This window comes from Aythya marila (assembly GCF_965140915.1).
Source record: "Aythya marila genome assembly, chromosome: 1".
In the NCBI taxonomy this organism is placed as follows: Eukaryota; Metazoa; Chordata; class Aves; order Anseriformes; family Anatidae; genus Aythya; species Aythya marila.
In genome coordinates this window covers 126911349-127053743 of record NC_139042.1, presented here as the reverse complement: position 1 = coordinate 127053743, position 142395 = coordinate 126911349, and the positions used below count along the sequence as shown (strand labels likewise).

The following is a 142395-nucleotide window of genomic DNA, read 5'->3' as shown; positions in this document are numbered from 1 at the left end:
TTTACAGACTGATCTCAAACTCCTGTTAATCACTGTTTCCAACTCCAGGATTATATATATATACATATATATATATACACGGATATATATATATACATATATGTATATATATATATACATGTAGCTCAGGATACTGAGCAAACATCTAGGTTGAAATTCCGTTACAAATAGGAGAAAAGTTTTGGGGTTCTTCCCTGGTCTGATGCAAAGACATGGGCCATGAGAGCATTGCTAGGTGACCTCTCCTCCCCCAACAAATCCCATGTGAGGATTACAAATCCCCTTACTGAACTTTTTCTGTCCTGATGATGCAGCCCTGAATATGCAGCCACAACACTTGCTCCTCCCACTTTCTGCTTCCTCCCCAACAGGCACTGAATTCCCAGCCTCTCCGCCGGCTCAGTAAAAACAATAACGTCACTGGCACAACGGCAGGCAGGAAGATGATACATGCAGAAGCAGTAACAAACAGCTAGGCATCTGACTTAGAGTTCTTATTAAAATGTCAGCCCATGGGCATGTGACAAACCCCACATTCTGGATCCATGTGCTAGAGGGTGGAACTGGAAATGAGGTTGGTTATTTTTCCTACACTGAACTCCAAGCACAAAGTGGTTCCCAGAGTGGCCAAACAATGAGCGCTTTCTTAACTTTGAGTGTCAGAAGAACTCTGAGCATGTAGTGTATTGCTGTGTCTGCAGATCAAGCAGGCAGAGCTTCACTTTAAAAGAGATTCCCCAAGTACTGCCAGTGCTGTAGCCATAGAAACAGGAGATAAAAATATTTACTCAGAATGCAGGGGCAGGGGGCTGCAGCCCGTGCTGTGCTACGCAGAGCTCCTGGGGCAATGCTAGGATCTCTACAGTATTCGTCTGTAAGGTGTATCTACATAACTGGCCAAAATTCCATGACTTGAACATAAAATTATCCCTGTTATTTGCCTTACGTTTTTTGAAGGTGTCATCATAGGTGGATATCTCTTGAGCCAACCCTGGAGCTGCTGTTTACTTATATCAGCCACCTGAAACTCAGGATTCCCATGGATATCTCTTTCATTAGTACCTCCACTTGGGTCCTTATTCCATTTGCAGCTCCACAGGAAGATTTTTTTTTAAATATTTTATTTTATTTTATTTTATTTTATTTTATTTTATTTTATTTTATTTTATTTTATTTTATTTTATTTTATTTTATTTTATTCTCTAGTATGCTTCACGCATATCAAAGCCTGTCTTGTCAGAAAACTTCTACTTTGTAGGCTGAATCTCAACCAAAGAAGGCATACCTGAAGTCACTTGCAATTCTGCTCTGCTGTCTGTCCATGGGCAGTTCCCCAATCCTTGCCTGACGTGTCTGTTGTATCTGCTGTGACCTGTCACCAGTTTATGCTGAATTTATAGCAGCCACAAAAACATTATGTGCATGTTGGTTCTGGGTAAGGGCACAGGGTTAGTCACTCCCAGCAAACAATGATTAACGGTGTAGATCTTTTCCTTCTAGGAAACGTCTCAATATTGTCTATGCTGAAGTCTCATCTCACTACTTAATTTTCTAAATTTTCTACAATTTCTTAATTTTCTACAGTTTCCTCAATTTTCTACAGTTTCTAAAAAGCTGCTCAAACAAAGCCTAAGATTATGTTATGAAAAACAGAACCCTTTTATTTATTTTCCAGGTATGTCCTTCTTTATTTGGGGACAGTTCATGTTCTTATTAATTTTAAATGAGGGGAAAACTGTTGCTACTTGATTTTTTTTTTTTTTTTTTTAATATTGCATAAAAGTAGTAGTTCTTAATGTTCAATAGTATTTAATGTTTATACTTCATTTTCATTCCGAAAGCATAAAAGATCCCAGAAAGCTTATTAGCCATTATAAAACAACACAGAAGATATATTCAAAAACCAGGCTCTACAGTGAGATGTAACCACCTACAATGGAGAACAAAACAGCCAAATAACTGCAAATAGCAGTACCAAGTAGTAGCTTAGCTCTGTAAATAAGCATACTATACTTTTATGGGGTGTGGTTCTGCTTTACTTATTTATTTATTTTTTCTCCCCACAAAGTACACGTGGTCTTTATTGATTAAGTCCTCATTTTTAGATTGTTTCTGGAAGAGAGAACTTTGCCAATTCATAGCAGACCTAAGAACAAGAGTAAATTGTCTCCAGTCAATGACACCTAATTTTTGCTATTAGATACTATCTCGTATCATTACCTAGAGTCTGTAGATCTGTTACTATTTTATCTATCTATCTATCTATCTATCTATCTATTTATTAATCTGGTTGTTTCATGTCCTGTAGGCTCTGAGTATCTGATTCATTGCTAGAGTTATAAATATTTTCTCTGAAATTGCTCATCTGAAATCACTTTAGTAGGAAACTATCCCTTAACAAGTGAAGTTATGTCTATCATTATTGTCACATTATTTGATCTCTTGCCAGCAAAAAAGCCTTGAGGTGTCTGCTCTACTATGTTACAATTAAGTGTGAGACATGCGAAGAAGAATGTGAGCAGATGGAAAAGTGCAGGAGAGTTAGACTATACTGGCTCTGTTCAGGGGAAATAAATTAGCAGGTAATACCCAGCTCTGGGTACAAGTGACATGTAACTTTTTCCTTGAAACGGAGAAAAAGGAGATAGTAAAGGTTATGTGCTGTGGAGGAAGGGGAAATCAAGAATTTTAAATCTTCCCTTTTTATTGCACATCTTATCAAAATTACAGTGTAATTATTATTTAAAATTCTTAAAAACTGTTAATTCCTGTTCTACTAGTCATGGGAGGAATTCCAGCAGCAGGATTGCTGCCCTGTGGAGCACGTCTGCCATCTCATGTTAAATGCACGCACAGCTCAGCTCTCAGCCGCCTGTGTTCACAGGCAGGAAGAAAGGGGTGGAGGCAGTGGGGGAATGGTATGTTCCAAGTGGAAACGATTGTGAAGACTTCCAGGAAATTTCTGGTCTTGATAGTGCTTGACACATGTTCAGCCAATTCAAATGTCTCTGTTTGCTTCAGGCTTTGACTGTATAGTAAACAAGAGCCTTCCAGGAAATGCTCTGCAGCTTGCTGGAGAAGTCAGTCTTAAACTGGACTTCAGAGACCAGCTGATGAAATAGGTCACACTATTAGATGTTTCACAAACAGTTACTCTTATTTCAAATGTGTCGTAGAGCAGGAAAGACATAACCTTATATGTCATTTATTTTATTCTAGATTATCATTCATTAATGGTACAATTAGCTAACAACTATGTAATTCAGGAAAAAGTTCATGATCTAGGAAATCGAGACCCTCTTTCAATTCTCTTATTGGATATAAAATTTCTGTGACTGGGCAAGGTCTAGGACATCATCAAAGATGTTTTGGTTTTTCAGTTCTGCTTTATGTTGTCCCTGAAGGTATCTTAGCAACCTTCTCTAAATTCCTTTCTAAAGTTTTCCATGGTTTTAATTTCAACAGCAGTTATGTTCCTAAACACATTTGGCAACCTGGTTCTTTCTCTTAACTACAAAATGATCACGTTTCTGTATTTCACAGGAGTATTGTGAAGATCAACATTATTATAGCAGGAAGGGCTGTGCAGGCACTTCAAACAGATGTGAAGTCAATGACCTGTGCATTCATATCAACATCAACACACACATGCAGTTAATTCATGACTGCTTATTATTTGATATTGGATGTTTCTTATTCTTTAATGTTTTTGGTTGTTGAACCTGGGATAGAGAAAATACCAATGTAATTCTGCTGCCACCCTGTCATGATTCCCTAGTCCAAGGAACATTTAGAGATAGTCCATAACTATGCTCATCCAAACAGTTTGATGAATATTTCTGGATGATTCAACACCTCTATGTGGATCAGGAAAGACTTGCATATTATCTCTATCTGAGAAATGGCTTAAATCTTTTAGATGATCTTATTTAGCTTGATTTGCTTTTGACTACAACAGTAGGAATAACTGATATATGATATAATATGAAGCTAAATGAATTATGATTGAATTTTATTTCAGCAGTAGTGTTCCTGCACCTCCCATTGTTTGATATGTTATCACAGGTTTATGTTATCATAGGTTTAATTCAAATGCCAGAGCTTGTGACTGCTATTTCAGAATTGCTATACATCCTATTCAGGACCAGACAGTGCGCAGTGTATAAATCATTTAGGGAACTGCACTGCACATGCTACTAGTGTATCCTATCATTTTCTTACATGCATATTGTATTCCTACACAGGTCTTTTTTATTAAAAAAAAAAATGCTGTGAATTGTTGGTACTTTTCTATAGTTTGGTTTTATTACTGCATAGTAAGTCCTTTTCACATTTTTGTTTTTCCTGGTATGAAAAGCTCTGCCATCTCCAGGAATCTTAGGCTGGAGGCAAGTACAATGAGGTAGCATCTGCCATCTCCCTGTAGGTCTCCAGCACCAGCGTGCAAAGTATCTCAGCACCTTGATCCTGCTACCTCTTTGATTGTACATGCAAAATGCGATTCTAATGACATCTGTGTGTAATAAATGGACCTGGGGAATGCCAATGGGTGATTATCTCAAGGAGGTATCAAAAGGAACCATCAAAATATGCTGGATCTTGAACTGTTTGGAACTTTAGTATCTTTTTTTTTTTGCCTTTGTCATTAGACTAAGGAGTTTAATCTGGTAATCCTAGTCCTGCCCAGAAGAACTAGCCTCTGAATGAAATCATTCTCTATTTTACTGTCATTCACTAAACACAAGCACTAGCGTCCTGGGAGGGCTGGCAGGGCATCCTTGACCTCAGCAGATGTTTGCAGTTTTGCTTTGGGCACAGGATCCACATCTGTCACTTTCTGTCCGGCCTTGGCAACTGTGAACCTGCTCATGCGTAGAGCTTCCTCGTAGACTGGAGGGGTGTCGGATGCCGAGAGAGGTGATGTTCCCTGCACAGTGTTATGGGAGTGTGCCACTGCTAGTATTCTCCTGGCAGCAGGTCCAAATACCGAATGGAGAGCTGGAAGGGAGGACACAAATCCATTTGCCTCATCCTGAAAGTACCACACAATTAGAGCACAGTGCACAGGCTTTTCTGTCCCCATAGCCTAAATATTTTCCTTTCCTACCCTTTCATCCTGCCCTAAAGGGAAGAATGAAGCCCCCTTAGCAATATCCCATAATTGCTCCTTCATCAAATGGCACTAAGGCCCCTGTAGCTGCCCTTAGTTCACCCAAGCACGTCTTACAACCAATTCACCATCTGACCATATTTGCTACATGAGGCTTTTTGAGCACCTTAATTTATAGTATTTACAGATGCCACTTTCCCAGCATCCTGCCTGGGATTTCCCTCTGTCAGCCCATTGGGGGACCTTGAGATGCCCCACCCTGGGCTTTTCACAGTACATTCCTTCACAGTAGGTTGTACTGAGGTCCCCAGCCTCTGTCAAAGCTAACTCACAGGTAATGGTATTCTGGAGGGTGCTGTCATGATCAAAAGCAATGACGGTGACCTCGTAGGGCTGAGGACCAGATTCGTCCCCTCCTTGATGGCAATGAAAACAGCATCTCATGCAGACAGAAACCAGGCCACACAGAAGAAGCAGTCCACCAATCACAACCACCAGCCTGGAAGGGGAGAGAAAACAGAATTTGAGCAGAAAAAATCTTGTTTAGAGAGGTCATATTAAGATCTCTCCCTGCTTAAAGCAGGGCTAATATCAAAGCTAGACACAATTATTTGGGGCTTTGTCCAGCAGAGTTTGGACTGTCTGTGGTGATGGAGATCCCATCCTTTCAGGCACCCATTCCAGTGCAGCATCATCCTTAGGGTAAACATTTTTTATTCTATCTGACCTTCTACCTAATTTTCTGTATGATCAGAACTTCCCTGGATGCAGCTTGGCCCATGGTCCTGAATCTTTAAGTTGTGCAACTTTGAGAAAACTCTGTCTCTGTCTTCTTTTCAGATACACTTCAGCTTGTGGAAATCTGCAGTTACGTCCCTTCCTCCCTGCCTCTTAGCCTCCTCCAGTCTGGACAGACCTAGTCCTTTCAGCCCCTCCTCACACATTGTGTCCCCTGATTATTTTGTTGGCTTTCCAGGAGCCTTGCTCCAGTTTATCAATTCTTCTTTTGTACTGGGGGAGCAAAGCTGGACTAAATAAGCCAGAAGTGTCCTCATGGAGAGGAAAATCATACCTCTCAATCTGCTGACTACAATCTTACTAATGCAGCCTTGTAGATGTCTGACAACTGCTGCCCTTTTTAATCCCATCCTTAATTACTAAGGAAACGGACTGAAATTAGTAAAAAGATGAGCCTTTTAAAAGGCATACAGTGACATGAAGGCTTTATTAATATTGTGCTTGCAACTATATATGGAATAAAAAGGAGGCCTGTGGTGGCAAGTCAATGTTTGCCAAAGACAATGCAATGTCTAGGGGTTGGCTTGCTACTGCTGCAGAACATTAGAAGGTGTAAAGGGAATGCAGGGGGTAGCATCACCCTTTAGTGAGTTACAAGATCACATTTAATCCCACCATTTGCTACTGGAATTGTCCAGTGATACAGATCTTTAAAGTAATCATATGTCATCTTACCAGATATACCACAGATGGACCCACTCTGTACCTGAACAGCTGAGAAAAAGAGATACAAAAAGTAGTTAGACATAGAACAACAAATAAATGGAAAGATCCCCACTGTATCCTCTTCCAGCTTCCCTCACACTCCTGTGTTACACTGCAGCTTGTAAATGACAGAAAATATGAGAAAAACACAGTATTTCATGTAGGAGGCAGTTGCCCAACCTCATCGATCTTGTCAGATGAGTTTCCCTTCTGTTTTGCTTTATCTCTTAGTTGTTCCCCTGATATTTGTGCCTGACCAATTTGGTTTGCAAACCTTAGGAACTGCATCATGTTATAATTTCTCAACTTTCTTTCTTTTTTTCACAATTCAGTTTGACCAATGCTATGTTTTACTTTTTTTTTTTTTTCTTCTGACTTTCTCATTGATTTTTTTCTGTCCCTGTGAGTACATTTTAGATACTGTGTTGTATGTTCCTTTAGTTTCAGTCAGTTGAACTGTCTGTACATTTTTAAAGATTTAGTCAAAACAGAATCCTAGTAGGACATTTTCCACATTTGTTTTAGAATGGAACAGAATGGAATGGAACGGAATGGAACGGAACAAAACAGAACAGAACAGAACAGAACAGGATAGAATAGAATTCACTGCAATAGTTCAGTTGGAAGGCATCTTCAAAGGTCATTGTGTCTAACTGCCCTCTTCAGGGCTAAACAAAAGTTTAAGCATATTAATAAGGTCATTGTCCAAATGGTTCTTGAATACTGACTGTCACGGGGCATCAAACAGCTCTCTAGGAAGTATGCTCCAGTATTTGACCACCATCATGGTAACGAAAATTTTCCAGATATCCAGCCTGAACCTCTCCTGGCACAGCTTTGTGCCATTCCTGTATGCCCTTCACTTGTCTTGTTTTCTGTTATTCTTACAAATAACACCACCATTCAGCAAAGAAATATATTTTAAAAACAAGTTTTTAAGGAAAGGTTAATTACAAATGCATAATCTCAGCTAATCAAAATTACACCAGAACACTATTAATCGTTAGAGTTATCCAAATAGGGATCAGAAACAGTACTGCATGATGAATATGTTGAATAGGTAGCAACCAATACACTTAAACTTCAAAGCAATGGGCATTTTATGTAAGTTTTCAGTAGTCAAAATGAAAGTAAGCTTTTCTGGAAAATGTCTGTCACCATGTTATTAACACTGATGTCCACTACTAACTTTGACCTTCACAGTTTTCTTAAAAGAGTGCAAGATCTCCAAATACTCACAATTCAGCATTGAGACACCCTTCCTCGCCCCTCACTTGGGGGAACTAGAAGGAGAAAAACAAATAAGATATGCAACATTTGTTTCTGTCACCATAGACAGTTACCTGTCTGAATTTCCTATGGAAAGGTCTCGCTGTTATCTTCAAAAATTTCCCTGTATATTCTGCTGTAGACTTAAAGTTACTGTGATGGCAACTTCACCATTTCGCATCTTAACTTCACATAGTCAATAAAATCCTATTTAACATTGTTTCCAGCACAGACTCCAACTTCCCTTTGCACTCACCACAAGTTTCCCTTTTCCCTTATATGTAGCTATGCCATACTACAGATGTAAATCCTTCTCCATGCTCAAATATTGGGAGTGTATATATATGGGGAATACATATTACACTCACATCAATTTGAATTTGTCTCTGTCTCTCCAGCACTCCTACCCTTCTCATTCTTCTGTCTTGGGTAACCTGACCTCTGCGTTATCATCCCTGGAATAACAGCAATTATTCTTCTCTTCTGCATTTGATATGCCCAATTATTTCTAGTATAACAGAAATTCCTGTTATTATCAATTGCTAACAGCTGTCCAGCTTTCCAAGGTAACTCCACAACTAAGTAGAGACCATATGAAAAGGGACTGAACTTGGTGTGACTTACCCATAAGAAACACCCTAAAACAAAGCAGATCATGACAAGGCTATGCATCCTGAAGGGGTGCTTCTGTGGCCTCTTGCTGGCTCAAGCTACTCGGTGACTTTTCTTCTTGTTAGATTCTGTTCATCCTCACCTATTCACTGATTAGAATAAAGAGCACACTCCTCGTATGTTGAATCCAGTCTCTTCCCACTCTACCTCTTTCAATCTGCCTCTGGGTCTGTCCTTTGTCTCTACTTCTCGGGCTTTTGTTTTTACTCTTCTGTTCTCTGTCACCGACAACTCCTGTTTGGTTCTGCCTGTCACCTTTCGTTATTTTCTTGATGTGCTTCTTCCTCTCTTTTGAAGGGTTCTCTGAAACCTTCCAGTCAGATCAGGAGAAAAGCGGTACTTAGGAGTTCTTACTTTAGATGTTGAACTAGTTCAATGAAGGGCATCAAGAGATCTCTGCAGATCTGAACCTTCTCTTCTGTGAGCAGAAAGGGTCTGAGTTTGTTCATTACAAATTATTCCTCTCCCCGCCCCTACCCTGAGGGGAGTGGGTTGAAGGTCATGTTACTGACCTGTTTAAATGTGTATCAGATTCTTCTCCCTCCTCCAGTAATTTTTCTGCCCCTTACCAATTCAGATTCAACCTATTGACTTTATCCATGTGATCAATGTCTAGAGTGTGTTACAACTGGGAAGTTCCTGCTAGGTGAAAGAGCTTGCAATATAATAAATAATTGTGCACATATATGTGCATATACTATGCCTCCTGGATCTTCCACTTTAAGGCTCTGCCATTATGCCTGTTACCTGGTAGTCTCCTGCTATGTCAGTCCTGCAACTATCAGTCTGCTTACTTCTCTCTCACAGGTCCCACTCTTGAATGTCCTGCGTGGCCAGCCAAATTTCCCCAAATACTTTGCATCATAGGGGATACATGTTAATTCTCCTATCTGGATACAATAAGTCCTGCAATTAGTTAAATTAGAAGGTTCCATTCGACAACCTGTTAATGTTCTTTACTTTGTAGAGCTGCTTTGGATTTCTGTTACTGCTTATGACTAGTCAGAATATGATTACTTGCGTAAAATTGTGTTCATGTTCTCTTTCTCTTTTGAATAGCTAAAACAGAAAAAAATGTTCAGTAATAATGTTACTATTTGTGTTTGGGAACCACCTGGGACTGGTGTATAAGTATATGTTAAGGGCAGGATAGCAACTAGAGAGACTTGTTGTTCCATGTTGCAATCACATTAAGCTGGTGAATCATTAGCCTTGGTGATGCATTTTAGAGTTGCAGAGCAGAACCAATTAATTCATGAACATAATGCACAGTTACAAGGCAGGCTAAAAAACATTTACCGTGCTCCAATTATAAAAGTAGTGGTGCAGTGTAAACATTCCTTAGCATCATTCTCTGTCTCTTTCTCTCTCTCATTGCTTTTGTTTCTAAATTAGTTTACTACTGGAAGAATGTTTCTGCATCCTGGTGGACAAATAAGAAATATAGAAACATGAGCTAACAGCTTCCTGTTTATGTGGGAAGTGGACAATATTATTTTTTTCTCTTTCTCCTTAAACTCTTTTGTGTATTATAAGAATTTTAGTGGAAGATCTCTGCCAATCACAAGGGTGGTAGAACTGTAAAATAGCTTTTCTTGTATGTACAACTTTAAAAACTGTTAGAATAAAATGTAGAAAAGAAGAGCAAATGATTAATGTTTTTCAGGGGATTTTTTGCTCATAATTCAAAAGATTACCAGTTGATTTTTAGCTGAAATTCAGTCTCATAAGAATTTCAAATTCTAGAAAGACCAAACTGAAGAAATATCAGATAGAGTGGTAAAAAGAAATCTAATGAAAAAGCATCAGTGTAGCATGAAGATCTGACCCATCCAAAAGCATACCATAACTCACTCTTGCTGAATTTCATTGATCATTCTTTTTCTATTTATATGGCATTGCCATCAATACTGTGTTTCTAGTAACCTGTCTGTGGCCCTGTCATCCAACAATGATTTCAATTTCTGCACTTTCCCTTGATATTTTGCCTCAGTCATCTCTATATTTTATTTGTCTTTGCTTGAATTTATTATTTTATTTTATTATTGAAGTAAAAGTTGTCGTTCATATTTTCCCTTAGCACCTTTCAGACGGTTCTAAAAATGTGATCAGACTCTTACAGAATTACTAAAACAAACAAAAATGTCCCATCACTGACTTTTCATTGTTCTTTGACATAGTTTAAAATCTAATAGTCCATGCAACAGTAAACTATGTGATTTCCACATATCTTTCCTTGGATTCTAGAGAAAGCAGATCTGAGTGTGGGCAGAAGATACTCTTGTCCTGTCTCAGCTATCCTGTTCTGGTTGTATCAGGGGATGGATGTCAAGCCTGTTTTTTATTTCTTAGTTAGCATGATTTTAACTGGGAGTAAAACTTCTTAAAGCATGGAAAAAGGGCTGCTGTACTGCTTACTCTTGGAAATCTTTCAGAAGTTGCTGTTTGATCCCTCTTATTCTTCCAATGAGTATTCCACTAAAGCCAGCTTGATTAGTCATACCCAATACTTCTCCAGGGATATTTAGAAATGTAAAATGCAGAAGACATTTGGGACTCATGAGGGCCCCTGATACCATTGCTGGTGTAGCCAGACATCATGAAGATTTTTATATATTTTACAATGGATGATTATAATCCAAAAGGGTTCTGTCACTTGTGAAACAAAACTGTATCTTTATCAAATGAACGAGGTGCAAAGGAGCAGAACACTTCCACATTTCATGTTCCTTCCACTGATGGCATAATGGTTGTTGAGAGAAGGTATGACAGAAGATTCAGAAGCACCATCTCACTGGGGACAGGCCAAGACACTCCTGGAAATTAACACCTATTGGCCTCTCTGTGTCTTCTGCCCAGATGCTGGGGCCTAAGTTACTGTACTCATTTCTTCCACTCTGAGATAAAAGTTTGGGATTCTATGCTACTTGGTGCTCTTCCTCTGTCACAGAGATTCACAGATGGTGAGGCCAGCAGTTCTTGAGCTGTGTGCAGCAGTGCCACATGCAATAAAACAGAAGGTTCAGGTTTCATTCCTGCCTTTTTTTCTGCAGACATAGAAATACTGGTAAACTTGATAAGCTTCTCCATCATACTACCAGCACTTAGTGTTCTAGAGACCATGGGGCAAACTCTCAAGCTGATGGGTGGCTCTTCCTTGGATGCAGTGGCAACTCCTAGCACAATGACTTGCTACTGTGCTCTGTTAGTTGTTCTTGCTAAAAGGAGGGAATTGTGATGTGTCATATGTGACTGCCTAGGCTGCTTCTAGGCCTGAGATAGGAAGGACAGCTGGGAAACTTTTTCATGTTCCAGGAATGGGCAATGGCTTTGACAAACCTATGTGCTACCCCATCAGGACAACTGAGATGTGATCATAAACAATAAGCAAAGGAATAGTTCCCACTTAATTTTACCTCCATTCCTACTCATAGCAAGTAAGACTGGGGAGCCATTTTGGCTACCTTTTCTGAATATTAATCACCGGAGAATAAAGCCAGGAAACAAATGTTCCTGATGCTGAAAAACTTCAAGGAATAGTTTAGACATAATCCAAAATTAACATCAGTTCCCTTTTAACTCTTGTCTTCCTTCTTTTTCTTTCTACAGAAAGGGTGCAGTCCCCAGACTGGGTAACTACGCATTTGTTCCATTAATTGAAAACTGGAGATTTCCGTGCCCCATTGCAATCTGCATACACAGGAGAGTTAAATACTATTCCATGAATCCATTTTAGAAGCTTCTGCTGCGTGTAAATAACCCTGGCACCTCTGTGTCATGAAGTCCTTGAGAATGCGCAAAAAAAACCCTTCTGACTTCTATATGAATCACTCTATCAACTCCCAGTGACACTGAGCATATATCTTATCCCAGCCAGAACCTAAGCTCTGTTTCTTCTGTGGAATCAACCCAACCTTTGATTTCTCCTGTAGCCTTCAGAAATGACCGAAGAAGTGACATATGCAGACCTGAAGTTTGTGACATTGGAAAAATTACAAACCAAGGACATCCAGACTGCCAGAGCAAAAGGTAGTGTTGATGTTTGGTGGGGACAGCTCTCCACAGGGCAAACTTTCACCTTGGATAATACTTTGATGTGGCGCTCAGAGGAGATTGTCACCTACGTGTTTCCAAAGGGAGACCTTTGGACTCAAATCTTCAAAGAAATTGGAGGGACAGAACAGCAGGATGTTAAAAAGAATGTAAGTCTGGAGAAAGGGGAAAAAGTGCTTAGATTTGAGAGACAATTAGAGTTGTGGGATGCAATTAGGGGAAAAAAAAAAAAAAAAAGCATGTTCAGGCTAGATATCAAGTGTCAGGTCCTGGAAGTTAGTGAAGTAATCTATCTAAGGAACTCTGTAAAGGTCTTTCAACTTTAATCATTTAAATATGAGTAACTGAAATAAATGCTAAGAAAAGCAGGTTATATATTGGGGGGGTGGGGGTGAGGATGAACAAATACATATTTGTACTTAAAAAATCATAAAAAATATGCTATATAGCTTCACAGAAGACACAGAGGAATGTGGGAACGTGGCTGATCACAAATCTGTACTCTGTACTGTACACATTAGTGCTTTTAAATTGCTCTGTATGAAAGGTATGAGAAAAACAAAGAGATTTTATGTTCCAGCCTGAGTAACTAGATGAATTTATTAGGCTAGCAGTTTAAAGAGCTCTTTCTGAAATATTTTTTTCCTTATTAGCTAGTCTGTGATTATTTCATACTTATTTTTCAAGGGTTCTTTGTATTTTATATTTGGAGGTTGAAGCTGAATTCCTAATAGTCTAGTAGGGTTAATCCCAACTGTTAGGTTAGAGGGTTAGGGAACACAGGAAATAAAAGACAGAAGTATCAGAGGCGGGTATCCCAATTATTTCTGTTGGTGACTTCAACATAATTTAAGTATTCTCACTGAAGTGTTGCACTGGAGTCTACCAAAAGAAGACAAAATACATGAATCACAAGATTAATTCCCAGTTTGGCAGGTTAGGCATCCAAAAGTCAAAATACACCAATATCTCAAAGCATATGAAAATTCTGACCATGTTTTGAGCCAAATGTTTCCTTGACAGTCTTTTCACACATGTGAAAGTCTATGCCGTTTAGCTTTATTTGTTCAATTTGTATTCTCTTAATACTTCATAGCTAAACTAATCTCTGTGGCCTACTCACTTCCTAGCCCCAAATTCCTGAGGAGGACTGGTCACAGCCAAATGGCAGGACAATTTTTTTGATGTAATACCACTTACTAGCATACTGGAATCTCAGCAATTTACTAGGCAGAGTACTTGTCATGTTGTCTTGTGCAATGTAGGATCTGGAGACATAAAGATGAGAGGTGCCAGTGTCTAGTTTTGGGATCCTCAGTACAAAAGTCACGGACATGCTGGAGATAGTCTGAAGAAGGGCTATGAAAAGGATTAAGGGAATGAAGTATCTTATATATGAGGAAAGGCTGAGAAAACTGGGACTCTTCAGCCTGGAGAAGAGAATGCTCAGGGTGGTGGTGTGTATTTGTGTTTCTCTTTAATGTATTCAAATACCTGGAAAGAAGCTGTAAACAATGGTGCCTACTGCCAAGATAAGAGACAGTGGGCACATACTGGAAACAGGAAGTTTCTTCTCAACATTAGGAGACATTTTACTACGAGGGTGCCTAAGCACTGGCACAGGTTGCCCAGAGAGGTTATGGAGCCTTCTCCTCTGGAGGTATTCAAAAGCCATTTCGTCATGGTCCTGGGTCACCTGCTTTAGGTGGTTCTGCTTGAGCAGAGGGGGATGGACCAGACAACCTTTAGAGGTCCCTGCCAGCCTCAGACATTCATTGATTCTGCGCCTGTTCTTGATGCTTTCCTTCTTTTTGTGTATCTTAGAGTCTCGCAGTCAATCTTCCTGTTGGCAGCTGGCTGCAATGGTGCTTGGGGTCATCTGCCTAAGTTCAGTGGCAGCTACAGGAGTCTTAGCAGCCAAGTGTAAGTATGGTCACAGAAGGGGTGCTCAGAGCTGTATGAACAACTAGAAGCAATTTAAGGAAAACAATTAGCCTAAAGAATTAATGGGAAAAAGAAAAAAAAAAAAAGAAAAAAAAAAAAAGAAAAAGATCCTTTTCTGGAAGAATTTACCCACTCAGGAGACTCCACAGACTTCAAAATCATGATGTAGTATGTGTCAGGATGTAGATATGTCTTATGTAGTACACACAAAGTGAAGGTAGGTCAAGTATATTTGGTTTTGGGGAGGAATATGCATCTTCGGTAAGTTTATTTGGGTGACATTGAGCTCTATGCCTTTAGTATTAATGGAACAATTTCATTCTTGTTTCACTGTCATTCAAGTCATCTTGGTCTGCCACGCTGTGCGTGAAAGGGATGAAAACTTCACCCTGCAAAAGGCAATTATGGAAAACCTCAGCCAGCAGTTGGAGCACCTCCAGGCTCAGAATTTGAACTTGTCAGAAACTGTAAAGCAACTTGCCACCTCCAGAGGTACATACTGGTGGGAAGAAATTGATTCCACCTCATGGTAACCACAAATATAATTGTTTTCTATCAAAAATATTGAAAGGAAAGTTCAAAATCTCTAAAATTGCTCTGAATTGTTTCTTTGGAAAATTAATTTCTGGTGAATCAATGAAAAGACTGCATTTCCATTTTTTAAGTATCAGTCTCTTTGAAGTATGTTTACTGACTTTTTGCAATGGAACTTTTTAAAACCCTAAAGCAAAAAAACATTTTAATTCAGAAAGTACCCCAATGATGATACTTTTGTTTTTATATTAAAAAAAATGTGTTTTCAATAGGCAAATTCATTGATGCCACCATTCTCCCTTTGTTGTTGTCAGTTTCAGCGAATTATCATGAAAAAATATAATCGTGGAAAATTCCTACTAGCTCTAGTTGTCTGGAATGCTTTGACCACTCAAGACATCTTCATTCTGTTATGTAGTGGATGCAGCAGAGCAAATACTGCTGACCTCTACCAAATAGGTTTGGAATCACTGGCCTTAACAGTTTACGGACCATATCCAGAGGGTATATTTTAACTTGTGTAAAATAATGGTTCGAACCTTTAATATTGAATGGGCTAAATATGCTAGATTATCACATAATGGAGGGAAGAGAATCATTATAAATGAAAGGCTTGTGAAAGAGTGACAAGATTATCGTCTTTGTAGAAGTCTGCATTTGAATTTAACAGAAACCAGAAGCTACTTGTAAGAGTCAAATGCTCTGTGCTGTGCTATCTGTTGCCATCCAGCATCAAGTCCCCATATTCCCAGCTGGTACTGAGTTGTTATAATATCAAATTGCCTTGTGAACTGCAAAACAATAGTCATGATCCACCCAGTAGGTTGGACCCAGTTCCCAGAGTTCTCCAAAATATTTTATCTGGCAGGTCTTTTTGCCACTTGTGATTATTTCTGTTTCCAACTAGAAAATGGATTTTCTAGATTGTGCAAGAGTGGTGGAAAAAATAAGTATTTTGAATTCTCACTGGCTTCAGTATTACCCAGGGTCCCAACAAGCAGCTAACAGAATAATGTGGCAGAATGAGCCAAAATGCAGCTGTCAGAAAGGTATTTTTGGAAGAACAATGGGTGCAATATCTTTCACTTTGTCTGGCCATCACTATCTGCCATCTGCATGCTGAATCCATAGCATATATGAAATGCTGCCAGAGAAGTTCCAGTATAAGTTGATTTGCAAAGCATATAGGAGGGAAGAGCTGCCCCTTAAGTTGTTAGCAAGAAACTGAAAGTTCACATGAATAGAGATGACCCCATATGACTGAAAGTCTGGGTTCCCTCTACCTGTATGCCCACCTAGATCCATGTCTCTGTGAACATAACTCAATCGTCAAAATTTCCTCTAGTTGTACTATACTAGCACTCTCGTACCAGCAGTTATCCCATTGCATGGAGAAGAAAGAAGCAAACCCCAGCACTCCATCTCATTGTGAAGCTGGCAGCTGCTTCAAATACAGTGCAAAAATCAGTCATTATCAGTTCTACAGTTCTGGACTGCATACACATATTTTCACAGGCTTTCTGCTCATATTACAAAAATCTTTAGTATTTGTTTATCTGATTTTAATTTTGAAATGTTATTCTGGCCTTCTGGCAACTGTGTTTATAAAGTCTCCCCCGAAGGCATGAATTTAGCTTCAGAATGAAAGAGGAGTTGCTGCTTCTCTGTGATAGAGAGGCTGTGCACTGCTCTTGTGATCTTGCAGAAATCCACTAGACTAGAAGAGACTGCCATCACTGACAAAGCTGATCAGGTGCTGTTTTGTTTTCAAGGATATAAATGTACTCCTTGTCCGGAGACCTGGCTGCAGTATGGGGAGAACTGTTACTACTTTTCAAAGGAATGGAAAACTTGGCAAGAAAGCAAGGCTCGGTGCTCTGCTCTGGAGTCCAGATTTCTTAAGATAGAGAGTAAGAAAGAGCTGGTAAAGATTCTTTTTTGTTGTTCTTTCCTTTTTCAAATTACATGCACTACATCTAATGTGGTCTGAACAGCCACTCCATCTTTCTACCGGAGCAGTATGTTATGGCATGCATGTGCTGGACCAAACGACAAAAACTCAGTCTCTGCCTCTTTGAAGTCACTCTGCTTGTACTGTGGCTGTACTCTCTCTTATGTATCTTCACTGACTTCAGGAGAGTTAATTGAGACACACCAGTCTACATCTAGAGCCTCACCCCACTTCAGGTCAAATATAATTGAGCTAGTACTCATTAGCTTTAGAAGGGTGTTAGAAGGGAGTAGTTATCCTATATCCTTTACCCAGCTATGTGCAGTCTGTGGTTATCTCAGTGACCATTTTAGCTGATAACTTCTAAAGGCTCTAGGCAGGTTAGTTTTCCTTACCTCCAAAATAGCAGATTGCTGCCAGAAGTAGGAGGCACTGCCCAGAGTCACTTGCAAAACAATGTTTATTACACACAGGTGTGAATACTTCACTTTAATTTCCTTCTTTCCTTTTCCAAATCATAGGCGGTTATGAATGAAGCAGGGATGTGATTCACAGGCTTCACATTTATTTCTGTACAGGACTTTGTAATGCAATCAGCACAGTCTTACGGTTCATATTCTTTCTGGACTGGGCTGTCTCACAATGGATCTGAGGGACCCTGGCTATGGGAGGATGGATCAGCTTTCTCCACAGATCTGTAAGTGACTATGCAGATAGGAACAGACCAAGTCCATGCATATTTCTTGTGAACCAAAGGCAGGAGCCTTTAGCCACCACTTAGTACTCAGCTGCCCATCCCCACAGTTTATCATCAGATTGCTCATCACTTGTTTATTTATTCAGACAAGCCTCCATAAAAGAGCTTATATGCTAGTGTGGGTCAAATAGGTAACAGCCATCATGAATTATTCTATTAGTCTGTGGATTTTTTTTCATGGGATGGTGAAAATCTTTGTTATTTTTTTCACAGGTATCAGATCCAAGAAACCAGCTCAAGACCTTTCGTAGAGTGTGTGTGGCTTCAGGGTTCAAACATAGGCACTGCACAGTGTGGTGAATACAAATTTTGCATTTGTGAGAAAATGGTGGATCCTGCAGTGATTGAGCAAGTGAACTACTCAGACAGGCAGTAGTGTGCACAGCTTTGCAGAAAGCCCCATCCTGTGATATGCTGTTGCAGGGACAGGTTATGTCAGGGATACTATAAACTTGTCCTCTGGTGATGCACATCAGCCAGGCTCCTTGTGCTTTTTTTTTTTTTTTTTTTTTTTTTTTTTTTTTTTTTTTTTTCCCAGCAACTTAATTCCCTCTTTTTTCTTTCAGGCCTTGTGTTCTTGTGTAACCAGTTCTATCCACTTCTTATATATTCCATTCTAAGTGAAGCAAAATTAAGCACATGATTCCAGAACTCAATTTTATAGATTGATTCATATCACCAACAATCTGTAATCAATGTACATTAGCTAGGACAACACATACATGTTTTCAAAATGCATCCATTGGGTAATCACACATGAATGACATGAATGCCCATTTTACAATAAACTGCCAAATATTTGATTTAATTTCAGTCCCTACCAGCTGGTAACTGGGTGATACAAAGAAATCAGAGCCTGTATTAAAAGACAAAATACTACTAGTTCTACTGGTTAGAGAGTAAAGTTTTGAAATGAGATTGCATCCCCTATGGGCTCATAAACCAGAAATCAAATACAGAATACATCTTCATTGAGGAAAGTCACCAATTTTTAATGCCAAGGGTGCCAGTCCAACTGCTAGTGGATTCTGCTTCATCAGGTATTAGGGAAGAAGGCACATTCCTCTAAGACATCTGTCTTAATAATTATCTATGTCACATCTGATCTAGTTCTTTGATATCCCAAATCCATTTTCTATCCTGTTCTAGAATTTCACAGCTGGAATAAATATTGCTACAAATGACTTTTTCTGTAGTGTGTCTTCTTGGTATGTCACTGCAGACAGTAGGCTGAATAACCACCATAACAGGGCCTTTATAATGATGCAACAGAAATGTTTGAAGTCCCACAGGAACAAACAAGTTTATGTTTTGGGACTTCTGTTCTTGTATGTATTTTGTTCTAATTTGAGCCATTTGATGAAAATTGAACTGTAAGTTCAATTTGCCGAGATAGCTATGGCGCTATCTCGGCAGGCTTATAATTATGATTATTTCGGACTTGAAGCTGTGCATCGTAACTCTGCAGTAAGAACAGCCAACAAGTGTGCTTCATCCCACACTAGATGGGTATTTAGCAATATGGTAATGATCTTAGTTATCTTAATTATGGGTATGAAGAAGTAATTCAGAGGAGCCAGGACAACAGAGTGTCTTGTGTCACAGTTATCTCACAGTCTGGAAATGCTGCCTATTCTAAGTCTAAGCATGGGGCCTCAGCAGCAGTGGAGATGTTACTTGGGATCCCAGCACTTACCTGTCTACAGGGGATGCAGGTAAGATGTGAAGGATGGAAGGAGTAATCCACACAGGGTTGTTGTACTAGGACATGCTGCAAGGCCCCATGTTACAGCCCTTGACCATGCAAGGGTCTCCTAAGGATCACACCATGAGGAAGCAGGAGAGCCCTCACTGAGGGGGCTGGTATGAGGACGAGACTGGAAAAGCTTGAAAAGTGGGTCCACATGAACCTAATGAGGTTCAACAAGTCTAAGTGCAAGGTGATGCAGCTGCTTCAATGCTGTCCCAGACATGAGTACAGAGTGGGAGAAGAATTTATTGAGAGCAGCTCTGCAGAAAAGGACTTGGGGGTTCTGGTACACAAAAAACTCATCATGAACCAGCAGTGCTCAGTTGCAGCCTGGAAGGCCAACTGCATCCTGGGATGCATCGATGGAGAGGTGGCCAGCAGGTCTAGGGAGGTGATTGTCCCCCTCTGCTCTGCCTTCTGAGGCCCTACCTGGAGTGCTGCATCCAGATGTGGAGCCCCCAGCACAAGAAGGATGTGGACCTGTTTGAGGGACTTACAAAAAAGATGGAGAACAACTTTTTCATTGAGCAGATGGTGACAAGAACAAGGGGGAATGGCTTTGAACTAAAAGAAGGGAGATTTAGATTCGGTGTTAGGAAGAAATTCTTCACTCAGAGTGGATGGTGAGGCACTGGAACAGGTTGCCCAGGGAAGTTGTGGATGCTCCATCCCTGGAAGTGTTCAAGGCCAGACTGGATGGGGCCCTGGCTAACCTGATCTAGTGGGTGGTGTCCCAGTCCATAGCAGGGGGGTTGGAATTAGATGGTCTTTAAGGTCACTTCCAACCCAAGCTGTTCTATGATTCTATGATATGATTCTATGAGCTGAACCAGTGAGCAAAACTGATGTGAGAGCACTGGGGAGAGGACCAGCAGGAATTCATCATCAGGCCAGGAAGGGCAGCTTGTCTGGACATAGAGTCAAAAACCAGGGAAGGGAACTCATACAAAGACCTTCTATCAGAGTAGTGGTTGATTGTTGGGCTCTGGCTGAGGGAGAAGTGAAAAGCAATGGTACTATGGGCTATTGCTGGCAGTTAAATTCTGAAGGAAATAAAGGGTGATGCTCAAAGAAAGGTTGTTGTTCTGTACAGTGCTCAGGAGGAGATGTCCGTTGGGTTTCCCTGTACGGGACATAAAGGCTGTTCACAGACTTCCAAGTAGCAGATTTCTATCCTTGTGCAGAGGTCTGCCTCCAGGTTTTCTGCCATACATGGAGACCTCACAGGTCCATTTGAGGATGTCAGCCAACTGATCCCATAGCCTACACACAGCTGCTGCATGAATTCAGAAAAGAGATCTCCCTGTACTAGGCTGATGAGTATTCATAAGCTCAGAAACTTTTAAAACAAGGGGATAAGGTCCTGCTCCTCATTGCTGCCCAGTTGTTTTTTGTTTGTTTTGTTTTGTTTTTCTTTTTCTTTTTCATTTTATACCATGATAATTTGTAATTATAACAGCTACGCGATGAGTAAAGCTACACAGAACAGAAGAGCTTGTGGCATCCAGTAACACAATGCTGTCTGCCCTAAGGTGCATAGTGTACAACTTATTACTATGTTTGAGTAACACTTAACCTTGAATTTCCTTGATATGTAGTATAAACAAGTTCTTGAATTTTGGCTTAATACAGGAGAGAAAAAAAACACTCTTATATGTAAGATGGAGTCACTTGAGTGCAGAAAGCACTTAACACTGGCAAAGATCAGAAGGCAGAATCCAATCATATCTTCAAGTGAACTGAGTCATTTCAAGCCTAATACAATGCTCTTAGACATTTTATTTTTTTTTACACACTGAAAAAGACAGAAGGAGAAAGATTTTTTATAGTCACCACTAGAATAGTAATTGTTTGCAGTTTGTTGTTGCCATAAGGTATTAGCACAGCTAGAGCCTTTACATTTTTTTGTATCCTTGATGTTAATTTTTGATAAAAAAAAATATTGAGTCTATGACTAGCCTTTTCAGCTTGATATGATGTCCATTAAAACAGGACTATAAACGCTGTACTCATGCCACAAAGTACACCTTCAGCTCATAAGCCACTCTCAGTGCTTCTTGGTAAACTATTTCCTTACTGTACCCAACCTGAATATTCATCTCAATAGATCTACCAAATTAATCAACTTCATAGTACTTATGTGTTTTAAAGACAAATTGTTATTCTCACTCTGTTTTCTTATAATATAGAGTAGTAGAATCATAGAACAGTTCGGGTTGGAAGGGATCTTAAAGATCATCTGGTTCCAATGCTCCTGACATAGGCAAGGATGCCACCCACTAGACCAAGTTGCTCAAAATCTCATCCAACATGGCCTTGAACATTTCCAGGGATGGGGCATTCACAACTTCTCTGGGCAACCTGTTCTAGCGCCTCACCACCATCATAGCAATGAATTTCTTTCTTACATCTAATCTAAAACTACTGTTTTATAGTATAAAGCCATTACTCCCCGTCCTATCACTACACTCCCTGACAAAGAGTTCCTCCCCAGCTTTCCTGTAGCCCACTTTAGGTATTAGGCTGCTACAAGGTCTCCCTTGGAACCTTTTCTTCTCCAGGCTGGACAACCCCAACTTCCTCATCCTGTCTTCATAGGAGCAGTGCTCCAGCCCTCTGATCATCTTTGTGTCCCTCCTCGCGGCCCCAGAGCTGAATACAGTTCTCCAGGTGGGGTCTCATAAGAGCAGAGTAGAGGGGGACCAACAATCACCTCCCTTGACCTTCTGGCCATGCTTCTTTTGATGCATCCCCGGATATGGTTGGCTTTCTGGATTGCAAGCACACATTGCTGGCTTAGATTGAGCTTCTCATCAACCAGCACACAAGTCCTCCTCAGAGCTGTTCTCAATCCGTTCTCTGCCCAGCCTGCATTTTTGCTTGGGATTGCCCCAGCCTAGATGCAGGACTTTGCACATGATCTTGCCAAACCTCATAATGTTCATACAGGCCTACTTCTTAAGCCCCTCAAGGTCCCTCTGGATGACATCCCTTCCCTCCAGCGTGTCAACTGTACGACATAGCTTGGTGTCTTATTGCTTTCAGTTGCTCATAGGTGTTTTTCTTCATAGTGCTTATTTGTTTTAAAAACAAATTATTCTGCTGACTTTGTTTTCTTATTTTTATGTTGGTTGCATTGTATTGACATGTAATTGCACAAGTGTCTTATTTCTTGGTAAACCTCAGAGATGCAACCCAGAATGAGGTGTCACAGTTTTACTTATTAATGAGTTTTCTTCTCTCCATTGTCCTCCTTCTTACTCTTGCTAACAGACAAGCAGTAAACCATTTGGATCATAAAAACAGAAAGAAATCCGAGTGGGGAAATATATTCTTGCAGCAAGATTCCAGTTCTCACATTATCAGAGATAATATGTCTCTGAATTCATGTTTATAAACAGAAGCTGTTGTCTTCAGACATCAGGACTTGCAAAATACACTGCCATTTTTCAAGTTGCACAGCCACATGGTACATGGAAAATGATTTTCAATCAACTCTTCTAAAGACTGCTGCAAGAACAAGGAAACAAGGATAGAAGTACACAATTAAGTGCTGACTTAAACATCTATCCAGGCCTGAAACCCACAGACTTGTAACTGACCTGTTTTTTTCATGTCTTACTGAGAGAAACAGAACTGCTTTCATGATTTTGAGGACAAGCATTTTAGATCTATTTTCCATGCTGTGATTAGCTTGTTAAAAATTAATTTCTGAATATATCACACCTTGTTTCCCCCACGTCTTCATTATAGGGAACTTGCAAGTATTGCGTGCTTGTACAATTTGGGTTTTAAAGTAGCTTTACAAGTGTGCTAATTTTTAGATGTCATGATTCCCCTAAATGTTCTGAATTTGCTGCTGCAAATAAATTTTTATTTGAATGAAAATTATTTTAAGCATCTTGCAATTGCAACCTCAGAACCGTTATAATTCTCTGGAATTTCCTGAACAATATATATATATACGTTTTTCTGGTGATAATATATTTTTTGTTATATTGTTAATTTCTTGCAGAACTGTATCTGAACATCTCCGATTAATTGTTAATCAATCTGTACTCAATATAATTATTCAACCAATTACCCTACAGATATTGGCATTTTCATTTACACGGCAAAAGAATTGGGTTTGTGTCTTGTCATTGTGAAGTAAACAAAAAGACAAGCCAAATTCCCTGCAGTCATAGCCAAACCACTAAATTTATAATGATTTGTAAATATAAGGTTAACCCACAAATTACCCACTTGCTTTATCTATAAAGGTTAACAAAGTCTTATGTTAAAGCAAAGCTTTTTATAGAGGTTATTAATGCATCTCAAAAAGTATTTCTGAGCAATATACAGAGGCCTTTGTATATCACATGTTTAACTGCACCTGACTGTGCAGTGGTGAGCAAAGCTTTGTCATGGATTTGAAATAACATATCTTCACCATACTTGTTTGCAGTCTTCTTTAAGAAGCAGAAAGAGTCTACCACTATTAGTATTAATCACCAGATAAAGAATAGATTATCCTTGAAATCACTGAAATTAGTGCTATCGCCAGTTCAGAATTGAAGTGTCTAGACAGAAGAGAATGTGATAGAGAATTTTGGCTTCAATGGTTCATCAAGTAACAAAAAAAAAAAACAAAACACAACAACCAACCAAACAAACAAAACAGATGTCTTTTTAAATATTCACATTTAACAAGTGTTTTATTGAGTAGAAGAACAAACATGATCTCTTGTAAAAGAATCAGCATCTTTGACTACACTGACTGTTGGTCATAAACTCTTGAGCAAACTAACATGGACATTCATTTCCTGTTCCGCAGTTCATTGTCCATTAGTCAGTGAGCACAAATCAGCTGAACTGCACAAACTTCTTTCGATACGATTGGGTGAAACTGGGATTTAATTTTAAGCAGCAGAAATAGTGGTACAAGAGAAGCAGTACACTCAGTTTTGTTGTGCTAAAAGTTGGCTGCTGTGATTCAGTCAACCCTTCTTGCAGTCAAAGAAGCAACAGTTCTAGCCTAGCACTTTTCAACCATATCTTAGTAAATGTGGTTTTGATTTGCCTTCACTCAGTATAAACTAGATGTCACTGTTTAAGTCACTGGCTTACAATGATAAAAAGTCAATATAAGAGTTTTATCTGGCCACAAGAAGAGAATACAAAATCCCTAATATTTGATCTTTGTATTGTTCTCAGTAGTACTGATTCCTCCTTGGTAACTTCCCTCCATGAACTGTTGAATTGCAGAAGAATGACAAAAGAATGAGTAAATACAGATGCCTATTTCTTTGGGGGAAATCTGGAGTCAGTGGATCGCAATCACACATATCCTTGCTATCCTGAAAACTTATGTACCCACTCTACTCCTCACCACTCTAAAAACCCACCAGAAAATTGAGAAGAAGGAAACGTGCACTCTATCTGTAGAAAGGTCACCCTTTTGTTCTGATTTCAAACAAAGAGTTGCAAAATATTCTTTCACAGAGAAAGACCTCCTGAATCTGATTAAACTATCAGCAAGAGTCAGTATTTCCTCCCTATTCAGTATTTCCTGTATTTTCTTTCTATAATTTTCTGGATTTATTGGACTTTTTCCTGTGTAAACACCAAACAAACAGACTCAACTGAAATGTGGAATTGGAACACACAATTAGACCACATTGAAATGCGCAAGGTTCGTAGGTGACCTTTGTGGATAGGACCTTTCTTGGAGATGGATGCTGAAATGACCATGCAGCAATCATATTTGCTGCTGTTTATAATGTCAAATAAAGTTGAATTCTGGACACAGCACAAATTATGGTGCAAATATTTAATGGGAACTGTATACATGAAAACCAGTATTTTGTAGCAGAAAGGAAATAGATAATTAATATCAACTTGCCTATGCTATGAAGGCAAAAATCTTATGCATTTCATAAAATCTGTATTTTGAAGTACAGTATTGCAACCCAGGGAAAGAGAGAAGTTTCTTCTGTATGATTGTGTCATGAATATCATAGAATCATAGAATCATGAAGGTTGGAAAAGACCTCCAAGATCATCTGGTCCAACCATCTCCCCTACCACCAATGTTATCACACATTCATAGACCATGAAGTGTCATTGCTGAATGTGGTGGTTCAAACTGCATCCCTATGTACACTGGAGACAAATCAAATTTCTAGTAGACTGTGACATAGAAATACATCAAAATATATTTTCAAATTTTTCTGCTCAAATCTGTTTTCCAACATGAAGAAAAAACCTCAGACACTTTCAAACTTAGAACAAAACCAAAGGACGTTCTCTAATCAATGTTCCTACTCAAAAGTAGCAAGCTCTATTAAATTGATCGACCTCTTTTAAACACAGCCACATGAATATCAGACTGAGCCTTTCTGAGACTAGTGTATATAAAATTTAAGCTCTTAAATCAACCATAGAATTACAGAATCAATGTATGATTTATGTTGGAAGGAACCTCTGGAGGCCATCTGGTCCATCCCATCTGCTCAAGTTGAGATACCTAGAGACGATTACCCAGAACCATGTCCAGATGGCTTTTGGATATCTTCAAAGGGTCTGACTCCACAACCTCTCTGTGCAAACTGCACAAGTGCTTAGTCACCTACATAGTAAAGAAGGGCTTCCTGAGGTTGAGAGGGAACATCCTGTGTTTCAGTTTGTGCCCATTGCCTCTTGTCCTGGCACTAGGAACAACTGAAGAGAGTGTAGCTCTGTCTTCTTATCAGCTTCTTTCCAGGTATTTATATACATTGATAAGATTCTCCTAGGCCTTCTATTCTCCATGCTGAAGAGTCCCAACTTTCTCCCTTCATTATCTCTGTGACCCTCTCCGGTATGTCCATGTGTCTCCTGTACTGAGGAGCCTAGGAATGCACACAGTACTCCAGATGTGGCCTCATCAATGCTGAGGAGAGGGGAAGGATTACCTTCCTCAAATTGCTGACAATACTTTTTCTAATGTAGCCCATAATACTAACAGTCTTCTCTGTGGCAGGGGCACATTTCCAGCTCATGTTCAACTTGGTGTCCATCAGGACCCCAGGACCTTTTCTGCCTAGCTTCTTTCTAGCTGTTTTACCCCCAGGATATGTTGGTGCATGGGGTTGGTTGTTTCTCCCCAGGTGCAAGACTTTGCATCTCTCTTTTGAGCTTCATGAGGTCAGTCCCTCTCTCCAGCTTGTTGAGGTCCCTCTGACTGTCAGCACAACCATATGGTCACCTCTCCTTCCAGTGTTGTATTACCTTCAGACACGCAGAGGGTACACTCGGCACCATCATCCAGATCATTAATAAAGAGGTTAAACAGGACTGGAATCAATATTTACCACTGACATACACTGCTAGTTAGTGGTCTCTGACTAGACTATAAAACACTGATCACTATCTTCTTGGGCTGGCTGTTTAGCCAGTTTTAAATCTATCTCCCAGTCTGCTCATCCATCCCATACATAGTTTCTTTATGAGGATCTTATGGAAGACAGTGTTGAAAGCCTTACCGAAGTCCAGGTAGACAATGTCCTCTGCTCTCTCTGCATCTATCAGCCAGTGGTTTCATTGTGGAAGTTTATGAGGTTGTTCAAATGTGACTTCCCCTTGGTAGATGCATTCTGAGTACTCCTGATCACATTCTTGCCCTTCCTGTGCTTGGAAATGGTTTCCGGGATTATGTGCTCCATCGCTTTCCCAGGGACTGAAGTGAGTCTGCCTGGCCCTGGGTCTTCTTTCCTGACTTTCTTGAAGATAGAAGTGGAGGAGTGATATTTGCTTTCCTCCAGTCCTCAGGCACTCTCTCAGTAACCATGATCTTTAAAAGGTTTCTGAAGGTGAGCTTGCAACAGTGACATCTTCTGGCTCCCACAGCATTCATGGGTGCATCCCATCAGAGCTAATGGATTTATGTATGTACAGTTTGCTTGTGTTCCCAGACCAGAACTTCTTCCATGCTCCAGACTTTTCCTTTACATTCTGGGGCCTGGTATGCATAAAGGCCAATCTTGCTCATAAAGACTGAAGCAAAGAAGGCACCCAATACTTCAGCTGTTATCACCTACTGTATAATCAAGTCCACCATCTCCTTCAGCAGTGAGTCCATATTTTTCCATCTACATTTTGTCACCCAGAAGCCCTTCCTGTTGTCTTTGACATCACTGGCCCGAGTGAGTTCCAAATGGGCTCTGGCTTTCCTAACCTCATCCCTGTATCTGTATTACTCCCAGGTTACACATCCATGTATTTACCCTCTCTATGCTTTCTTTTTGTGTTTGAATTTGGCCAGGAACCTCTAGTTCATCAAATGTCTTTTGGCATTTTTGCCTGAATTTCTGCTCATTGGGACAGACCTCTCTTGAGTTTGGAGGAGGTGATAGCTGAATATCAACTAGGTATTTTGGATCCCTCTTCCCTCTACGGCCCTATGTGTTAGGTAAAGAGAGGGAGATATTCCCTTTTAGTTGAAGACCAATGGTCTTAGGATGGCAATCTTGGAATCCAATCAGTATTTCCATTCTCCCTGCATAACAGCTATGGCAATTATGATAACTACATACTGTTTATTAACACTTATTTAACAATGACTTCTGGGACTTCTTGGAAGATCACATTATTGTATGTAGAGGAAAAGCTTCATTACTTGGATCTCAAATTTGAACATACTTAAAAATCATAGTCCCCAGCCAAGAGGAGGATGAAGGTGCTAACTGGTGTTTTGCTGCTAAGCAGCAAACAAAGAACCCACACATATTTGAGTAGTAAAGGAGAGGAGTGTTTGCTTTGGAGTTTTAGAGTAATTTAGAATAACTGAAAGTTGGTGCATTGAAGAGTAAACTGTAAATAATTAAGAGTTTTTGGAGGTGAATGTATCTTTGTAAATAGAAGTGAGAGAAGACTCATCATCTGAGTAGTCAAATGGGCTAAAAGGAGAGCCCTGGTAGAAATGGATATATAAGAAATTCTAACCAATGACAAGAAGTAGCCCCACAAGACTTTATGCTTCTGAGTTCTTTGGCTATGCTGACATGCTTGAGATTAACAACTTTGCTACAGTTCAGGTTTCTGAGCTAGACAGAGGAGGCTAATATCTTGTCTCTGATTCATAAATATTTCTTATTGCTGATTCTATTTATCTGGAAAGGCTTCCTTTCTGTTACATTTTAGTGTATGTGAAGGTTAGACTCTGCTTTGAATTTCTATTAAACATTATTTTACATCATCTTTTTGAAAAATCTGAAAATGACAATCTATTTCTTCGTATGCTTCCAGTTCTCCTTCTGCTGATCAGAAGAATATTTTTAGATCAACTGGACTGCCGTCTTTTCACAGATCCAAGGATATATCTCATAACAATCCTCACTGTGAACTTTTAATTTACGATAGTATAGGTACGCACAGTTTTCCTTGTTGGACAAATCAATCCTAGGAAAAGGAACAAAAACCATCATGTTGTTAAAAACTTACACATACATGTTTTGTACAAAGCTTTTGGATGATCATACATTATTGCAAAATTTGCACAGTCATGCAAGTTCTTCTACAAAATGTTGAAGAACATGACATTGCTCAAGTCAAGGCAGTCTCCCACCTTCCTTTGATGTAAAGATGTAAAAAAAAATAAATTAAAAAATAATTAAAAATTAATTAATTAAAATTATTTTTAATGCAATTAAAACATATTTGTAATGTAACAGAAATAGGAAAGGAAAGGAAAAGAAAGGAAAGGAAAGGAAAGGAAAGGAAAGGAAAGGAAAGGAAAGGAAAGGAAAGGAAAGGAAAGGAAAGGAAAGGAAAGGAAAGGAAAGGAAAGGAAAGGAAAGGAAAGGGAAGGAAAGGGAAGGAAAGGGAAGGAAAGGGAAGGAAAGGGAAGGAAAGGGAAGGAAAGGGAAGGAAAGGGAAGGAAAGGGAAGGAAAGGGAAGGAAAGGGAAGGAAAGGGAAGGAAAGGGAAGGAAAGGGAAGGAAAGGGAAGGAAAGGGAAGGAAAGGGAAGGAAAGGAAAGGAAAAAGAGCATACTCAAAACAAAAAATAACACTAATTCCTCACCAGTCATTATTGACCCTCCAACAGTTGATTTATACAGTGGTAATTTGAGTCTGAAAACTGAATGACAGTGGTCTGCCCAAACAGAAGCCAGATCATTCAGCCTGATATCTACTAGCCACGGGAATTGCAAGAGTTTGCAAGACAATATGAGCACATATTTCTCTGGAGGCACTGTAGAATTTTCAGTCAGAAAATGTTGGTCCTGCCTGTGACAGCTCTCCATTTTGATGAGGACTCTCATATTACTGCATGCAGTGGTCACTTCATGTAGAACAGAATAGTAATTCATTTTCCCCACAGTTTAAATAAAGGAGAAAGAGGCTGAATAAGCTGATGATAATTTAGAGAAAAAGTAAATGGGTTCTTTTCACATTGACCATTTTTGTGTATTAAGGGTTTGAAATGTTGATGAAAGAGAGGAGTGAATTTGGGATTACTGTGGCTGAGTAGAAAAGGCTTGTTCAGAAAGGTTGTGCATGAGGCAGTCTGTCTTGAAAGAAGTGTGAGTTACTTACTTTAGAGCTCATGGAATGTTTCATAAAGAGAATGGGTTTAAGTAGGGAGAGCAGTCACTGATTGCACTGGTTCGTTTTTTCTTTCTCTTGCTTTCACTTTTAGTTTTCTAAAACTATCTTTTTCAGGGATTCCAAATCTATAATAGTATTCTAATTCTGAAAGTGTCTGTGGCTGTATTCTGCATTGAAACTCTGCCATTAATAGGATTTATTTATTTTTCCCTCCTCCCTAAACGCACAGGGATGATATTGTGCAAGAAGAGATTAAAAACTACTGACCATCTAAGTTCAGAAAACCTACCAGTCCATCCTCTGTGTAGAAAGTTTTGTATCATCCATCCAAGACCAGCCATCAACTCCATAGGATAATCCAATCCAATATGATTGTTTTTGTAATATATGAGACATTCTGATCTATGAAAAATGCAAAACCTTTATCACCAACGTGTTTGTGGATGTGTTTTTGCTTAAATCTAAATAGCTTCTCCTGAGAAGAGGTAATCAAAGAAAGAACCAAAAGAGTTAAGTAATTTGACAATGATATTCTGAACTCGTCATCAAAACTTCATAACATTGTTTCCAGGAGACAGTGTCTTTATTTGACATGCAAACAGGAATATTTTGTGTCTGACATCTTTACAAAATATAAGACCATGGCAACAATTTTCTCTAGAACTCTATTAGAGTATTCAAAGAGATTTTCTGAGTTGAAAATCATCACTTCTAACTTTCTCAGGATTCAGGACACTCGCATCCAATAACTGTCTGAATAACATCCCGTGTTATTAGCTTCCTCATCAATATACTTTTATGATTAAATGCTCTTCAGTCCACATTGCCTCAGACCCTGGGGACAGTATGTCTATTAATGTATATCTTAAAGAGGTATTTGCTGACTGGTGAAGAGTTTTCAATAGTTGATACCATTGCAAAGAAATACCAGTATGATAGGAATCGTACCAACTTGCTTTTCCTTTTCAGTGTAAGAAGGGTGGAATTCTGAGAAAAGCAAAAGTCTTTACTTTCTAGCCATGTTGCCTCCTTTTCTGAAATATAGAAACAGGTGTCACCTCCAATCCATTTCCAGTTTACAGGGCACAGTGAACATGCTGGGCCTAGAACAGGAAGAAACCATCAGTCCCTTATAAACAACCAAATGAAGAGTAATGTACACTCATAGGCCTGGAAAGTCAAAGATATGTAGAGCTGAAATGCATAAGGCACTTTATGGTTATATCTATACTCATTTTTTTTTATTATTTTTTATTTTTTTAGTTCATAATTTAATTTCCTATAATATATAACACCCTTATTTAACTATATAAGACTTAACACACACTTCAGGCTGTGTGAATGGTAGTTCTACTTACTGTTCTTAATGTTTGTGTCACCCATTGAGCATAATCTCTCTTTTAGTCCTTGCAAGTTTTCATCATGTTGCACAGGTGCCTGAGAACCTCTGAGACCTGAAGTTTATAAAGATAATCTCCAGTGAGACAAAAAAAGTTGTGATGGTATTGCATGATATATGTGCTTCATCATATTTTGCAAATTTACTTTTTGCAGCTGTGTGTTCACATACAAATCTGATGCTACAGTGTCACATATGGTGAGGAAACTAGCAAATGTGAAAACAATGGATAAAGAGATTCCCATGTTTTAAATGTATTTTAATCACAGTTCCATTACAGGTCACTTGACAATCCAATAAAAAACTAAAACAATGAAAAAAAATATACTTAGCAAGGAGTATCTTGAACTAATCATGCTGATCTTAAAGGAAGACTTTTGAGACTTTAAAAAAAACACCCTAAAACTCCTAAAAAACACACCTTTAAATCTTGGTTAAACTTTTCTGAGAAAGGCAGGAAGTTTATATATATATATACATATATATACACTTATATTTACTTATATATATATCAGGAGTACTTAGATATTAGCTTTTGGGTCAGAATGTAATGGGTCAGAATGACAATGTCCAGGTTCTGCAATAACAAGTTAGGTACAGTGATGTCACATGATAAAAGCTAATATAAAACATGAAGGTCTTCAGTTCTTTTGCACATCTCAGGTAAGCTCGAATGACAGAGTGAAACAGACAGTGAGATTTCCTCACGAATCTGAGTGCTAGAAGTATGTCCCTTTTTTAACATACTTATGTGAACCAATTTAAGATAGTAGTTTTCCAACACAAAAGGTCTCCAAGCAAGGAGAAAAGAACTGCTGTTCCAGTAGAGTAAAGAGGCTTGAACAACAAGAGAAGACGAAAAGAGAAACATCAAACTGATGTATAAAAGTCAACATTAGAATTTCATAACTGAATTCTAATTAGCAAATAAAAGAGTGATAGATGGATGAGGGTAGAATCCATTTCTCCCACTCTTTCAAAAATACACAACCTTGATTTCTGTATCCTTGCTCTGGGCACAGGTCCAGAAATGCCATTAAAAATACTTCCTCAAAGACTTATGCACCAAGCTGTGGTGTTTATTTCAGGCAAATAGGAAGATGGGGAAGAACAGTATATGTGAGGAGGCTGAACTATGACTCCTTTGTTGCAGTCAGTCTGCCACTTTTCTTCAGTGCAGTTATTCCCAAGGTGTTAATATGAATAAAGGAATACAGTAGGTTTCAGCACTTACCTAGCACTATCATTCCTATGATGAGGGCCAGGCACAGTACAAACAAAATGAAGATAGCTGGCAACCATACAGAAAAGGGAAGAGATCGCCCTGGGAGAAACCAAAAATTTACGTGACATGCAGCACTCTGTTCAGTAACCCTGACAATGCTCCCCCCTTCCAGGAAAAGCCATTAGTTGGCTTTCAAAGTATTTTCCCTTCTTGGATATATTATATTTTAAGGATCAACTCAAATGAAAATTGTGAAGGACATTAGGCTCTCTGCAGTGCATCTGTTAAAGGGGTCTGTTTGAAATGAGTCACTGGAAGTATATAGTTTAAACAGAACAGGTAGGGGATTCCTTGCCTTTAGAAAATGATGAGACTATGAAACCTTGTAGTGATCCTATGGCTTAGAATTAGGTGATGTTCCTGCTCTCCCTGGCAATACTTTATTATTCTTCTGTGCCAGAATAGAGTAAGGAAATATATCCATATCATCTTCCACTTTGCACAAATCCTTTCTACTCTCAGTGTACACACTGAGATATAAACACAATATAAATAGACACAATATAAAACAATAAATAAAACTAATCACATTAGCACTGATTCCTATATTCCAGAGTTTGAACCAAAGCCATCTGTCTTTTTCTACAGAAATTTAGGACAAGTAACAGCAGTAGTTTCTTTCTATGTATTTTCACATCCACGCACACTTATTTTTATCGGACAAAACCATATAAATAGTGCACAGAAATAAACATTAAGCCTATAAATACATATTTTTCTCATTTACTTATCTGGACAAGAGAGATCATTCCGGTTGTCCACTATAGCATAGAAAGTTCAAGAACAGGTGTCAGTCATACCTTGGTTGACGTTCACGGACGTATAGTGTCTGGATGGATGCTGTGGCAGGTGATTTAAATGAGAGTATCCATCCTCTTCTGTGTTCATATTCAGTATCTGAAAACTCATTCGTGGTTCAGTAATGATCCTCTTAAAAGACAGACCAAATGTTTTGTGAAGGAGAAGCAAAGAGAAAAGCAGAAAGAAGGAAGAGAGAGGAGAATGAGTCACACGTCAAGTTTCCTGAGTCAAATTATTCATATTCAAGTACTATGTGTGACTCCTCCTTTTCCTCTCTCAGGAGAAGGAATCCTCTCTTTCTGCTCAGCACATCTCAGCTAGATTCTGCCTCCCCAGGTCTACAGACACATAGAAATGACATGAGTCCCAGTCATTTTATGGCTACATAGTATCACTCTTTTCTATTGAGCCTTTCCATGACTTCCATCTCCTTTGAACTTTTCACATTTTGAAACAGAACAAACACCTTCAATTCTTTTCAGAGGCAGGCTGATTTCAGTTCTGTGCCTTTATCATTACTCATTGTTAAGGGCTAAAAATCCAGGTGTTTGTCTTCAATTCAGATAAAAAGTCACAGCTGTAAATAGTAGCTGAAACTGTGTAATCACACAGGAAACACTGTCCAGAATCTAATGTCATCTTCTCAGAGGGACAATTGGGAAATCACAATGTGGAAAAAGAAGACACAGAGAGCACTTAACAAACAAGCCTTTGTGGCAAAGGCTAACCACAGATCAGACAAAATTAGCAAGAGCATAGCTAGCAGAGCAAAGGAGGTGATAATTCTCTTCAACAGTTGTGCATATACAGCTAGAGTGCTACGTCCAGCTTCAGGCACCCCAGTAAGAAAAAATTATTAAAAAATATAATTACAAACAAACAAACAAAACACAAACCAAACCAAACCAAAAACCTCTAAACCTCAAAAATACTAAAACTGGTCAAGGAGGTAGCCACAAAGATAATGAGGAAACAGAGCACATGATTTACAGGGATTTGTTCAGCCTGGAGAAAAGAAAGATACTGACAAACTAATTGGAGTCACTGCATAAAGGGGAGTATAAAGGAGATGAAGCCAAACTCAGAAATACACAATGGAAGACAAGAAGCAATGGGAGTATATTATATGAAGGGGAATTCTGATCTGACATGGGGAAAAACAAATCACATTGAGGTGGTCAAATATTGGAACAAGTGCTTTGAAAGGGTGTGGCAGCTTTGTCCTTGGAGATTTTCTGAGCTTGACTGGACAGAGGCTGGAGCTATCTGATCTAGTTTTGAAAGTAGCTCTGCTGAGCAAGAGTTTAGAACAGATTCACTTCAGAACTCCCTTCCAAGCTAAACCTTTTCATGACTGTGATCTATAAGTATGAAGGGAAGATTCACTACAGTTTTTAGCTTATAATGACCAAGGAAACAACAGTAGATCACTTGAAATAGCATAATCTGTCCCTCTTTCTTATAACTTAGAAAAATTTAAAAAGTGAGAAACAAAAGAGACTGGACACTACTTTATATCTCAACTTCTCTACATCATCCAACTACAGTAGGAGCCCATTCTTCTTTTTGCAAAGCTGTAGCTTTCTGTTTGCTGGCGTACTGCACAGTGCTGCGCACTCTCCGCTTTCTTCTCTGGAAGTTCCCCTGCCAGCAGAACATAGGATGTATTAAAGCCATGAAAGCCAAGCAAGAATGGTTGGTGAAATTGCACCTTACCTGCTGCCTCATGGAACTCAGATGACTGCATATTTATTTAATATAACACAAAGCAATTGCAAGTCCTGACCGAGTGAAGGCAGGAGCAGAGTGAAGGACTTTTAAGGAAAGAAGATACTGTGAGAGAGACCAAGCAGGGTTCAAGTAACAGGAATCTGTAGGGTGCCAGTGAGATGTTGCAACTTTAAACCCATCACTACAGATGCATGAACCAGGACTGAAACCTGTGTTAAGGAGTCTGATACCCCCAATAAGGGATGCATGGCAAAACTCTGGTGTCTTAAGAATTTTGTCTTAAGTACCTTTGGGAGGAGCCTCTGCAAGTCAACTGGTTCAACTTCCTATTCAAAGCTTTGCCAGCTTCTAGCAATGGTAAAGTTGCTCAAGGAAGGACATGGGGTGGGCTAGGAGAACACAGGTAATGAATAATTGGCTGAGAGGCTGGTGTTGAGAAAGGAACTTTGGGTTCTTTGACCATGGGGCAGTTCACTCAACCCCTGGACTATTGTTGATGGATGGAACTCACATGTCTCAAAGGGGGAAACGGTTCCTAGCGCAGGAGCTAGCAGGACTTGTCGAGAGAGCTTTAAGCTAGCTGTGATGGGGGGAAGGGATAAAACAGGACTCACCAGAGAAGAGCCTAGGGGAATGATGCTGAAGCTGGGGGTGAGGCAGATGTCTCATCTGAAGTGCATCTACACCAGTGCACACAGCATGGGCAACAAACAGGAGGTGCTGGAAGCGACTGTGCGGCAGGCTAACTGACCTAGCTGCCATAACTGAAATGTGGTGGAATGAGTCCCATGATTGGAGTACTGTGATGGACAGCTACAAGCTCTTCAGAAGGGATGGACAAGGAAGGAAGGGTGGTGGTGTGGCTCTTTATATTAAAGAGTGTTTTGACGTTGAAGAGCTTGGGGTTGTGAGTGATAAAGTTGAGTGTCTATGGATAAGGATTGGGGGAAGGCCTGTAGGGGTGACATCTTGTTGGGGGTCTGTTATAGACTGCCTAAGCAGGATGAAGAGATGGATGAGGCATTCTATGAGCAGCTCGCAGAAGTTGCACGATCACCAGCACTCATTCTCATGGGAGACTTCAACTTCTCTGACATATGCTGGAAGTATAATACTGCGCAGGGGAAGCAGTCCAGGAGGTTTCTAGAGTGTGTGGAAGACAGCTTCCTGACACAGCTGGTACAAGAGCCTACCAAGCGAAGTGCCCCACTAGACCTGCTCTTCACTAACAGAGAAGGACTGGTGGGAGATGTGAAGGTTGGGGACTGTATTTGTCAGAGCAACCATGAAATTGTAGAGTTTTTTATTCTTGGTGATGTCAGAAGTGTAACTAACAAAACTGCTATCTTGAACTTTTGGAGGGTGGACTTAGACCTGTTCAGGACACTTGTTGCAGGGGTCCCTTGGGATTCACTCCTGAAGGGCAAAGGGGTCCAGAAAGCCTGGACACTCCTCAAGACGGAAATATTAAAGGTCCAGGAGCAGGCTGTTCCTGAGTCCTGTAAGCCAAAAGGGAAGAAGACTGACGTGGATGAACCAGGAACTTCTGTTGAGAGTCTGTTAGAAAAAGAGAATATACATCCTCTGGAAGAAGGGACAGGATACTTGGGAAGACTACAAGAAGATATACAGGGAGGAACTTAGAAAGGCAAAAGCCCAGCTGGAACTCAGAGTGTCCACTGCAGTAAAAGAGAACAAGAAATCCTTTTACAAATATATTAACTGTAATAGAAGAACCAAGGAGAATTTCCATCCTTTCCTTAGTGCAACAGGGAATGTGATCACTGAGGATAAGGAAAAGGCTGAGGTTCTCAACGCCTTCTTTACATCTGTCTTTAATAGTCAGATCAGTTATCCTCAGGGTACTTTACACACTGACCTGGAAGTCCCTTGTGATTCAGGTAGAGAATCACCCCCTGTCATTCAGGCAGAGACAGTTAGAGACCTGCTCCTCCGTCTGGAACAACACGAGTCCATGGGACCAGACCATGAGACCAGATGGACTCCACCCCAGGGTGCTGAGGGAGCTGGCAGAGGTAGTTGCCAAGCCACTTTCCACCATCTATGAGCATTCCTTATTATCTGGAGAGGTCCCAGGGGATTGGAGGCTTGCCAATGTGACTCCTATCTACAGGAAGAGCCATACGGAGGATCTGGGGAACTACAGGGCTGTCAGCCTGACCTCATTTCCAGGGAAAGCTATGGAGAAAATCATCTTGGGTGAGATCACATGGCACATGCATGGCATCCAGGGAATCAGGCCCAGCCAGCATGGGTTCATGAAATACAAGCCATGCTTGTCCAACCTTATCTCCTTCTATGACCGGGTGAGCTGCCTGGTAGATGAGGGAAAAGCTGTTGATGCAGTCTACCTGGTCTTCAGCAAAGCCTTTGACAGGGTTTCCCACAGTATTCTCCTGGGGAAACTGGCTGCCTATGGCCTGGATATGTATACTCTTCTCTGGGTAAAAAACTGTCTGGAGGGCCATGCCCAGTGATTAATGGAGTTAAGTCCAGCTGGCATCCTGTTACAAGTGGTGTCCCCAAGAGGTTGGTACTGGGGCTTATCTAGTTTAATATCTTTATTGATGACCTAGATGAGGGGATTGAGTGTACCCTCAGTAAGTTTGCAGACGACACCAGGCTGGGAGGTAGTGTTGATCTGCCTGAGGGTAGGGTGCCCCTTCAGAGGGATCTGGATAGGCTGGACTGATGGGCTGAGGTGAATGGGATGAGGTTCAACAAGGCCAAGTGCTGGGTCCTGCACCTGGAGCACAACAACCCCAAGCAGCACTACAGGATGGGGGATGAGTGGCTGGAAAGCTGCCTGGCAGAGAAGGACCTGAGAGTATCAGTTGATAGTTGGCTGAATATGAGGCAGCAGTGTGCTCAGGTGGCCAAAAAGGCCAACAGCATCCTGGCTTGTATCAGAAACAGTGTGGCCACCAGGTCTAGGGTAGTTATTGTCCCCCTGTACTCGGCTCTGGTGAGGCCACACCTCTAGTACTGTGTTCAGTTTTGGGCCCCTCACTACAAGAAAGACATCGAGGACCTGAAACGTGTCCAGAGAAGGGCAACAACACTGGTGAGGGGTCTGGAGAACAAGTCTTACAAGGAGCAGCTGAGGGAGCTGGGATTGTTAAGTCTGGAGGAGGCTCAGGGTAGACCTCATTGCACTCTACAACTTCCTGAAGGGAGGCTGTGATGAGGAGGGGGTTGGCCTCTTCTCCCAGATAACTAATGATAGGACTTGAGGAAATGGCGTCAAGTTGTGCCTGGGGAGATTTAGGTTACAGAATCACAGAATCACAGAATTTTCTAGGTTGGAAGAGACCTCAAGGTCATCGAGTCCAACCTCCAACCTAACGCTAACAGCCCTCCACTAAACCATATCCCTAAGCTCTACATCTAAACGTCTTTTAAAGACTTCCAGGGATGGTGACTCCACCACTTCCCTGGGCAGCCTGTTCCAATGTCTAACAACCCTTTCCCTAGCCCTGCTGGTCACGCTGTTCCTGATACAAGCCAGGATGCCGTTGGCCTTCTTGGCCACCTGAGCACACTGCTGGCTCATATTCAGCCGACAACTAAGTTAGATATCAGGAAAAATTTTTCTCTCAAAGAGTGTTCAGGAACTGGAACAGCCTGCCCAGAATGGAGTCACTGTCCCTCATGATGTTCAAGAAGCGCCTGGATGAGGTGCTACGATGTACAATTTAATAGCTTAGTGGGTAGTATTAGTGATAGGAGGACAGTTGGAGTAGATGATCTTGTAGATATTTTCCAACCTTGTGTTTCTATGATTCTAAGGACTTGTCCAGTCAAATTCACAGCGTCTTCAAGAATGGAGATCTCCAAGACTTTCTGGATACCCATTCCTGTTTGACCACATACACAGTGAAGAATTTTCTCCTTATGTCTTATTAGGATTTCCCTTATTACAGTTTCTGTTAGTTGCCTCCAGTGCTCTAACCAGCACTGGCAGAAAGTAAGTATGAATCTGGGAGGACAAGACAGAGGTGCTGTTGGCTTTCTTGGTCACCTGAGCACACTGCTGGCTCACATTCGACTAGCTATTGACCAATACACCATTTCTTTTTCTGCCAGGCAGCTTTCCAGCCACTCATCTCCCAGCCTGTAGTGCTGCTTGGGATTGTTGTGCCCCAAGTGCAGGACCTGGCACTTGGCCTTGTTGAACTTCATACAGTTGGCCTCGGCCCATCAGTCCAGCCTATCCAGATCCCAGTGCAGAGCACCTTCCTACCCTGGAGCAGATCAGCGCTTGCACCTAACTTGGTGTCGTCTGCAAAATTACTGAGAGTGCACTCGATCCCCTTGTCCAGATCACTGACAAAGATACTGAAGAGAACTGGCCCCAATACTGAGCCCTGGGGGACACCACTAGTGACCGGTCTCCATCTGGATTTAACTCCATTCACCATGACTCTTCAAGCTAGGTCACCCAGCCAGTTATTAACCCAATAAAGTGTACACCTATCCAAGACTTGAGCAGCCAGCTTCTTCAGGAAAATACTGTGGGAAATGGTTTCAAAATGCCTTACTGAAGTCTAGGTACCACTTCCACAGCCTATCTGTCATCCACTGAGTGCATCATTTTGTTGTAGAAGTAGATCAGGTCCATTGATCAGGACCTGACTTTTATAAACCCATGCTGACTGGGCCTGATTTGTCCTGTAAATGCTGTGTGATGGCACTCAAGGTCATGTGCTCCATGAGCTTTCCTAGTACCAAGGTCAGACTGACAGGCCTGTAGCTTTCCAGATCCTCTTTCTGGCCCTTTTTGTAGATGGGTGTCACATTTGCTAGCCACCAGTCGACTGGGATCTCCCCTGATAACCAGCTCTGCTGATAAATGATGGAAGTCAGCTTGGCAAGCACTTCCAGCAGCTCCCTCAGTACCCTCGGGTGGATCCAATCTGTCCTCATAGACTTCCATACATCTAAGTGGATTAGCAGTTTGCTATTTCCTCATGGAATATGAGGGCTTTATTTCACTCCTTGTCCCCACCTACTAGCTCCCTATCTACCAGATGAAACATTGTACCTTACTTTCAGGCATTCACTTCCTATTGCAATGGTAAGTAATTCTGGTTAGTTCAGCTGGTAGCTCATAAAACAGAATCACAGAACAGAATCGTTTTGAAAACCTCTAGTACCCATAAATTAGGACTTGGCTCTACTGAATATGGTGAATTTATTCAGTTCACAAACATCTTTCAGCACATTAGGTAGAGGATTTTTTGTTTGTTTAACTAAGGAACAACTTCAGTCTTTAAGATTATTTTCAAATTAAATAATAAATATTAATGACAAAGCATTTTTTAAAAATTTTATTTTAGGGAAATTTCCAAATAAGGCATATACATACATGCAAACATACATACAAGGTGTATATACATATATATACAAGGAAAGTTTGTATATGTGATACTAAACAGATGTCTATTTCCATACACAGAACTTCAAAGAACTCATGCAATGAAATTACACTGAGAAATCTAGAGACTTCATTTTATTCTAGGAAGTATGACATGTACTTTGATAATACATGTCACGCAGTATGGTCCTTGGGCTCCAGAATTCCCAAACAATGTAGATAAAACAGAAGAACATAAGTAAAATTTGTGCACATTAGCTTGAGCTCTCATTGAATGGAGCACATCATTGTTATCCTTGTTTTTTTTTTTTGTATAGCAATTATATTTACAGTAGCACTGAAATTATATTTGGGTAATATTTTATTCTCACTATGACATTTGGCTCCACTTTTCAAAGAGATTGCTTCCAGGGATTCCCTGTACTCTTCTAACAAATGTACTTTTGTTTCTATAAATATCAGTACACATGCAAAGAGAATTTTATGGGTAAATAGATATCTGTGTTCTTTCTCTATTCCTATATCTCAAAAAGGGGAAGAGCTGGAAGAACAGATTTAGGAATGAGGGCATGACTAGGCAAAATGGTCAAAAAAAGGCTTATGAGTGTACTAGTTAGTATGTACAATAATTCAGTGGGTAAAATCAAGAATGTAGTTGGAGTGGCTTATGACTGGCAGGTGTAAAATGCTGAGGAAAGAAGAAATTCTAAGTGAGGCTTAAGAAACATAGAGATCTAAGAGAATGTGTGGTTGACCTTCTAGACAGTCATGCAAGTATCATTTCTTGACTGTAGCTAACTCTTTAAAAGTAACTCCTATGTTTTAAGCTTTTAGCTTGTAGATTTTTTCTCTCATTCGTAAGCCTAGGAGACAAAATGCAGGCAAAAGGAAAATTTTGTCTCTACTAATCTATCTATTGGATCACTGTTCTGAGAAAGCCGTATGATAAACAAACTAAAATAAAAATACATTAAAAACATCTCGTTCTTAGAAATGATATATAACAGTGACAGAACCTGCATCCCTACTTGCAGTGCTTCTTCAGGCAAAATGAATAGCACCTTTCTCACAGATCCAGAATTGCTTTGTGAAACAGGAGTTACTGGCATAAATAATCCGTCCATATAAGGAAGCGCAGAAGATGTGTTCATATAAAACTGTCCTAGAAAATGTAAAGATACGGATTAATAATGTCCTGCTGACATCATGTACTCTATATTTGGATTTGTAGTCATAGCGATTTGCCACTGGAATGTAGAGTTATTTCTCCCTTGGAGCTATTTTATTTCTACTATGTTGTCTTTTGGGGTCCAGGGCCTGTGACTGAGCTATAGTTTGTTACTCATTGTTCCTTACACAGGGCAGGAATTTGTAATCCTATAGCAGATAAAATGATCTACATGTTCCTTCATCACTGCGCATGTGGCAAACATGGGAAAGAGGAATCATAAATGTCATGAAGTTTATTGGAGCCCAGAGGAGAGAACCATACTGGTCTTAAGTTACAAAGGCTTACCAAGTTTTGGCTTCTCTTGAAAGAGCTGTTCCATCTTCCCAGTACCAGCCATTCCTTTCAGAGATGTATGATAATCCAACCCAATAAAACTGTGAATCCTGTGGCAGAGAGACCTGTAGCAATGCGAAGATCATCACAATAATATTTCAAAAATAAAACCCAAGCTGTATATCTTCCAGCTGAGAAGGTTCTGCAGCCAAAGGAGACGACTCTTACTCAATAGGTAACTGTTTCTATGCTTGTTTTTCATGAAACAGTGCTGACTGCTCTGATTATAGAATCTTTCAAATATCTTTAGTTATTGAACTGTGTCAAGACAAATGTACCCTGGATCTGCAAAAGAGCTGTTCTTATACAGAAAAACAAAACAAAACAAAACAAAACAAAACAAACAAACAAACAAAAAAAACACCTTTGTCTTGCTTGCTTTTAGGTATCTACATTACCTTTATGTAACTACAGTTCGGATATAGACATGGGAACACTGTCAAGGCCCCAGTTAAGGTCTGCAAAGATATGGCCAACAGAGCCAGTGGAGCTTGAGATATGATTCATCTCATGCAGTGGGAGTGGCACAGAATAGTGACTGTATTGTAGATCTCCCACTGACTGCAATGGAGCCTAAGAAAGTTTGAAGTTGCAGACCACTTACAATATAGATGCCTGATGTTAGGTGAGATGAATCCCAGCCTAGAGGGCAGATTCTGGTGCCTAAACACAGGCCTTTAACACCATTTGAGATGGCTTAAACTGTCTGAAGTTTTCACATATGGCTGATAGACAAAACCCAGAACCTGTGCCCTTATGAAGCACTACCTGAATGTGAAAGAGGACAATGCAGGTCATCTCAGATTGCACTAGACACCTATGCCTAGGAGCCTGAATCATTCCCTACATGTCCAAGTGCTACCTAAGAGGTTCCTCATCATCTTAGCCTGTTCAGATCATCCATATACTTTACTATTGCTTATTAGCATGTTTAGGGACTCATTCAAAATCTAAAATCTATGGGTGGCTTAACCTGGACTAGCTTCAGTCTGACTCCAGCTGCATATGCCAAACATGGAAGAAAGAGCAAACACTTAGACATTGGAGGTCCAATGACCCAGGGATTTATATTTCATACCAAAATTATCTCTTGAATTCACTGTTGAAGGTGTAGTGCTCAGGTGTTGCCCAGCAGTGTGGACCAGTACTCTGAGCTCAGGATCATAGAATCATAGAGTCATTTAGGCTGGATAAGATCTTTAAGATCATCAAATCCAACCATCACCTACCACTACCAAGTCCACCACTAAAACATGTACCTAAGCACCCCAACCACATGTCTCTTAAATACCCCTAGAGATGGTGACTCCACTACATCTCTGGGCAGCCAGTTCCAATGCCTAACCACTCTTTCTGTGAAGAAATTTATTTTGATACCCAATCTAAACCTTCCCTGGTGCAATATGAGAATGTTTCCTCGCTTCTTGTCCCTTGTCACCTGAGAAAAGAGATCAATATCCTCCTTGCTGCAACCTCCTTCCAGGTAGTTGTTAAGAGGGACAAAGTCATTCCTCAGGTTTTTTTTTTCTTTTCTTTTTTTCTCCAGACTAAAGAGCACCAGTGCCCTGAGACTCCTCATATGTCCTGTTTTCTAGTCCTTTCACCAGCTTTGCTGTTCTTCAGTGTTGATAGACTCCATTATAAACCACTTCTCCACTTCTGTGTCTACCTATCTGATTTTCATTAAAAAAAAAAAAAAAAAAATCAAATGGGCAATATTTATGCTTTAAAATAAAAGAGAGTTGAGAACCCCCATCTGAAACTGACTCCATATGGAAAAAAAAAAGAAGAATTTTCAGGGAACTGTCTTTCCTTTTAAAAGTTTTAGGTAGCAAAAAGCAAATAATAAGGTTTGGACTTTGTATAAGCCTAATAGCTGGTGTAGCAGAAGTTCCCAGGTATATGTTTACAATAAGTGAAAATATAGTCCTGCCAACAAATCACAGATTTATAATTAGGTAGCAAATATAAACAAATAAATAAATAAATAAGACTACTCAAAACTGTTAACTCCCTAAATCTTATTTAGTCATCATAATATAATCCTCTTCACTCTAGCCTTTCTGCCATCATTAATGTCAATCGATGAAGGGTATAACACAAAGACAAAACCCAGCCTGTTTACTGTCACTTTGCACAGCAGTGTGGTGAAAGGCAGCATGAATGACAGCACAGTGGTTAATCTAATGGCCACTCTAGATCAGGTGTAGATGTGGTTTTGATGCTAGGAGCCCTCAGAAATAAAACTTTCGGAGAGAGGTAACAGAAGTATGTATTTTGCATTCTGGGAGTCCCCTCCATGCTGCTAGTATGCAATTTGTTTTCTCTGTGAAAACCTATAGGTAATTAAGGTATTTTATAAAATGTTTGCTTTTATTCTTCATAACACACAATTTAGAAATTTTTTCAAGACATGAAAATCCTGTAGCTTGCAGGAAGACCACTTGACCCCGGGGGAAACCAAATAAAGGCACTGTAAATGACCAAACCATTTTCTGCCTGCCACATTTCTTGAAGTTAAAACACACATGATGTAAAGAATATATGAGGTTAAGGCTGTACCATCTTTGCTTTATCTTTCAGCACAAGAAGAGTAGAGTTTCTAGAGGAACAGAACTCCTGGCTTTCCTTCCATGTTTTCTTCTCCTTTGAAATGTAGAAGCAGCTGTCAGCTCCACTGCTTTGCCAGCTTGCTGGACAGAGAGCACATTTTGTTTCTAAAAGACAAAGAGTATTATGCAGATCTTCAAGGAATACTAGATTTTTAACTGCTGGCTTGTCTGGGAAAAGAAGATTAAGAGTAGCCATGAGTCAGCTGAGCTTCTGGGGGGGCCTGTGAAAGATTATTTCTCTGCAAAAGTTATTTTGCATGTTAACATGCACATATCCACATCTCAAATACTATCACAGTTAATAGCAAACAGTAGACGATCAGTTTATTTTCCCTGTGATTGTATAGTTTCTTAGGCAATGGGATCTCAAAGGGGATGATTTGGGTTTATTTACATAACCACTTTTACCATTGTTCTCTTTCCCTTCAGAACACAATGCTTCCCTCATTTCCTGCAGCTTCTTTCCTCCTGCAGAATCCTTGGGAACCTGAAAAACTGAAGTGAATGAAAATTCTTATCAGAGTACTTTCTTTAAAGAGTTTTAAATTGTAGCTTTGGGCATTCTTTTAATTTCTGTTTGTTTCATTTGCAAGTCGATTTGTGTGTGTAGATCATCTGCAGTTCATTCGTTTTTCAAAGGGGAGAAGAGAGTAGAGTACATATGCATTTAATAACTGTCTACAACTACCTGAAGAACACTTACAAAGAAAGAGCAAAACTGCCCTGGACAACAGAAAATGATATGACAATGGGCAATGTCGGCCACAATTTGAGATTTGGTCTATTCAGGTTGGACACTAGGAAAAGTTTTTCCCACAAGTGTGATGCAGCAGTAGAAAAGGAAGTGGTGGCATCTCCACTCTCAGAGTTTTTCCAAAGTACTATAGACAAAGCTACAGATTATTTTATCTAGGGTTACTGATAGTCCAACTGCCTCTAAGCTAAAACTTCTGTGATACTACAGAACACCCTGAGTGTCCTAGGCATTTGCAACTGTTTCCTTCCCCCTGAAAAGAAGCTGGAGACTACCTCTGCTTCCATATGCAATGTGGTATCACCTTCAATAGTTAATTGAAATGTTCCTACAGAAAATCTGTTGTAATCTTTGGGCAAATTCACCAGTCACTATACTTTGATGCATAGATTACATCATAAAATTGTCATTCCTGAAAAAAAAACCACACTGCAATCCAAGAAAGAGGGAATGATAACTGAAATATTCCAGTAACAGTCACGGGGGGTCACTATTATCCTGTGTAGCCAAGAGTATGAATCTTCTAGCTATGAACACTAGGAATTTGAGAAAGGATGCAGTCTTTTACTCCTCGTTTACTCCTCTAAATGCAGCTTCATCTGTTAGTATGGGAGTATTGTTGCAACTGGAAGCTATTCTGGAGGACAGTGTGGATGGGGTAAAGATTGTAAATGCAGATCAAAGTCATCTGGAGTGACTCGTGCAGATGCACAATGGAGGGGAGATTTGATAGGAAATTGCTATTCTTGCCATACTATTTCCATAGGTCTTTGCAGGAATGGTCAACAGGGGCAGATGAAGTGGTAGTACTGCTGGAATTCACTCCCATTATAGTACCCCAGGACAACCCAGTACTTACACAGGAACAGCAAGGCCACCAGCCCCATGAGCAGCACCAGGCTCAAAATGAAGAAAGCAAAGGCCACTGGCCACCTTTTGGCAGATGAGGCAGAGACTCCTGGAACAACAACAACAAAAACACATTTAGCAACAAAAAGAACAGTTCTCACCACCACACAGTGGTATTGCCTCCTCTCTGACATAATCATTTCATATTTATCTATTCTGCAGAGCTTCTTTTTTACTTATTGCTAAGTTTTTATTATCACACAGAATCACAGAATCACAGAATTTCTAGGTTGGAAGAGACCTCAAGATCATCGAGTCCAACCTCTGACCTAACACTAACAGTCCCCACTAAACCATATCCCTAAGCTCTACATCTAAACGTCTTTTAAAGACTTCCAGGGATGGTGACTCCACCACTTCTCTGGGCAGCCTGTTCCAATGTCTAACAACCCTTTCGGTAAAGAAGTTCTTCCTAAGATCCAACTCACTGTCCTGAATTTCCAGGAATTTTTTTTTGTTTGTTTGCTTTGAGAAATATTAGTCTATCCGCTGAGAATATTTATTAACTGAGGCTCTAATGCTTTAAAGCAAAACCTTGTATCATGAGGAAGGAGATCAGACTAGATTTTGCAGTTCCCACAGTCCTGGAAAGAATGAAACAAGCTCTAAGTCTCTCCACCTCAAATGGGAAAACAAACAAACAAACAAACAAAAACACAACAACATATAGTGTTAGATATATAATCAATTCTTGGCACTGTGATTGAGGAATTTCTAAATGTTTGCAATGTTTCAGCCTTAAACTGTGCATCTTTCTTCAGACTCTTTCTTCAGATTTTTATTAGGGTTCCATGTCTGATCAATAATAAAGTCCTCCAGAAAGTCACAGCTGACTCTCCCCCAATTAAAATATTTTCATGTATATTTATAATTCTTTTGGGAAGTGGTACTCTGCAGTTTTCTATAATACTTTTCCCAATCTGTTCGCTAGTGTTCAGGTTACATATATCAACAGTTATTATTCGAGACCAGTGTACCAGAGCAAGCATGTCCAGAGAAAAAGCCTTTTCTAAGGTGAGAAGAATTAACCTCCAGAGGTGCCCAGATGTCCGTATAGACTGGGTAACTCATGTACATAGCAAAAATTGAGGGAGATTGTCCTAACCCTCATTGATCAAAGCAATTTCAAAAGACCACAGATGACACTGCATTGCAGACTGATGTGCTGCAGGGTAGACCTGCCATTTCAAGGGTCCTAGACATCTTAGAAATGAGCTGTAATTGTAGCAGAGCTCAGGAAAGAACAACATGAAGTCCTGTACCTCTAACAGTGCAACTCCATGCAGCAGTACAGGTGGAACACTGACTGGCTAAAAAGCAGTTGTGCTGAAAAGGACTTCAGGGTCCTGGTGGACAAAGTGAATGTGAGTCATCAGTGTGCCCTTGTATCAGTGAGAGCTGACCACCGCTGGGGTGTATTGGCAAGACTGTAGCCAGTATGTTGAGTGAAGTAGTTGCTGGTCTACTTGGCAGCCATGAAGCCACATCTGGAATACTGTGTCCAAAGTGGAGCTTCCCAGTCAAGGGAGCTGTCAGCTCACTGTAGAGAGTCCAGCAGAGGACCATCAAGATAGTCAAGATAGGTGGCTGAAGTACCTGGACTTGTTTAGCTTGGTGAAAAGGATGACAAGCGTGGAACTAATTTCAGTCCTCCACTCCCTAAAAGGGCTTTATAAATGGAGCTAGACTCATCTCAGAAGTCTAGAGGAAGGGTATAATACAGAAGTCACAAGTTGCACTAGGAAAACCTCTGCTTAAGTATGAGGAAAAAAATACTCCCTTCAGCACTTGGAACAAATGCCCAGAGATACTGTGAGATCTCCATCCCTGGAGGTTTCCAAAACTCAAGTGGACAACACCCTGAACAACATAATCAGACATTACAGTCAGCCCATTCAAGAAGCAAATAGTGAAAGATGAGCTATATAGGTCCCTCCTAAGCTAATTTGTGCATAGGTCTGTCTACTTTACATGTTCTTCATGCACACTGAGAGGCCATTTAAGAGTTTGCTGAGCTTGCCATCTCACTTCTTTCCAGGAAACTCTGCCTTTATATCTGACTCCCTAATATTCATCCTCAGTTTTCTGTCTCCTGCTTGTTAACAGCTTCTCCATCTTCCTTTTCAAGCAATCATTCTCAGTGGATAGCCCTAGATCTTTTCCAAACAGTATCAGATTGATATGAGTTTAGTCTGTGAGTACTCTACTCTACCCCTAAAGAGCATCAGTAATACTTATTTCACATATAGGCCTGCTGGTTAAATTCTGAGCAACAGCAGCTGTGCTCAAGCTCACCTTTTTATGGGCTCAGATATTCCATAAACACAATCCACTGCATTACTTAACTCTCAAACTGCTCATAGAAAAATTTTGAGCATAAACGAGTAAAAATAACTCCCCATAAGAGATTACATTCACTATTAGGCCTTATAAACAGCATAGTTTTCTAATTCCAATGACTGAGGAAACTGCTTCAATTTCCAAAGGCTGCATTATCTGATAAAACTATAGTGTCTTCCTCTCTTGCAGTGCCCTGCTGTTACAAATGAGTCTTACCAAAAACAAAATAAAACAAAACAAACAAGCAAAAAAACTATATAAAGGTAACATTTGTCTTCTGTATTAAAGCAAATAGAAAAAAAAAAAAACAAAAACAAACACACAAAAACAAACTGTAGTAAATATAGATCTCAAAGACTTCAGAAAAAGTATCTTTAATCATCAGACCCTACAGCACAGAAGACTTCATTATTATTCTCTCTGCTGTTTCTATGAGCTTTAATTAAGAGTAGACTATGTAAATTCAGGTTACATCCTGATGTAGATAGAAAAATAATTTCCATCTGTACTTACTGTCTACTGTACCACAATTGACTTGAGCTTTAAATGCAGGATATTTGTTGCTGTTTGAATATCCACGAGTAATAACTGAAGCTGGTGGTCGTAAATTTAATGCGGTGTAGCCTTCCTCATCCTCCATCTCCAGCTTGTCACACTTTTTTCCTGCAACAAACGTACTTGGGAGATGGGGCACACTGCAGCAAGACCAAAGCTGGGGCAATGGGAATGGTTTACATTTCAGCATTTTCAGTGAAACCACAGAGGAAGCTGGCTCTGTTCTGATTACTGTGCCACAGTGGAAGTATAACACATTGAAAGCATGTTAAGAAGATAAAATTACTCTGTCAAGGATGGGTAGTAATTCCTTCTTGAACATGAAGACCAGGAGTCTTGGTTCCAGACTGGAGCCTAAGACTGTTTACTTCAGCTACCTATCTGATCTGATCCTGTAAATACAGCAAACATTAGGATTTTCTACCTCCTTGAAATACAATGCTCTCAAAATAGTTGCTATTTTGAGTTATGGTGTGAAAGATACCTGTTTAATCAGCAGTGCACAAATACAGCACAAGAGCTGCACTGAGAGCAGTAGGTTGATTTTCCAAATACTATTAAGAAAGAAATGAAAAATGAAATTATTTTGCAAAATTTCAATGAAATAAATGTTACAGATACAGTCAATGGTATGTCAAGCCATGCTTTTCTAACTTCCTTGTGCAGTTTTAGACTGGTAACTAGTTAGGAAGATCCAGAAAGAGGACCATTAGGGGAAAATCCTAATCTCTCTGAATCTGGAAAAATAATCAAATCATATCTAGAAGGAAAGTAACAAGTGGAGTGGAAGAGAGTACCTGATTTATCAAGAAAGGCTAACAGGGCTCTCCATGTAGCTTGGCATTGAATTCTGAGTGATTATGATAGACAGTGTTTGCTTTTTTTGTGTTAAGAAGGGCTGTGAGCAGGCAAGTAGGAAGTCTACAAGTTAATATATATATCCTGGGTAGTGTGCAGTCATTTCTGTGGGATATTGTAGAAGAAAAGAGATGTGCTCCTCCCCAGACACAGCAAAGCAATATGTGGAGCTGAGAAGCGTCTTTCAGGAACAGGGATTTCTCTTTTGAGGAGTGAGAGACTGCCAGGTGGAAAGAGATCAATAGAAACCCTTTAGGAGAAAAGGAAGTGAGTGATACAGCAGTGAAATTGGAAGGAAGGAAGGAAGAAAGGAAGGGAAAGAAAAAAAAAGAAAAAGAAAAAAGAAAAAGAAAAAGAAAAAGAAAAAGAAAAAGAAAAAGAAAAAGAAAAAGAAAAAGAAAAAGAAAAAGAAAAAGAAAAAGAAAAAGAAAAAGAAAAAGAAAAGGAAAAAGAAAAAGAAAAGGAAAAGGAAAAGGAAAAAGAAAAGGAAAAGGAAAAAGAAAAGAAGGAAGGAGAAAGAAAAGTTCAAAGTGCAGAGGAGAGAAGAAAAACTGAGCTGACAGGATGGTGAAACCAGGAGCTTGACAGGATTGATATGGCCACTCAGCCTGGGTCAGAGAAAGACAAGGCAACACTGCCGTTGCAGGGTATGCAGAAGTCACAGTGCAGTCCTCACTCTCTGTCTCTAGTCATTTGCCTTCTTCCACTGCTGAGATGTAGACCTTAAATGTCTTCAGACAGTGCCTGACTCTCTGTAACAGAGCAATTGCCCAGACACGGTGATTCACATTGTGGTGATATGGTGAGTCAGAAGGAAAATGCAAGAGAGGAATTTTCTGTGGTAGCTGTTCCTGTTCCTGTGTAAATTTCAGAGTTTCCTGTTTGCAAAATAACAACAGAATGGAAATACACTATAATGACTGAGCTGTTCTTACTATCTTCTTGTGCAGATGGTAGATTTTTTCAGAACAGAAATACATCTGGCTGCATGTATATCTTGAGTTATGTTCCCCATATGCAAAGAGAAGGTGTGAGGGAAAAGCTGGGTGTAAAGGATATTTTCAATTGGTTTTCCTATGCAGCCAAATACAAAAGGTGTAGCATTCAGTGTGTATTCGTGATGCCTTCATCATACCTCATGAATGCCTCATACTAAATATAGTGCAAAAATTCTTGTGCATCAGCCCTGAAAATTTTGACTTGGCACCTTAGTGTCAAGAGCTTTTCTGCAGATAACAAGAATCAAAATACGTCTGAGAATCAAATACATTTATGCTACTGTATTAGGCTGCAGTTTTCCAAAACTGTAACCTCTTTAGTCTTTGCAACAACTTCTCAAGCACAGAATGAAAATCTTTTGTGATAACTTTTATCTCACACAATTTTCATGAGGGAAAATAGGATGTAAAAGGCATTCTCCTGTATTATTTTCATAGATCTGAATTCAATAAGCAGCCTGCTAAATTATTATTATTATTATTGTTATTACAGAGCCACCCTTTAAAATAGATTCTGCTGCAAGAACAGAAGTAACAGTTTTTAATAAAGGCAATATGATGAGGTTTCACTGTCACTTTGTCCATTTAATGATCCAGGAAGGTAAAATTTCTTGTTTTTTCAGACTAAAATGACAAGGAAGATAGATGAAGATAGGAAGTTTTGGTCTACACTTGAACATAACAGATGTGTAAAAGTTATATAAAAGCTGTCAGAACAAAATGTCTCTATTTATTAACTAGAATGTGACCTTGTAAATTGCAATAGCTAGAGTTTATCACTTGGGAGGCAGGGGGAGTAGATTTTAGAAAAGTGAAACACACTGCTGTATACTACTGATTCAAAAATGCCATCACAACCCATACATAATAAGAGAATTTCTAATGTTTCTCCCTCTGTGAGCAAAAATTTCTTTTAAATACAGTCAGACAATGCACCTTTAAATCCTACAATGTTTCACCACCACTAGGATATGTTCTTTGCCATCTTCAGCCTTGCTGGACTACGTTTTTCACTTCAGTATGTGAACAACTGTAGGTAGGACACTGCCTTCCCTCCTTCTCTGGAGTGTTTTTGTTTGTTTGTTTATCAATTGCTTGAGTGTTTTAGTTATTGCTTTTTGAGAATAAAAAAACTAGCTGCTTCTGTTTTAGTAGCACAGTGCACTGTGAAACTACTCTAATCCCAGCTGCCTTTACAGTAACAAATATAGTTCCTGCACCACAGAGTGGTTTTGGACAAGAAGTAAGGTCACCTGAAAGACCAAGGCTGCAGAAAGGTACGATGTAGCTTTGTGGCTGCCTGTTGTGTGGACAGCTGTCAATCTCAGCTCATGTCTGTCTTTGACAAAGTGCATGTCTGTCTTTGACAAAGTCCCGTCTGCTCTTAGGCCTATCTCACAAATGAAGAAACATCCTAGAAACATCTTTTCTATTACCTTGCAGTAACTCTACTGTTAGAGAAAATAAAATCAGACTTATTTATTTATTTATTTATTTATTTATGACAAATTATTTATGGCAAAAGGCCTTTCATTAGCAAGAAAGGATGTGTCATGTTCAGGACAGCTTCTACATCAGATTTCTCATATACCTAGTATAAAGACCAAGAGAGACTCTGGGAAGTTACTGGGCAGAAGGCCTGCATTTTAACTGCAAAAGACAGGAACAGGTACAACACAAATTGAAAGGAACTGCTATGAAATGTTACCACAGAGAAGTGAATGGTGAGTTACCATTATTTATACTGTTTGTGAACACCCTGGCCCACCTTTTGAGAATGACTGTGTTTGTGTGTTGTATATTCCATCCTAGTACTGTCAGACCAGCAAGACCTCAGAAGCGTGTCCTGAATGGAAGCATTTAATCCTCGTAGTTGGTGTTATGTTCCAACTACATAGTTCCAACAAGTGGTATTAGGACTGTTATCAGTGGATGGTGCTAGGAGCAATTTCTTTATGTGTTTGCCTTGATACTGTGCTTTTTTTTTTTTCTTGGGCAACCACTTTTGCCCATTTTGTTCATCACTGAAGTTGGCTAAAACTGAGTAATAGTTTAGACATTTTGAACCTGAAAAAAACAGACATGGATCACTGGAGCCCATCACAGTGTGTGTTTCCTTAATGTGAAGACATTTTTACATGTGTCTGAAAGAAAATGAAAATGGGAAAATGTATTAGGTCTGACCCAACATATTTAAATTCTTATGTGATAATTTTGAAAAAAAAAAAAAAAAATCAACCTTGTTGAATATCTTCTAAACTCTCATAATCCTCTTGATCTGACAAACCATTCCTCTTGCTGGTGGTTGTTACGTCGCTGCAACTGGATGGCAGGCTTTTCACAGACATAGTAATCAACTGCTTCACATGCTTGGTTGTATATTGCATGATGGTAAATATATCCACAGAGGCGGGAACGTTGTAAATTATTTGTCCTATGATGCAAAAATCTTTATTATTTTATCCCATCTCATTCAAACTGTGCATTTTCACACTTTTCAGAAAGAGCTATCTTTGCAAGAAGTCCTCATTTATCTTTCACAAAGAATGCATAACCTCAACAAAGAAACAGAGTTTAGCAACATAATGCAATAACACCTAGGAGGCTGGCCTTGTCATGAATATGCCAACAAACACTCCCAGCAGACTGTAAGGCTGGATTCTAAACCTTTCCTGTACTTGAGAGTAAGAAACACTAATTGCTGTGTACTGAGTGTAGGGTATCAGTTAAGAGGATACTGTCCAATAATGAAAAAGCAGGCTGGAAAGCAAGAAAAAAAAAAATATTGTATTTCTGAAATAACATGTTAAACAGAATTGAAGTGATTCTAGAAAAATAAATGGTGCCTTATATTAAAACAAAACAAAACAAAACAAAATAAAATAATAATAACAATAATTAAAAAACAAACAAACAAACAAACAAAAACAACACAAAACAAAACACTTTTCTGTTGGAATTTTTCCATGTGTCCTCACTGAGGCAAGATATCAATTACAAGAGAAATGTATGACATTTATGGTCAGTCTGAAACTAAATTGTGAATAGAAACTGTCAGGCACCTTTTTTTCTCCCCAGTACTAGCGCCTAGATTAGCCTAGAAGCAGTCCTGGGTGAGGCCAAGAAAAATCTGAAATGGAAAAAGAAGACCCTGAATATACAAAAAATTGTATAGAAGTTGGTTATCCTATGTCTTTTTGGTGTTAAAAAAAGTGAGAGTAGCACATGGGTGAGGACCAAATTTATGTACTGCAGGAAATATCTGTCCACGTTATTAAAACTTACCAAGACTTTTGTTCTTCTGTAACAGTTGTGTTGTCTGCCCAGAACCAGCCTTTCTTATCAGCTCTAAATGATAATCCAAGCCAGAATGTTGTTCCAGGAAATTTTTTAACCAGTTCCTATACAGAGTAAGAATAATTCAAAATAGATATTCAAGACATTGTCTCAGAAGTTGCAAACCGTGATGGAAACTGCTCAAAGAACATAAATAATCACAAATTGCAAACCTATCATGACAAGTTCTGCTCTTAAAGGAAAGGGCTGCTATCCAAGGAGAGGTGATAGGAGAACTATTTTTAATCACAAAGATACACTTATGATCCTGAAAGACAATGTCACCCTTATCTACCTGATTTAAACCCTTTGAGGGAAATACTGAATCGCTGTTCTCCCTTTCAGTCGTGCATCATTCCTCCCCTTTTACTTTGCCCTTAGCATTTTTCATCAGTGAAAGGAAAGCTGCTCCAAGGAACTATTGGGTTTGATTTATGGAACATTTACATGTGGCTGTAGCACCATTTACTAATTTCCAAAAGCTGAAACATGACAACTAGAGGAGGTTTTACAGTTAGACAGTTAGTGATGTTTTCTTCTTAAAAAATTCTCTGACCAGAACAGGTAAGAAGGTAAACGGAAATGATGCTGCCTTTCTCCCTCCTAACTGAGGGAAATCTCTGAAGATTTTTTTTTTTTCTTTTTCTGTTGCTCTCTTCCTTCACTTCCCATTGTCACTCCTAGGGTGCTTCTCCATTTTCTTTTTTTCTTCATCTCTCTTGGTGCCCTGATTAAGAAAGGTAGAACAAACTGCACCTCTCGATCTTTATAGTAACCAATTTGCGAAGATGAGAATAAAGTTACTTTCTCTTCATTCTGGAGGAAACATTGCACCCTGCAGCTCAGAGAGAGGAGAATTGCCATTGTCATGTGTTGGAGTGTAGACAGGCCAAGCTCTGACCACTAGCTCTTGGAATACATTTTCTGCCTTCACTTCCAATGGGTGTGCTGTGATCTTGTGGTAAAAGCATTATTTCAGTCTACACCTGGCATTTTATCTTCCCAACCAAGTTTGTTTTCAGTTCCTAAAATGTTAAGCCAGACTTCAGCAACTCATTCCCAAGTGTCTTCATCTTATTTGAGAACATGAGACTAACTCTGGTGGAAAGAACTTTCACAAAATTGGGATAACTATGGTTTGTCTATTGGGAGAACAGGTTGAAAGAGTTTTTCACACTCACATCTTAGCAAATCCTCATAAGGATCCATAACACTTGTTAAATTAATGACTAAACTGACATAAACCTACTTTCACCAGTTATTCTAGTAGTAAGAGCCACAGCAAGCCATGGTAAGATGTGCTGTTGCTGACCACCAGCAACTGGAAGGGCAGCATTTTGTGGGGCAGTGACCAGATCTATGTCTTAGCCCTTCGCAGAGCAACATAACCACTGCAGAAAATTTCCTGCTCACAGTGCCATTTACAAAAATGACATGTGAAGTGCCAGGAAACTGCTAACTTCATAGTCCCTCTGCTGTGTAATGGAAGAACTGGGACTGTCCTAATGTACACGGTCTATGCCCTCTACCAAATTCATCAGGCTAACACTGCTGTTCTTGCAATAGGGCAGATTCTTTCACGCTAAAGAGTCAGAAAACAGGCCATACCAGCTTTGCCATCTCTTTTACCAGCAGAAGAGTAGAGTTTTGTGAGGAACAAAACCCATGACTCTGTTGCCATGTCTTCCGTTCAGTAGAGTGGTAGTAACACATATCACCATCACCTGGCCAATTCCAGTTTGTAGGGCAGACCACACAGTTTAGATCTGGAAAAGAAAACCATCACTCCATTGCTGCTCCTAGGCTGCCCTTAATCATTCTCGACCCGTGGCAACAAAATTCCTATAGAATGGGGATGTTTGCGACTGTCCTCATTCAGTCAAAGTCTCAGTGAGGTCCCAGAAGGTTTGGGTAATGAAAATGATGAAAACTTAATCACTGCCTATCTCATTCCATTAGGCCTTGAGGGAGATTCAGGTATTGCAGATGAGATTTATTTCGGGATTCTGCAATGGTGATTTCGCTTCATGTGAATGAACCCATCTGGATTCACATTTTAGTCAATGGAAAAAACAGGTGTGAAAAACATTTTTTGTCATTTCAGTTGTCTTTCTTGGCAGGAAATGGACTGTATCCTTGCACTGACAGTTTTTCTTCATTGACTAAGCAGGAGTCCTAGACAGTTAGTTTGTATGTTGAACAATATCTGTACAAATGAAAACCCCCTTCTCAACAGTCACAACAGGATTTCTTACTTCTCTGAATGTAGTTTCTGAAGGTAACTGCTTCTCTCACTGGCTCATTGTCAGATGTCACTTAAGTAACTGAGCTGTGACAAACTGATTTCACAAACAGTTCTACACTGGACACAGTCAGGAGACAGTAAACAAACTCTCGGGCTGTTTTAGCTGATGCGTCAGCACACATTAGCTCAGACTTTAGGATATTCGTGTCTTACCTAGGGAGGCAGACCTGAGTAGACACAGAAGACACATCTCATTTTCTTCCCTGTCATATTGAAAGGCAAAACCTCATGGAAACATATTAATTTACCATTATTTTGAAGATCTTTTCTTCCTCCCAAGCATAGCTGATTTCCAATTGCTTGCAGGATTTTTGAGAAATTTGCATGCAGATCATTCTTTGTCATGTTGAGGTCTCTAATCTGTGTCCTGTAATCCTTGGAACCTTTGGAAACTGAAACTTACAGTAAAAACTCCCTGTGCTGTTCACCAGGGAATGGCTTAGCAGGTTAGTAGGGAAAAATAAACAATATGAGAGATATTCCTCCCTGAACAGTTACTTGTAAGGGCTGTTGAGGTGGAGGACATTTGCATAGTGTATTTCTACAGTTATTGCTGTTTGACTAGTGGAATTCTATTTCTCATTTGAACATGAATTAATAAAAAAATCAGTGTCAATTTTAGCATATATTTCCATGGTATTGTTTTCCAGGCTCTGCTTTTTTCTAAAAACATGAACTTAGCTCTGGATCACACACTAGAATTGTTACAGATGTGAAATAAAGGAAACAGCCTCTTTACTGTGACACAGAGCTTTTTCTTTCCCTTCAGATCCAGAATTACTCGAACTTGTCAACAGGAAATTAACCCGTCATTAGTCAGTACAGCAGGATTGTGAACGCAGTTTTAAAGAGACCAGACAATGGCAGCCACAGAAAGCAGTTAATCTCCTATTCCAGTTCTTTCCACCTCCACTCCTTATTGCTCACTTCCAGCCTCATCACATCTAGAAGAGAACAAAGATGCTGTGGCAAGTGGATATATCTGGGAAGGCTGACCTGCTGTTGTCTTGGTTTACCTGTTCTCAGCTGAACCAGAAATTGCATCTGAAGGAGATGTCCATCTGACATCATTCAGTAGCTTGAGCCCCCCAGCAAACAAAAATGCACTGGTACTTACATAAAATTGCCAGAGTCATCAGCCCCATCAGCAATGCCAGGCATATTGTGATCAAAATCAGGACTACTGGCCACCAAGAGTGGGATGAAGTGGGAAGTCCTAGGAATAATTCAGTCATGAATTGGTATTTTGATACTAAGGGAATGGTGAACACACATTAGCTTCATTAAATTCCAGAGATCTTTGTGACATGTTAGTTAATAAATCATTGCTTTCTATATTACGGTAGTATATTCCTGCTGCAGAGAGTCTCTGCACACAGTAGTAGATGGCCAGACAAGGTAAGAAATTGAGAGACCACAACAACTCAGTGGAGAAAGTGGACAACCTCAGTCCTTTACAAGGCAATAAACTGTGAAATCAAGGTATTGTGAACTTTAGAAAACAAATTACTGAAAGATGAAAACACATATGTAATATATTGTTGTGGCAATTTGTGATGTGCAATATATTTCTGTGGTAATCTGCTAAATTTGCATGCCATAGTAAAGTCCTGTGGCACTTCTTGGTATTTAAGGTTTCTAGCTAGTATTTCATAAAAATGGGAAAGCACTAAATCCAAGGCAGATATTAAGTCTGCCACAATACAAGCTTTGTGGACAGTTGCAAACAGCTTGACTTAGTACAATAAAGTCAGTTAAAAAAAAAAAAGAAACATGGAGAAGAAATTGCTAGTCTAGAAAAGAGAAAGGTGGATTTAAAATTGGACAGTGAAGTGCTTAAGGAACAGGAACTGAAAGGATGAAGGAACAGGAGTGGAAACTATGCAGAGAAATGTGCAATCTGTGGTCAACATCTGTGGTGAAGCAAGCCCAGGCAGAATGTAATACAAGACCTCACACTGTAGAAACTCAAGCTGAGGAACTATAACAATTGAAAGAAATTCAAATACCAGATGTCTTGAACTGTGGCATAGTATTCAAAGTGTTGATCTGCTTGTGCTGCATCTAAGGAAGTAAAAACTTCCTTCAACATGCTGGCCATGATCCTGCTCATGTAGCTCAGTAGGCAGCTTACAATGAAAACATATTTGCAATAGTAAATCACTGCTGGCTCATATTTAACACCGCCATTCACCATAAATGTTCCAGCAGGGCTCTCCACAGCCTGACTGCTTCCCAGTTTGTATCACTGACTGGGATTAGTCCAGCCCCACTGCACAACTTCATGCTTCATCTTGTGGAATTTGATGGAGTGTCTGCTTACCCAGTCCTCAAATTTTTAAAGGTTCCTTTGTATTGAAGCTCTGTCATTTATTTGGTCAACCACTACCCCTGATTTAGTATCATTATAAATTTGCTGAGGACATGCTCAGTGTCATTTTTCAGGTTCTAGATTGAACACTATTGTTTCAATATCAGCCCCTGAGGTATTCTGCTTATTTCTAGCCACCAAACAGACATTCAGACATCACTTATTCCCCTTTGAGCCAGTAGTCTACACAGATTTCAACCCACCTAACGGCCCACTACCCAGCCTCTACTTCCTCAGCTTTAAAATGACATTATCAGTAAGAGACACTGACAAAAGTCTTGCTAAATATATATTACATCTTCCTCTCTCCTGGCTCCCACATTTCATCATAAAATACAACTCCACTCTAGAGAGGGGCTATAAACACTTAGTATTGTATAAAAGTAGAAATACCCAGGCCGTTGACAAAAAAACACTTCCCTTCTGCATTATTTTGCAAAGACTGATCTCACAGGCAGTGAGCAATAAAAGGCAATTGGAGATAAAGTCTACACAGGAGAATCATACATGTGTGCTTTTCACTTCCTAACAAGACATAAGGATACATTGACTGCTGGCACGTATATTTTTTACAGTCAAGGTGCTTCTATATGTGTTCTGAAGCTGAATATTAGGTATCTGGAAAGCCTCAGTAGTAGAAATTTAACTCAATAAGGCAGGCTTATAAGTAGACTAGTATGAATTGGAGTTAAAGAACAAAAATAAATTGCTTAATAAATAAATAAATAAATAATTTCCACCCCTACAAATATACAGTTCCAGGCTGAAGACTGAGTGTTATAGCCCACATTCCTTGAAACATTTAGATGAAAAGAAAGATTTTATGGTCTGATCATGAGGTTTCATATATAAATACAAAATATTTTCTGGAGACCAGTATGAAGTAAGACTGAGGAGTAGTTTTAGCTTTGACTGTTTTATTTGAAGTATTGCCTTAAGAGTTTTTTTAAGTAAAAGTTCCATGTAAAATACTGTGCAACCTCACACTACTGCTGCTACATCTGGCACAGCCAAATGATTCTTGGGCTAGGTCCTCCTTCCTCTACAGTAGGCCTCTTGTGGTCCCAGAATGGATATATTTATAGATTGTGGGTTTTTTTGTTTGTTTGTTTTTGTTTGTTTGTTTGTTTTGTTTTGTTTTTCTCTTTCCTTTCTTCCCCCATTTTGATGCTTGTGCCATCTCAGGATGGGGCTTTCTCATGAAATATATGTTTTCCACTCTGGGACACTGTAGGAGTACATCTGGGGACATGTGAGGATATTGCTGTCATCAGATGTTAAAGAAAGAGATTAGAGCTTAATGCAAAGACAGTTAAGAGTTTTTATTGTTGTTGTTTTTTAGTTTATATGTTTGTTTTGTTTGTTTGTTTGTTTGTTAGCCCCTGAATTATATTTTGGAAATATTCAAAACTGTAACTTAAGGAACACTGCTATTTTACAGAGTTCCCTACAAAATTCTCTTTAAATCACAAGTATCTTGTCCTCTGGTCTGTAAAACTCTGCTCCCAGAGCCTGACTCCACAAACAGTTTGCGCTTTATATGTCTTTTGTGCTCATCAGCTGCATCATTCAAATCAAGAGCTCATCTTCACAGACACTTGTAATCAATTTGACACAAATTAAGCAGAACTCCCAGAATTTAAAATACATTCACTGCTTTAATAAATATAACCATTTCAGAGACCACTGCATTAATTCAGGCTAGAACTTAAGGAGAGCAATCAAGTCAATTAAAGTTATTTGATTTTTAAACTGGAATGTAAGCATATGAAGGAATTAAATGGATCTGATAAACTTTAAAAATTTACTTAACACTTTTTGAGGTTTAAACAATTAGAACTATTTGTCAAACTTGGTATAACTCTCAGTAATATACATTTTCATTAAATAATAAGTTAATTGTTTGAGGTACACCTTCCAAACTCTGAAAAGTTCAGGTAGAAATGAAAGCAACAAAAAACAGAACACATGTATAACTAGTATAACTCTTCTAAGGGTAAAAAAGCTAACAAAGGCCCATTGGGCATGCAATTAAGTTAAAAGTATTCCCCATTCTATCTACATTAGAAAGAATAAATCATAAAAGCTTAATAGATACTATACCTTTTTCCTTAGGAACTTCAGGCTCTGGGACATTATCCAGCTCGTAGCAGTTTTCAAATTTCAGATTGGCATATATTGTTTCATCTGTCATAGCTGGTAAAGCTGAAAAAGCATCAGAACAAAAAAGAAGAAAAAAGAACTAACATTTGCAGCTAGTGAGCTAGGAAGAAAATCTACTCCTTTGCAGGGTCTCCTTATACTAGCAGACACAAATGAAACAGCACAGACATCAAAATACATCTGAACTTCCTCAGTTTGGATAGTGCCAAGCAAAAGTTCCCCTCTCACTGATTGCTATATTCTCTTTCTTCCTCTTTACCTCACTTCTACCCTCTCTGACTGTCATATATTTCTTTCCACTACTGAAGAAAACACAGATACCTCTTTATAATACATCTGTTTTTATTACAACTTTGTTTTTATTAGAACTTTATTTTAGGAAGATAGCATTTAATTCCGTATTACTTCAGGTTCAGCCGTGAAGCAAAGAATTGAATAACATGTTTTAAACCTTTTGGCTGTCCTTTAATTTGGGAAGCTGTATTCAGCAGCAGAGTTGTGATCATGCTTTATTTTCTGTATCCTACCAGAATGTGCCAATAGTAAACCAGAATGTAAACTTGTATCTTAAAACTGGCAAGCTGCACTGTTGTCAAAAAGAACTAAGCACTTCTGTTTGATGTTGGAACCTCATCTTAGATGTTTCAGACTAGAAACTACTGAACTAGAAGGACCTACTGACAAGGGCCACATCTTAGAAGATATTTACTTTTGCTCAGTAACCTGACATATTTTTTTTTTTCCATTTTTGGAATACATTTCTTCACATCTCATTTCTTTTCCAGATCAATGATATGAGGAAAAGCATACACTAACACTCAGGTTTTGAGTCTGCACAGTGAAGTGATTCTTCAGGAAAATAAGTTTCATAAATCTCCCTCACAGGAATGGACACAGCTGTAGAAACTACCTTTCTATGAGGTGAACTAACAGTCCTACAGGGGAAAAAAAGTAACAGGGGGACCTCGTTAGCCAAGGAGGGAGCTCACATTACATTTTATGAGAAATTAGCCAGCTGCTCCATTGTTTTTTCCCCTGGGTCCACTGTTCACTACACTTTTCTGGAGAACAGTGATTCTTTGATATCCTGATAGGGCAGTGTTTTGCTGTACTATTTCCAGGGAAGTTGTGGAGTGTCCTTCTCTGGAGATATTCAAGGCCCGTCTGGACGCCTACCTGGGCAACCTGCTCTAGGGAACCTGCTTTGGCAGGGGGGTTGGACCCAATGATCTCTTGAGGTCCATTCCAACCCTACAATTCTGTGATTCTGTGATTTCTATTATCCAAAAACTGTCCTAGGGCAAAGTTTGTAACAGCTGTCATAACTAAGACCATAAGACAATGCTTTCTAGAGCAACAGCAAAACATATAGCTGATACTAAAATGTCAGTGATTCTAACTAAAGCAGAAAGGCAGATAGGTACATGCTTTCATGAAAACAGGAGAATAGATTACTCACAGTGTTTTAACCCCGGTAGATTACGTTGTTTAACACTGTTGCAGTTGTGAAACTTTGCATGCACATGTTGAAAACAGGATGACTGGAGTTGCTGGTACAGTTTGTACAATTTAACAAAAATGAAGAACGCACATATGGTACCACTTGATTGAATAACCTAATGGTCATGATGCTTATGTACACTAATCTATCCCTGTTAGGAGTGCAAGGGTTAAAAAGATGAGCAGGGAAAAGAAGTATCTCTCCTTTGTACTTCTGGACTCACACAAATGAGATTTTAGTCTTTCATTTTTCCTTTTACATACTATGAAAATTAACATAAAAATTATTCTTTTTATCAATGCTAAAATCAAAATGAGCAGTCTTAAAATAAATAAATAAATAAATAAATAAATAAATAAATAGATCTTTCGATTGCTCTGTCAGCTGTGTAATTAGAACATCCAAAAACTATATTTTAAGATAAAATATATAAAAATCAGCCAAGGTTCCTGGAAATCAAACTCTGCTTGTGTTGCAAATGTACTTATATTAGATTAGCTAATTAAATGGTACTGATCTGATACAGAGAACACATCTGGAACAATTCTGAACAATTGTTGTAGCGAATGTTGTCTCAAACTTTAATGAGGTACTTCAGTGAGAACATGAACAACATGAAATGGGACATGAAATTGTCTTCTGCAGACACTTTTGAAGAGGAGGAAGTAATGACCAAAATGAGTTTCTTCTCCAGGACTGGGATGGTTTTCATCTGTGAGCCACAAAAACAAGCAGCTGTGCAAAGGGAAATAAGCATCAGGTGTTGGGGCTGGATCCCCTTGTGTATGTGGCTTCTGTGTTCCAGTACTTGACATATGATGCTATAGCCCTGGATAGGGAAATTTCCAACCATAACAAGGAACGTTTCTCCATGGCTTATTCTCCAGGCTGTCAATAGAGGGTCTGAATTTAAGAAGCTTCTGGGAGAAATCACCTTCTGCAAGACAGGGGCACACCAAAGAAAGAAGTCAGTTGTTTCATTTCCCCAAAAGAGGAGTATTAATAAATCAGCCATAGTGATTGCATGTGGGAGTGTCACCATTAAGGAAGAAGAAGCTCTTGTTCCACATCACCAAGGAAAGGCAAGACTCTTGTCAAAACCACCACTATGGTCTAATGGTCCAATAAAAGCCATTGCAATGCCATTCTATGCCCCAGACATGCCTTGCAAGTGTCAGGCAGCAAAGTGGGAAGAAAGAGACTGGGGGACAGAAACTACTTCTCACCAACAGGAGGGAGTACCCATCAATGAAGTGTTTTGTTTAAACAGTGACATCAGCACAGTCTAGTGGGGAGGAGTCTGCAAAGGGATTGCTCAGTGTCCAAGGTTGGTACCTATAATTGCCTGTAGGACAGAGATCAATAAAGTTTTCTGGTTTAGGACGACAAAAAAAATGGGCATCTCTGCAGTGAACAGAGCATCCCTGGATGCTCTCAGTGTCACCTGCTGCCATCTTCTGGTCGTCGTGTCGCAACCAGCGCACAGCGGTTCGCGTGGGACAAGGTTTTCCCCCGAGCTGCAACCGTGAGCAATGCCATCCACTTCCTATTTCAGAACACCCTTAATGCTCTCTGCCTTTCTTGGAGGGCTCTGCATGCAGAGTTTTAAGCGGGTGTTGTTTTTGTGTTTTTTTTTTTTTTTGTTTGTTTGTTTGTTTTGTTTTCTTTTATTTTTTCCTGTTTTATTTATTTATTTATTTATTTATTTATTTTCGTTTCCCTTCCATTATGATTAGTAAAGCCTTAACCCCCGTGACCCAGAGTGGAAGGGGGTTCATTTACCCAGAGCAGATGGTCAGGCCCCAGCTCTCTTATATGGAGAAGCAGCACTGTCTTCCTACTGCCTCCCAATTCTGCTTTGTACTTACTCTGAAGCTACTTTTTGACAAACAAGTGTGCTCAGTACCGTGAAAGCTGGGGCAAAAGCGCAGTTTCAGAACTTTATCTTCACAACAGCAAGATACTCGCTATGACCTTAACAGACAAGAGACCTTGATGGCAATTCAAGAACAGCATTTTGATGTCTGCTGTTGCATATGAAAACTCCTACAGTATTGAGTCTTTTACCCGGGCTGTTTGACTTGTGGGACCTTGGGAATCCTGACTATTAATTTTAAACATAGACCTCTATTTTTCAATATGCTAAAGATATCCAGGAAAACCAAGTCCAAGGGATATGTAAAATACTGCCACCCAAACATTTCTTATGCTAAGCGGTTCCTATGGTTCAAGAGAAGACCATGTAGTCAGAGACCCCCTCCATTCATGGAGCCCTTGCGAGCAGCGATGCCGTAAAAGCAGCATGCTTCATAGATACCAATTTGGATCCGTGACTGCTTACAGAGATGGAGGCTTTAAAAATCACATGGCATTGATGCTATGAACTCAGGGAGACTGGAAATCAACAAGGATTTGCTATTAATACCAGTAGACAAATATAAAATTGATCACATTCCTGCCAGTGGTACAGGTATCTGAAAACACTCTGTTTCTGAAGTGACCTCATGCATGAAGGAGAGTTGAATTCCTGTCATCCCAGAGAGTGGTTCTAAAACTCCACAACTACAGCAAATGCAATAGTCTCAGAACACAAGCAAACAAACAAAAAATAAAACAACAAAAAAAGGCAAAGCTCTGGGTCTGTGAGATATTGCTTCCCTTCTAAGCAGCATGGTTTAACTCCTCCACACCTCTGCTAGCGGTGACCTGGAGGGAAGGAAAGCAACTCCAGCTGCCACCCTTCTTTGGCAGGCACTGCCTCTGCACTTCATCAGGCTGCCACTGGTAAAGCTATCCTGAAATTCTAGGATTTGTGTGACAGCAAATAGTTGATAAATTAACAACAGCGGGGAAACAGGATTGGTTGGGATTTGCTTTAATTGGCATCTCTCTGGATACTTAGAGACATGAAGTTTCTTCAACTAGGGAAGAGTTGGAAGTGTGAAGCCCGCTTTGGGCAATGTGAGCAGGGAGAGGACCTACAAAGAGCTTAAACGACACCTTGGTATGAGTTTCTTAGTTTAATAAAAATGAAAATAATAACAATAGCATCAACCACAACAGCAACAACAAGTGTCATCTGGAAATCTCCCTGTACTGCTACAAAAAGCCAAGGAGGCTGAACTTACAGAAATCACAAAGAAAGGTCTCTGAAACTTTTCAGTCTTGAAGGAAGGCACTTGAAGAGACCTTGGGATTCACATCCAGGCAGAGCATGTTGCCTGCATTGCCTCTGGAGTGAAGTTCAGCAGGCACAGCACCCTCTGCCAGCAATATCATGCAGGTGTTCTCGAGATGTTCTCGAGACATTGCTCCCTCACAGCCCTGCCCACATGAACCTGTCCCAGGCAGCCACACCCCAGGGACCTGTTTCTTGCTTAGCCACAGCAGGCGTCAGGCTGGGATTGGCATTCCTTCCGTCTGGGTCACTCTCCACCTTGACCTGCCCAACTGCCCAACAGGGAAGGAGAGGGAAGGGGAAGAGAACGAGGAAACGGAAGATGCAAGAAAAGTACATGGAAGGCTAGGGAAAATGAGGGCTTTGGTTGGAAGGTAAGGCCAAGAGCACTGGGACTGTTCAGCCTGGAGGAGGTGCAGCGAGGTCACCCTGAGAGGTTGTAGAGTCTCCAGCTGCGGAGCTCTTCCAAACCCAACTGGACCCCGGCCAGGGCAAGCTGCTGTAGCTGACCCCGCTCGAGCAGAGGGTGGTCTGATTGGGGTCGGAAGGCTCCTTGTGACTGCAGAAGCCCTGTGCTATGGCCCCGTGATCCTGAGACATGGGGAGAGCCGAGGGGAGGGAGGTTGTCTCCCCTGGAGTGGAAATGTGGGTTTGGGCTGGAGGCGGGAGGCAGCCTCTGACGCAGAGAGGTCACAGGGCAGGGCCAGGCCGGAGAGCAGGGAGGAGGCTCATCCTGGCAAGGCCAGGTGTGGGGACAGCCTCTGCCATGGCAATGGAGGAGCAGGAGCAGGGTGGTCCCTGAGCCCCCTGCTGGGTGAGGTCACAGGCAGGGGGGTGAGGTCACAGGGGGACTCCTGCCTGCTGGTCCCCTCCAGGGGATAAAGGACCAGAGCCTGCGCAGGAGAGAGCCTGGTGCGGAGCCCATCTCCAGAGGGGTGGGCGCTGGGCAGCGCACGTGGGGACACCCTGCTACACGCAGTGCTCGGACAGGCTGGGCACAGGCACGGGCAGGGCCTGCGGTCGGAAAGCAACCGCCAGGGCCAACAAGGACAGCGAGAGCAGGGGCAAGGCAGTCAGGACGCAGGGAGATCCTCCCGCGCAGCCTGGAGACGCCTCGGGATTGAGCCGCGAGCAGCATGTCCGAAGCAGAGGAGGTCTGCGTGGTGCCTGAGCAGGAGCGGGAGCCTGAAGCAACGTACTCTGGGGGCCCCCCCACAGGCCGGGGAGCAAAGGCCAAGAAGAGCCGCTCTTCCCGCTCCTCCCGGGCTGGGCTGCTCTTCCCTGTGAGCCGCATCGACAGGCAGCTGCGCAGAGGCCGGTTCGCCGAGCGCCTTGGAGCCAGGGCCCCCGTCTTTCTGGCTGCTGTGCTGCAGTGGGTGACGCACAAGACCATGGACATGGCTGGGAAGATTTCCAAGAGGAGCAACCAACATCGCATTTCCCCGGGCCACTTGCAGATGGCTGTGCGGAACAGCTCTGCGCTCAAGCAGCTCCTGCTAGGCAAGCCCAGGCACCACAGCAGGGCTGTCCCCCAAAGCCAGCGCGTGGCCGCACCCTCCAGAAAGAGGAAGGCCAAGGATAGGAGGAGAAGGCGCAGGCAACGGGCTGCACCTGCCCGTGCCACCGCTGCTGTCGCTGCCAAGTGAAAACAGAAATTCCTGCCCCAGAGCAGCATGGCCACTTGCCCGTCTCTCGCCAAATCCACCGCTCTGGTCAAATGGTCTAATAAAAGTCTTTGAAATGTTGTGTTGTGCCTGAGGCATGCCTTGTGGATGCTAGGTGGTGCAGTGGGGAGAGGGAGGATGGGGGACAGCAAGGAGGGGACACCCCGTCAGTGGACTGCTTTGTTAAACAGTGACACCTGGCAGTGTCACAGCAGGGAAGAACCTGTGGAAGAATTGCTCAGGGTCCCAATCTGCCTTTCAGCATTTTGCCAGCAGCTGAGCTTCCAGCGCCTTCTCACTGCACTGCCTTCCCTGTCCAGGAAAGAATGGTTCCTGCACAAGAGACTAAGCATGACAGCAGAGAGAGGGAGAACATGTGGGGCAACGAGGGGTCGTGTGGGTGATCAAAGTGGCACCTGACAGTGACCAGAGAGGAGCAGGTCACTCTCAGCCCCTTGTCCATGTGACAGGGTTGTCCAAGCATGGTCTCTCCACCACATCGCTCATTCCCTTCGTGGGAGGAGCAGGGGATGCTCCTGACGATGCAGGGCAGCTCTTGGGCCAAAGAAAAGGCACTTCTCTTCCACAGCATTGCCCCACTCTTATCTTTTTGCCAGGGGGAAGGGCCACCTGCCCATGGGGTCTCTAAGAAGGCCTTTGGGATTAGGGTTCTTGCAGGAGCTTCTTCTTAGAGGAGCTCCCACCTGGGGGTAGCATCTGTTTGCACCGTCTCAGAAAATCTCCTCCTGGCTGGTCAGATGGAGAGGTGTGTGGAACAGGCATGGCAGTGGCCAAGGGGGGCAGAGCTGCAAATGGTCATCATTGGTCTTTGTCTTGAGGGAGGGACTGTGTGCTGCCGCGTTGACTTTGCTCACAGCGCTGGGGACTTCATGAAGCGTTCCTTGGATGTTCTGTGTGGCTAGCCCCCAACATCATCCCCGGCAGACAGAAATGCTTTCCAATACAAGAACTCTTTAACAACCTCCACCGTGGCCTTCAGCTGCAGCACAACGATGACACTGGGGAGTTTATCCTCAGAGCCCCCCTGTGCAATTATCAGAAGCCTCATCAGGCTTGTTATCATTTATGCTCCGACTCCTTAATGATGCCTCATGCGGCTCATCTCTTGACACAGGCTCCATTACCCACAGCACTGAGCACTGGCCCTGTGTCGCACTGGCTCAGTTCACACTATGGCAATGCATTGGCTTCTGGGAAGGTCAGGCACAGGCACTGCTCCTGGAGCATTTGTTGCCTGGTCACCATCAGATAAAAGTTGGGGTTTCCCCTGTTCTTAGCTAACCTTTCGGCTCCCCTTCTCATCCATTTCCTCCCCCATTCTTCCACCTGTTTCACAATCCACCCCTGCTCGCTGGAAGACAGCCATTTGCTCCCTTCCTTTGTACTGTGCAGCAGTGCTTCTCTTGCCATCTTAGGGTTCAGGTGAATCTGATTTGCAGATGCACAAACACTCTGAAACCCCTCTCCAAATCCCAGAGGCTGTCAACTACTGGCCAAACCAAACAGAGATCCCTGCTGAGAAAACTGCCAGAGACTGTGCGGGACTGGAGATGGGGAGAAAGAAATGCTCTTCTGAGCACCTCATTGTGCAACATACCAAACACTGGCTGCAGTTTGGGTGCTTAGATGCCCTGGTGGCCCTGGCCTTTGTTGAGCTGTGAAAGGTGAAGCTGCTGAAGACCTGGCCCGTGACGGAAATACAATAATGCCTTGTGATTAGAAGGAAGGTCTTGAAAGAAAGACACCCGTATCTTGTGCACTTGGTTTGGGTCAGCTGTGTAAAGTCCAGGGGAAAATAACAGTGGGGTAGAGTGCAGGTTCATGCTTGTGTGGCCAAACAGAGTCATATTAGCAAGGACTTGCACTCAGGAGGTTAAATCCAAATAATTTCAAAAGCAAAACATGGCTAAAGTCTGATCTACCTCCTAGTGATTCCTGTCAATGTCCTAATGAGGAAGGACGTGGGAGAGAGGAGTGGAAGTAAGCCTCAAGCCCGAGGAGAAAAAGCCCTTGAGCAAGGTGTTGGATGAGCATATTGGAGATATATACCATTCCGTCAATCCCCAGTACGGGTGTGTCCAGCCGGCTCAGCCACTCGGCAGGACAGAGTTTTGCTGAATTAAAATGTTCCCTGTTGCTACTGAAAGCTTCAGATTCTACTGAGCTGAAGCAGCACCGGGCTCCAGAAGAATCCTTCTCTCTCCATCTTCGTTGAACCCCTGTGTAAAGCAGAAGGGAGTAACAGAGCCAGTGTGTTTCCCTGCATTCAGAGAACCAGCGTACTGCAAAGGAACAAGGTGTTCCTCCTCAATCGCACACCAAGTGGCCAAAAGGAGAAGAGTCACACGTCCAGCTGTGCTCTCTGACAGTCTCAGCTTTTCACAGAGCATTAATGGGCATGGAGCTAATGGCCACCAACTGAGGGCCACCAACAGAGCCACCTTGTGCCACAGGTGCAGCGGAACTCCAGGAGCTTTGTTGCTGGAGGAAAGGTCATCCACAGGGGGGCACAAGGAGACTCCTACTTCACTGAAAGGCTCTGCAGCCACGTGGGTCATAAGGATAAGACCATTCTTCCCTCCACAAGGTGGTATGAAAAGAGAAACTGGCAGGAATGATGCGGAGGATGTGCAAAGTATCTGGAGTTACCGTGCTTCAGAAATGAGGAGCAGGAACACAGGAGCCAAGCAGTCCTTTCCAGTCTAACTTGTTCTATGACTTGGTGCATGCCAAAATTACCTCTGTCTCTGAGCTGCAAGCAAGTGGGAGGATAAGAGTATAATAAAGGCTGTGCAGCTGTGTTACAGACCCAGATACTCAAACACCGCAGGTAGCACGCTAATCCTTTGCTTACCGGTCCTTCACAATGTTCTTCTCAGCTACCTCACCATGTCCCTCCCATCCACTGTGGAAATGGTACAGCAACAGATAGAAGTCACTTTGATGGTGACTTTTAATGGGTTAGAGATTTGTTTGTGGCATAGGTGCCTTGGGAGAGGGATTTGGCTTCCTCAATCATCTCTGTGTTCTAGAAACTGCCACACTCTCTGGCTATAGCTTCTGCAGGGTTCAACTAGGAATGAAATAATGCATCTCTTTTGTCCATGCTTAGGGTTGGAAAAGAAGGAATAGTTTTCTCTAGTAGATGAACAACTCTTCAAACCAGACAGAAAGTGACTAACCATTTTTGACATTTAGCAAATTTATAAGAGTGAGCAGAGCTATGGCTGGCTAGTGTTGCTGAAGTGTATGCTAGCCTTTCCGTTTCTCCTACATTGAAAGATGACAGATGTCTCAATTGCTGCATGTTTCAAAGGAAGGTCTCAAGAACAGGCAACTGCAGTTATTCTCCTGAATGTATATGTAAGGAAGGAACCTACAAAGACCTGCTTCATATGAGGGGCAGGAAGATTTGTTTTTACATCCTCCATACTCTTGCCAAGTAGAACAATGCAGATTTAATTGCCTTTGCAGAGGAATTTTTTGTTGAATGTGCTCCATCATTTTGAAAATCCCTTCCCAGTTAGTGGCCTTGTTTTCTTGGAGGGATGATCCTGCAGGCAATTAATTTAATGGGAGCCAGTAGAACAGTGGAATATCTAGCACTAGTTAGATGTGTAAACACAGGGACTGAGGAAGATTTGGCTTTCTCAGTCATTTCTGTCATCTAGAAACAGCTGCACTATCTGGCTGTAACCATCCTGAGTCTATAACCTACATCTGGAGTCGGGGCCAATGTGGAGTGCAGGAATCTTCACTGCCTCAGTCAAACAAACTTCTGTGAGCACCAATTCTTTTCCCCTTCCGTCCATGGGGGGGCTGAGTGGTCTGTGTGGTACTTAGCTGCCTACTGGCGTAAAAACACATCAATATTGTTCAGTGAAAATGCATATTAAAATTCTGTTTCCATGCAGTACGTCTCTGAATTTATAAGCATAAAAGTTACGTTCTTGAGCCAGAAATGACCATGCAAGCCTGCTTTGCACACCTGACCCATCTTTGGTGCTATTATGAGCATTTGCAAGGTAGTTCAGAGAGGCAGAACAGAAAATTAGCTGGCTAAAAGCCAAGCCATTTACCATGATGTAGTTTCCACTGGATCACTTCCCTGATATGTCTCATACACAGGTGTTTGCTTGCTACTGTGGGCAGAACAAAGCTGACACAGGCCATGGTTGCTGTGGGAATGACTGGACCTCTCAATAAAGGTTTGCCTGGACATGAAACAATAGCAGTGGATAATAGTCATTAGGCTGTACGAGGCTTGGTAATCTCTTGGTGATATCCTGGATGTGAGCCCCTGATGTAGTGCATGTAGGAGGGGAAAAGTTCTTTCCCTTTTCTACAGTCATGAGTAAGTGGCACAGTGCTCACCCAGGCCTAGCACCCATAAACTACTTGCTGGGAGCAAAAACTAATGGAATTTAAAAGAAGTTTTCTCCACTCTCCATTTTGTCTTTGGCTTTTATTGTTATTACTGTGCCTCAATGTAACTGTTTACAATATACATATTAATAGTTTTAGAAGGAGAAGAAACTGGAACCTTGGCAGCCAGAACTGCCTGCAGCAGAATGCTGAATCAGATGGATCTGCAGTTAGGAGGAATCCTAAGGGTGTATCAGACAAATAAGGAAGTTTCAGACAAGGCTTTGTGTCTTCTGTATTACATTCAAAATGTATTCTAGCTACCAAATATTAAAAATAATCTAATCTTACTTTATCTGCAGGAATAGATATCTGCCTTCCCAAGACAACATGTTGTAGCTCTTATAGTAGAGGTGGGAGAAGAGGCCTTTGTAAGTACAATGCTACATCTAATTCAGAATAAAGTGTAAGTGCTTACTTTCAGAAAGGATCCCTAGAGTTCAGACACTGAACCGCGGGGATTTCTGCTTGAGATTCCTTTTTGTGCTGCCTGTTGGCAATCAAAACAGTGTCCCTTCAGACACATTGCATAGAAAACTTTGGCTTTAAAAACAAATGAATTAAGGAAGCTGAAAGGAGTGGAACAGTCTGGTTTCACCTACTGCCTGAGAAAGTACTTCAGAACCTGCTAATAAGATTTCCCTAATAAGAAACACAGAGCTGAGAAAAGCACATTTGTTTTGATATTATAGGTAAGGAAACTCCTTTGTATAAATACTAGTAACATTTTCTTAGCAATAATATGTACTGTACCTCCAAGCGTAGCTCTGTTTGTTCAGTAATCTGAAGTGATGTTAGATATAAAATTACATATCAAGCAACTGCAGGATTCAATATGAATGCACTTCACTGACTTAAAGGACTCACAGTGGTGGATTAGAAACACTGTTCTGGATTAATAGAAAAAACTATTATTCTGCAAATGATGCATTTATTTTTATATTGACTTAATTTAAAGTAGCTGCTATTTAAGATGTTTTACCTTCATCTTAATCAACATCTGCCATCTTCTTCATGATAAAGAGATGTTATTTTCTCCAACAGAGAAATCACACACACACCAGAAAACAACAACAAAAACACCCAACAACAACAGAAAAAGAAAAACCACAGAAAAACTTTTCAGGGGAAAGCTAGACAGTACAATTGTGCAAGATTGCTTAAAGAAGTTTTAAGTTTATGCAAAGTCTAGAGCTTGCAATTCAAATCTACATTGCTCAGCATGGTTAGAGTATTATGCACCTTCCAGTGAAGAAGGGGGGAAAAGGGGTGAGATGGAAGCTGCAGTGGGAAGAAGAAAGGACATGACATTCATACAAAAACTCTCATTTTTCTTTTCTTTTCTTTCCCTCATTCCTTCCCTTCCAGGTCTTAGCAGTCTTGGTTTGTGCTGTTGCACCTTCAGCACAGCATGCAGAATCAAACAGCTGTCACAGAATTCATCCTCCTCGGGTTCTCCAGCAACCCAGTCCTGCGTGTCTCTCTCTTTGTCCTTTTTTCTGTCCTCTACTCTGCCACCCTGATGGGAAATGCACTTGTCTTTGTGCTCATCTGCCTGGACTACCGCCTCCACAGCCCTATGTACTTTTTCCTCTGCCACCTCTCCATCGTAGATATCTGCTATGCCTCCAACAATGTCCCTCATATGCTGGGGAACCTCCTTGGACAAGGAAGAACCATCTCCTTTGCTGGGTGTGGGACACAGATACACCTTTACTTAATCTTTGCACTTACAGAGTGTGTGCTGCTGGCTGCTATGTCTTATGATCGCTATGTGGCAATCTGCCATCCTCTCCGCTACTTCCTCATCATGAACTGGAGGTTGTGCCTCACCCTTACAGCAGTTTCATGGGCTTTTGGGTTCACGTTTGGTACACTACAAGCTTCTCTGGCTTTACGGCTGCCATTCTGTGGCCCCTGCAATGTTGACCACTTCTTCTGTGAAATTCTTGCTGTCTTAAAGCTGGCCTGCACTGACACTACTGTCAATAAAGTCCTGATCTTTGCTGTTTGTGTGTGCTTCCTCCTCTTCCCCTTGGTCTTAATCCTCATTTCCTATCTGCACATCCTGGCCACTGTTCTGCACATCCAGTCTGTGGCAGGATGGCATAAAACTTTGTCCACCTGTGGCTCACACCTGATTGTGGTGGGTCTGTTTTATGGAAATGCCATTTTCATGTACATGGTTCCTGGGAGTGGAAATGCATCTGGGAGGGAAAAAGTTCTTTCCCTCTTCTACAGTGTCATCAACCCAAGTTTGAACCCCCTGATTTACACTCTGAGGAACAAACAGGTGAAGGAAGCCTTGCTGAATCTCCAGGGAAGGAAAAGAGTCTTTCATTCAGTGTAGTACAGGCTCTAAGGTTTTACCTGTCTCTTTCTGCTGTTTCTTCTTGAGCTCTTTTGGTATTTTAAACAGTTAAAATGAAACAAAACAAAACAAATGTATTTATTTCTGTTTCTTTGTACAGTCTGATGAATAACACAACACAATGACTAATTATCATTCATTTTATTAGAGATAACTAATTGCTCTTCATCACATACAGACATTCTAAGCAGGCAGTAGGTTTTAACTGAGCTATTGAGACAGCTGGAAAAAGATAGTCTGTCTTCTTCATTTTAAGTAGGAGTCAGAATAAAATACTTTTAAAGAGTTGTATTTTTTTCTTCTTTTTTTTTTTTCTTTCTTTTTTTTTTTTTTTGAGTATGCCAGTTGATTTAGTAAGATGTGATTTTTCCCTACCACAATTGTATTTCCTATATCCTTATGGTACTAGAGATTCAACTCAGTTATTATAAAAAAGAGGGAAAATATTTTGCTAAAGGGCTTTGTTTCTTAGCAAGGTGAATCATCCTGTGAAGATTTTTGCTTCTGCACACCTTTAGCTCTGAGACCTCCTATGCAGGAAGTGAACATGATGACAGCTGCAGTGCAGAAAATAGCTGTGGGTGGTTTTCCCATGCTGGTGCCCACAGAAGTTCATTTGACTGAGCCAGTGGAGACTCCTGCACTCTGCATTGGCCCCGACTCAGAATGTAGATCCTTAGTGCGTTCCTGTTTACCCGTATTTCAAATATCTTTCTTTCTGCAGATCCCTTTCCTGACAATTATGCTTTGGAAAATCTTCCTCAGTCCCTGTGTTTACACATCTAACTAGTGCTAGATATTCCACTGTTCTACTGGCTCCCATTAAATTAATTGCCTGCAGGATCATCCCTCCAAGAAAACAAGGCCACTAACTGGGAAGGGATTTTCAAAATGATGGAGCACATTCAACAAAAAATTCCTCTGCAAAGGCAATTAAATCTGCATTGTTCTACTTGGCAAGAGTATGGAGGATGTAAAAACAAATCTTCCTGCCCCTCATATGAAGCAGGTCTTTGTAGGTTCCTTCCTTACATATACATTCAGGAGAATAACTGCAGTTGCCTGTTCTTGAGACCTTCCTTTGAAACATGCAGCAATTGAGACATCTGTCATCTTTCAATGTAGGAGAAACGGAAAGGCTAGCATACACTTCAGCAACACTAGCCAGCCATAGCTCTGCTCACTCTTATAAATTTGCTAAATGTCAAAAATGGTTAGTCACTTTCTGTCTGGTTTGAAGAGTTGTTCATCTACTAGAGAAAACTATTCCTTCTTTTCCAACCCTAAGCATGGACAAAAGAGATGCATTATTTCATTCCTAGTTGAACCCTGCAGAAGCTATAGCCAGAGAGTGTGGCAGTTTCTAGAACACAGAGATGATTGAGGAAGCCAAATCCCTCTCCCAAGGCACCTATGCCACAAACAAATCTCTAACCCATTAAAAGTCACCATCAAAGTGACTTCTATCTGTTGCTGTACCATTTCCACAGTGGATGGGAGGGACATGGTGAGGTAGCTGAGAAGAACATTGTGAAGGACCGGTAAGCAAAGGATTAGCGTGCTACCTGCGGTGTTTGAGTATCTGGGTCTGTAACACAGCTGCACAGCCTTTATTATACTCTTATCCTCCCACTTGCTTGCAGCTCAGAGACAGAGGTAATTTTGGCATGCACCAAGTCATAGAACAAGTTAGACTGGAAAGGACTGCTTGGCTCCTGTGTTCCTGCTCCTCATTTCTGAAGCACGGTAACTCCAGATACTTTGCACATCCTCCGCATCATTCCTGCCAGTTTCTCTTTTCATACCACCTTGTGGAGGGAAGAATGGTCTTATCCTTATGACCCACGTGGCTGCAGAGCCTTTCAGTGAAGTAGGAGTCTCCTTGTGCCCCCCTGTGGATGACCTTTCCTCCAGCAACAAAGCTCCTGGAGTTCCGCTGCACCTGTGGCACAAGGTGGCTCTGTTGGTGGCCCTCAGTTGGTGGCCATTAGCTCCATGCCCATTAATGCTCTGTGAAAAGCTGAGACTGTCAGAGAGCACAGCTGGACGTGTGACTCTTCTCCTTTTGGCCACTTGGTGTGCGATTGAGGAGGAACACCTTGTTCCTTTGCAGTACGCTGGTTCTCTGAATGCAGGGAAACACACTGGCTCTGTTACTCCCTTCTGCTTTACACAGGGGTTCAACGAAGATGGAGAGAGAAGGATTCTTCTGGAGCCCGGTGCTGCTTCAGCTCAGTAGAATCTGAAGCTTTCAGTAGCAACAGGGAACATTTTAATTCAGCAAAACTCTGTCCTGCCGAGTGGCTGAGCCGGCTGGACACACCCGTACTGGGGATTGACGGAATGGTATATATCTCCAATATGCTCATCCAACACCTTGCTCAAGGGCTTTTTCTCCTCGGGCTTGAGGCTTACTTCCACTCCTCTCTCCCACGTCCTTCCTCATTAGGACATTGACAGGAATCACTAGGAGGTAGATCAGACTTTAGCCATGTTTTGCTTTTGAAATTATTTGGATTTAACCTCCTGAGTGCAAGTCCTTGCTAATATGACTCTGTTTGGCCACACAAGCATGAACCTGCACTCTACCCCACTGTTATTTTCCCCTGGACTTTACACAGCTGACCCAAACCAAGTGCACAAGATACGGGTGTCTTTCTTTCAAGACCTTCCTTCTAATCACAAGGCATTATTGTATTTCCGTCACGGGCCAGGTCTTCAGCAGCTTCACCTTTCACAGCTCAACAAAGGCCAGGGCCACCAGGGCATCTAAGCACCCAAACTGCAGCCAGTGTTTGGTATGTTGCACAATGAGGTGCTCAGAAGAGCATTTCTTTCTCCCCATCTCCAGTCCCGCACAGTCTCTGGCAGTTTTCTCAGCAGGGATCTCTGTTTGGTTTGGCCAGTAGTTGACAGCCTCTGGGATTTGGAGAGGGGTTTCAGAGTGTTTGTGCATCTGCAAATCAGATTCACCTGAACCCTAAGATGGCAAGAGAAGCACTGCTGCACAGTACAAAGGAAGGGAGCAAATGGCTGTCTTCCAGCGAGCAGGGGTGGATTGTGAAACAGGTGGAAGAATGGGGGAGGAAATGGATGAGAAGGGGAGCCGAAAGGTTAGCTAAGAACAGGGGAAACCCCAACTTTTATCTGATGGTGACCAGGCAACAAATGCTCCAGGAGCAGTGCCTGTGCCTGACCTTCCCAGAAGCCAATGCATTGCCATAGTGTGAACTGAGCCAGTGCGACACAGGGCCAGTGCTCAGTGCTGTGGGTAATGGAGCCTGTGTCAAGAGATGAGCCGCATGAGGCATCATTAAGGAGTCGGAGCATAAATGATAACAAGCCTGATGAGGCTTCTGATAATTGCACAGGGGGGCTCTGAGGATAAACTCCCCAGTGTCATCGTTGTGCTGCAGCTGAAGGCCACGGTGGAGGTTGTTAAAGAGTTCTTGTATTGGAAAGCATTTCTGTCTGCCGGGGATGATGTTGGGGGCTAGCCACACAGAACATCCAAGGAACGCTTCATGAAGTCCCCAGCGCTGTGAGCAAAGTCAACGCGGCAGCACACAGTCCCTCCCTCAAGACAAAGACCAATGATGACCATTTGCAGCTCTGCCCCCCTTGGCCACTGCCATGCCTGTTCCACACACCTCTCCATCTGACCAGCCAGGAGGAGATTTTCTGAGACGGTGCAAACAGATGCTACCCCCAGGTGGGAGCTCCTCTAAGAAGAAGCTCCTGCAAGAACCCTAATCCCAAAGGCCTTCTTAGAGACCCCATGGGCAGGTGGCCCTTCCCCCTGGCAAAAAGATAAGAGTGGGGCAATGCTGTGGAAGAGAAGTGCCTTTTCTTTGGCCCAAGAGCTGCCCTGCATCGTCAGGAGCATCCCCTGCTCCTCCCACGAAGGGAATGAGCGATGTGGTGGAGAGACCATGCTTGGACAACCCTGTCACATGGACAAGGGGCTGAGAGTGACCTGCTCCTCTCTGGTCACTGTCAGGTGCCACTTTGATCACCCACACGACCCCTCGTTGCCCCACATGTTCTCCCTCTCTCTGCTGTCATGCTTAGTCTCTTGTGCAGGAACCATTCTTTCCTGGACAGGGAAGGCAGTGCAGTGAGAAGGCGCTGGAAGCTCAGCTGCTGGCAAAATGCTGAAAGGCAGATTGGGACCCTGAGCAATTCTTCCACAGGTTCTTCCCTGCTGTGACACTGCCAGGTGTCACTGTTTAACAAAGCAGTCCACTGACGGGGTGTCCCCTCCTTGCTGTCCCCCATCCTCCCTCTCCCCACTGCACCACCTAGCATCCACAAGGCATGCCTCAGGCACAACACAACATTTCAAAGACTTTTATTAGACCATTTGACCAGAGCGGTGGATTTGGCGAGAGACGGGCAAGTGGCCATGCTGCTCTGGGGCAGGAATTTCTGTTTTCACTTGGCAGCGACAGCAGCGGTGGCACGGGCAGGTGCAGCCCGTTGCCTGCGCCTTCTCCTCCTATCCTTGGCCTTCCTCTTTCTGGAGGGTGCGGCCACGCGCTGGCTTTGGGGGACAGCCCTGCTGTGGTGCCTGGGCTTGCCTAGCAGGAGCTGCTTGAGCGCAGAGCTGTTCCGCACAGCCATCTGCAAGTGGCCCGGGGAAATGCGATGTTGGTTGCTCCTCTTGGAAATCTTCCCAGCCATGTCCATGGTCTTGTGCGTCACCCACTGCAGCACAGCAGCCAGAAAGACGGGGGCCCTGGCTCCAAGGCGCTCGGCGAACCGGCCTCTGCGCAGCTGCCTGTCGATGCGGCTCACAGGGAAGAGCAGCCCAGCCCGGGAGGAGCGGGAAGAGCGGCTCTTCTTGGCCTTTGCTCCCCGGCCTGTGGGGGGGCCCCCAGAGTACGTTGCTTCAGGCTCCCGCTCCTGCTCAGGCACCACGCAGACCTCCTCTGCTTCGGACATGCTGCTCGCGGCTCAATCCCGAGGCGTCTCCAGGCTGCGCGGGAGGATCTCCCTGCGTCCTGACTGCCTTGCCCCTGCTCTCGCTGTCCTTGTTGGCCCTGGCGGTTGCTTTCCGACCGCAGGCCCTGCCCGTGCCTGTGCCCAGCCTGTCCGAGCACTGCGTGTAGCAGGGTGTCCCCACGTGCGCTGCCCAGCGCCCACCCCTCTGGAGATGGGCTCCGCACCAGGCTCTCTCCTGCGCAGGCTCTGGTCCTTTATCCCCTGGAGGGGACCAGCAGGCAGGAGTCCCCCTGTGACCTCACCCCCCTGCCTGTGACCTCACCCAGCAGGGGGCTCAGGGACCACCCTGCTCCTGCTCCTCCATTGCCATGGCAGAGGCTGTCCCCACACCTGGCCTTGCCAGGATGAGCCTCCTCCCTGCTCTCCGGCCTGGCCCTGCCCTGTGACCTCTCTGCGTCAGAGGCTGCCTCCCGCCTCCAGCCCAAACCCACATTTCCACTCCAGGGGAGACAACCTCCCTCCCCTCGGCTCTCCCCATGTCTCAGGATCACGGGGCCATAGCACAGGGCTTCTGCAGTCACAAGGAGCCTTCCGACCCCAATCAGACCACCCTCTGCTCGAGCGGGGTCAGCTACAGCAGCTTGCCCTGGCCGGGGTCCAGTTGGGTTTGGAAGAGCTCCGCAGCTGGAGACTCTACAACCTCTCAGGGTGACCTCGCTGCACCTCCTCCAGGCTGAACAGTCCCAGTGCTCTTGGCCTTACCTTCCAACCAAAGCCCTCATTTTCCCTAGCCTTCCATGTACTTTTCTTGCATCTTCCGTTTCCTCGTTCTCTTCCCCTTCCCTCTCCTTCCCTGTTGGGCAGTTGGGCAGGTCAAGGTGGAGAGTGACCCAGACGGAAGGAATGCCAATCCCAGCCTGACGCCTGCTGTGGCTAAGCAAGAAACAGGTCCCTGGGGTGTGGCTGCCTGGGACAGGTTCATGTGGGCAGGGCTGTGAGGGAGCAATGTCTCGAGAACATCTCGAGAACACCTGCATGATATTGCTGGCAGAGGGTGCTGTGCCTGCTGAACTTCACTCCAGAGGCAATGCAGGCAACATGCTCTGCCTGGATGTGAATCCCAAGGTCTCTTCAAGTGCCTTCCTTCAAGACTGAAAAGTTTCAGAGACCTTTCTTTGTGATTTCTGTAAGTTCAGCCTCCTTGGCTTTTTGTAGCAGTACAGGGAGATTTCCAGATGACACTTGTTGTTGCTGTTGTGGTTGATGCTATTGTTATTATTTTCATTTTTATTAAACTAAGAAACTCATACCAAGGTGTCGTTTAAGCTCTTTGTAGGTCCTCTCCCTGCTCACATTGCCCAAAGCGGGCTTCACACTTCCAACTCTTCCCTAGTTGAAGAAACTTCATGTCTCTAAGTATCCAGAGAGATGCCAATTAAAGCAAATCCCAACCAATCCTGTTTCCCCGCTGTTGTTAATTTATCAACTATTTGCTGTCACACAAATCCTAGAATTTCAGGATAGCTTTACCAGTGGCAGCCTGATGAAGTGCAGAGGCAGTGCCTGCCAAAGAAGGGTGGCAGCTGGAGTTGCTTTCCTTCCCTCCAGGTCACCGCTAGCAGAGGTGTGGAGGAGTTAAACCATGCTGCTTAGAAGGGAAGCAATATCTCACAGACCCAGAGCTTTGCCTTTTTTTGTTGTTTTATTTTTTGTTTGTTTGCTTGTGTTCTGAGACTATTGCATTTGCTGTAGTTGTGGAGTTTTAGAACCACTCTCTGGGATGACAGGAATTCAACTCTCCTTCATGCATGAGGTCACTTCAGAAACAGAGTGTTTTCAGATACCTGTACCACTGGCAGGAATGTGATCAATTTTATATTTGTCTACTGGTATTAATAGCAAATCCTTGTTGATTTCCAGTCTCCCTGAGTTCATAGCATCAATGCCATGTGATTTTTAAAGCCTCCATCTCTGTAAGCAGTCACGGATCCAAATTGGTATCTATGAAGCATGCTGCTTTTACGGCATCGCTGCTCGCAAGGGCTCCATGAATGGAGGGGGTCTCTGACTACATGGTCTTCTCTTGAACCATAGGAACCGCTTAGCATAAGAAATGTTTGGGTGGCAGTATTTTACATATCCCTTGGACTTGGTTTTCCTGGATATCTTTAGCATATTGAAAAATAGAGGTCTATGTTTAAAATTAATAGTCAGGATTCCCAAGGTCCCACAAGTCAAACAGCCCGGGTAAAAGACTCAATACTGTAGGAGTTTTCATATGCAACAGCAGACATCAAAATGCTGTTCTTGAATTGCCATCAAGGTCTCTTGTCTGTTAAGGTCATAGCGAGTATCTTGCTGTTGTGAAGATAAAGTTCTGAAACTGCGCTTTTGCCCCAGCTTTCACGGTACTGAGCACACTTGTTTGTCAAAAAGTAGCTTCAGAGTAAGTACAAAGCAGAATTGGGAGGCAGTAGGAAGACAGTGCTGCTTCTCCATATAAGAGAGCTGGGGCCTGACCATCTGCTCTGGGTAAATGAACCCCCTTCCACTCTGGGTCACGGGGGTTAAGGCTTTACTAATCATAATGGAAGGGAAACGAAAATAAATAAATAAATAAATAAATAAATAAAACAGGAAAAAATAAAAGAAAACAAAACAAACAAACAAACAAAAAAAAAAAAACACAAAAACAACACCCGCTTAAAACTCTGCATGCAGAGCCCTCCAAGAAAGGCAGAGAGCATTAAGGGTGTTCTGAAATAGGAAGTGGATGGCATTGCTCACGGTTGCAGCTCGGGGGAAAACCTTGTCCCACGCGAACCGCTGTGCGCTGGTTGCGACACGACGACCAGAAGATGGCAGCAGGTGACACTGAGAGCATCCAGGGATGCTCTGTTCACTGCAGAGATGCCCATTGTTTTCGTCGTCCTAAACCAGAAAACTTTATTGATCTCTGTCCTACAGGCAATTATAGGTAGGACACATGGTAAAACAAAATTCTTATCTTAAAAGTCCAATTCCTTCTCCTTCAACCTGTGAAGGAAATTCTGGGAACTACAGTGATTCTAGGAACAATAACGCTCTGACCTCAAATCTACTGGCTTCTACACTCAAACTCCGAGCCAATTTCTGCCTGCCAGTTACCTCAGTGTTTTAGCGTTTTCCCAACAATAAAGCCTTCGAGAGAGCTTTTACAGTGTTAAGGTTTACTACTCCCTGCACTCTTCCCAGGAACACCTGCATACAATGACACTTCTATGATGTCGGAACTCCCTGCACCCTTGCATGGAGACCACACCATGAAGCAACACAGACTGCATTTCAGGATTTTCTTGCCTTGCTGCCTTGCTCTTTCTATGAAGGTTTCACCCGCATACAAAGGAGTCTTAATGTGTGGCTATGAGATTCATGACATTGTTGATCCATTTTAAGCACAAACAACTGCACAGATCTGTATGACTAGGGTAAATGAGAGCCCTAAATTCCATCTTTACCCAACGACAACTTCTAGACATCTATTTCATGTTTAAAACTGTCTTGCTCTTATTGAAATGAGAATTTTACACTGACTATATACGGATGAATGTACATCAGTTTAAAGTCATCAAATGAGATTTCATACTGCATTCAGGTTCTGATTGATAACATTCTAGTAAAAAAACTTCACCCTAAATTTACTTAGAATACTTATACTATAGTGTAATTTTAAAATAATTAAGAACAGTTGAGTATTGGGTGGTGGTTTTAAGTATAAAATCCTACTGGTTTAATTTCTATGTCAGAGAAAGTGCATTTTCTGGTAAATATTGGTTTCTTGGATCACATTTGTTCTCAGCATACCTTACAGTTGGCTTCCATAGCAATGAAAATCTATTCATGTTTGCACTATGTATTTTTCTGAGGTAAATACTACATTAAACTGCAGAGCCTTGTAACGGAAATAATAAGTTTGGTATAAATGGTATTTGATTAGAAATTTTTATGTAGTGGCATCTTAATAAAGAGTTAGAACAAGGAATAAATTAATTGTTGCAGAATGTTATCATTCAAATACCCAGAATTCCAGGCCAGTAACTTAATGTCATAAAAATACAGTGAGAAAGAGAAGAGAAACAGTCTTGCAGCCATAAAATCCTCAGGTAGGAAAATACAGGATGCTGAGACTGAGTAATTTTTCCTTATAGTTTCAAAGGGCAAGAGAGAATAGTCATGCATACATCTCAGGAAATCTCTACTTGTGGAAGATATAAATGGCACAACTAAAATTCAGTTAATAAAGATTAATAGTTATTGCCAATCAAAAAGAAGCTCTGAAGGCATGTTGAGGTACGTCTCACCTGTGGCACTACTGTTCCTTTCCAGAATACTTGGACGCATATATATCTTTGCACTTGCAAGTATGAGAGAATGAGAGAGTGAAATCTATGGCAGAATGAGCATAATTTATGTTAGTTTTGCTTAAAATAGGAATCACCTCCCACTTTCAGAAGGAGTCACATTGAGCTTACCTACAACAGGTATTTTATTTTTTTTTTGGTATCTAGAGAACAAGGAGCATAGCATAAAGTTTTAGAGCAGTGCTTCTACCCCATAATTTTCTTCTGTTTTCTTTGATTGTTCTGCTGTATCCTACACCACTACATGTGTTTTCATTTTAAAAACCTACTCACCAATATGCACCTTTATAAATTAAAACGCATTCTTCTCTGGAAGAAGAACTTTAAACAATCCATCTTCACTTCCTTCATTTTACCTAATTTCAACTAACTTCAACTTTCTGTGCCTCCGTGCCATACACCACAAAAGCTCAGAAAGATATTACATCAAGGAAATCCAAATAAATAACAGGGCTTGTATCTTAAAAGCAAATGTTTATTTTATTATGCAATAAACTTCTGTGCAAACATAGTACAGGACCCAGCCTTAAAGGTACTGCAAAGCATTATAAACTATAGGAGAATAAATTCCTTTGTTTATTCCAATGTGGAAAAAGAAATGGAAGGACAACAGATAATATTGTGTATTTCACTGTTGCTTTCAGTAATGTCTTCTGCCTGAGAGAAAACACAGCCTCAGACTGCATGTTGTCTTCCTCCTAAACACATAGTTGAGCAGGTAATTGTGCATTATAGTTCTGTGTGCAAAATGTAGATCCTGCAACAGGCTTGTGGATATTGTACCAACAAAATGTCAGGTTGCCTGAAATTGGTTGTTAGATTTATCATAGAATCATAGAATGATTTTTCTTGGAAGGGATGTTTAAGATCATCTAGTTCCTTCCAACACCCCACCCTCCCTACCCTGCCATAGGCAGGGACACCTTCCACTAAATCAGGTTGCTCAAAGCCCCATCCAACCTGGCCTTGAACACCTCCAGGGATGGAGCATCTGTATCTCCTCTGGGCAACCTGTGCCCACCACCCTCAGAGTAAGGAATTTCTTCTGAATGTCTAATCTAAATCTACCTTCTCATTTTAAAGCCATTACTCATTGTCCTATCACTATACTTCCTGTTAAAGAGGCCCGGTCTAGCTATCTTGTAGGCCTCCTTGATGTACAGGAAGACCACTGTAAGGTCTCTAAGGATTGCAGGATCTCGCACTTGGCCTTGTTGAACTTTATGAGGTTCACAAAGGCTCACCTCTCAAGTATGTCAAGGTCCCTCTGGAAGGCATCCCTTCCCTCCAGCATGTTGACAGCTCCACACAGCTTGGTGTTATTAGCAAACTTGCTGAGGGTGCATTCAGTCCTTCAGTCCATGTCACTGACAAAGATGTCAAACAGTGCTAGTTCCAGTACTGACCACTGAGGTATGTCACTTGTCATTGGTTTCCACTCGGACATTGAGCCATTGACCACAATTCTTTGAGTGTGACCATTCTGCCAACTCCTTACCCACTGAATGGTCAAATTCACATTGCTCCAATTTAGAGACAAGGATATAATGTGGGACAGTGTCAAATTCTTTGCAGAAGTCCAGGTAGATGACATCAGTTGTTCTTTCATTATCCACCAGTGCAGTAAACCCGTCCTAGATGGCCACCAGTTTTCTCAGGCATGTTTTGACCTTAGTGAAACCACTTTGGCTTTCACCTATTACTTCTTGGTCTTCCATGTGCTTTAACAGTTTCCAGGAGGATCTGCTCCATGACTTTGCTGGACACAGTGGAGAGACTGACCAGTCTATACTTCACCAGGTCTTCCTTCTTCTATTTTTAAAAATGGGGGTTATGTTTCCCCTATTCCAGACAGAGGGAACTTCATCAGACTACAAAGACTTCTCAAATATGATGGACAGTGGCTTAACAATTTCATTTGTCAGTTCCCTCAGGGTCCATAAATGCATCTCATCAGGTCCCATGGACTTTCACATTCCTTAGATGTTTTCAAACCTGATCTTCTCCTATGGTGGGTGGTTCTTCATTCTCCCAGTCCCTCCTTTGCCTTCTGTAACTTGAGCTGAACTCTTGCCAGTGAAGCAAAAATGCCATTGAGTACCTTCTCCATATCCCAGGAAATCAGCTTTCCCATTTCCTTCAGGCGAGGGCCCACGGTTTCCCTAGTCTTCCTTTTATCACCGATGTACCTATAGAACCCCTTCTTCTTGCTCTTGACATTAGCTTTCCTAACCTCATCCCAGGTTGCTCAGATGATTTCTCTGTATTCTTCCAGGCTATCTGTCCTTGCTTCTACCCTTTGTAGGCCTCCTTTTTCTGCCTGAGTTTGTCCAGGATTTCTTTGTTGATCCATGAATGACTCCTGGCATTTTTGCCTGACTTCATCTTTTTTGGGGATGCTTTTCTCCTGAGCTTGGAGGAGGTTATCCTTGGATATTAACCAGCTTACTTTGACCCCTTTGTCACTGACACTGGCATCAAACTGGCAGGAATGGTATGGATTGAGGTTCCACTCCTCCAGCAACTTTAGTTTAAAGCCCTCTTGACCAGTTTGACAAGCCAATGACCAAAGATGCTCTTCCCCTTTTCTGATGGATGGATCCCATTAGCCCCCAGCAGACCAGGTTTCTCAAAGTGTGTCCCTTGGTCTACGTAGCTGAACCCCTGTCTGTGGCACCAGCCCTGTAACCATCTGTTGATTTGCCAGATTTGACTGGCCCTTTCAAATAATTTTCCTTTAACCAGGAGGACTGATGAAAAAACTGCCTGTACTCCTGAGTCCCTAACTGCTGCTTCCACAGCTCTGTAATCTGTATTGGTACTCCAGGATACTCCATTTAGCAGACTTCTTCAAAACAGGTGGATGTTTACACTGAGTAGCCTGTGCTGGAAAAAATCTCTTTGCTACATAGCCCAATAGTAAGAAGCTAGAAAATGGACACATATATAAGGTACTTGATAACCAAATTTCATCTGTAGACTAACACCAGAAAGCTGCCATCCCACGGCCAGTTTAAATTACTAAAAGCAGTTGCTGCTTACCCTTGTGTCATGGCTTTGTCTGAAAGAGTTAATTGTCTTTGTAGAGGCTCGCATAATTCTGTTTTGTATTTTTGATGAAAATAGTGATGATAATACACCAATGTTTTTAGTTGTTGCATAGAGTACTTACAGAGATTCAAAGACTTTTCTACTGATGCTGCCCTGCCAGCAAGGAGGCTGGGAGTGCACAAGGAGCTGCGAGGGGACACAGTCAGGGCAGCTGACCCAGACTGACCAAAGAGACATCCCATATCATACGATGTTGTGCTCAGCAATAAAAGCTGGTGGAAAGAGGGAGGAAAGGAAGGCATGTTCAGAGTGTTGTTGTTTATCTTCCCAATAAACCATCACATGTGATATGCCCTGCTTTTCTGAAAGTGACTGAAAATCTGCCTGACAATGGGAAGCAGTGAATGAATACCTTGTTTTCATTTGCACACACAGATTTTACTTCACCTAATAAACCATCTTAATCTAAGCCTGTGAGTTCTCTCACTTTTAACTCCATCCTGCCATGGAGAGAGGGAGAGAGCAGCTGTGAGGTACTTATCTGCCTGCTGGGGTTAAACCACAACATCTTGTGTGCCTCTACAAACATTCACAAAACTACAAAATTAATTGCATGCTGTATTGCTGAACTGATTGAACCTAGAACTAAGCTACAAGATTTCATTTCATCCCATATCACTCCACCTGGCTAACTGCGTGATCATATGCAAATTCATGTGCACATACATGCAAATACACAGTAGAAGGTCAGCAGGTCAGTTCTGGTCACAATGCTCATGTCAGAAGTTACTCCACATAACTTGATTCCCAAGGTGTAATTTCGACAGAAATACTTTGATTTTTGAGGGCCACATCAATGTGACTGAAGAGTTACATTTGGGACACAGCAGCAATATTCAATCATGGCTGAAACGAGCACTCACGAAAGAGCAGGGTGCAATTATAAAGATCAAATTCAAGCCTTCAATAAAGCTGGATGCACATTTGGAAGTATGGATTCAGATTTTCAAGAAAAATGGTCAGACCACTCAAGGAATAATAAAGCCTCATTTCCTTTGAGCTGATTTCTCTTTTACTTCCTTCCAAAGCTACCTGTTTTCTATAAGTCTTTGCCTTCTGTTTCTGTACTGAGAATATCTATGCCTAGTATATATGCAGGACAGTCCTACGGCAGAGCTCTGAATTGTAAATGGAACCACCTTATTGAAGAATTCAGAAAACATGGAGTATTTGAGGATTAAAATAAGAATATTCATTCATCTTTTGGAGGTTTGCACTGTCTCCATGAAAACTAAGAAAACTCACACCTTTGCACATACATGGGCACAGTGGCTTGAACGCTTGCAGTAGAAATGGAATTCTGCATCAAATCTAAATAAACTTTCTTCTCCACTGAAAACAAGGTTAAAAACTGTAAGCATTTGATCTCTACTATTTTTTAAAATTATTATTATTATTTAAAACAGTGATTCCAGCTAATTCTAGTTGATCATGCATGTATATGCACATTCCTACTCGAACCATGCAAAAATGTGACCCTTTTTCTGCAGAAAGTCAGAAGAACAGCATTAAAGTCCAGAACCTGCCTCTGAAATTCAGGCACAGTGTAACTTGGTCATCTTACCAAATCATTCGTCCCCCACTAATATGATAAGACTGGCATATTTGATTTATCTGCAGCACCCAAGTGCCCTTAGCTTAGGGATATGGTTTAGTGGGAACTGTTAGTGTTAGGTCAGAGGTTGGACTCGATGATCTTGAGGTCTCTTCCAACCTAGAAATTCTGTGATTCTGTGATTCTAATACCTTTACTTCTTTGAGTTCAGCTGAGACTGCAAACCCAGCCTACATCATTAGCAATGCTCAGTGTTTGACTGCCAAGAGAGGCCTGGAGCAATCCAGGCAGGACAAGCCTAGTTCTGCCTCAACTTGTCCTGAGAACAGCTGCTTCACATGGGAGCAGTACATGCATGTCCCCTGCCAAGACTTTTTCACAATTGCATTCAGAAAGCCAGATATGAAAGGCAGCAGTTTCTGGAGTACTGAAATGACTGAGGAGCCCAACTACCTTTTCAAAGGAACCCTTTTCACTTACAGAGTTCCTTTCTGAAAGTTTTCTGAATCTAGCAACTGATTATTGCCACACATGTTTACTTACTTCTTTAGATGAATGGCATGCTATTCAAATAGGAAAAATACCCAGAGCATGGGAAAGTTGGAAAATAATATTTTCCTTTTGTATTAGAGCAGAAGAGGAAGAGAAAAAGTCAATAATGATAGTCAATATAAATGAATATTTCCATCCACTTAGCATCAGTGACAATAATCCCAGTTAGTCTGATCTCAAAAAGCACCTGGCACACACTGTTTCTGTGAGTCTTGTTATTGTTCTTGGCCCTGGGGTAAAAACAGCAGTCTCTGTCCATCAGTATAATCTTTTTATCCTGAAAGAAGAGCAAAGAAAACAGAGGTTTCTTGGCATTTATCTCTACCTGTAACAGACAGTCCCTCACCTTTTCAATTTTATTATGTCTTTCCTCCTCCAGTCATTTTTTGCCATTTTTTTCCCAGAAACTGATGCCAATTTGTGCTATAGGCCAAGATAACAACTGAAACTTCTTACACTGAAATTTTATACAAAATACGGGTCTTTTAATTAATCACATTGTGGAGACTAGGTCCAGGGAAATAGAAGGGTTTGGTACCTCTATTTCTGCTCTCTCCCTCAGTTTGATGCATAAATAGATGCTATTTTAAGAACAGTATTTGAATGTGCAAATATTTAGGATGTACTGTAATGTTGCTAATGAGCACATCAGACCAACAGGACTCACAGAAATATCAGTCTGCATCTAACACTTTAATTCCTGTCTGAAAGAGATGAATCTGACTCAATAATGTTTTCTGAACAACAGCCTACGTTCATCATGATTGAGAAACTAAAGAGCTAATTGAAATGCAAAGTTTTCAAAAAACGTAGCTCCTAACTTTAAATCATGTTGTGATTCAGTTCCATCAGTCACTCAGGGAGGAGGCAGTATCTCTAGGATCGAAATATACCAGCACAAGAGGTATCATATATTTGAGCCTTGTACATACATGCTGTTATTCCACTTCCTGGATGTCAGCAATTATTCTAAACCAAAGAGTCTTTCAGTGTCCCCCAACTGTGAAATACCTAGGATACACTAGGATAAGAGGAGTATTAATAGACAATTCTCTTCGAAACCTGCCTTGTCAGAAGAACAGAGGAAGCTTGAGTTGAGAGTTGAATTTCAATGCCAGTGTGGAAAAACAGGTCTGTCTCACCCAGCATTTGACCCTCTTGGGTAAGGTGGAACAAAGTCTCTCTTGTCCATGTTGAAATCAGGATAACAGAATTCTATCTTCAAGGGAGAGAAAAACCTTCCCATACTCAGGCAGGTTTCCAACATGACCACTTGTTATCCAAGAATAAACATAATCCCTGTCTATCACTGATATCAAGACTGCAGGTGGTATCAAATCACTGTGAAACTCTGCAAAAAAAAAAAAAAAAAAAAAAAATCACTGCAAGAATATTCTTCTGTAATTCAGCTCAAACTGTTTCTCTGTCATACAAAGGGACTACACAAGGAAAAAGAAATGGTTACTGTCTCAACATTACCAAACACACATCTGTAGGGAGACAACTGCAAAACAATCAGTTGGGTACTTCATCCTGGTGGCAGCGATCTCCAGCAGTTTAGAGATTCTCTGTGCAATGATGGGTTAGGTCACACAGAACATTTCTCCATTTCTCCAGAACATCTCTCCAATTTGAGACTTGTTTCCAAACCTCACCATAAACTTTCTAGACAGCCAAGAGGGCAGAACAGAACATATAATGGCAATGTCCACCTAGCTTTTTGCAGCAAGGAAACTGTTACACCAAGAAAGAAATTAAGATGATAATGCTCATCTGCTGGCCCGCTGCAGGTATTTTACCTACATTTTCACAAACTTATGGGAAAGGTGGGACTCCATTGTAAATACTACATCCCCCTTTTAAAGAAAATAGGAGATTGACGTCTTCAAAGTCTGATTTAATATAGTACATGTTTTCAGAAGGAATAAAAGCATATGATATAACAAAACTACTGGAGTCACATCCTGCCCCTACAGGTCATGCTGATGCAGAGATAGTAGCTGAATGCTGGATCATCTATGTGCACTGAAGAATCAGATATCCTCAGCTACGCTCCTTTTGACTTGTGTAAATACAAGTGCAGCTCAGACTGCAAGCCCGGGACAGTAAGCATCACTCAGGTGTTGATCTGTATCCTCCCCAAAGTCAAGGTGTAGCAGAGTGGAACGGCCTCCCTTGTTGGATGCTAGTACTTTAAGACAGTGACAAAAAGATGTCAGATGAGCAGTTTTGTCACTGTGAAATCATTTCAAAGAAGACAATATTGCAATTATGCAAAATTCAGAAAGGAACAAATCTAAAGTCAGTGCCATAGAGATTGAATCAGACATAGCAGATTTACATTCAGCAGATACAGGCAGCATACAGAACACATTTCTTTCATTTACTGATAAAACACTGACAGTTTTAGATAACTGGTTACTTTAATTAAAATTTGAAACATGAGGGAGATTTGAAAACCTGACATTTAATAAATGAGCCAGGTATTTGAGAAGTATCATTGCTTTCAGCATGTTGCAGTTACCATAACCTTGTTACAGTTACTCTCTAGTTCGTAGAGACTGTGACTTCATTCAACTCCACATGTCAACTAATTGTCAAGTAGTGCTATGTGTTGAAAACAGGTACAGTGACTTGGACATACTCTTACAGCTGGTGTTTAAACATCAGAGCTCAACTAACTGACATGCAAGTTTCCCTTTTCCAGCAGGCTGAAGAGGCTGGACTCTAGAACACAACTCAGTTTCATTAAGTCCCTCTAAAACCATATTTGCATGTTAAACAGATTACAGAAGTAGCTTTTAATTAAAATATGCTTTGAATCAGCCACAAGACAGCACATCAGAATCCAAGCTGTCCAAAACAAAGAAGTCAACATTTCTTACAGACTACAGGAAGCTACTAAGTTGGAAAGAGAATTCACTATCTTCCCTCAAAACACTGCTAGTAAGAAAGGCTGTGCTATAAATCTCGAGAGAAACTAACTGGTCAACTTCTTATATCTGCCCTTCCATGGGACCAAAAGGTACATTTTGATATAGTTCACTTTACTGCTCACTCCTCCAGAGGAGTAGCACATCCCACTGCAATTCAACTGCATAGAGGAACACTTGCAGTTCATATCAAGTTGCAAATTCAACATTCAATAAAAAATTCAGAGCTGGCTTGGCAAAGGCTGCATTATTCCATCTCATCTGAGAAACACCACTGTGCTAACTCAGCAAGAGAGGGAGACCATTTGCAAGAGACAAAATCTAAAATTCAAGGTCTTTTCAAGATATTAAATGTTAAATAAATAAATAAATAAGTAAATAATCTGATGTGAATTCTGAATCAGCAAAGGCCTGAAAAAACTCATTCACTTGGAACAATCTCTACTTGTGGAAGGTGAAAGCAGGGAAACCATTGTGACCCAGAAGGAACCAAGTGTCCTTTTAAGGATGCCCAAGAGTGCAGAGCTAGGCTTCAGGAAAAAATGCACACATGGAAACACTAATTTCCTAACTCAACTGCAGATTATTAATTTCAGTAGACTGCAGTATAGACTAGTCTCCACTTTTAATTTTTGTTTTTGTTTTCTTATTAATGGCATGCTTTTAGCCTGCCAACACATTTTAGTGCAGGATTATGAATTAACAATCAGCTGCCCTTCTCTAAGAGTAGGTGACATAAAGGAGGTCTTGTGAGAGTCTGAATATGCTGCCAGAAAGATTTACTAAAAGGTACACCAACAGCAAGAAAAAATTGTAAATGATCTGAGAGCTGATGCTTCCTACTCCACTCACAGCTTTGGAAGTTTTGGTCTGCTTGGTTCTCAGGCTTTTCACTGAAGTGCTTTTTACATTCCTTAACACAGATAATAAATTTTACTTACTTTTTTCTTCAGTACCCATTTTTGGGAGTTTACAGAGCATTTTCCTGTGAGGTACAATATGCTACTTGCCCACTTGTGTAAGAAAGGTGTATTGTAACCTCACTGGCAGCACCTTTGGGTTGTCATTATGGTTTGGTTAGTGGAGGCACAAAAGCTATTTTAAATCTCCTTGTGGCAGGGCAACACACCTGAAGTTGCAGTGAGATGCTTCCATTCCATGGATTGATGCTGATGCTGCAAACATCCTCCTTGTCTCTCTGCAGTTACCTTGCCACCCTCAGTCACCTTACAAGTCCCAGGATGCTGGTGCCCCACCATGACAGCTGCTTCCTGCTTCTGACTGAGCCTCTCAGCTCATCCCACCAGGGCCTGGCAGGGTGGCAATGGGCAGGGTGCAGCTCGGGAACATGCCAGCTCCCGACAGCCCTGTCTTGTCAGCAGTGCAAAGGACCAGAACATGCAGAGTACAGAATACTCCCAGACTGTGCTGTCCCCAGCCCTGTTCCCAGCACATCCCTCCCTGCCAGTCCAGGGCTGGGCACTTCCCCTCTGTAGTAGTCATGACAGTCCAGCCCAGGGTCTGGGGGTGTGTGGCCTGGCCATTTTTTCCATGAACTCCATGGGATGCTCCACTGGGATTTGTCTCCTCAGCTCTCCTCAGCCACTGGGAGGGACAGCACTGCAAAGCTAGGGGTTCCCCACAGCCCAACAGCTCCCTTCTGGGGCAATACAGAAGAGAAGTAGATGAATTACTGAGGCTATTGACTCCACATACTGCTATGGCTCATACTGCATAATCTTCTCCCCTCTTCTGGTTGAAAGCTTTGCCTGCTGCCTGGAAAGCCAGAGCTTCTCCATTAGCATGATGCAAGGAGGTTGCAGGTGTCATAGCCTTGCAGAGCAAGTCTTCAGGCAGCTCCTGGAGTCCCTGAGATGTTGGTCGCCCACTGCCCAACTCTAGCCTGCTGACAGAGATATGTCTACAGTCATCCCCACCAACTTGCTGCTGGTTCATCTCCTCTCTCTCCTTAGCAGTCTTCCCCATCTGCCTCTTCAGCATTTGTCTTCAGCATTTGTCAGTATTTGCCTTGCTCTGTTTGACACAGGAGCATCTATCCAGTGTCAGCTTTCCATTTAGTTTCCCTTTGCCTCCTGTTTGCTCATCCATGCACTTCATGCCACGCCTGTGCTCACCACTCCCAATTCCTGGCAGTTGCAAGCATGTCATCCAGAGAGCTGTGTGTGATAGCTCCTTAATTACTGAGTAATCATTCCCAGATTATGAAAACTGTAATCATGGTTTATAATGATGCCACTCTGTACATATTGTAAGGGTATTTTGGCACTGTTGTCTAAGAGCCACAGGGAAAGATCCTATGGCTGCAGCAGCACCACTGTAGCTTTAGTCTGTGGTTGGAGGGTCTCATTCCTCTCTGTCCAGGGCAGTCCTGACTTATGCAGCAGGACTAGTTCTTGTGTTCACTCAGGAACTACGATTTTTACTTCTCTGCAGCCTGAAGAACAAAGGGCAGATGGCTACAACACAACAGTGTAATCCAGGGTTATAATGATTATATGCATAGTGAGGATGGCATTCATTTTAGTTTGGGGAAACCATGTAGTGATCGGTGTTACTGTGGTGGTAAGGGCTTATTCCTTCAGATGCAGGATATCCTTTTACTGTCTGAGTCTCATCTTAGCAGTCTGAATTCAGTAGCTTTTTCCACAGCAGCACCAGTCCCTAGGCATACTGTTGCAGACTGGAAGGTGACACAACTCAGTTCTAGGGATCTTCAGATTTTCTTTCAGTTGTCAGTGTCCCTAAACATTTACTTTCAATGGCTAGGAGTGTTAATAAGGTCCTTATATTTATATGGATGAGCAGAGAGATACTGGAACACTGGTCCATCTTCCGTTCCTGTTAGGAAAGTTCAAGTTTATACAGAAGTGGATTTCATGTAACATGCTCTTTTTGTCACAAACTCACAATAGCTTGTCTTTCAATGTACTATATTTTGCAGAGACCACATTATTAACACTCTGAAACATGCTTTGTGCAGTAGACAATGTATCATATGTACTGCAGTAAAAACTGAAATGCGGACTCCCACCTTCTGTTTATATAGCCACAGCAGCACACAGACACATTACTACTCCATTTCTATTTTTCCTGCTGTCTTGGATGAATTTGTTAATCTTAATTGAGTTCTGTACAAATGTCACTACCCTTAGCAGTTCCTAAGACAGGTATTTCATGTCTTTGACATTTTCTTTTATGAAGTGTCTTTCCTTAATCAGGATACAGAGCTTTATGTTGTGTTTCAGTATTTTAACATATCGCTTATTGGATACATTTCAAAAGATCTCTCTTAGGGAGGGCAGAATCTGGAAACCCAACAGAGGTGAAGTTGTTGCAGCTCCTTGCTCTCAGGTGCAGCCAGTAGTGAGGCTGAGCATGTTATTCCCATTACACACACAAACACACATACACCACATATACATATATACATACATGTATATATATACACATGGCTGCCACACAGATCTACACAGACACATGGAGCACTCACAAGAACACAAACAGTATCAACAGCCTCAATCCTGCTTCCCTCTCTGGCTGAGCCAGATAGAGGTCCACTGGTGGGAAGCACATAAGCATATACAGAAGGTACCTCCAGCAGCTGGGCTTGGATACTCAGTCTGCCTAGTGATGGGTTTCACACCTGGAACATGGGGGCTGAGACAGCCCTGGGAGGGGCCCAGGAAGGGTGTTCATTCTTCTGAGTCCTTAATTTGGGTTCCCAGATGCCATTGTACCACTGGAGATGGGCCCTTAAAGAGCTGATGGGCCAAAGGTTAGCTGGGATACAGTATTATTTGGGTTCCTCCATCTGCCATTGTTTCTATCTGCTTCTTTATGGATGTGCAGAGGAGCTTTTTGTCACATAAACTAACAATATCCCTTTCCTGCTGTTCATCTTAAAACACAATATTCTGATTGTTATAATGATTTCATGTTGATGTTTCAGTTTCCAAACTCTCTGAAAGGAATTCTCCTCTTAATTTTCTCTGGATAAATCCAAGAACTGTTCTCCACGACAATGTGGATATAATTTTGATCATTAATAGCTTAGGAAAGAGTACCTGTTTTAAGCTTCTGTACAGAAGGAGCAAAGAACAGATGTGCCTAGAAAACAAAGATTGCCTTCACTTCATCTAGACAGTTTACTTACATGAAGACTAGTTAACTTTTGTTTCCTTCAATTTACCACTCTCGTGAAATCCAAAATATTATCAAGTCACTTAAAAAAGATAGGCAATGATTTCCATGGCTTGGATATGCTATTTAAAGATAGATGAAATTCCGAAAATAACTTTGGAATTAAAAAAAATGCTTTTGATATATTTCTGTCATTTGGTTTGAGATCTCATTGTCAGAAGTAGCTTCTTGTCCTCATAACAGTGAAAATATCCAGCTTTCGACATCAGATGAGTTTTGGTGTTGAGCTCCTTTTGTCACTGAGTGAAGGCAGCTATTAATCAAGTTTTTGTTTTTGCGTCTGATCAGCTGTGATGCAACACAGTGCTCCTCAAACATCAGGTCCTATCCACAAGCTAATTGAGAAAGAAAAATCTGGTAGTTAAAACATGGAAATGTGTTTCACATTTTATTTCTGACGCATTTTATTTCTGATGCATTGTGATTAAGATCACAACCCTTGTCTGTACCATGCTTCACTTTCTTTTATACTATAGGCTGAATATTTTCTTTTAGACAATGAAAATAGCATGACCTGTATTGCATTTTGGAGCTTGTGTGTTATCTAAGCAGCTCACACCGAGGTAATTTTTAATCGGCTGCTGGTGGTTACTACCCCACAAGCAGATCTGTAGGGCTCAAATTACTCAGTATGAGCTACAGATTTTCAAGTCACCAATAGGAAAGAGCAACTCCACTAAGAGATGTAAATAGATTGCCTCCACTTCACCAGAGGAAAGTGACCTTCCTCAATATAACATGTCCTGCACTCGTATTTCCTGCTGTAACTAATGGACAGTCAAAAGGAGACAACGGAGACAGTATCTCCACTGCTAAATGCATCTTCCTTAGGGAGGGCTCTCTGATCAAACCATCTGATGATAAATGCCCTATGTCCACCAACTCAGGGCTCTAGAACAAATTGGTGTCTGTATTGCACAGTCTTAGGCCACTTCTTTTCTGTAAATGCAGAAATAACATGAGGACTTTGCTGCAATCCACGGGTCTATGTGTTATATGTCCTGACATGTCTAATGGAGGCATGTGAAGGTGACTGCAAGTACAAAGCCTACTGGCAAAACAAAAAGCAGACCTAATGTCGATGGGTCCAACCCCTCATGACTCAAGTACTGGTACCTGCAATGAATTATCTACAGAACTGGTTGGTTCATTCCATAATGGTTCACTGAGGTGAATTGATACCATCTAAGGTGGACAAACCAGGAAGTAGGACATGGGAGCCAGGTGATCTGATAGTGCAGAAAATACCCACATACACAGAAAATGAGATTTTGGTGAAAGAGCAGATCATGACCACATGATACACACCTGTGGCAGAGGTGATGTGTGAGAGTATACAGGTGTAGAAAGGTGGTAAAACCCTCTTGGGGCTTTGTAGTATTTAAGGTGTTTCTCCTGCAAAATGAAGGTTCTTCAAGAAGATGAGTGCAGGGTGATCCCATTGTTTAGAAAAAGTGAGGTGGACAAAATAATTTGAGCTGGGTAATCATTGTTCCCTGATCCTTGCAAGAGTGACAAGCTCTTTAGGCAGATGCAAAAGCCTTGTTTTTGCTGCCTGAAGATTTGCTCTTGAAGTATTTTCTAGTTTCTGGTCACTTATAGGTTAGCTTGCTTAGTGTTACCCTTTACAAAGTTACAGTGGGTACCACGGGATGTACATGTGGCAAACTGCAGTTAGGTCATACCATCAGGAAGACATTTTCAGCAGCCTCTAAGCCTTTGTTACAGGAAATAACATGCTTGAAAAAATGTCTTGTACTAAATGGAAGTCTGAGAGTTGAGAAGCGTGCTGTAGCCATTACTCACGCATTACTCAAAAGACTGGGAAAAGCAGGTCTTAAAATACAAAGTGGGAAGTCATCACTTTAAATAGTATCTTTTATTAAAACTAGTGATTTGCCTGAACCACTGGCATCTCATAAGACTTATTAACTAGTTCTTAGCGTATCCATGATATCATATAGTCTTTGCAATATATACATATATATATGTGCTTTGTAATATAGTCTTTGTAATGTTTTCAATTAACAGTTTCATGATCAAGATGCCTGTTTACCTGCATGTGGTAGTTCACTTGGTAGTGATCCATTGGACCAAAGAGCCGGGAAACTGTTGCTCTCTGGTGTCTGTTCTGACTTGATTCTAGCTGATGGTACAGAGTGAGGGTCTGCTCTGGCTCATGGCTCAGCTACAACTTTAAACTGAGCATACCTTGTGAAACCTCTGTTACCAAGGATCATCAGCTTAGGGATATGGTTTAGTGGGGATTGTTAGCGTTAGGTCAGAGGTTGGACTCGATGATCTTGAGGTCTCTTCCAACCTAGAAATTCTGTGATTCTGTGTGATTCTGTGATCTCAAAGCAGCAATTTTTTCAGGTGTCAAGCTCTGCTCTCCTGTGATTGCAAAATATTCTTTTGACTTACAGAGTTTGCAGGTTTCCAGGAGAGTGAACACAAGAATATCTCATGAAATGGGTGATTGCTGAATGGGCTAGCGTAGGGGCAGACTTACTGTTCTCTTTGAAAAATTAAATATAGACCCCAAATTAACTCCTTTACCACAGAGAGTGGTAGGTTATTTAAAATCTGAACCTGGAGGAAGTGATTCTAACACATTTTCTTTATAATAGAATGCAAAATCTGAGATGCTGTTTTTTCAAAAAGGAAAGTCTGAAGTCTGTTTCTTTATTTTACCTCAATTACTCTTTGCCTTTTTTTCATCTATCTCCAGCTAAAACAAAAAACAATTTGAGTAAAAGAACAAGGGATATAATAAAGACTGGAAAACTTTTCTGTTGAAGGAAGTTTTTTGTTTGTTTTGTTTTGTTTTGTTTGTTGTTTGTTCCTTTCCTTATTTTGGTTGGTTGGTTGGTTTAGTTTGGTTTGGTTTGGTTTTTACCCTTCAAAATGTTTTTTTTTTGTCCTCTGTGATCAAGTGAAATACATGTTCATGGGTCTTTATGGCAAAAGTCTGTAATAACAAAGCCTTAAGTTAAATCAGTATGCTTTTGTTTGAAGATTTTGAGCTAATTCAGAATGGCAGTGATGTAACTAAAGCATCAGAATTACATTGTCCATAGATTGTTGGCTATTATTTGAAAAATTGATTTTTTATATAAAATAGTTTCTTTAAATGCAGTTATATTTAACACATGTTAGATTAACTAAAACAATAGTGAGTAACAGTAATTGCACTGCTCTTGCACTCTTCTTGACCTTATCTTCTATCCTTTTTGTCATGAGTCTCTGTGGATTCTCTGGCAAAAGAATTCTCCCTATTCCCATTGTTTGTGAAGAAAGATTTATTATTAGTTTTGAATGGTTTTGTTACTCTTTTATAAACTCTCTCTTGGCCTGCCTTGCTACTTTAATGTCCTCTTTTTTTCATGTTTTGGACACAGCAGGCTTTTTTTGAGACATCCTTATATGTTAAATTTTATAGATAAGAAAAATCAATGGTATTTCAAGTGTTTTGTTCCATATGAGGTTGTAAAACATACGTTGACAGCATGCTGATATATTTACTAACAGCCTACCTATAACAAAGATCTTGTAGGAGTTGAACAGTGTTCTGTTTACTTTTCCATATATAGGTGTTACCATGCTTAATGTTACTTGATCTTTGTTACTACAGAAAACATCCAATATCAGAAAATGTTCCATCATTCAACATGAAATGATGCGGCATACTATATCAATAGCACTACACACTGCCTGCTGCTGGCAAACATATTGACATCAGCTGATAGCCTAAAACCTTGCAGATAAGGATAGGCTTTGGAAGAGTGGAAGGCAATGAAGGTAAATTTATCTAAAACAACTAATCTCTGAGATATATACACTATTAAGAGACATCTTGGCTTTTTAAAACAAAATATTTTGTCAGAATGGGTTTGATAAATGTGTCATGGGAAAGCATCTCTCAGATTACAACAGAATTCCTTTAGAAAGCTAGCAAACTGTCTGGAACCTTTGATGAAGGTATTTGCACAAGTGATATGGAAGCTGGGGCTCTGACTCCTGATATATCTCTTTTAGAGACAAAAATGAGGCAAATTTTTAAAGAAGAAGAAGGAGGAGGAGGAAGAGGAGAAAAAGGAGAAGGAGGAAGAGAAGGAGGAGAAGGAAGAGGAGGGGGAGGGGGAGGGGGAGGAGGAGAAGAAGAAGAGATAATGCAGTGTAGGTTGGATTGTTTGTCCTTCATCTCAGGTTAAGTCACAACTTAGAAAGTACTCCCAGTTCTTGACTGTTATGCAAATGTAAAGTGGAACTGCCAAAGAGAAGCCAGTAATTACGTATTACTCATTCTTTTGGAAAATCCAAGACTTCACTGCTGAAAGCCATTCCTATTTCATTCCTATTGAACTGCTGGAAGCCTTTCATTCTTCCACTGAACATATGTTCACTGTGTTGTGATTTAACCTGGCCAGCAGCTAAGCACCACACAGCCAGCTGTTCACTCACCCTCCCACCTCCCTCTCTGGGTGGGGGAGAGAATTGGAAAGAAGTGAAAATTTGTGGATTGAGATAAAGACAATTTATTAGGACAGAAATGATAATAATAATAATAATAGTACTACTAATAATTTGTATGAAACAAGTGGTGCACAATGAAATTGCTCACCACCCGCTGACTGATGCCCAGCCTATCCCTGAGCAGCCAGGTCTCCCACCCTGGTCAGGCCCCCATATTAATTGTCCAGCATGACGCTTTATGGTACGGAATACCCCTTTGGCCAGTTGGGGTCAGCTGTCCTGGGTCTGTCCCCTCCCAGCTCCTGCTGCACCCCCAGCCTGCCCGCTGGCAGGACAGAGGGAGAAGCTGAAAAGTCCTTGGCTTGGTGTAAGCACTGCTCTGCAACAATTAAAGCATCAGTGTGTTATCAGCACTCTTCTCATCCTAAACCCCAAACACAGCACCATACCAGCTACTAGGAGAAAAGTTAACTCTATCCTAGCTGTATTTTCTCTGACACAACAGAAAACAGGCATGACTTCAGATTTATACTGACTGAGAGTTTGAATTCTCCGCTGTTGGAATATGTGGTCTTCTGGGATCAGTAACTTAACTAATGTAATGAATTCAATGTCAAACTTCCAGAGAAGCAGGTGCCCTTTAATTGAACCAAACATAAAGTCATAAAATTTCAGATTTTCAAGTGCCTTATCTTTTCCTTTTTTAAAGTCTATTCATTTACTGCCAAGAACTCTAGAGGCTTGCTGCACTTAAATAAAAGGTGATGTTCTGGAACGATTTGCACCTAAGCCTAGGAATTGATTGCCATTTCCTTCTCCTTCTTTAATTCTTCTTTGTCTATTGCTTAGGAGCCGTGGACTGCTAGAAGTAATACATGGGATCTGAGGTATTTCAAAGCTACAAATGCAAACACATCTCCAACACACTTATCTGCCTTCTGCCCTGATTGCAAACAATGCAGCTGCTTTCCTCACAATGTTTCTGCCCTGTTTGCACATCACCCACCTGCCATGCAGAATTGTCACATTAGTGACAGGACATTCGGGGAAGCTTTGTGCAATGTTTCTTGCTAGGAACTCACTGGGAATAGACAGTAGCTCCAGCAGCACCTTAGGCACTTCTGTTTGTGTCCTAACTTGGTCATGAGAAAGCTTCTGGGAAAGAGGACCTGGTTAGACAGGAGTAGTTTAGAGTATTGCCTGTGCTGACAGAAATAATAACCCCTGTATGGCTGAGTCATTAGTAAGCATGTATTATATCATGAGAAATAAAATTGATAGGCTTTCAGCAGTTCTACATCCATTTGTACCACATCACTGTAATAGTCCTCATTTCCTTCTTACAACCCTTAGATAATTGCAGGCCCACCCTGTACTGCCTAACCTTTATTTCATTGCCCCTAGCTCTCTTCTGTGTCCCTAATTATTCCTACAGTATACTCAGCTCTCTCTCCCCTTTTATCACTTATTTGGCTAAAGAAGAGGAAGAAGAAGAGGAAAATGTGGAGAAACTGCCTAGGGTAGGCTGCAGTTACACACATGTTGATTAGATACTTTGTTGTTGGTTGTTTTTTTTTTTTGTTTGTTTGTTTTTTGTTTTTTTGGTTGGTTGGTTTGGATTTTCTTTTCATACAGAAGAGTGTGAATGCAGTCCCCTACCAACACAGATTATTTAGTTTTCTATGTTCAGGATATATTAGCAAGAGTGTAGCTAACACATCGTGGAAATTCACTCTTCCCCTCCACTCAGCAACTGTGAGACCACAGGTGGAGTTCTGTTTTCAGATTTTGCTCCCAAGTACAAAAACAACATTAGTAGACTGAAGGGAGTCCAGTGGAAGGTAATTTGGATGGTTAGTGTCTGGAACAAAGAAAGAAACTGAGACAGTCTGTTTTACTCAGCCTGGAGAAACAAAAAGGGAATATAATTGCAGTCTTCCACTATGTAAAGTGGAATTATAGAGAAGACATCTTCTCAGAGGTGCATAGTGAAAGGACAAGACACAAAATACAGTAACAGAAATTCTGATTTAAAGAAAAAAATATATAGAAAAAATATATAGAAAAAAATATATATTATATCTATCTATCTATATATCTCTATAGAAAATATATTTTCACAACAATGTATGGTTAAGCATGGGAGCAGATGATGTGGACTCTTCATCCCTGGAGATACTCAAAACTTGACTGGATAAGCTTTGAAGTTAGCCTTACTTAAAATGAAATATTGGACGAGACAACATCAGAAGGTCTTTTTCAATCAAAATTATTTTATGATTATATATATATATAGCTTGATTATTCTAAAACTTCTCCTTCTTGGTCAGATTTGCTTAAAATTCACCAACAGGCTTAAAAGTTCTATGATGAGGGGAGCAGGAGTGGAAGAAAAAAATGACTGACAGAGAGATGAATGAACAAATAAAATAAGGTTATAAAATTCCTTTCCCTAGAGATATACTTGTCCTGTCCACTGACAGGTAGACAATGGTAGACATTTAGCCAACACCATTCCTGAATAGTACTGAGTGCAGTAACAGAGACAGATTAGGAACAGGAGTTTCCTTCTGTGTTGTACTGAATGTTGTATTTTTGCTGCCCAGATCCCTATGTAGGCATACAATAGCCCTGAGTTATGATTACTTCTGTTTGGTGAGATGTTCCTAGGGAAAAATCTTCACAGAACAAGGAAATACTTTAGCAATGGCAAAAATTAACAAGTTGAAACATTAAGCAACCTTCACACAATGACGTTAATCACAGAGCTAAGCTTCAATAAAACAGATTGGCAGGAACCGGTCTGGCTAGCTTACAAAGCTATGTGAAGTATGAGAGCTTTCCTAATCTGTTGTTTGAGAATTCTAAGAGTGTGAGAACATACAGGTGAGAGGAAGATGAACCTATGCAAATTTTATGTAGATATTTTTTTGTTAGAATATGACTGAAGCTGTGAAGGAGGAGCACCATCCCAGGCCAGTTTAAAAGCCAGAAGACAGGCTGTCCACTTGAGATCAGTCTCTCTTCTTTCTTCCTCAAGGACAGAGATGTGGTCAAGGATACTTCTCAGTATTTTCTGCTTGAGTTGGATCACCACAGTGTCTTCTGAACCGTAAGAGATAATACCTTATGTGATTTTATGATACAATATTTCATTTTTTTTTCTTCTAGTTAATTTATCATGGAACATCAATAAGTAATGTAACCTAGATTCTGAAATAAGTTTGAAATTGAAGTAGATAGCAATGAAGTATGGTTTGGAATGATGTTCTCCATCATAAATCTGCTGCAAAAATCTGATTTGAGTGACAGAAACCTAGAACCGGAGTAGGTAAAATCTGAAGTGCATTGAGAGGACATTAAAGACTAGCTTAGCAAGTAATACTAATGATCAGGAAGAGGTACATATTGGCAGTACAGAGTGAGAGTGTCCTACTGGGCAGGTAACGTCTGGTTCCAAGGAGCTATGCTGAACAGTAATCCTGTTGTTATTATTGTTATTGTTATTGCTACACTTGCTATGCTATGAGGGCTTATACACCACTGTCAGTGTCTATGGCTTTATGAAAATCAAAGATTTCAGTCACAGTTTTCAAAAGTACATCATTTGAGAAAGGGATTTAACCCTTCTCAAAAGTGCTAAAGGAAAGCACTGTGAAGTGTTTAGCTTTCTCAGATACACTGTTGGTTTTAATTTTTGTTTTAATTATTATTTTAATTTTGATCTTTGAATATCGTACATTCTGACTTAAGCAAGTGAAAATAGCAATAGAGACAATATGAGTAAGCAAAAATCGAGGTGGAGGGAAAGGAGGGAATGGATCCAATTACCAAGAAAAGATTGTGATTCATATTGCATTGAAGACCTAAATCATCAGCTCTGTCATGCATTATTTCTTTCACATGTATAGCATTTCTGTGGTGTTTTCCTGTCCTGTTTGCTATTGTTTTCCTTTATGACTGAACTCTCTGAACTGGTCTTGCCTTCTTGCAGTCAGTATGTGCTGCTGGTACCAACAGTAGTGAGGAGCGACTCTCCACAGACCGCCTGTGTGCAGTTCCACAGCCTCAGCGAGCCTTTGTCCCTGAGCGTTATCCTGGAATACAACAACATCCAGACAACTCTCTTTGAGGAGTTTGTAACAAAGAATGATTTCTTCAAGTGCTGCGAGTTCAAGGTATTTTATCTTTTGAGACTACTAAAGAGGGTGTAGAAGCTGGAAATATTTCAGTGCCACTGTCTTTGTCAGTGAGAGCATAAAGGTGAAAAGTGCAGGCATACAATATGACAAAAAATAATAATAAACTGTTGGAAAAGCTGACAATAAAGACAGAAGAAAAAAAAAAAAAAAGATATCTGGGCTGTAGAGGAGAGCTGGAGAAAGGCTTTTCATCTCCATTCATAGAGTGAATAGAAAAACGCTTTTAATTGCCATCCCAGGTGCATACGTCCTATGGAACTGTCATAATTGCTAAGGGAGAATTGTCAAGTCACTGGAGAATCCAGAAGGGAAATGCTCATTCCCTTTTCTATGACTCTGCAAGATCAGGACAAATATGACAAACAAGACCCAAGATTATGTCTTCCAGAATGCAGCAGGAGAAACACATCAGAACTGAGCTGTACAGCTAGGAAGCTTGCCTATAGGCACGTAGCTACATGAGATGAGCAAATGCTTAGGATAGGGCATAGCTTAAAACCTTGCTACATGGTGACAGAGATTTCCACAGCATAGTTTACCAGAGACTATGTCACTGGTAAATGTGGGGTTTCTCATGACTTAGCACAAGCTATTAATGATTCACTTCACAGTCAGTATCTTACTCAAGAATCCAAAGCATCAGCGCACTTCAACATGCCTCATTTAACACTTTTCTTCTGGGGTTTTGTTTCTCTCCAGGTTCCTCCTGCTGGTTCTGACCCCTTGGCATTCATTTCTTTCTCTGCCAAAGGCTCCACAGTTCACTTAGCTGAAAGAAGATCAGTGGCAATCGAGAATGTGGATAACACACTTTTCATCCAGACGGACAAACCCATCTACAAACCAGGGCAAAAAGGTGGCTTGGGAGTTTGAGTCAGATAGTGACCTGGGAAAATAAGTGCAAGGGTGGGTCAAGAATGACAAGGACTTCTCTTGTGGAGGAAAAGACTGCAGAATACGAAGGCAGTGTATAGTGTATAATTGTCATCAGATAGTGTGTAATTGTCATCTGACTTTGGGCACATCAAAAGTCAGTGAAAAACAGAACCATTTCATAGAATTGCAAGAAACAAATAGGGTTCATGTGTCTTTTCTGAGTTAATTTCATTTACATAATTTTGAGTTCTGCCAGATTTACTGAGATCAATCATGTAAAGAGCATCCTGAAAAAATACAGAAAATAATAGGTTAAGCTTGGAATTAAAATTCATATAAAAATTATTTGAGCATGTCGTTTCCTGTCAACAGTTCTTTATAGTTAACTGCTAATCTAATTCTTAGAGCTGGTTTAATTACCATAGTTAAATGACTACTGTCTGTGTTATAGTTACTTGTATCTTTTGTTTAAGCAAGTTACAGTGCTGCAGGGTTTAAAATCAGAATAAAGATACCGTCTTCCTTCATTTTGATTGTTTCATTGAAGTGTTTTGTATAGGTAGTTTCTTAGGAAACACTCCAAAGAACTGAATCCTTCAAGAACAACTGATGATAATGTAGGATATTTGTATTCACTTTATAAGTTAGTTTAGTCCTGGATGGTCAGTATTAAAGACATTTCAGCTGATAAGTGTTTTGTTTTGTTCTGTTTTGTTTTTCACTGGCTAGGATAAGAAAATGCTTTCTAGTTCTCTAATTTCCAAGTACTTATTAGTTCCTCCTAAAAGCCTGAACAAATTTTGTTTCAGTTATACATTGAAAGTAATTTACCACTGCTAAAGTAAATAATATTTTTTTGTCCTATATATTTTTCAGTGATGTTTCGTGTGGTCAGTTTGGATAGCCAGTTCAGACCTGTTCAGGAGATGGTAAGTAAGAGTGATAGTCAAGATTTTTCAAGCTCTCTCGTGGGGTACCCTTTCAAATAGACTCTCTCATTTGTATATTGAATAAGAAGGGACTGGAACAGGCCTCCTGCTATTTTGGGAGAACTTCTGTTAGTTGACACCTCATCTCTTTCCTGCCTTTATAGAGGGCAAAGTTTCTGAAAGCACTCCTGGAAATCTCTCACAGTGCTCAGATTTTGTAGTCACTCCATGTTGAGGGATTTTTTGAAACAGCAAAAATCCCATGGCTTGCTGTAGCTGAGCAAACCAAGCTACCAGGGCAACTATGAGAAGTTCCCATGACAGTGTTCCCACATCGCCCAATTGAGGAATTCACAAAAATATTGTTACCAGTAGCTGGCTTCAAGGACAAGGTCTATGTGACTGCTAATCGCAAGGGGGTTGTTTTCTTGCAGGTGGGGTTGTTTTCTTGTAGTTGTTTGTCTGAGTGCTTTTGACCAATAATCTTGTGTGAAACACTGTCCACCCCTGTTAAGTTCACAATAAAAGTTAGGCTATTCAGGCAATAAAATGGAGCATGATCTGACTCTACTGGTGTTTGTCATGCTTTCGGCCGTGCTTCCTGCAACAACTTCACTTCACCTGTCCCAGATCTGTAGAAAGAGATTGGATGCTTCTGTAGAAAATATAAATTCATAAACAAGTTGTCTCCCTAGAATTATCTCTTAAATTACAGACATGAATTTCAGATCATTTCCCTGACACAGTCTTCTGTATTCAGAGAAAGGAGTTCACAGTGTTCTTTATAGCCTAGTATTTTTCAAGCTCCACAGTTAATTTCTTGAAGTTTTGATCATTTTTTTCTTTTCTTTTCTTTTTTTTTTTTTTTTTTTTTTTCTCCTCCAGTATCCACGAATCTTCATTGAGGTAAGAGACACCACATCATTAAAGTGCAAATTTCCTTGGAAAGGCCACAGCCTTTCCAATGCTTCAGCATTCCTAAAACATGGCTTTCTCTTTTGCCATTTCAAATGCATACTCCTCACTAGCCCTTCTGTGAGTACCAAGTATCCAAAACAAATGAAATCTATTTCCATCACGATTTAGGAAACTTGTCATACACAGATTATGGAAGAAGGCTCACAGAAAAGTGTTCCTAGATAATATCAGCTCTAGTATACAAGTAGTGCATTTTCAAATGCTTGTGTGAAAAAGGTTCATATCTAATACTATGCAAGAATATTTACCAGAATTGTAAATAAAGCTCAGATAATTCATTCTTAATAGAGATGTATTATATTTAAGAATCACAGATGTCAAATGTGTCAAATTTTTGTAAGTCAGAAGATGTGGGTCTTCTTTCCACCTCTATTAAAACTGTTTTAATACAACTTTGAAACTGAAAGTTTTCTCCCAGAATCTTTGGAAGTCAGCATTGATTTAGGTCAGCAAGACTTAATATCTTTAGATGAAGGAAGATGTAGTTTTCACATTTTCCCATGCACTTTATTACATTGGATAGAAAATAATTACACACTGCTGTAGAGGTTGCAAGTGGTTCCTTCTCAAGTAATTTTAACAATCATTTTTTAAAAAAACTTAGGCTTGTTTAATGCGCAAAGAGATCTGGAAAACTAATGGTAAATCAGAACACACATCATCAGCCCAAACTCCCATTCATACAGTAATGCACTAAGCCAGCATGCCTGGGTACAAAACTTAAAGAAGACAAAAAAGAGGGTGACAAAGGTTTTCATTTTTCTTTTTATCCCACTCTCCAGGACCCAGAGCAAAACCAGATCCTGCAGTGGTTGGACGTAACATCTACACATGGCATTGTCCAGCTTTCCTTCCCATTAATCCAGGAGCCAATCCTGGGGTCCTACCACATCGTTGTGGAGAAGAAGTCAGGGGATAAAGAGTACCACTTCTTCACAGTGGAGGAATATGGTAAGCAAGTACTGTGAACTTCACTGCATCAGAGGCTGGCTCTGTCCAAGTCAGATGGGAGGTTTTAGTAAAGACTTTAAGATCTTTGAAATGTTTATGTCTAAGAAAGAAACACATGGAGAGAGCTGGGTGGAGCAAGTGAAGGCAAAAATTAAAAAAGAAATGCTGAAAGAGACAACATTTTTCATGAATTAAGATCCATGTCCTATCACTGAGGTGTTACATTCTTCATTTGTTCAGAGGCAAAATTAATGAGACCTGACTCATTCCTGTCCTGTTTTGTGGAGGTCATCATTGTATGAAGAGCACTAGGATAACATATGCAGCAGAAATCTGAGGAGGTTTTCTATCAGACAGTAGATGATGGTTACCAGGTCATTACTGGGAGACGCTGGATAACCAGTGGAAGTGCAAGGTGGAAAATAATGAGCAGTGGAGGTGCCAAAGCATTCATAGTGATCCCCTTACAGGGGAGTAACCCAATTCATTTTAATTTCACAACTTTTTCATCTTATAGGTTGTGGCAGGTTTTCCCTAATAATGCCTAGAGAAGGCTTAGACAACTCCCAGCCTTTTGTTCTTTTTCTTTTTCTTTTTTCTTTTTTTCTTTTTTTCTTTTTCTCTTCCTTTTTTTTTTTTTTTTTTTTTTTTATGGCAGTGTAACACCTTTCCTGCTCACCCACCAGATTTCTTTCATACCTGTCAGTCTCCTGTGTACAGGTGTGTGAAAAAAAGGCCTGTTCCAGCTGTGTTTTTGTTATTGCTGGTGACCTGGAATAAAGGATAGGCTGAAAATGGGGTGTGACAAAGGAGTGGGACCTGTTTTATTTTACTGTTTCACTTAATCAGTGACCTTTCTCCTTCAGTAGGGCTGGATTGCATAGTATCTTCTGCTCTACAGGGCTTAACTATATTTAGACATCAGTATTACTCCCACATTTCCCTTGAAGAAAATGCACACCCAACTAAAGTGATTTATCATAGTTTCTACTGTGGCTATTATCATTATTATGATGATTATTATTGCATTTAAAAGTTATTCATCTTACTGCTTAAGTTAAATTTATTGTCCAATAATATTTTACAGTGAAATCCTAGGTAGACTTCTCTCTCCCATGTTGGTGAAAATGCTTTTGCCAACTACTGTTTTTTACCGTCTTCCTCATACACACCTGCTTATGGCATGCTACTGCTGATCAATCATATTCACCTTGCTTTCCCAGTGCTGCCGAAGTTTGAAGTGACAACTAGTGTGCCTAGAAGGATCTCCTTCTTTGATGAAGAAATCAGGGTGAATGTTTGCGCCTCGTAAGTATTAAAGCTGAGAATAACATATCTGTGAACAAGAAACATGGGAAAGAGGAAGGTGTGACATGCTGTGAAACAAGAAGCCTGCTGCTGATTCATGTATGGACTGTAGGAATTCCTTTAGCTCTGGCTTCCATGGCATGAAACATGATGATAACTCCACTCTGCTCCATAGAAGAATTAGAACTGGGAGGATTTGTGTGTGTTCAACAGTCTGAAGGTGTCAAATGGTACATGCTCAATAGCTGTTGATTTTATAGTACAGAGGAGAGAAATAGTACAGGAGGACAGACTATCAATAGGATTTCTGGTTGTAACATTGCGAAAAGACAGAGTGGCATAAGCCTGAGCACCAAGGACTGCAATACGTCCTGCTTTGTGTAAGGCAATAATGAGGAAAAACAAGCAGGAGGGAATAATATCCCAAACCTGAGTCCAACATCCCTTTCCAGCTGCAGGCCTTAAAGAATGGCTGCACCAAATCAATCATAAAGTGGGCTTTTTAAATAAGATGCCAAAGACTGCCTAAAAATATTTGAAGGGAATTCAGGTAGGGCTAACTGGTCCTAATTCCTAGCTGCTCTTCTGACTGTGCTCTGGGCGCTTCTGAGGGATTTAGAGCCTGCAACTCCCCACAGTATTTGCAGGTTTCATGCTAATTTGACATAATTGGATTCTTGCTTCTTCTCCTCTCTTAGGTACACTTATGGCCAACCAGTGCAGGGGAATGCAAGAATCAATGTGTGTCAGGAGCGTTTTTATAGCCCACGATGTAAGCAAAGCCAGAAACCAACCTGTGAAGCTGTCACCGGACTGGTATGATACAGGCCTAAGGCTTTCTTTCTGTTGAACTTTACTACTCAGCATGTAACACAGTGTATGAAGGCCCCATTCATTTCCTGGGGAACACCAGAGAGATAATCCCAGAGGCATATTTTTGTCTCAGTATCTTACAGGCAATGCTGAAAGACCACAAAGGTAGTTTTTGCCAATGACCTCATAAGGAGGCTGGCTTTTGCTGTTCCCCTTCAAGAAAGGGGGAGAAAGGAAATAATTCTTCATTAGAAATTTAAGTTCTGACACTTAAGAGTCAATTGGAGGGATGGAAACTTATAAAACTATGAATTTGTGATTATTCCTAAAATGCTAGATCTGTGTTCTTACTGGGGATAATCAGCAGACCTCTGCTGGGAGTCTTTGAGGACACATTGTTAAACTGATGATTAATTTCTCAACTAGATCAGGTTCAAAGTGCTTTAAAGAAGCTCTTATAATAGAGCTCAAGCATCATACAAGGTGGGTTTGAGAAGGGATGTGAGTGCAGAGAGGATGAGGGGGAGGGAGGAGAGAAGATTCTCCATGAAATGGTGGGGAGCTGGAGGGTAAGAAGTGTAAGGTAGAAGGGGAGTGAGTAAAAAGTAAAAGCTGAAGGAAATGTGAGCAGAGGCATGAAGCTCTTCAGAGACCTGATAATATAGGTTGAGGAGCAGTTTTCCAAACCTTGAGAACAATGGGCTTTTCTATTTGTGCTTTTTTCAGCTTGGGAAGGATGGTTGTCTCAGCACTGTCATCTCCACCAAAACTTTCCAGCTCTACCGCAGCTATGCCAGGATGTATGCCAGGCTCAATGTAGAAACCATCGTCACTGAAAATGGGACAGGTAACACTAAGTGAAGGTTGAGAAGTAGTTGAGTAAGTCTAAAGGATAATACTTTTTGAGAGGAATCTCCTGGATCCCAATCTGTGCATCAAATGGTGAACAATCACCATTTTATGTGTAGCTCTTCCTCCAGAACACCACTTCTCCATATAACTTTCAAAAGAAACTGTTTCCTGCCCATTTCTGTTTTCTCCCCTTTATACTGGGTGTGTCTTACAGGTATCCAGATAAAAGACTATGACTATGTTGCAGTTAACCAAGAAAATGACAGAGTGATGTTCAGGAATATGGATCTGTATTACAAAAGGGGAATTCCTTACTTTGGTGAGGTGAGTAGCTGAGAAGATACATTTAGAAAGAACTCCCTCAGGTCCAGCATGATTTCTATGTTGCCCTGTTTATGTCTGCCCTTTTAGTATGTACTGATAGCTTCCCTTGATAATGTTGCATAGCAATGATTGCTGCATAGTTCTGACATTATATTAGATGTTCCTAGAAAAAATAAGAAAATTGTATCGATAATGCCCTCAGCCATAATTAGAGAATGCCTGAGAGATGTGTAAGTGAAAGGTCATATGTGGTGAAGACAGGTCTGCAAGGAACTACCGCAGCAACAGCAGTGCCTAACTGAAGGCAAAATTTACCCTACATTGCATCACACAGTCATGCGGATGTTTACTTATAGCAGTACAAGTGCTAGAGAACATCCAAATTCTTCCCAACCTGCACATTCAGGATAAACCCAGGCACAGAAATAAGGATGAGCTATTTAGCATTGTCCTTATATGCACTGCAGAAGAAAGGTTGCATATGGATGTCCAGAAGCTTACTGAATTATACTCCCTGAAAATGTCCTTAGTGTTTAAGTTATTATCCTCTGGTGAGCAGAAAATTTCTCACTTTTTTTTTTTTTTTTAACCCAAATCCTTTGTGTATTTTTTGTGTTCAGATCAGTGTGACAAATATGGAAGACAAGCCTCTTGCCAATAGGATAGTCGTGCTGGAGGTCAATGGAGAATACCATGCCAACTACACCACTGACAAGAATGGCATTGCTGCCTTTTCCATCAACACGTCTGACTTCTTTGATCCCAGTTTTAAGCTGAGAGTAAGTATGAGCCCCAGTCTAATTCCTGAAAAAATACTTCATCAGAGAGACGAATTAGAAGCAAACAGCGGGTGCTGGCAAATTGTTTCAGGTGGGGAAAGCAGGCACTCAGTCCACCAACACCTGCAACTTGTGCAAAACTAGTATGAGAAAATGTTAATTCCTGAGAAGCAGCAGACTGCACCTCAGGAGCGTTTTGTCTGCAGTGATCTTCATCACCTCCCTACTTTTTCCTCAGCTTAGAAGCCCTTTGTGTTGCCATCTTCCTTCTTTTTATTCTGTGGACTAGAGGACCTTCTTCACAGCCTGCCCTGCCTTCCCCACCCAGCTTGGCAGCACACCCACCTTCTTCCCTGCATTTCTGCTGTCAGATGCCCATGCCCATTACCACAACATGGTCTTCTCATGTTCTCATGCCTTTTTTCTGTTGTGATGGGACGAGGTGAGAATCAGCATGGTGTTTGAGACCAAAGCCATTCCAACTCAACATTAAGTCCTAACAACCTGTTCCAGTCCATCAAGAATCTGGATTACCATTCCTCCTGCAATGTGCCATGGATGTGTGGATATATTGAGGTATCCAGAAATGCTTCCACTGTGGACTCAAGGAACACAAATTTTTCACACCAGCTCTTGCTCTTAGTTTAAACAACCCCACAAAATCAATTTCCCAACAGGTTATTTTAAAGGAAAGATGCCTTTGTCTCACCTGCCAATTTATTATTTTCCACTTTGTTGATTCCTCATGTATACCTCTTCTGCATCATAGGCTACACAGGCACCAGATGACTGTGCAGACTTCTTGATGTGGAGAAATGACAATGAACCCCAAGCTTTGTTCTTTGTCCGTCGCTTCTACTCACGGACCAACAGCTTTGTGAGAATTGAGCCAGTGGAGGAGAAACTAAGCTGTGGCCAGCAGAGAAAGATCAACGTTCACTATGTCCTGAACAGAAAAGGGTATAGAAATGCCAACCACACAAACTTCTACTATGTGGTAAGTGCTACCTCAGTTCCCACAATGCCTCTTTTCTTCCACCTTCTCTTGAACACTATACAAGGCAGAAATCTCCAGGTCAGCCAGTGGCTATAAATCACAGCTTGACTTGATAGCCCCTAAAGCTTCTCAGAATACCACTCAATGCCAATGATTTTGTGGGGGAAGGTAGGAGGTGCTTTTGATTCCATCTCATACATTTTTCTATGCTTAGGTGACGGCAAAAGGAAAAATTGTTCTCAATGGCCAAAAGCAAGTCAGCATCTCTCATGGTAAGTTCTAGGCTGTATTACTGCTGTTACTTCAAAGCATCATTCCTAGTAGCAGAGCATTAGTAAGTTATGTAAGATGAGATGAAAGCAGAAAACTACAGCTAAATCAGATGCTTGTTCTTAAACTTCATCACATTTCACCACTTACAGTATCATTCACTTTTGATGCAGATTCTAACTAATACTCCATATAATAATCAAATTGATCTTGTAAGTTGAAAGATGAAAACAGGAGGAATGTAACCTTTTCTGTTTTATTTCTTTATCTCTTTATTTCAAAGAATATTTACAATTTCAGTTACTCTGTGACATCCAAGCCTTCACCAATTAAATATTAAAAAATTCTGAAGTTTAAAGAATGGGTGTCCCCTTTGAGAGGGATATTTAGCAATTAACTGCTTGGAATTCATTGAAGTTTTGGAAATCTCCAATGAATGAGAAGAATTTAATCCTGCAAATGCAACAAATAGAACTCAATTTTTTTCTTTGTTAAAAACATATTTTCTTGCAGAACCAGGTCCATTTCCAGTCTTCAGTAGGTGTGTTAAGTAAGCCTAACTCCACATATAGGACCTGTAGTTTAGTATTTGTCATCTTTGGTCTTTCTCCGGGTACTCAGGCACTATGGCTGCACAGTATGTATTTCACCACAGTTTACAGAGAGGCAGCCCTGTCACATGGTTCTCCCTTCATTAAATCAGCTTGAAGCCATGTGGTTTTCCCATATTATTGGTGGCTAACCAATAGTAAGGTATGCAATAATGTGTAACTCACCAAAATATATTTGAAAGCTTAGTCCCTGCTCTAGTAGCTGTGATCCATATTGACAAGAACTTCATAGTTCTTAGTGTTAAAGAATGTTCTTTTAGCTGGTCTATATAACTGGTCTATCTCGTCTGATATAGGAGGTTCTAGGTTTGAGATCCAAAGGCAAAGTTTTGCTCTTTTTGTAGAATCATGCACAGATTTTGCTGTCTAGCTTATACCGAGCTCAGAACCCTCTTTGCAAAGTATCTTGCTCATAGCATTGTCTAGTTTGTATCTGGCATTTTGCTGATAGGAGTTTTTCCTCAGCCACTGAAAGATCAATCTCTCAGTATCCAGCATCCCTGTTTTAAAAGTTGCAGGTGTAGGTAGGTTATGAACAAATATGTAGTCCTTCCACCAAAGCTGAGACCATGTCTAATCTCTTTTGTTGGCCTCTCTTCCCCTGTTCCATGCTTCTTCCACAGTTCCCAGAGGTACATTCTCCATTACATTGACCGTCAGTGAGAAGCTTGCCCCCAGTGCTAGACTGTTGCTCTACACAGTGCATCCTCACGGGGAGATAGTGGCTGACAGCTCCTGGATACACAGTGATATATGCTTCAAGAACAAGGTGAAAAACTTTGCTTTCTTATTGAGGGCTACACCTGGTGGTTTTTTGTTGTTGTTGTTGTTTGTTTGTTTGTGTTTTTTTGTTTGTTTGTTTGTTTGCTTGTTTGTTTGTTTCCTGAGGGAAGAGTTAGGGAATGACTTCATTATGAACTCTGCACTCAGGATGGCATTTAGGAACGGAAAAGGTACAGACGTGCCTCGTAACTTGAGAAGCTGTCCCTGGAATTGACACATATACTCAAACTCAGACTAAGTTCTCAATGGAGTGGGGAGGAAGAGATGACTAGGGAATTACAGTGACTAGGAATTTTCAGTGAACAGAGATTCAGAAGGGCTGTCTAACAGCAGGAGCTTTGCCCCACAGAGAACAGAGAATAGAATGCATGCTGGTGAAAGGGAAGATTTAGATGCATGTGCCAAGATAATTCTCCTAATTTCTATTTGTTTGTCTGACTTATTCTTTTCCAGCTCCGGCTCAAATTCTCTGAGAAGCAGGGTCTCCCAGGCTCTAACATCAGTCTCCACCTTGAAGCTGCTGCCAACTCCTACTGTGCTCTGAGAGCTGTTGATCAGAGTGTCTTTCTTCTTCAGCCTGAGCGACAATTATCTGCTGAGAGCGTAAGCCACATCCCCCAGGTTGTTATGTTTTGATCTAGGGACATCCAGAATGACAATTCCAATGCCCACCTCTCTCTCTGTTGCTGACTGCATTTTTCTTTTTCCTATATAAACAGGCACCTCAGTGATTGAAAAAATAAATAAAATAATAGCAGTTGTGCCCTTCAAAGCTGGTAGTGGAATACTTAATTTTGGAATGCACAGCAGCATTATACATTTTAACAGTATGCCGAAAGAAAGAGAGAAGGAGAGAAAGGAAGAAAGGGAGAAAGGAAGGAAGGAAGGAAGGAAGGGAGAAAGGAGGGAGGGAGGGAGAGAGGGAGGGAGGAAGGAAGGAAGGAAGGAAGGAAGGAAGGAAGGAAGGAAGGAAGGAAGGAAGGAAGGAAGGAAGGAAGGAAGGAAGGAAGGAAGGAAGGAAGGAAGGGAAAGAAAGAAAGAAAGTCCCATACTTTTGAAAAACTATAGAGATCCTGCTCATTTCATGCTTTCAGAGGCAGTTTTGCCTTGAAGTGAGAGAGTGGATACATGCTGCACCATGAGGATGCTTTAGAACGGACTGCTTTGTAAATCCTGTCACATAGTTTTCACTGGACTTACTACACTTTCAGTCTGCACTCATGAAAGTTTTTCATGGTATAACAGGCAGAGCCCTTATACTGTATCACTGTGTCTTAGAGCTGGCTCACCAAAGCCAAGGGCTTTGGTGAAGCAGAATTTTGCACCTGCCTGGGACCTTTCCTTGTTTTTACATCTGTTGTTCTCACCTCCCAGGTGTACTACCGGCTTCGTTTGAGTGATTTACATGGCTATTACTACAATGGACTCAACCTGCAAGATGACAAAATCCAGGAGTGCACCCCAGTCAAAACCACCTTTTTTGATGGCTTGTACTATGAACCTGTTAATGTCAGTCGTGATGGTGATGCCTACAAGATTTTCAGGGTATGTGCTCTATGTGGCTCTTTAAGTGAGAAGTAGTCCAGAAGAATTCGTGCACATTAGAATTAAACTTTCTCAGGCGGTGGTTCTGATCCTTGGAACTACCTTAAGCCTCCAGTCACACAATTTCTGCCTTCTCAACCCTACATCTTACTCAGGAAGACTGAGAATCACTATTAGACATGTTCACTGGAATCCTGCCCATGTTTCAGTACACATTTCCTAAACAGGACAATGACCTTGGCTCATGACCTCAACAGTCCTAGTAAGGATCCAAGTCCATTATGCAGGCCACTGGTTTCCATGGATGTCTCCATGACTTTCCTTGTCCGGTTGCAATGAACCTCTGTCAATACTGCACTTCACAGAACACCAGGTGTCTGCATCATAGAAATGACATAGATGTAGGAGAGAAGAGTGACCTGTGACATTCAAGGTTGAAAGGCTGGCATGTGAGGAGGGAGAAGAAAGATGAGGGATGATAACTCAGATGGGAAACATGGCATAGTATAACATAGCATAGCATAATAACTAGTACATGCACTGAGTGACAAAATTAATTGATTTGTTTACATTCAGGATATGGGCCTGAAGGTTTTCACCAACTCTGTGCTGCGGAAGCCAGTTCTGTGCAACGAAGACATGACAAATCGAGGAGATGACCATGTGTATTTAGAACATGGTGTCACTGGTGGTGCCTATGGCGCAGGTAAAAGAAAGTTCATGATGTGTCTCCATTCCCAGTGTGCCTAGTCTTCAAAATTGCTGCATGTAGAAAATACAAGATAGCATGCTGAGTTTTGGAAATAGGTCTCCGTTTCACAGTTTGCCTCTTGTTATCTCTTGCTGACAGTCCTCACAGAAGTGAAGTCACTTCTCTCTCACTTAGGTACAAGGTGAATATGGGAAAGACAGAGAATATTGGGATGCTGCTTTCATAAATTGATATCAGTTTTTCAAGTTTTTTTTATTTTTTTTCACTAACTCACAATTAAATATTTATATATATATATATATATTCCTTTTAAATAAAAGGAAATGCCAATGCAGAAAAATAATGCAAATTCCCAATGTTAAGAATTCACACAACATTTAGCATACTTAGCAAATAGTCTCAAAAGCACTTTATAGATCAGCAAATGGTATGGCTATTTTCCCTCTTAGTTAAGTTTTTACAGCAAAAGAGCAAAAGTAATCGTCATAGGTTACCACAAGGGAAATTACTGTTCAACACTAGGAAGAAGTTCTTCTGCATAAGAGCCATGCTGCACTGGAAGAGGTTCTCCAGGTTTTGGGATTTCCATCCCTGTAGGTTTTCAAAATGGAGCTGGACAAGACCCTTGAGCAACATGAGCTGACTTTGAAGTTTGTCCTGCTTCAAGGAGATTGGACTGGAAAACTCCAGAAGTTCCTCCCAACCTATTTTTTTTCTATGATTCTGTGATTCTATGATTCTAATTTCAGCAAAATAGCAAAGTGCTATCATTTCCATGATATAACTGACAAGTCTGAGGAAATTGGAAACACTTCCATGCTACATTGTTTAACATCTCGTCCAAGTCCACAGAACCATGGTCTTAGGTTTTTAATCTTAGTCATGTAATTTGGTCATCTGAATCAAAGTAGTTTTCCAGTTGAGTGGATATTCAGCTCTATTTTAGTTGTCTGGACAGGGTAAAATGATCGAGTTCTAAGGGAGGTTTGTAAAGCTGTATATACTTTGGTGAAATTCTGGCCTGTGTTGACATTTGCAAATTGTAGAGAGCTAGTGATAGAGGACAAAGAAATGCCTTTGTAACTAGATGATGAGACCTTTCGATGTGAAAAAAGGTGAAGTGCCTTGTGAAATATCTACATTTTCCAGTATTTTCCCTTGGGAAGACAAAATAGGTAAAAAAAATGTTCCTTCTTATGCCCTATATTTGTTAGAGTTTTCATTTTTCTTATGGGAAAAAAATGGAAAAATGCTCCAATGGAATACTTAGTGTTCATTTATGGTCTCACGCATATTTGATTGCAGTTTAGATCTCATTTAATTCTTTGTTCTGGCCTGACCTCTCTAATAGTATACTTAACCATATACAATCTTCCTAGATGAGTCAAGGATTACTGGTAATAGCCTTGTTAACACTGTTCGGAAATACTTCCCTGAGACATGGATTTGGGATCTGATTCATACTGAGTGAGTATTTTTACCTTCATTTCTTACCTTTTGTGGATTTTTGAGTTGCTGCATCTTGCTCAAATTAATTTTGGGAAGAATCAATGGAATGTATGTCTACTTTGTAGATATGAGTCTCCTTTTCTCATTGTGCTCACAGATCTTTGACATCCCAGTCTTGTTTACAGTATCAAGCTTCCTTGAACCGTGACTCATATCTGCTCTTTTCTCTGCTACTATTATTCTGATGAGGAGAAAGAATAAGGGCTAAGAATAAAATAAGAGAATTTATTTAGACAAAAACAGGAGGAAAACTTGTTATTGTTCATTATATTTTTTATTTCCACCAGCAGAAAACTCAGTTGTTTTTTTTGTTGTTGTTGTTTGTTTTGTTTTGTTTTTGTTTCTTTCCAGGTTATAATAGCTTCTGCAAAGAGAATATCTCTGTCTTAACTATGCATCCATTCTAATTTTTTTTTTTTTTCCAGTATGTTCAACATTTACAAATGATATTTCTAAATTTAAAAAAACAAGTACTCTTCCAAGTGTTTTTAAAACTTAGCTCACCAACACCTTCATCTTTACCTCCAACTTTATATCTTTTAAAATATGGAGAGATATCTCATAAAAACTGAAATGAAAACAGAAGTACTAACTCAGCCAGGGGCCTATTCTGTAACTTTCCTTGAAAGTGCCAAAGATAACTTCTTAATCTGTTTTTCTTGTTTTCCTCAGTTCCCGTGGACAGGCTAATGTCTTTTACACCATCCCTGACACTATCACAGAATGGAAAGCCAGTGCTTTCTGTTTGCAGAACGATGTTGGCTTTGGCATCTCCTCACCTGTTTCACTCACAGCATTCCAACCATTCTTTGTGGATCTCACCTTGCCATACTCTGTCATTCGGGGAGAAAAATTTAATTTAATAGCCAACATCTTCAATTACCTCGACAAATGCATCCAGGTACATCAAGTCTCCTTTCAATTCTGATACGGTTTGCCTGTTTCCCAGAGTTCCTAACATTGCTTCTGTATCCTGCATAACACATTAGAAATACAGAAATAAGTGTTTAACTTATGCCATAGCTTGACACATTACTCTTTCACCCTCTCTGCCAGTATCCATTCTTGATTCATCAGAAAAGGCCAACTAGTCCACAGAAGTTTGCTCCTTATCCCTACACAATTCAGTTATTTTTGCTCTTGAGGAAGGAACTTGAGCAGACGGTATGGGTACTGTGCAGTACAAAACAATACATACAGAGTATGTAGTATGTAGCAGTTAGTCATAAGAAGGCCTGACTGATAAAACAAGCACAGACACCTCGGCACACTTCTGTAAAAACAGCCATTAACAGTGGGCGGAAAAGAAACAGACTTGCTACCTCCTTAGAGAAACGTGCCATCCCTATTTCCCAGAACCATCCTTCAGAATCAGATGACAAATAGCTTCTCCAGCAAGTAACCATCTCCTGTGACCTGCAGCTTAATTTTAGGGACAGTCTACTTCATTTGTAATCTTCTTGCTCTTTCTCTCTGTTTCTCAGGTCAGTGCCATACTGGCAGAGTCGAGTGACTACAAGGCAGAAGTCCTTTCACCAGAGGGAAACACAGCAAGGGTGTGTGCCAATGAAAGAAAAACCTATATTTGGGCTGTTAGCCCCCTCAGTCTTGGTAAGGTTGTCTTTTGGTTACCCTGATTTATCCTTATTTTATCTTTCTACCTTTGTTGCTCTGACTCTTTAATGAAGCATCAATAATCCACAGGCAAACATTTTTGGACAACTCCATTAGTTGTGTCAAAAATTTAATATTGGACCTCTGCTAAAGTTCTCTTATATGCACTGAAAAAGCAGTGAGTTGTTCATTTCCTGTCTACTTTAGGAAGAACTGTACACTTGCGTCGTTATGTATGAAATACTGGCAGGGTTTCATGTGCCTATGATCCTTCAGTTTACAGTTTTACACCTAATGAGCTGTATTCAATAAGAATAAAATTTGCTAATAATTTTGTAGTGGTTTCTCAATAGGCAGAGGATATTGGTCCTTTACAGTTTAACAGTAGTGTCTATTTACACTGCCTTGAAGTCAACATTGTCTTTTAAAAAAAAGCAATCATAGTAGTTTATAAGTTTATATATGTTAGTGCCTCAAAAGCTGAAGTACAAAACAAACAAACAAAACCTTAAATTAGCAAAGATTCTTCTCAAAATGAACTACAGATAGGACTTTTCTTTAAAAGATGGTGAAAACTGATAGCGAGTACTGTCATTTGTTTAGCCAGGATCCATCCCTATTTCATCCCTTGTACTATGTCCCTAGGAAAGTACTCCTTGCCAATAGTGGACAGATGTGGAGTTTTAATGAAATTTGTTTACATTGCCTTCAGACTGAATACATTTATCAGCTGTCAGTCAGACTAGGAGGAGGCAGTGAAAGCCAGGTGTAACTGGAGATGATGAAAATAACTTTTATTCTTGGGCTGGTGGCTGGCTCTCCAGGTGAGGTGAAATTCACAATTACTGCTGAGGCCAAACTGGATACTACGGATGCCGGAAAGAACACGTCTTCAGAAGAGAGGACAATTCGCAGGGACACCCTGATTCAAACATTACAAGTTGAGGTACAGTAAAAAATTTACAAGGGGTTAATTCTTTTTGGAAAATTCAGTGCCTATGGCTGTGGGTTAGAAGCAGTTAACTAGTGTGAGGAGGCAAGACAGCTGACAGATAGAGCTATGTGCAGTAGGGCGTCTCCTTATGAATCCGAGAGTGGAATTCACAATGATCCATGGCATCCAAGAGCATACATGTCCTGACACTCCTTGAATGTCAGCAGAGCTGTAGCCATAAGGGACATTTAATTCCTTACCTGTATGTGCCTTTCACCTGTGACTGTAATACCAGGGAGGAGAGGACAGATATGAAAGGAATGGGATTTACCTTGAGCATCATAAAGCAGCAGGCACATGACTGTCCTCAAGTCCTTCTCAGAGGCTGGAACTGTCTATTTTATAACTGTTTTCTAAGAAGGATGGTGCTCAGCACAGTTTGTGGTTTAAGAAACAGAGTAAGCCACGGCTCAAGAGATATTGCAGTGGAGATGGCAGGACAGGGTACAGGAGGGTGCATTCTCTGGATAGCCACTTCCATGTGATGCTATACACTGCTTAATTGTTCCTGATTTCATAGTGACATTTTAAACTTTTTTTCTCTCTGACAACTTCTCTGCAATCAAACAGCCTGAAGGTATCAAAAAAGAATTGACTCAGAGCTCCCTAGTTTGCACAAAAGGTAAGGCAAATTTATTCATTCATTTGAAGGAACTGATGGAAATACCTCACTGCCTTCTTAATTTTCTCCTATGAAAACAGAGATCTTCCCAGGGGAGGAGGGATGGTCTCAGGGTTAAGGAGCTGGGCTTACAATTCAGAGTTTTCAGAGATACCTTAGACTCATTGGGTATGGGCTTTGCAGTGGTTTCTTTACCAAGACAGCAAATAATAACTGTAGTAATGCATAGAAAGTAAAGATCGGGGGAAGGAAGATGTTTTCAACAATTCTTAGCTATATTTTCTTGTCAGGCAAAACAGTTTCAGAACCAGTGTCTCTCAACCTGCCAAGAAACCTGGTGGAGGGATCAGCCAGAGCTTATTTCTCTGTCATCGGTAAGTTTAGTATCTAGACTAAAATTAAAAGTAAAGCATTTTTTCCCTTATGATGAACCCAGAGCCACCATGTATACACATGCAAAACTAAAGTTGAGGAGATACTTCATCTGGATTTAGAGAAAATGTTTTCTACTTTCCAAAATGCCAAAGACAGAAGTTGCTCAGAATTATCTCATATTGTATCAAAAGAGGATAGAAAAAAGCAGTCAGATTATTACAATATATTACATTCCAGGTGATATCGCATTAGCATATAGTGTAGTATGTGTATGTATATGTGTAGTAAAACAGTTGATTCAGCTGAAAATTAAGCTACAGCAGACTTCTTGAAAAAACAAAACCAACACATTTTTATTTCTTGGAAAGAAGACTTCAGAGAGATGCTGACAGCACAATTCAAATTTATACTTTTGCATAATGAAAAACAATTGTCAGTTTATAAATACCCATAGAATGAGACTTATACATCCCAATCAGCTCTGTGAACCTTAAAGTCGTTATTAAGACCAACAGTTCTCCTCAATGAGGTTCTGAACTCAGATTGCTTTCTAAAAGTAATTGTTTTGCATGTCTGGGTCAGTGTGTGGTGTGCTGGGACTGTGGAATACAGCCTCTGTAGCCCATCAGCAATATACCCCCAAACCTCATTTTCATATGTACCCACCAAATGGGAAGCACATTGTAAAGGCCAGGGTATTCTAACCCTTCTAAACATTCACAGCTAATTCTCAGAAAACATACCAGTCAGCATCAATCATTCCAGTGATTGGTTCCTTCCCAAATTTGCAGTTTTGCAGGCATTCAGCACCAAAAATCAAAATCAATATGGGGGTACTTCGGTCTTTCTTCTAAGCTGTGTCTTTGGTTACTGTGCTTACTATGTATTGGTCATATAGAGTATCATAATAATGAGCTCATAATAATGTAGAATGAAACAATGTAAAAAAATGTGTAAGAAAATAAAAATTTGAACTGAACTGGACTCCTTATACCTTTCATTCTTCAGGAGACATCTTGGGCACAGCTCTGAGGAATATGGAAAACCTCCTTCATATGCCGTATGGCTGTGGAGAACAGAACATGGCCTTGTTCACACCCAACATCTATGCCCTTGATTATCTGAATAAAACTGGGCAGCTGACTGAAGAGATTAGAGCCAAGGGTACTGGTTATTTAATTACAGGTGAGAGCCTTTCACATTCTTCCATTGTGATCATTGTGATAGTACGCACTGAACTCTAGACAGTGAACACAGATCTCCGAATTCTAGCACCACATGTACTGCACATAAGCAGTCAATGACAGCACCCCAAAGAAGCAGTTGGTACTCTCAGGAGCAAAAGTAGCTAGAAATCCTAATGGCTGATATTATTCACCAGACATGTAGTACTTAATATTAAATACCAAAGTCTTACTGCTTCAGTTGAATAAACAGCAGGACTAGTCCTTTTCTGTGATAAGAAAATGTCTTCTTTATTGTACTTTTAGGCTACCAAAAGCAGCTATCATACAAACACCGGGATGGATCCTACAGCTCCTTTGGGACACGAGATGGGGAAGGGAGTGTGTGGTAAGTGGTGACACTTTCTATTTCCTTAGCTCAGAATCTTTGAAACAAGTTCAAAATTTTAAATGGTTCTTATTTTTAATCGTCTAAATGGACATAGCTCAATTAATTTGATCACCCAGTAAGTGAGATACTAATAAACTGGAGAGAATGCAACAGAACAATTATAAGATGATTATTGACTGGAACACATAATGTTCAAGGAGATACAAGGAACTAGATTTGTTCAGCCTCTAGAAGAGGAGTCTAATGGATAAACTAGGTGCAGCCCTCCACTACCTAGACCAGAAGATCTATAGAAAAGACAGAGTTGGACTCTTATCAGAGGTACACAGAATAAGGAAAAGAGTTTTTCCATACAAAATTTACGACAGGGAAAACTGGACAGAATGAAAAAAAGTCTTTCCCATGAGAAGGGTGCAACACTCAACCAGGTGCCTAGGGTGGGTGTGGAAATCTCCATCCCTGGATCCCTGGACTAGACAAGACACTGAGCAACCTGACCAAGCTTTGAAGTTGGCCTTAGTTTAAGCAGATGGTGGGACTGCAGACTTACAGAAGTTCCTTCCCACACAGATTATTTCATAGTTCCATTAGTTATGATAAGAAATTACTATCATCAGTCATCAAGATGTGTCTATGCTTTACCCCTGCTCTGAAGGAATGGCTTTAGCACAGTAATAGAGAAGTTTGTAATACCAGGATTTTAACAATTTATTTAAAATTTATAAAGTACTCGTTTCTTTTACCACAAACGTTATGGAGTTCATTCTATGTTTGCTTCAATGCATATCCAATTGCTGGTAAGCATTCTTTATCTTGTTCACAACTATTTGCTTTCTGTTTCTGGCTCACCTGCAGGCTCACTGCCTTTGTGTACAAGTCATTTGCACAAGCCAAACGATACATCTACATCGACAACAATGTCCAGTCACAAACTTTGATCTGGCTGGCAAGCAAACAGAAATCAGATGGCTGCTTTGAAAATGTTGGGTCACATTTCAACAATGCTTTGAAGGTAACTGAGTTCAGTATATTCTGAAACTTCCAGTCCTGCCACTGGGATTGATTTATATTATTTCTGCCAGACCCAAATTTATTATCACACCCGTACTCTTCCTAGTACCGTTCTCTAGTGTTGCTCGTGTATAAGCTGGGCAAGATTGTTATGTCTTCTATTGATTATTAGGTAGAAACAAATAGAACTTTCTAAGCTAGAAGTCTCAGCTTTTATTTTCCACCACTGCATTTAGCTCAAGGCTATAATGTGCTTTATTGAAGACATGTAAAAGAAAAAAGACAGCAAAAAATTACAATTTTGGCTTTATCCTGAGTGATCTTTATTTTTCTTGTTCTTGTGCACACAGGGAGACAGAAGTTGCTTCTGGTCTCTACTCTATTATCTAGACCATGAATGAATTCATATTTCATTTCTTTCTAGGATAGCTGTACTGACCTAATTTTGCTTGTGTTTTCTTCAGGGTGGAAAAGAAGGTGAATACTCGCTCACAGCGTATGTTGTGGCAGCATTGCTGGAGGCTGGACACTCTGTTGAGGTAGATATTTTATGTTGTTATCTTTTATTAGCCTGGTCAGCCATATACGAAATAATGTGCAAGTCATAATCCTGCCATCCATATTTTTTATGTCTTAGATATTGATTCCAGGACAGTATGGTCAGCTCAGGAAATCTGTCTACAGAACTCTGCAGCTGCCAGAAGCATTTGATGTGTATTATAGATTAGTTATTTATCTAGTTTGTATAAGTTCATCTGAAGGTGTAAAATCCCCGAGGAATCCAACCGTGTTAAACAATCACAGTCTATGTAGGTATAAAATCTGGACTGAATTTGCCCACTCCATCCAGAGTCCAGTCTAGAATTCTCTCTGAATTTGTCCAGTCCAAAGTCCAAGCTATCCAAACCTCCAGTCCTACAACTTTCTCTGTGCCTTTATATCCAAGTTATGTTTCTATATTCCTGTGTGATTGTTAACACTGGAAGGAAATGATGAGATTTTTGAAATACTTAGCTGGCTGGAATACTTAATAGGTTTGGGGGAATGAGAACCGAGTTTTGTTCTCTGTAATACGCCTCCTGTATATCCTCGAGAACCTGGCCCAAATCTTTTTTCTTCCGTAAAATAAGGAAGAAGAGAATTGTTCCCAGTCTGACAACTGTATTCTAAGCACACTAAGTTTTACAAGACTAGATGCTGCGAGATGAGGCATCATTTCTGTATCTAAGATAGACAGGATAAAAACATTTTACAGGATGATTCAGTCTTGTGGACTTAGTTCCCAATGTCTGTGAGAATCTCTGAAGCCTGGTGTCACCCCTATAAAGTAAGGCTGCAGTCAGACTACAGTTAACAGTGTGGTGGTGATATCTGAGCTGAAGCAGTGCTCATAGAGAGACTCTGTAAGGCTAAAAGGGTGAAGAGTTTTCTTGATAGCTAAAGCTAGCAATGAGTAATAACATTCATCTGAGAGAATGTACTTCATTGTGAGTGATCAATATACTTTACATGACTCTTTAAAAATATTCTCTGTTTTATAAATGGAGCAACCAAGAGTCAAAGGATTCACCTGCATAAGATCATCACACAAGTCAGGAAAAGAAACCATGCTCTGTTAGTCATGCTGCCTCTAAATAAATGCAGAAAGAAGGCAACACTGCTGAAAGACCACATTTTATAGAACACACGCTGCAGGCCTTTAAACATGTAATGGATTGCATACATCTTAGCATGAGGTGTCAGTGATGGCAGCTTAAGAAGTGATGAAGATCTTTAAAGAGATGTCGAGACACAAACCCAAGAAACCTGACAACCCTACTATATTTTGTATTACTAGCATCCTGTGGTTCAGAGTGGCATGAACTGTTTGGAGACTGCATTTAGCAATGGGATCCACAACCTGTATAACCAGGCCCTCTTTGCCTATGTTTATGGCTTAGCTGACAAAGAGGAAAAATCCAAATTTTTCCTTGAGAAGTTGGATAAAAGAGCTACCAGAGATGGTAAGTGAAGTATGGCCTTGATGCAGGCAATACAGCTGATGGGAAGGCCTTTGTTATGATGCAATTATTCTGATGTACAGTATTCTCATTCATGTTGCTCCTTTCTTATTTCCTGTCAGCTATGCTACTGAGTTTACCTCTATGATCTCTCTTCATGTCTTTTGGCCTCACAAAAGATTGAGCTGTGGCCTGGTGTTCTTAGAATTATGAAATAATCTAGGTGGTAATTGATGTCAGGAAGACTCCGGTCCAAGGCAGTGGAAGACTGCACATAGCCTCCTCTTCTACAGGCTGGACAAATCCAGTCTTCCCTTTACTGTGTCATGTGCTCCACTCCATGACCATATTGGCATCCTACTGCTGCACTGCCTCCACTTCATCCCCCACTTTGACTTGTACAGCTTCACTTTATTAATTCCTTTCCCATCCCTTCCTGTGTTCTTTTCTGTACTTAAACTAAAACTCATACAACTCAGAACATTATAGGCTGAAAAAAAAAAAACTCTTAGGTAAAGGAAGGTGGGGAATTGTATGCGTATCTCCCATGTGATTCTGCAGTGAATTAATCAGCAAGTAACATTTTCATGCTTTTTACATCCTGCTTTTCTCATTTCAGGTAGTTCAGTTCACTGGCAGAGAGAAAATAAGCCACCAGCAGAACATTACCCCATCTTCTATTCCCGTGCCCCTTCTGCTGAGATTGAAATGACCAGCTATGTGCTGCTGGCATTGCTCAACAAAGCTGAACTCACTCCAGATGACTTATCATACATTTCTCGCATCGTGTACTGGCTTGTCAAACAACAGAACCCATATGGAGGCTTCTCATCCAGCCAGGTGACAAATGGGTGTGGTAAAAAGAATAGATTCTGGGAACAGTCCAGCCTGCAAGCTGGATCTCAAAAGTATGATGTTTCTTCATCACATATTTGTTTGAATAATATTTGATAAATGGTGCTCATATAAGTCCCCTTGGTAGGGCACATTATGGTCTTCGTAGGCAGCTTCATACATTTTTGAGTTTCAGTAAATGGGAATTTACCCAATTTTCAAGTTAGCAGAAGATAAGGGTAACTGTTGACAGAGCATTACATGTATACCAGAGTTTCTGAGATAATTCAATCCCATTAACCCAGAACTTGTAGCTTCTCTCCTTAGCTCTTTACAAAGGCCTCCTCCTTTTATGACTGATCACTGACAATGGAAAATGGCAATTTTGCTAATTTCATGCTCTATTTCACAGCTGTGTATCTGTCTAATTAGGGATTGTATTGTTCTTTTCAGGACACTGTTGTTGCTCTCCAAGCTTTAGCAAAGTATGGATACCTGACCTTCACTAAGGAAAGCCATAACACAGTCAAGGTCAGCTTCATGCAGTTCCCCAGTAAGGCCTTCCAGGTGAATGACAAGAACCGCTTCTTACTGCAGCAGGCTTCCTTACCCACTGTTCCAGGGAATTACAGCATGGATGTGAATGGCACTGGCTGTGTCTATCTGCAGGTAAGCAAGCTGGAGACTCACCACAACCCTGGTGAGAACTAAGCAGGGGTCCTCTTTACCTCATTTCCTTCTATACCTCATGTCAAAGCCACCAAAATCTGTAGATCTATGACCATCTCATGCTTTCCATCTCTTTTAGACAACCTTGAGATACAACGTGCATCTGCCAAACCAAGTTGCAGGATTTTCTCTCTCTGTACAGACGGCCAATGTATCCTGCACAAACAACTTCCCACCAAAGTTTGACCTTGTCATCTCTGCCAGGTAACTTCCTCTTTTTGATCTACCTTCTTGCATTCTCAGTTTGGTAAAATACCCAAGGGAGGATTTAAGTACAGGCAGTTAACTGTCATTGTGCGCCTGCAGGAAGACAAACGGGACAATATCCTAACTCTCTCATCCTTCACTACTAAATTTCTCTCACTTGCTGTAAACCAGTGGAACATCAGAGCCATCCAGTTTAGAGATTATCTGAGTTGTTTGTGAGTTAGAGCTGAAAATTTCATTCACCAGTCTCCTCTTCATTTGGATATTAATAGAAGTTTTCTCATTTCAGTTACACAGGGAACCGCCACGTCTCCAACATGGCTATTATTGATGTGAAAATGCTCTCAGGTTTTGTTCCCGATAGATCTTCCCTGAAAAAGGTAAAGAATGGGAGCAAAGTGAATGGTAAACCTTGAAAATAGAGGAGGTTGGCAAAAATAGTCACTGATTAGCAAACTGTGGACCAATGGGGATTCTACAAAGTCCCTGGTCACAGTCTTCTGTCACATACTCTGTCAAATTTGCAGCTGTTCATCTGCTGAAGACAAATCTGTTAGGATCTGCCAAATTCAGTAGCTCAAAAAAGGTGAGACTGCATTCTCCAAGTCCAGTCAGCAAGTAAGGCTAAGCATGTGTTCCCAATAGGCACACATGCACACAATACACCTACACAGCTATAAATGACTGGCCACACAGATCAAACGAGACAGAAAAGGCACATATAGCACAGGTGGCCTTATCCTTTTCCTCTTTCTGTCTGATTAGGATGAAAGCTCATTTCTGGAAGTGATATAGGTATATATGCATTAACATAATGTGGAATATCCCCTGGTAGCTGGCCTCAGACACTCAGTCTGACCAGTAGCTGCCCCTGGTTCCTTGGTCTGCCACACACTGCCTTATACTGGCACTTGGACACCTTCAGGGCCACTCCAGCCACTCCAGTGTCTGGGACTGAGACCTCTTGCACCTACACATATGCATGGTGGGTACCTCCAATACATAGACCTTAGGTACGTAGTCAATAATATAGCTGGACTGGTATGTTTTCCCAGTTGCCTCATGTAGACACATACAGACACAAACACACACAAATAAGTCTCTCTGCTAGCTAGCCCAGACTGCTGGCCTATCCAGTATGTGACCCCAAGACCTTATTAGTGTCTCCAGTAACAGACCCAGACTTTCTGGTCCCTCCAAGTCAGATCCTCTGGTCTCTTCAGTATTTAGCCCAGACTTGTGGCTGCTTCAATACTTAGCTGCCAATCCACATAACTTGTTATTCCTGTTATTCCATTTTGATATACACTAGCAATCATGAAACTTAAACTCCGAGTAAACAAAAAGAACAATGCAATTTATTTTAGAATCTTCTTACAGCTTGGTGCATCTAAAAGCACGTATCATTCAGGCATGATTTTTTGATTTTCTTTTTGTCTAGAACTGTAAGACATTCATAACTTTTCTTTGGAAGATGAAACCCCATGATGATGACATTATTGACATCCCACTCATTGCATCCATTTGGCAAAAATAGCTTGTTTTAACATTATATTTTATTTTATTTTTTAATAGTAAAATAATTTTGTTCATGTAGTTTTCTAAAACTTTTTGGCTCTATTGTAATATTTTTAAAAAATATACTACAGAAAGCAAGTTAGTTCAACCTGCATAAATGATCGTGTGATTGTAAATTCTCGTTGAAATGACACTATACTTAAGCTGATAAGGAGACACACACACCAAACCTGACCAGTAAAACCAGGATAATTTTCATTCAGCTTGCCATTGTATGAAAACACCCAACTTTTTGCATTTTTTATTTTGGCCACTAGATGTCACGGTGGCACAACAGGAGCACAGCAACCACTTTAAACATTTTGCTAGCGTATAGCTATTTGTAAGTCTCCTTGACAAACCTCTTACGTTAAAATTGGTATCACTTGCCTTATTCATAGCTTCAGTACCAAGATTCTGTTGTGGATCGCGTAGACATCAAGAACAACCACATCTTCTTTTACCTTCAGAAGGTAAGTTTGGGAAGTTTCTTTTGGGTTTTGTTAAAATGGAAGTTTAAAATAGGCTCCCAGAGAAAAAGAAAAATCACATCAAAAGCAGATTAAGAATACAAACCTTAAAGAATTAAAGGGACTTTACCCTGTCCAACCTCCAGTAAGTAAGTTACCTAGAAATACAATAGTTGTAGTGTACTGTGAAAAGCTTTGTTACTACTTTTAATACATGAAGAATGCTATGTGATTAAATAACATTTTGCAAACATAGCAAAGTTGCATTCCATATTGCAAAAAATCATGGTCAACATAATATTCCTGAGCCGCTAAGTGACACTTTTCATCATTTGATGAAAGCTGAAAGTGTATCATATGAAGTCAATATCATCCCCTCCCTTTTAGAGAGAGGTGTGTATGAAAAGAGTGCTCCTCCCACATCAGTGACATTAACAAAGGGAGTGAGGGAGAAGGAAGAAAATCAAAACACAAGGTATCTTAAAATACCGAAAGGGGAAGGAGGGAGGAAGCAAAATTAATTATATCTACCTTTTATACAATAATTGTTATCAGTTGGTCTGCAAGGATCTAGTAAGGAAGATCGGAGGCAGTATTCTGGATTCACAGAGAGCCTGAGATGTTGAGATGGAAAGGTTTACACAGCAGGGCACCAGTATTGCAGAAAGCTCTACAGAACCCCTGTCCATGGCTCCATTCCTATGAAGAGATCAGCAAGATAAAAACAAGAATAAATGGAGAGGAAAGCAGGGTCACAGTCCCAGACATACAGCAGAAAGCTTGAAGATGAAGAAGAGGAGTAAGGAGGAAAGTTTGGGTCTGGCTACAAGAGTATGGATTGAGGAACAAAATAATAGGGGGGGTTGGGAGCCTTGAATTCAATGTGATTAGAGGAAAAAAAAAGGGGGGGGGGGAAGGTTCATAGGAAGGTGGTTTTAGCTGGAAAAAAGCAAGGAAATAAAATATCTACCTTTTAGTGAGAGGAAGAATGGTGATGTGCTGAAAGCTTCAGTAATCACAGAATGGTTGTATTATAGGCAATGGAAGTATGAAAAGAAAGAAGGAAAATAGCTCACAGGTTTAGCAACAAAACATATTTAGCAACAAAACATGTTTAGCAACAACATTTAAACAATTGTCTGATTTGATTTAAAGATTACAATCTGGAGAGAAGTGTAGAATGGTACTTTGTCATCTAGTCTGGCCCAGATGCATCTACTCAACCTTAGCCTCAGGACTAGACATGTAAAGAAAAAGTCCTCATCTTTTTGTCTTGCCAATTCCAGCTCTCCCAGAAAGCAATCAGCTTCTCCTTCAGTGTGGAGCAAAGCCTGCCTGTGTCAAATATCAAACCAGCAGCAGTACATATTTATGATTACTATGAAACAGGTAGGTGACCTCAGCAGACACACACGCACACCAAAAAAATAAAATAAAATAAAATAAAATAAAAAATAATAATTAAAAAATATTTATCTCAGCATTTGCTGGGTGGGACAGTGGATTTTCCCTTACTGTCTCTGTGCAAGCTTCTCGTCATGTTTCTGCTGCTTTTATTTCTCTTTGTTAGAGAAGCAAGCTAGCAATTTTTCTGCTTTCTCTTACCAGACTGCAAAGGGTTTTCAGAAACATAGACAGCAGATGTCCCCATCTTTTCATTTCTTGCTTCATTTAAACATACAGCAGGTTAGAAAGTGATGTGTCATGAGTTGCTTTCCTGCAAATTACATACAAAAAGTTCCACTTTCTTTCCCCAGTTTGGACATGATGGTTAAAATCAGCAACCCAAAGACAACAGCATTCATGACTTCACTAATCTAGCTTGTCTCATATTTTTACTTTACATGGCCACCGTAAGCTGTGGTCAAAAAACTAGTCTATACTGGAATTCAAATACTTAAGTAGGAATGTCAGTACTGCTGAACTCAACAGAAGCTTAAGCATGTAATTAGAATATTAAGAGCCTGACCACCTTTCTAGATATGTCCTCAAGGAACTACAAATATATCAGGCATTACCCAATTGTGGCAGTTTTGTTATCAAAACTGTGCCTCAGGTTCTCAGAAGCTTTTCTCAAGTATAACCTAATGGTATAACCTTTGGGAACTATCTCAGCAGAATAGCAGCAGTATCCAGAGAATTCTCCCTGGAGTGCCTGTTCTACTACCCGATCCACATCCCATGTCATAACAGTAATGACATGTCCTCACAAACACTGTCAGAGGAGTGCATTAGGCACTGACTGTGCAGACCTGCAACTGAATGCCTTGACAACTGAAAGACCACAGCAAAATTTATAAGATGTTTTCCAATTCAGCATAATGTGTTAATCTTATGCACAGGGACTGGGGTCTGAATGATTTCTTACTCTCATACAACTGTCATCTTTCTTTTTTCCTTTCCAGATGAATATGCCCTTGCAGAATACCAAACACCCTGCTCTGCATCTTCCAACTGAAATCAGATACGTGCCAGAAGAAGTAATGGGTCAGAAGGTATAAAAAAAGCATTTGTAGGGGAAGAAGAGGATAAGAGACTTGGTTGTTTATGGGGAGGGCAATGAAAAGTGTATAGAAGAATAAATCCCAGTGTGACATCAATTAAAATGACACATTCTGGCCCAGGCTTTAAAAATGTTTTGGGTCAGTGAGGATCAGAAACTGCAAATAAAGTGGTTTTCCTAATAAGGGAGATAACTGTGCAACCACCCATCTTTTTGGAAACTCGTCATATATTTCAATGGTAGCTTTATGTAAAAGTAAACTCCTGAAACATGTATTTTTGGCCACCGATTCCTCTTAAGAAACCTAAAATTAGGAGAATAATCTGTTGCTGCTTCTGTAGATTTTGATTTGTTTTGGTCTTTCCATTTATCCTGAAGGAAAACTCTGAAGAAATGACATTGATTCTCACATTTTTCCATGACAGAGCTTGGAGAATGTTGTTTACAGATGTTAGACTTCTAGTCACAGGAAGACAACTTTATGCAATTTTTACTTCCACTTGGAAAGAGGGATTCTCTCCAGATTAACATCTCATTTTTTACTGTTCTTTGGAATAAAACCTTCTGATTGATAGTCTCAATCTCCACTTCTTGCCATAAATGGGGACTGTAAGGTTCTTCATAAACTAAATGATTCATATAATTCATAGTCAGTCAGTGACAATGACTTACTGACATCAATGACATCTTCACTCAAAGGGTGGTGAGGCACTGGAACAGGTTGCCCAGAGAAGCTGTGGATGCCCCATCCCTGGAGGTGTTCAAGGCCAGGCTGGATGAGGCCTTGGGCAACCTGATCTAGTGGAAGGTGTCCCTGCCTATGGTGGGTAGGGGGAAGGGAGGTGGAATTAGATGATCTTTCATATTATTAGATGATCTTAAACATAATCAGATGGTCTTCTGTACTCTTTTAGTACAGAAATTTTTCCTAATATCCAACCTATACCTCCCCATTTCCTCTTGTCCTGTCACTTGGTGCTTGGGAGAAGAGACTGATCCCCACCTCACTATCAGTTCCTTTAAGGTAACTGTGGAGTGCAATAAGGTCTCCCCTGAGCCTCCTTTTCTCCAGGCTAAAAGAACCCAACTCCCTCAGCTGCTCCTCATAAGGCTTGTTCTCTAGACCCTTCACCAGTTTCATTGCCCTTCTTTGGACACACTCCAGCACCTCAATGTCCTTCTTGTAGTGAGGGGCCCAAAACTGAACACAGTACTTGAGGTGTGGCCTCACCAGAGCCAAGTACAGAGGGACAATCATTTCCCTAGTCCTGCTGGCCACACTGTTTCTGATACAAGCCAGGATGCCGTTGGCCTTTTTGGCCACCTGAGCACACTGCTGGCCTACATTCAACCAGAATTGACCAATACCCCCAGGTCCCTTTCCAGCGAGCAGCTTTCCAACCACTCTTTCCCCTACCTGTAGCGTTGCATGGGGTTGTTGTGCTAGAGCACTCCTACCCTGGAGCAAATCAGTGCTTGCACCTAACTTGGTGTCATCTGCAGACGTACAGAGGGTGCACTCAATTCCCTCATTCAGTTCATTGCTAAAGATATTGAAGAGAACTGGCCCCAGTACTGAGACCTGGGGGACACCTCTAGTGACTGACCTCCAGCTGGATATAACTCCATTCACCATGACTCTCTGGGCCAGGCCACCCTGCCAGCTTTTAACCCAACAAATCATACACCCATCCAAGACTTGAGCAGCTGGCTTCTTCAGGAGAATGCTGTGGTAAAAGGTGTCAAAAGCCTTACTGAAGTCTAGGTAGACCATATCCACAGCCTTTCCCCCATCCACTGAGTGCATCACCTTATTGTAGAAGGAGATCAGGTTCATCAAGCAGGACATGCCTTTGATAAATACATGCTGACTGTGCCTGATCCCCTTGTTGCCCTGTAGGTACTCTGTGATGTCACTCAAGATAATCTGATCCATAACCTTCCTCAGCACCAAAGGTAGACTGGAAGGCCTGTAGTTTTCCAGATCCTCATTCCAGTCCTTCTTGTAGATGGGCATCACATTTACTAGCTGACAGTTGACTGGGACCTCCCTTGATACCAGGACTGCTCATAAATAATGTAAAGTAGCTTGGAGAGCACTTCCACCAGCTCCCTAAGTACCCTCAAGTGGATCCAATCTGACCTCACAGACTTGTGTATGTCTAAGTGGAGTAGCAGGTCACTAAGCCTTTCCTCATGGATTGTAAGAGCTTCTTTCTGTTCCCTGCCCCTATCTACCAGATCAGGAGGCTGAATACCTGGAGAACAATCAGTCTTGCTGCTAAAGATTGAGGCAAAGAAGGCATTAAGTACCTCAGCCTTTTCCTCATCTCTTGTCACTATGTTTTCCCCCAAAATCCATTAGAGGATGGAGATTCTCCTTAGTCTTCCTTTTCTTGTTTATGTATTTATAAAAACTTTTTAAATTGTCTTTAACAGCAGTAGACAGATTGAGCTCCGGTTAGGCTTTGGCCCTTCTAACTTTCTCCCTGCACAACCTCATAACATTTTTATAGTCCTCCTGAGTGGCCCGCTCCTTCCAAAGAAAAAAACGTCTTTTTCTTCCTGAACTCCAACCACAGTTATTCCATTATTTTGCTAAGAGTTTATCAGGTCTCAGATCTTTGTACGAGGACTGCATTTCTTTAGAAGGAAGGTTGCAAGGAAACATCACACCTGTGTTGCAACCAAAGATGCCACTTTCTAGTCTGCAGTCTTCCCATTTTACCTCGTTACTTTCATTATTTTTCTACAAGAGACAGGTCTGGGCTTCAATAATGTTGGTTCCAAACAATTTACTAAAGGAAAGGATGTCATCCAAAGGGACACTGACAGGTTTGAGAGGTAGGCCCATGTGAACTTCATGAAGTTCAACAAGGCCAAGTGCAAGGCCTGCACCTGCATCGGGGCAATCCCAAGCACAAATACAGGCTGGGCAGAGAATGGATTGAGAATAGCCCTAATGAGAAGGACTTGGGGGTCTGGGTCAACGAGAAGCTTGACATGAGCTGGCAATGTGTACTTGCAGCCCAGAAAGCCAACTGTATCTTGAGCGGCATCAAAAGAAGCATGTTCTGCAGGTCAAGGGAGGTGACTCTCCCCTCTCTTCTGCTCAGTGTGGAGTGGCAACACAGCCTAGGGAAAAAAAAAAAAAAAAAAAAAAAAAGTAGAATTCAGAGTAATTCGGCAACATCAGGACCTGGGAAAACTTGGAAACCAGCTGGACAGTTGTTCTAAACAGCGGAAGGTTTGGGCACAGGACCCTAAAGTGACACAATATTTTTGTGAATTTAAATGCAGGCTGATGTGGGATAAGTGCCTTGACATCCACAAAAACCTGAATCCATGCTCTGACTTTATTTTCAACTTTCCAAATATACCTCCTGACATTTGAAAGTGCCCAGAATTTGGCAGCTTTTCATGTGGAAACACAGTGCATACAGATAAGTCTGAAGGGGCCCTTGTAACGAAGAATATTTACAAGCACGTCATGTCATATTTTTGGATACTCTCCTGAGAAAAGACAGAAAAGGGGATGGGGATCATTCCTTTGGGTTGAATTTAGGTGCTGCTTTATTGAAGGACAGGAATAAATAGTTCTCTGGCAATTCCAAATGAATGCCATGCAATGTGAATGTCGAGAGCTTCTACACATTTTGAAAAAAATGAATAACCTTTTGAGAAAAAGATTTTGTGAGGTGGTTGGCTTTAACTTCTTCTAGTTCTGCTCAAAACCCAAAAGTCCTGTCCCCGGTATTTCTATCCCCATAAGAAACTTCCCCCTGAGCACAATATCTGACCTAAAAAGTCACACAAAACAATGTTTTTGTATTTGTTACAGATGGCCACTTGCTAAGGAATCAGCTATGACTCTGAGGACATTATGGTGCCAAGTTGCCTTTTTAGTGACCCCAGGCTCCTCCTCACTCTCCCATCCCTGTCAGCAGAGATTGTGTGAGCTTAAAGAGTGGTAAATCAGGCTAGTTCAAACCACTTTCTTCAGCTGTGTACACTCAATCTGCTGTAAAACAAAGGCCTTTGTTTAATGCCATTCCAATGAATGGTCAACTGCAAGACTGGTCAGATGGAAACTGATATGAAATGCAGCTTATTTCTAAAGCACAGCATTTAAATTTTGTTACAAATTACCAAAACACTAGGCTGAGAGGGAGTGGCTGTGACAATGTCAATGGTATCTAGCAAAATCTGCATTTTATAACCTTTTACATCTATAACTTTCCGGTTTTACCTCCAGTACATCTAGCGACCTAAAGACTGTTTCTCACGGAGCTTGCATCATGTGAAGTTGCTGATGAAGGAACTTGGGAGTTCACTCAAATGTAATATAAGTCTGACAAGTTAAACTATATCCCACTGTCTCAATTATTTGAAATTTTAATTTTATTTGTTTGTCATGAAGTAAAAAATAGTGCGTTGGGGCTGTTTCACCTGACTCACTGATATATCTATACAATCCCCTAGCTCACACAGAAAATTTGGGAAACTTGTCTGTCTCTATGTTATGTTGTTTGGTTCTTTCTCCCCATATTTCACTACCTAAGAAATTTAATTTTAAATTGATTTATGAGCTCCGTAATAAAGTCTTGATTCTTAAATAATGCAAAAAATTAGATGCTGCATAGAAAACTATGACAGTAACAAGCATGTCATCTTGCAGTCAGTCAGTTGTCCACTAAAATATTTTTCCATATGAGTTCCATATCTTCTCACATGGCTAAGCCACCTAGCTCCTGGTATCTCCTTACTAAAGCAGAATGCTTTCCTGTAGACAGAACTTACAAAAATATTACTTGAAAGAACAGAAAAAGATACAGAGCAAATACAGAGGAAATCTGACTTTATGTCTCTGACTCAGTAACTATTCAGGTGAATCCTTCAGCTCAGTCACCTTCTATAAAGTTTTGATCAGTGCTGGAGACTTTGCTGAGCTCATGGTCAATATATTAGCCCTGCCTATTGTCACTCAGAACAAACATATGCAACATTACTAGCAGTGTTTCACATTGAGAGGCGTCTCCAACAATTAAGCTGTAATTTTTTCTTTCCTTTAACTTATTGCTTCCTTCTTGTCACATTCTCTCTGCCTTTATTTGAGAAAGCCAGCTGAATTATATCAGCAAGGAGTCCCTGATCAGAGGCTAATTGGCCAGAGAACTAGGGAGGGAAACAAGAATGAAGAAGGGACAGATAACTCTTCTTCAGTATTTCAAAGGAAGATCTGTGTGTTCCTTCTAGGTAGCCTTCACAGCCTTCAGTATTGCTGTATCTTCTTTGAATAACACCAGGCTGTTATTTAATTTTAGACCAAATCCACAGACTTTTTTCTCTTTCCTCTGGTGTCAGTGGAACAATTGACTGTTGAAGATATTAGCTTTCTCTTCACTACCTTCACAATGGGAACCACTGAATAAAACCACTGAACTAATATCTGCTTTGTACTCTGGGTTTTTATTGGGAGAGGAAAATTTTTGTATGTGCTTATATAGTGTCTTCTTGTGTGGACCTTGCTTCTGGAAAGAAGCCTGAACTACTCATTTAACTGTACATCCATTTTACATCCTATGGCAACTTTAGATCTCCAGCTTGCATGGCTTTACTAGAGAATTTTTATGTGTCTGTTCCATAATTTGTTTTTATTTCACTTGTCAAAGTAAGGCTTGGACTGGTTTTGTCCTAGAGAAAATATTCCTGGAAGAGACAAAAAATGGTCCATTTAACCTCATCACACCAGGAAAAGTCTAGAATCAAACAGAATTACTTAGCAAGTCTGCTATCTGTAACTTGTGTCCCAGACTGACTACATATCATGAAGCACTTTTTTTGAAATGCACCTAACATCTGAACAGAGTGATGACCTTGTTACTTAAATGGTTGAAATGAACCTTTTCTGAATAGTTTTGACAATTCATTCCAGACCTTTCCAAATGATCAGAAGTAGGAGATGTACATCTAAGAAATAATCAAGGATTACGCCAAATCATTTCATTTAGTTTTAGTCCTCTGTGTCTCTTTCCTAAGTTTCACTTAGTCTTCCCAGACTAAATAGGAAAGCTAGGGGAATGTATGCTTTCACTATTACCACTGTTTACAGGATCACCTCTTAGATCATGCTAGTCCATGACATCTCTCTTTGTTTGATATAGAAACAGTAGGAGTGTAACAAGAACAATGCTAAGTCACTGAATCCCCTCCAAGCATTCATATTCAACCAAACCAAGTGTCAACAAGCATAAAAAACTCACGAGACAACAATGAAAAAAAGTCATGTTAGATGTAAAACTCAGACAAAAGGGTTTAACTCCTGAAAGGCCAAAGGAAAAATGCATTGGGTTCAGTGTCTTGCTAGTGATCAAATTCTGGAGGGAGCTGCTATACTCATTACACTCATGAGTCTATCCTCATTTTATACTTGAATAGCTGTAGGATAATGTCATTGAGTTACAGCTTACAGAAACTAGCTGTGTCAGAAGAATGTAGCTTGCTTATCTTTAGCAGTCATCAATTTGAAGCTTATTTTTTAATTCTTTATACTTTTTTAAAACTTAAAGCCTAAGTATAGCTAAGATAAGTGCAGAAGACACTTAGGAAAAGGACTGACCCTACATATTAAAGATTATGAGAAAAAAAAATCCTCTTTTATATTTTCTGAGGCCTGGGGAGCTTTTATTTTCCTTAATTGCTCAAAATTAGCAATTCACTTCAGAAAAACTGTCAACAATTTACTATTTCATGAAAAAAAAAAAAAAAAAAAAAAAGAACCATGTTTTCCATGTTTTTACTGGAAACAAAGCACTTCCACCCTAGATAGCTTCAAAAATCTTGATTCCACCCAACAGAAAAGGCTGAGAGTTTTGGTTTGTGCTCTTATTTGTGCTCAGGAGGGACTGTTCTAAGGCTTTTCTGAAGGATTGTTCTTTTTGTGGTTGTATTTAGCAATATCACTTCTACAGCAGGCCAATTTATGCCTGAATAGTGTCCAGAAGGTAGAGTTTTCTACGTCCAAACATCCCTCATATTATAATAAAGAGAAAGCTTGAGGGATATCATTTCCCTCTGTGGTGTCTGTTGAGCAAGTGTCTTTGGTCACATAGATCATTCAATCAACTCACTGAAAGGCAGAGTGCATTGTTTGGCACAGGTATCACTAATGAGTAATATTAAAATGTGGTATTCTAAGAAACACTTCAGGTTCTAGATTTTTTAACATTTTCTGTGCTATTGAAAAACTAGGAACATCTTTAATACTCACTCAAACAGTCTTGATGCTTACTTTTCCCAGTTGTGAATGTCTTCTCTAGTACATCCCAGTAAATAATGAATACCTCATTAAGCCAAAGCCTGGCTTTGCACCTTCACTGCAGAGAGCTCAGGTGAAAAATCACTCTGCTCTTACTTACTCTGCAGGTGGAACCGGTGCAATAGTCCACTCCTTTTTTGGTTGAGGTTCTAAGAATGTATTTGGAGCTGAAATTGGCAAACGTGCAAATACCTGAAGCTTTACCAAAAACTGCATGTTTTTTTGAAAATGAGCTCCAAAATTAATAGTAAAATAAAATTAAAAATAAAATAAAATAAAATAAAATAAAATAAAATAAAATAAAATAAAATAAAATAAAATAAAATAAAATAAAATAAAAATAAAAAAAGAAACTTCTGGCCTTATCTGAAATAGATTTGTGGGTGACTCAGGAATTAGTTTTTCAATGGCAGCTTCCTGGACATTGATATTTAGAACAGGAGATTAATAAATAAGCAATTTAATTATAGGATCGGAAGATGGGTTTCAAAGCATTAGAGCTCCAGTAACAAGAGTACATATTTGAATAAAAATTAAAATGAACAGTAAAAGAAATGCTGGAAAAAATACAGTGAATGAGCACTCTTGAGGCCCAAAACGGAATGTTTTCCAGATCTATTTAAACATACTAGTCCTAACCACACTCCCATTTCTTTTGCGGATGATTCTTCAAATATAAAGTGCTGCCAGTGTCAGTGGTGGGCTCACAAAATAGGTTGAAGAACTATAAGCCTATCACTATGTAGTTCAGGAAAAAGAAATTATTGAAAGCCAGAGCAAAGGTGATAGTAGAGACTCTGGAAGCTTTCCTCAGAAGCGAGAACTCCCATGCCTTTGCCACTTGGCAGAATTTCTATACAATTCATGTGAAAGCAAAGTGATTGTGCTCTCCTCAAGCTAGCAACAAGGGATGACTTTACACATGGACGTGACTCTTCAGTCACTTGCTGATGTCCACTCAGGGCTCTCCAGCTCTCCAGCAGATGTTTTTTGCCTGGCACTAGTGTTTTATTAGGTAGTAGCCTTAAAAAACACCTAGCTCTTTAAAAGGGAAAGCTAAGCAGCAGGGGCTTTCTCTGACTCACTGTTTGCCTGAAGCTGACTTGTTTCCCCTCAGCCTACTTGGAAGCCTCAAATGCTTGGAAATATAATAGAAGATAATTAGGAATGACAGCACTTTTTCAAGACAACATCCTCCTATATGTTCTGTGCAGTGCTAAACAGTTCAATGTATAGCTGCAGAATACATTAGCACTGGAGAGGAAGCAGAAATAGCCTTTCTGTTTGAGGAATGAGTACAGAAC

General features: G+C 40.8%; 9 protein-coding genes across 13 annotated transcripts; 4 read left to right on the top strand and 5 right to left on the bottom strand.

Annotated features, from left to right (window-relative positions):
* Positions 1 to 1292: 1292 nt before the first annotated feature.
* On the bottom strand, positions 1293 to 8958 carry TMEM52B (transmembrane protein 52B). The gene is made up of 5 exons (XM_082773289.1): positions 8507 to 8958; positions 7853 to 7896; positions 6584 to 6622; positions 5443 to 5609; positions 1293 to 4998 (listed from the first exon to the last, which is right to left on the bottom strand). The coding sequence occupies exons 1-5, from the start codon at positions 8552 to 8554 to the stop codon at positions 4748 to 4750; spliced, it is 549 nt and encodes a 182-aa protein (XP_082629415.1). The 5' UTR covers positions 8555 to 8958; the 3' UTR covers positions 1293 to 4747.
* Positions 8959 to 12495: 3537 nt separating this feature from the next.
* LOC309873854 (C-type lectin domain family 1 member A-like) lies at positions 12496 to 18169 on the top strand (the record flags this gene model as incomplete). Its single annotated transcript, XM_082751630.1, has 6 exons — positions 12496 to 12583; positions 14432 to 14530; positions 14894 to 15043; positions 16858 to 17009; positions 17615 to 17733; positions 18007 to 18169. The coding sequence occupies 6 exons, from the start codon at positions 12496 to 12498 to the stop codon at positions 18167 to 18169; spliced, it is 771 nt and encodes a 256-aa protein (XP_082607756.1).
* A 6058-nt stretch (positions 18170 to 24227) lies between these two features.
* LOC309880123 (C-type lectin domain family 1 member A-like) lies at positions 24228 to 33715 on the bottom strand. The gene is made up of 6 exons (XM_082764652.1): positions 33597 to 33715; positions 32746 to 32835; positions 31471 to 31566; positions 31061 to 31215; positions 30402 to 30514; positions 24228 to 28963 (listed from the first exon to the last, which is right to left on the bottom strand). The coding sequence occupies exons 1-6, from the start codon at positions 33703 to 33705 to the stop codon at positions 28840 to 28842; spliced, it is 687 nt and encodes a 228-aa protein (XP_082620778.1). The 5' UTR covers positions 33706 to 33715; the 3' UTR covers positions 24228 to 28839.
* A 7298-nt stretch (positions 33716 to 41013) lies between these two features.
* Positions 41014 to 51424, bottom strand: LOC309874016 (natural killer cells antigen CD94-like). Of its 4 annotated transcripts, XM_082751900.1 has the most exons (8): positions 49945 to 51421; positions 49747 to 49852; positions 49419 to 49568; positions 46516 to 46614; positions 45311 to 45397; positions 44853 to 45007; positions 42243 to 42355; positions 41014 to 41888 (listed from the first exon to the last, which is right to left on the bottom strand). In XM_082751900.1, exons 3-8 carry the CDS (start codon positions 49543 to 49545, stop codon positions 41768 to 41770), a joined length of 702 nt encoding a protein of 233 aa, XP_082608026.1. In that variant the 5' UTR covers positions 49546 to 49568; positions 49747 to 49852; positions 49945 to 51421; the 3' UTR covers positions 41014 to 41767. The 4 variants fall into 4 exon arrangements, with proteins under 4 accessions (XP_082608026.1, XP_082608028.1, XP_082608025.1 ...); XM_082751902.1 differs by lacking the exons at positions 49419 to 49568; positions 49747 to 49852 and adding an exon at positions 47100 to 47149 and having other exon boundaries at positions 49945 to 51424; XM_082751899.1 differs by lacking the exon at positions 49945 to 51421 and having other exon boundaries at positions 49419 to 49820.
* A 1366-nt stretch (positions 51425 to 52790) lies between these two features.
* LOC309874017 (C-type lectin domain family 1 member B-like) lies at positions 52791 to 61691 on the bottom strand. 2 transcript variants are annotated; one of them, XM_082751903.1, is made up of 7 exons: positions 61432 to 61688; positions 58075 to 58173; positions 57206 to 57349; positions 56261 to 56418; positions 54602 to 54717; positions 53556 to 53750; positions 52791 to 53460 (listed from the first exon to the last, which is right to left on the bottom strand). In XM_082751903.1, the coding sequence occupies exons 1-6, from the start codon at positions 61520 to 61522 to the stop codon at positions 53579 to 53581; spliced, it is 780 nt and encodes a 259-aa protein (XP_082608029.1). In that variant the 5' UTR covers positions 61523 to 61688; the 3' UTR covers positions 52791 to 53460; positions 53556 to 53578. The 2 variants fall into 2 exon arrangements, with proteins under 2 accessions (XP_082608029.1, XP_082608030.1); XM_082751904.1 differs by lacking the exon at positions 57206 to 57349 and having other exon boundaries at positions 61432 to 61691.
* Positions 61692 to 67306: 5615 nt separating this feature from the next.
* Positions 67307 to 67816, top strand: LOC309873852 (histone H2A-like; the record flags this gene model as incomplete). Its single annotated transcript, XM_082751615.1, has 1 exon — positions 67307 to 67816. One exon carries the CDS (start codon positions 67307 to 67309, stop codon positions 67814 to 67816), a length of 510 nt encoding a protein of 169 aa, XP_082607741.1.
* Positions 67817 to 73691: 5875 nt separating this feature from the next.
* LOC309874814 (olfactory receptor 2A2-like) lies at positions 73692 to 74646 on the top strand (the record flags this gene model as incomplete). Its single annotated transcript, XM_082753401.1, has 1 exon — positions 73692 to 74646. The coding sequence occupies one exon, from the start codon at positions 73692 to 73694 to the stop codon at positions 74628 to 74630; it is 939 nt and encodes a 312-aa protein (XP_082609527.1). The 3' UTR covers positions 74631 to 74646.
* Positions 74647 to 79085: 4439 nt separating this feature from the next.
* LOC309873847 (histone H2A-like) lies at positions 79086 to 79595 on the bottom strand (the record flags this gene model as incomplete). Its single annotated transcript, XM_082751599.1, has 1 exon — positions 79086 to 79595. One exon carries the CDS (start codon positions 79593 to 79595, stop codon positions 79086 to 79088), a length of 510 nt encoding a protein of 169 aa, XP_082607725.1.
* A 24092-nt stretch (positions 79596 to 103687) lies between these two features.
* On the top strand, positions 103688 to 134309 carry LOC309879968 (ovostatin-like). The gene is made up of 35 exons (XM_082764331.1): positions 103688 to 103955; positions 104838 to 105021; positions 105745 to 105901; positions 106798 to 106850; positions 107736 to 107756; positions 108611 to 108779; positions 110003 to 110087; positions 110786 to 110903; positions 111627 to 111747; positions 111967 to 112076; positions 112697 to 112855; positions 113625 to 113852; positions 114067 to 114124; positions 115357 to 115502; positions 115970 to 116119; positions 116891 to 117061; positions 117638 to 117767; positions 119153 to 119240; positions 119955 to 120183; positions 120767 to 120893; positions 121721 to 121842; positions 122461 to 122512; positions 122803 to 122886; positions 123896 to 124072; positions 124378 to 124459; positions 125318 to 125474; positions 125938 to 126012; positions 127311 to 127476; positions 128093 to 128313; positions 128761 to 128976; positions 129116 to 129240; positions 129533 to 129623; positions 131202 to 131273; positions 132557 to 132659; positions 133676 to 134309. Exons 1-35 carry the CDS (start codon positions 103891 to 103893, stop codon positions 133726 to 133728), a joined length of 4365 nt encoding a protein of 1454 aa, XP_082620457.1. The 5' UTR covers positions 103688 to 103890; the 3' UTR covers positions 133729 to 134309.
* The last annotated feature ends 8086 nt before the right edge of the window (positions 134310 to 142395 follow it).

What these genes read in the sequence shown, in the direction of transcription:
- LOC309874017 (XM_082751903.1), bottom strand. Translation starts at nt 61,522, where the DNA reads ATGACAGATGAAACAATATATGCCAATCTGAAATTTGAAAACTGCTAC. An exon ending in TGAAGTTCCTAAGGAAAAAG is followed by an intron (nt 58,174 to 61,431) that starts GTATAGTATCTA and finishes AATTATTCCTAG; the next exon opens with GACTTCCCACTTCATCCCAC. An exon ending in TAAAAGAGATGGCAAAGCTG is followed by an intron (nt 54,718 to 56,260) that starts GTATGGCCTGTT and finishes TACTCTGTATAG; the next exon opens with GAACTGGTTAAAAAATTTCC.
- LOC309880123 (XM_082764652.1), bottom strand. Translation starts at nt 33,705, where the DNA reads ATGAGTTTTCAGATACTGAATATGAACACAGAAGAGGATGGATACTCT. An exon ending in TGAAAAGGAAAAGCAAGTTG is followed by an intron (nt 30,515 to 31,060) that starts GTACGATTCCTA and finishes CATTTTTCATAG; the next exon opens with ATCAGAATGTCTCATATATT. An exon ending in TCTACACAGAGGATGGACTG is followed by an intron (nt 28,964 to 30,401) that starts GTAGGTTTTCTG and finishes TCCTTTTCCTAG; the next exon opens with GATTGATTTGTCCAACAAGG.
- TMEM52B (XM_082773289.1), bottom strand. Translation starts at nt 8,554, where the DNA reads ATGCATAGCCTTGTCATGATCTGCTTTGTTTTAGGGTGTTTCTTATGG. An exon ending in TTTTAGGGTGTTTCTTATGG is followed by an intron (nt 7,897 to 8,506) that starts GTAAGTCACACC and finishes TTCTCCTTCTAG; the next exon opens with TTCCCCCAAGTGAGGGGCGA. An exon ending in GTCCATCTGTGGTATATCTG is followed by an intron (nt 5,610 to 6,583) that starts GTAAGATGACAT and finishes CTCCCCTTCCAG; the next exon opens with GCTGGTGGTTGTGATTGGTG.
- LOC309879968 (XM_082764331.1), top strand. Translation starts at nt 103,891, where the DNA reads ATGTGGTCAAGGATACTTCTCAGTATTTTCTGCTTGAGTTGGATCACC. An exon ending in ATATATGCTTCAAGAACAAG is followed by an intron (nt 115,503 to 115,969) that starts GTGAAAAACTTT and finishes ATTCTTTTCCAG; the next exon opens with CTCCGGCTCAAATTCTCTGA. An exon ending in GACAATTATCTGCTGAGAGC is followed by an intron (nt 116,120 to 116,890) that starts GTAAGCCACATC and finishes CTCACCTCCCAG; the next exon opens with GTGTACTACCGGCTTCGTTT.
- LOC309874016 (XM_082751899.1), bottom strand. Translation starts at nt 49,650, where the DNA reads ATGCTGAAATGTAAACCATTCCCATTGCCCCAGCTTTGGTCTTGCTGC. An exon ending in CAATTGTGGTACAGTAGACA is followed by an intron (nt 46,615 to 49,418) that starts GTAAGTACAGAT and finishes TTGTTGTTCCAG; the next exon opens with GAGTCTCTGCCTCATCTGCC. An exon ending in TGAAGGGAAAGAGAACAATG is followed by an intron (nt 45,008 to 45,310) that starts GTAAAAGTGGTT and finishes TTTGTCTTTTAG; the next exon opens with AAACAAAATGTGCTCTCTGT.